The 119,227-nt window shown below is 37.9% G+C and overlaps 2 protein-coding genes across 4 annotated transcripts; both read right to left on the bottom strand.

Moving 5' to 3' along the window:
- Positions 1–4,578: 4,578 nt before the first annotated feature.
- DSC3 (desmocollin 3) lies at positions 4,579–53,240 on the bottom strand. 2 transcript variants are annotated; one of them, XM_037032411.1, is made up of 17 exons: positions 52,849–53,240; positions 40,653–40,737; positions 38,415–38,611; positions 36,868–36,987; positions 31,908–32,063; positions 30,546–30,690; positions 27,592–27,758; positions 25,422–25,556; positions 24,860–25,045; positions 21,088–21,344; positions 20,833–20,975; positions 19,251–19,475; positions 16,758–16,982; positions 14,512–14,630; positions 9,650–9,901; positions 7,863–7,905; positions 7,695–7,785 (listed from the first exon to the last, which is right to left on the bottom strand). In XM_037032411.1, exons 1-16 carry the CDS (start codon positions 52,912–52,914, stop codon positions 7,879–7,881), a joined length of 2,505 nt encoding a protein of 834 aa, XP_036888306.1. In that variant the 5' UTR covers positions 52,915–53,240; the 3' UTR covers positions 7,695–7,785; positions 7,863–7,878. The 2 variants fall into 2 exon arrangements, with proteins under 2 accessions (XP_036888303.1, XP_036888306.1); XM_037032408.1 differs by lacking the exon at positions 7,863–7,905 and having other exon boundaries at positions 4,579–7,785.
- A 19,288-nt stretch (positions 53,241–72,528) lies between these two features.
- DSC2 (desmocollin 2) lies at positions 72,529–108,023 on the bottom strand. Of its 2 annotated transcripts, XM_037032415.1 has the most exons (17): positions 107,634–108,023; positions 100,653–100,737; positions 99,341–99,540; positions 98,078–98,197; positions 95,834–95,989; positions 94,450–94,594; positions 92,617–92,783; positions 88,274–88,408; positions 87,845–88,030; positions 85,417–85,673; positions 85,150–85,292; positions 81,364–81,591; positions 79,388–79,624; positions 78,889–79,016; positions 73,776–74,063; positions 73,212–73,257; positions 73,006–73,124 (listed from the first exon to the last, which is right to left on the bottom strand). In XM_037032415.1, the coding sequence occupies exons 1-17, from the start codon at positions 107,700–107,702 to the stop codon at positions 73,108–73,110; spliced, it is 2,607 nt and encodes an 868-aa protein (XP_036888310.1). In that variant the 5' UTR covers positions 107,703–108,023; the 3' UTR covers positions 73,006–73,107. The 2 variants fall into 2 exon arrangements, with proteins under 2 accessions (XP_036888308.1, XP_036888310.1); XM_037032413.1 differs by lacking the exon at positions 73,212–73,257 and having other exon boundaries at positions 72,529–73,124; positions 107,634–108,022.
- Positions 108,024–119,227: the final 11,204 nt, after the last annotated feature.

Here is a 119,227-nt window from a genome sequence, read left to right on the forward strand (position 1 = left end):
TCACTGTGGATCAGATATATCCAGCTTCACCAAGTTAGAATCACAGAACAAAAGTGTGAATAAATCAATTTGATTCTAATCAAATTCTCATCACCTTTCCTCCTCTACTTTGTTTTCGCTCCTTCTAGGGCTAAGATACTTAAGCCATTTTCTTGCATTTTCCCAAATAGCCTTATATCATTATATTTTATCTGCTTTACTTTGCATATGATGAGTCATATCTAGAATAAAACCCATGAATTTCAATGCATTAGGAATCTCTGTGTGAAATTGCACTTTACCTTGGAACCTGTCACAGCATGTCACAGAAACTCGCATTGCCTATGAGCCAGAATGTCGATGTCTCAGCACAACTCTGTGACAGTAATCCAATTTACCTGTGCGGGCTGATTCACTTCTACACGGGAAGTGAATCTATTAAGGTCAAAATGGAAATCTATCTTTCATCAAGATAGACACTGCTATCACGCAGCATATATTTACCTTAATATATTTTGAAAAAGAAACAATAAAATCAGTTAAAATTAAGTGGAATTTAGTAACAAATTTGCAGGTTTTCTTCTGGAATTGTATGACATCTACTAGCTTTCCCTGATGTGAGCTAACAACACTGACTGGTAACACCCAAAGTGCTTATTTTCCTCCCACGATGGCTGTGGTGTGGACAGGAAACAAAGAACAATTATAGAGAAGGGGTTGAAGGTACTTTTGCCAGCATTTCGCTTTTTTCAAATTGGCTTCTGAAGATCCTCCTGCTTTTGAAGTCACATGTAATAACAGCGTGTGTCTCTGGCATTTCCCACATGTTTGTGCAGGCCTAGGTTGCACCGCAAGCACAGGAGAGGCCCAGGAGACTGCAGGGTGTGCCCCAGACTCTTTTGTAGATACCTGAAAAGGAGCCAGGGATGCTGGGAGCCTGAGGCTAAGGCAGAACATCAAGCCTCTCCCACCTTGAGGATTCATGAAACTTACCACGCCCAAAGGACGCCATAAACCAGTTTATCCTGAATGGAAGTACAGTGCTTGTTTTTTTTGTTTTCCCCAATGTGGTGAAAAGCACACAGCATGAGATCGACCTCCCAACGAATGTTTACGTGGATAGTATTGTTAACTATAAGCACAATGTCGTAGAGGGGATCCCCAGAACATTTTCATCTTGAGCGACTGAAACTCATACCCATGGAAGGGCAACTCCCCGTTTTCTCCTCCCTCCAGTCCCTGGCAACCACCATTCTATTTCCTGTTTCTGTGAGTTTGGCTACTTTTGATACCTCATAAGTAAAATCATGCAGTAGTTGTCTTTCTGAGACTGGCTTGTTTCACTTAGCGTGATGTCCTCAAGGTTCATCCATCTTGTAGCATGTGACATAGTTTCGTTCTTTTTTGTGGCTGAATGATGCAACCACTTCAGAAAATAATACAGCAATTTCTCATAAGATTAAACATGAAACTAACTATATGATCCAGCAATCTCATTTCTGAGTATTTATCATGAAGAATTGAAGTTCGAATCTTGAAGAGATATGCACCCCCATGGTAAGTGCAGCACTATTCACAACAGCCAAGAGGTGGACGCACCTAAATGCCCACTCGTGGATGAACAGATGAAGGAAATGCGGTGTATGCACGCACAAGGAAAGTACGTTTCTTAGTTGTTTCTCAGTAACCTCCCACTGTTTCTTTGTGTGAACAGTAGGTAAGAATCTCGGTTTACTTCTCTTATATTCCAGAAACAGAGCTCCTTTCACTTTTCTTTTACCCCGTTTCGATTTCAAGTCCTAATTGCGCCAAGATGGCCGAAAATTAATCTGTCATTTGAGATTTTTATCTTCACGCCCATTTTCTGTAGCTGAGTGTAAGGTTCACCTTCTCCTATAGAGTACCCAAGGAAACTGGGTAGAAAGAGCGTAGGATGCTTACTCATTGACTCACACAGGTGGCCACTAAGGCAGCTGCTAATCTAATCCCAGCCACCTGGGTGCCTGAGACCTGGCGTCTGTATGTGTCAATTCTATGGCACGTGACAGAGCATTTAAAAAACACAGAAGGATTTAGTTACTTAAATGGGATGGGGGTTTCAGAGTAAGTGCAAAATATCAGAAAGAAGAACATATTATAAGGTTTCCTTGGGTATTATATCTGAAGGAAAAATACAAGGTTTTTCCAACCATCCCCATTGCCCTCCCCTCCTAACCCACCCCCACCCGCCTCCCCACCCCACCCCCACCAACTGCCTGTAGCTGAATCATGTGGTTTCTCTGCTTTCCCAGGAGCATAACTGGGCAGCTGGCCAACCAGGTCAGGAGGGAAATGCATCTATGTACTGGCAAAGATTACAGTTACTAAGTGGATATGAGGCTGCCACCTTTTTGGTTAATTTATTTTTGAGCAGCAGACAGTACTTTAGCATGGGTCCCTCTTGGTCGTGAGTGTAAAAAGTCTGGCCAGGGGCACCCTGGAGATGTCCGGGGCTGAGACTCAGAAAGCATTCCAGCACGGCGACGTAGTGTGCATTTGCAGCACAACTACACTGCAGAATGGACTCCAGCCAGCATGCTGGCTGCTGTATAGGGCAGAGAGACACAACGATAGTCAATAGCATAGATTCATCTCTGTAGTTCAGAATGAAACAGAGAGCATAAAGCAACTTTTCAACTTGAGTTTTAATTCTTGAGGACATTTTACTCTGTATTTTTGAGTATAGGTTTTAGAATCATGCCCAGATTGATAAATTTCTGTCCAGAAAATATTTTCCAGTTCATATGAAATTACGACATTTTGATTTTCCAAATTCTTGTAGAGCAATGTTAAACTCTTTACAACTTTCTATTATATTTTATTAGAATTATTTTAATCAGACTAAATTTTCATTTATATTTTGCTAAACAATATTGATTCATTTGCTCCATTGGCTATTTGTATGAAATTTTACTGATTATAGCACCTGCATCATTTTCTTTGGGACCATCTAGCCAGGCCAATTTTTATAGCTCTGATTTTTGCCAAGATATGACATTTTTTAAAAATCAGTATTTTTAAATTAGTATATTAGTACTAATATTTTTATATTAGTATATTAGTACATTAGGTTATATTTATTATCAGATCTATTTTTATTTTATTACATTTAATTTTTTGCACAAACAAATATTTGGTGTCTACGGCCATACCACACTGAACGCGCCCAATCTCATCTGATTTTTGCACAAAAAAAACACTCATTTTGAATTTGGAAATGCTGATGGTTGTATTGGTATCTGAACATGAACGTTCAGATATTGTAGGATTTCTTTCCAAAGTAAAAGGATGAAAAAAAAGTTTTTAACTTCAGTGAAAGAAGCCAGACACACGAGCACATATATTGTGTGATCCCACTTCCATGAAGTGTCCAGAACCAGCAAACCCACAAGACTGAAAACAGACTGAGGGAATGGAGACAGGCGGAGTGATGGCTTAAAAGGCTCTTTTCTGAGGAGATGAAAACCTTCTGCAACCAGACAGTGGTGGTGGTTGCCCAGCATTCTGAGTGTACTGATTACCTCTTAGTGATACACTTTAAAATGAACAAAACAGTGAGTTTTAAAAATTAAGTAAATGAAAAATGAAAGATACGAAGCTTAAACTGATGAAATCAGAATAAACTGCCAGAACAAGAGAGGCCTGCAAACTTCATCTGGATCTTGGTTTAAGTCGCAGCCACTTTATAGTTTCTGTCCATGCAGCCAACATGACTTTTAACGAAAACAAGTCATAAAGAAGCCGTCTAGGGCTCAGATTACTCCCTCAAAAAATTCAAATGTTGTCAATGTTCCTTGTAGAAAATGAACACAAAACACAAATCAACTGTCATTCCATTGTCTGGAAATAATCTATTCAGGTCTTTTGTTCCCCATAGAGGCATAAATGTCTAATCCCACTTCCCCAAATGAGATTAGACATTGTTTTGTAACATATTCCGATCAATAATTTTACTGCCTATATACCTATGACTTCTGAATCTTTTACTATGTACAGGAAATATTCTACATGTTTTAAATATGTTAACTCCCCGAGGTCAATATTGTTATTTTGATTTTAAAAATAAGAAAACTAAAGAAGAAGAAAAGTAGCTTTTCTAAAGTCCACAGAAAGAAGAAGTGGCATAACCAGGAGGCAAATTCAACCAGTCTGACTCTGGAGTCCAAGCTGTTCACCCACCACGACCTAATATTTAACCAAATCAATTCTCATGGACACTTGGAATTTATCCAGTTTTTTATTTCAAAAAAGAAAAAATTCAACAACATTCTTGAAACCAAATATTTACACACAAAACTAATGACCACAACAAAAGTTCTGAAACTGAAGCTGTAATTCAAATTATATTAGCATTTGAAGCTATTGATACAATTCATAAATTCTTGAAACAGTCAGCCTTACATTTGCCAGGAAACACGTGGGTGGGGAGAAGATTCACTGTGAGGAGCAGAGCACCGTAATCCACTTGTAACTAACACTTGGAAGTTACACATCTCGTAAATTGCAGAACCAAGGCTGGAATATCACTTGCTTTTTTCTCTTTCATTATTGCTTTCTTTCTTAACTCCTAATGTTTCTCCTTGACTACACTGCTCCTCCAAGTAAAATCCTGCATTGGTGTTTTATTTCTGGTGCAGTCTGTAATCACAACCACTTTCTAATCCTTCTTTACTCACACAAAACCAAATGATAGGTAGGTAGGTAGACAGACAGGCGGAGCGATAGGTAGAGATAATCATTTGCCCCAAACAGCAATCCCCCCAAATAATACCATATATATTAATAATGTTAACAATTTATAATTACCCATTCTCTTTAAGATATTCTCCAGTAATACAATAAAGGCATTACTGAGAATCACTATTTCTATGCCAGTCTTAAGCACACTTTTATAACATATTTACCATGGAATAATTTTATTTCTGAAAACAATAAAGACAGGAATCAAATTAACATTGTGTTTTGATGTCCTGTATCCATAGATATTATTTTATGCATCCAAGTTTTGCTTTTAACTTGCGTTGTTTCTTTCAAAGTAAAGTAACTTCTTAATAGCAAAATTAAACTCTGTCAAAAATGTTTCAAAACAAACCTCACTGTATTTTATAGTTAACTGTTTCTTTATAAACATAAGAAAAAACAACCTGTACATCTACATTAAAAATGGAAGAACTAGAAAAACTAAAGCTTTAAAAAGATACTTTCTTTCATACTAAAATAGCATGATTTTCACCTTACACATATGAAGAAAGAAGAATACTACATGTTAACGATGTTTCCATCAAAAAGAAGAAAACCTTAAAAGGAAATGACTCTTTCAAATGTGTAAGTCTAAAAATCCAGGTTTCAGGAGCAAATAAGAAAACCAAAAATGTAGCATTCCATAAGAATTTCAGAGCACATTTCATTGAAGACCTTCTATCTCAGGGCCCAGAGGGCGACAGGGGAATGAAGCGTTTCCCATGGAGGCCCGACTTGTTCTACACAACCAGTTCAGGCCCATCCTCTAACTGCCTTCAGGCTCATCCTGCACTCAGCTCCTTCTCTGGCACTCCACACTCCAAACCAGGTGAGGCCCAGACAAGGGGTTAGTAATCCTGCCCCCAAATCCAATGGCAGCTGCCACTGGCCTGACTGAAAAGGAAGCGCCTGGCCTAGGAAAAACTATGAAGCAAACAATGTTACATTTTTGGGCCTCTCTTCTTGCCCCTGAAGGCCTGAGTTTTCGTGATGATCTCTGACTTGTCCAAACCCTCCTTGGGTTTGTCCTCTCCCAAAGTTCCCTTTGTCCCCACATATATATATACACACACGCGCGCATATATACAGTCAGTTCAAACTATAGCCTATAGAACCTGGCCACTTCATGGGCTAGCTCAACAAATTCTGTCCCCAAATACAAATAAAGAACTGGGGGGCAGGGGTGGAAAAGGTCCCAATTCATTGCTGCAAAATTTTAAAAATAGTTTTAATTATTTTTCTCCCAAAATTTTTTTCAGTTAGTAACACCTAATACAGGGGCGAGCAAAAGTAGGTCTACAGTTGTGAGTATGAAAAATAGTTTATTGTTTTTATATTATTATTATATTATTTATTTACATTACAACAGAAAATGTACTTTTGCCCCTGTATTTCTAGTCCAGTTTTTAAACTATCACTTGAAGTAAGTATACGACAATGTGCTTAGATTTACCATAAATTTAGGTATTCATTATTTTAAGTTTATAACTTCACTGCCTTGAAGTATTCCACTGGCCTTCCAGGGGCTCTATCATAAACAAATTTGGGAAGCACTAAATTTAAGAAACACCTTGCAAGATACTGAATTCCACCTAGGGGTTAAGTTTGCCTAGATTCTTTTGATTCTTTACAGCACTTTGTAATATCTACCTGCCTTAATAAGGAGTAATGTGTTTCATTTGAAAATGGCAGTGAATGAAAATGCATGCTTATCCCTCATTGCTCCTTATAACTACAATAGGAGTCTGTTTTTTCAGACTATAAAGCATAACTACAATCCATCTAAGGATAACATATTTTAATTTCAAATGGCTACTACAGAGAAAATAAGAGCCACATGTACTAAAACTGCAAATAAAAATATAAAAGTACAATACTCAAGAGAAGAAAAGCAACATTTTTTTTCAGCATAATTTTCATTCCTGGCAAGTTTTTGATGGGAGTTCTGAATCTCAGGGGGCAAAAATGTTTAGGTTTGGGATTATGATCTCAATAAAAGATGCTTAGTATTCTTCATTAAAATATGGCAATAACTCTCTGTATGGTGAATATAGTTTTGTTTCTTGAGAATAAAGGAAGTTATAGTCCTCATAATAATCTTTTATAAGCCATAAAACACTTTCAAAAGCCTAAAAATAGCCTAAAAATAACAATTTCTTGGTTTACACTTTCTTAGCATAGTTTAAAGTTGTGGCTATGTATTTTTGGGAACTTTATTAAGGCAATCGAGCAGGTAAGACTGCTCCTCATTATCTTATTGCTAACCAGAAAGAAAACAAAATTCTAGAAATCATAATGTGATTTCTAGAATTTCTACTGACTAAGCACTACTAATATTTTAGAACTAAAAATATCCAGAAAAATTTGACACAGTGTTTGAAATAACCCTATTCCACTTAAATCTAAACCTGGAACAGAATTTCAGCCCAGAGAGCTGTTTTGCAATATTCAATCAAATACAGCTTAGCTATTGTTGGACTGATATTTACCCAACATATTTATTGGAAAATATCTACAAAGGAGAACAGATCCTTTATAGACCTTAAATCCAATGGGATAGCATGAGATTTGCCAGTTGTTTGTTTACTCAGCTTTAAAGAAGATAAATATCTACTTTAACATTTCAACTTCATGAAAAAGATAAGCAATACATCGCTTGGAAAATATTGTACAAATTGATAATTGGCATAATTCAAAATTTAGAAAGATTCATATAGTCATATTCATATCTATATGTATTTAGAAACTGATATCAAATTTTACAGTATCCCTTTTGGAAATATTCCGAAATATTAGACAAAGTCAAGTCTAATTGTAGCACTGTAATATTTATCTCTTTGTGCATGTCTCTGCTAATGTAGTAAATTTCGCTTCCAAATTATTTAAAAAGTCCAGACCTTCTTCTTCCTGTTTGTCACTACAGCAACCTACGGAACCAACCGGAGACCCTCTGCCTTCATAGTTATACGTGAGGACATAGTCTTGAGATGAGAGGTGGTCTTCATTCTTATTATATTGGTGCAATTTCTGTAAAATAAAACCAAGGATTGCATTATTGTTTTAAACACACAAACGTATAAACATAAAATTTATTTTTTATTTACCTGTTATGTTTAATTTTTAACCAGTGTGTCCTCTAATGGAGTCCTACATACAAAAAACGCACATGATTGGTCTATATCACAACCATACCATAAAGTCAGTATACTTTACATTTCTAGTAATCCATGCAAATAAAAAATTACGTAGACAAATGTTACATTTAAGTACATTTAAATTATCATGGAATGGTTACTCCTAAATTTTATGTCTAGAGTTCAGGCTAGCCCACAGCACGATGCATTAGGAATTTGAGCTTCAAGGGTCAAACAGTCCTTACTTTGAGTCACAGCTCTGGTATCAACCAATTAGCTCTCTGACTGGGAACAAGTTACTAAATATTTTTGTCTCCCTTTTCTCAAGGGTAAAATGGGAATATAGAGAGTGACTATTTCCCAGGATCATTGCTAAAGGATGAAATAGTAGTGTATGAAAAATATTCTTATTATTCCCAGCACATAGTAAACAGATAACAGATGTTAACTAAAATCCCTACATATTTTGTGCAGTTAGAAAGTAGATAAGAACTACCTCACTGGCTTCAGAATCACGTTGATAAGACAGCCCAAACATGACAAAACAGGGATGCACAAAAACTTCCAGTGAAATTCAAAGTAACATAATCCACACAGCAGAATCTGGCGTTGCAGAACGGAAGGGCCGGGCACTCAGCCACAGCTCCCTTCACATCCGTTGCTGGCCAGTCTTCTCACCTGTCAAACTCTTCTGCCTCCTCCCTTCCTCACCTGGGTGCCTTGCCTCTCTAACCCGAGCTCATTTCCTTGCTTTGCATTAGCAAACGTCTTCCTTCATAACCATTCTAGCCTCACACCCCATTCCCTAATGTGCACACTGAAAACCACACCTGAGAGAGCTTCTTAAGCTTTGCTCCTTCCCAACCTATTACGTGAAACTGACGCTGTAGAAAGAGAAAACTAAACTTCGTGAAAAAAACGTGCAGTGAACGTAGGATAAGCTACAGCCGTGTCACAGAATATTGCCAATTTGCCATCCCTGGAAGGATTAAGGGCTTCTGGTCTTTGTGTTTTAAAGGCACTAGTGTCCTGAGATCAAAGAAGTGAAAATTTAGAGCCAGAAAGAAGTTTAATCCAGTGATTCTCTGCCTGGGCTGCACATTTGAATCACCTCAAGAGCCTTGGGGGTGGGAAAAAGCCAAACCAATGAAATCAGAATATTTCAAGGTGGAGCACAGGCATTAGTATTTTTTTCAAAGCTTCCCAGGCGATTTTGATGTGCTATCAGGCTTGAAAATCCCTCATTTAGCCTCTCCTTTCTTTCGTGTCTTTGCTTTCCTCTGAATAAAACATGTTATGTTTGCATCATGCTTTTACACTGAAAATAGTTCAGACAGGTCATATTATTTAATGTTAATCCTAGAATTATGTACAGATGCTTTGTTTTCATAGAAAGTGGATATTTGATTTGGGAAGTTTTATAATTGTGAGGAATTAGATTTTTTTTGTATTCCATATTGAAAAAGCTAGTGAGGTAAATACACACCTAAAATTGATGTAACTTAAGTCAGGGATATTTAAAACCTGCAGTTTTCATGACATTTTAGAAATTAAAATAATATAACAGATGAAATAAAATCCCTTTTATATTAAATAATGTAATGCAATCAAAAAGCAGGGGGAAAAATAACCGGAGAGAGGAGATCGTGAAGAATATCAAAAAGCAGTTTCTTAAACTATATATGTTAATATCAATTCCCTATTGTTCCCCACTTGGACATTTAAATAATAGAGTGAAATCACTTAAGAAAACTCACGTCACGAAGATGAGGCTGAGTGAAATTATGCCACTCTGAGTAGGTGTGTCTGGAGTTTTCCATTTCCATGTGTCCTCCCCTGCAGGAATCCAGGGTGTGATGGTGACTCCGGCCCGATTCCAAGGTGTGGTGTCCTCCTTTCACCATTTCGATGGTTTCCAGCCCTCCGTTTTTGACTCCTGACCCCATAGTTCCACAAAAGCCATGGTTAGAGTTGTTGACTGTCTGGGTCGTAAACCCATTGGCAGAGCACTGAAATAAAATAATCAAATAAAATAAGCCATTCCTATTGGGAGAAATTGATTCCAAGAAAAGTCACAAGAAAACAAGGGAAAAAAACATTTATGCCATCTTTTATTCATTCATGAATTCCACAGACATTTACCACGTTTCAATTATATGCTCAGTCTAAGAATGAAAATACAGGGATAGTCATTCAGTGGCTCCAGGAAGCTCTGACCCCAGTGAGGCAGCAGACAGACAATTACTTTAAGAATGTCATTATTCTGATAAGCAGGTGAACAGAGAAAATAGGAGCACAGAAAAAGAACATCAAAATTTGACTCCAGAGAGGGTAACTGTAGTAGACCTGGAAAACTGAGCTGAAGCACTCCTGCTAAGCAACAGGAAAAACACGCTCCCTGCAGGAGGGTCTACAGACGAAGGTTCTCTAGGGATCCTCAACTTCAGCCTGCTGAGCCTGGCTACTGCATATGACTAAGAGGGAGAGAGAGAAAGCTGGAAAGGTTATAAAAGGCCAGAGGACACAGAGACCTACATGCCATGCTAAAAAAATGCAGACTATGCTGAGATGATGAGGGCTCAAAGAAGTGTTTTCATAACAGGGGAGAACATGTTGTTGAAGCCATTCTGGGCAACAATGTGACGGACAAATATGAAAGAGATGAGTTTAGTGTCACAAACATCAGAGGGGTCACTAAATGATTCTAGGTGAAAAATGATGAGGACCCAAGCCAAAGTAGAAGCAGTGGTGATGGAAAGTAGATGCTCCGTAGAGAGGTGGCTGGATGGGGTCAGGAATACTTCCTATGCGTTCTGCTGTGCAACCATATTGATGGTACAATTCACACTGAAATGGGGAAGAAGGAGGTGCCTGTGGGTAAGAGGAGAGTAAGCAACTCTATTTTGAACATGGTAAGCTTGAGAAGCGTGTGGGACGCCCAAAATGCGTACATAAATATGGGGATCTGAAGCTCAGGTGAGAGATCTGAGCTGGAGGTTGAATTTGGGGAGTTCTTTCTAGGAATAAGTGACATTACCTAGAGGAAACTGTAAACTAAAAGAAAAGAGGGCTAAGAATAAAACCACAAGAAAAATCCCACTTTAAGGGGTGGACAACTGATCTGGATTGGGAAGCAGAAAGGCATGACTCTGAAACTATACAAAGAAGTAAGGTAAGACGGCCAATGGCCAAAGTAGGAAAAATCAAAGTAGGACAACAACTGGTTCACATAAAGGCAGCACCCACTGAATTCAAGTAAAAAAAGTAGACACTGATGCTCTTTGTCAAAAGGAATTCCAGAGTTCTAGGTAAACAGGAAGTAAGGTCACAGAGAAATCTAGCATAAATCTTTCTTTCCATAAGTTCAGTTTCAAAAACAAAGATAGAGAAGGAACTAGAGAATGTCAACCTAAGTTTGTAGGTGAGAAACTTAGTTGCAATGGTCACCTCAGTGCATCATTTCTAAGTATAAACTGTTATTGTTGTGACCAGCTCTCCATAACCATTAGGCTCTTCTGTGTCATCCTCTTAGCAACTTATTTTTTTAGTTTAATAGGCAGAGTCTCTAACGTAACTGGAAATTTTCAAGTTTAGATGATTTACTGATCCTGGAAATACAGCCATAAAAAGTCACACATATTATCCTACTGTCTTAAATATACAGATACCGGAAATGAGAACTGAAAAATAGCCATTTGGTGGCACTGCTACCCCAGATTTTTTGCTTCGGTTGCTGCTACAGTAAATTTCTATTCCAAAGGGAAAAATGCTGATTTTCAGATTTCCTTCATAGTATAATTTGTCATTATGAATACATGGTCAGAGAGCATATTTCTAAGCTAATGGGAGGAGAATCGAAAATCAACTAAGATGGAGGCTGAGTGCACACTGCTGTCTGACTCTCCTCCCTGTCTCCTCCCTGTTCCTTTCACTCACCTCCAAGCGCACTCCCCAGAGTCTGATATCCTCACCGGGCATCAGCAACCTCATATTCACTGTATCAGTGGTTTCCTGAAATTCTTTTCCAGCCCCAATTCCCAACACCATCTCATATCCCTATGACTGAAACTCAGATGCCAAAGTAAAGTCATCACTTTTACTCATTGTACTAGAGTTTCTATATTCACTAGGAAATTTTGTTACATTTTGTAAAATTAGGTCTAAAATTATGTTCTGGCACAAATCAATAATTCCAAGTCCTTTTAGGAAGGGTTCCCAGCAGAGAACAGGCACACAGGTGTGAGAATAATACAGGGAAGTACCTGATCAATACTACCATCTCCAGCATCAAATGGCAAAGAACAAATATTAATTAAAGCTCATTCATTCCACGCTCAGATATTAAATAAGAACTCACTAGTTATACAAGGACTATCGAAGTGATAAACCTATTTTCTGAATAGAGAGGTAACTACACGGTTCCACATGTAGATACATCAAATATGGATGGGCTATGATTGTGTGTGAGGGTAGGGAGGGAATGAAAGCAAGAAATAGTTGATGAGAAAGTAATCTTCTCCCTGAGATATAAAAAAGAGCTTAATATATCATTTTTGTCCCTGACTATACCATGTCCCTTTGACTCCACTTTTTATTGTTACTCAAAGGTAAACAATCTTATCATTTATAAATTGAAAATAGTTTTTATCCATCCCTAGTTTAATATCCCAATTACCATTATCCTAGCAATATCACTATTAAACTATCAAAAGCTCTCAATCCCTTATCGCCCCATCCCTAAAGCTTTCCTATGCCTGATGATCTCCCCGCTGATTCAGCATCACGCCGCTCCCATTGTTCTGCTTGCACGCAGAAAAGCCTTGACTGACTCTCCCTTTCCAAGAAATACACCTGAAATCCTTCATGAGGCCCATGCAAGTCCCATCTCCTACTCCTCTCATATACACTCTCACACAAAGCCTAACTTAGGTCTCACACTTCTGTTCCTAAACATCAATTTTCCTATTTCAAATACAATTTTCACCATCTGTGGAACAATCTATAAATTTTGTTTTCTTTTTTACTCAGTAGGCTCTTTCCTTCCTCTTTAGCTATTCCCAACGTTTCTTCACTTCCAAACACTTCTTATTCTTTAAGTCACAGAGTAACATGTACTTCTTTCACCAGGCCTCCCTGGTAGGTCCAGATGTCAAGAGAACACTTACATAGCATAAGCCTCTTTGAACTCGGACACTGCTCTATCGTATTGATGGTAACTAATGGGTTACTGTCCTGTGCCTACTTATTTTCCCTGTACCAGTAGATTATGTTTCTCATAAACACACCAAAATCATTTTGAGGGAAGAACATGCCTTGTAAAACGTTTTAATGCACTTCCCCCCAAAACAAGAAGCCTAGTGCCAAGAACCTCAGAAGGCCCCAAATATATAAGGAAATGACTGGCAGTCATCTTCCAATCTCTTCCCACCTGCACATACTTTTTAAAAAACATACATCTCTTTGATATTTTCTTCATTTATCTTCAGAGCTTTTAGCAAGTTACTTTTTCTCATTATAAAAGGTCAAAGAGAAACATAACATCTGGAAATATACCCTGTAGAGAGCAGCCAAATTGACTGTTATTATACTAAATTTATAACATCAAAGAACACACTTTAAATGGTAACACTAGAGAATAGAAAAAGATTACTGAAATAATACATATGGTTGTATAACTGAGGAAAATTCATAACTGTGGAAAACTCTAACAATGGGGAATTGTAACCCACCCCACCATTCTTTTGACACCGTTCCTGTAAATCAGGGCTGTCAAACTCATTTTCACCGGGGGCCACATCAGCCGCGAAGTTGTCTTCAAAGGACCGAATATAATTTTAGGACTCTATAAATGTAACTACTCCTTAACAGTTAAGCGAGATCTCAGCACTGCTACTGGGTAGAAACAAGGTGCCAGACCTGATAAAACAAGGTGGAGGGTGGGGTTCGTCCCGTGGGCTTTGCGTTTGCCACCTATGCTGTAAATGCTGATTCTGACTAACATGTAGCTTGTAGATGAACAGCATGTTTGTATAACAATCCTAAGAATTAACTTCAAAAGATCAACTCCGACCTTCAGGCATCCCAGCTCCGGGAGATTTGCTGACCTTCAACCACGGAGTCAAGGTGGCGGGAAGCAGGGATGGGTAAGCCAGGATGATGTACACTGGACCATCTCTTGCCTTATCGGAAAGGACTGCGCTAGTCGGCACAGAGACAACTTTGCAACCCCCTCCCTTGATCTCTTCGTTCTGTTCCTCTCTCCCTCCTTATAAAAACCTCTGCTTCCACTGAGAGGGGAGATGGGCTTTGAGACGTGAGTCCGCCGTCCTCTGGAGGGCTGGCACCTGAATAAACCACTTCCCTTAACGTCAGCACCAACCTCTCGAATGCTGGCTTTCAGAGCAGCAGGCTGCCGGATCTGCGTTCAGTTACAGTTTAGGAAGGTAATTAAATGCCACTACATATATATTTAAATATTGACAGATGAAATACTTATGCCTACAAAATCTTACCCAAGTAAAAATATATATAAACTCCTAAATTTCAAAATAACTTTATGAAGATGAGTTAAGGAATTATGGGAGATATTCAGATAAATTCATTCAAGAAAATTACTTACCACCTTATCATCTCCAGGTGCTTCTGTGTTTGATATAATTAAATTTTGCTGTGCCAAATCTTCCGGAAAACCTTTTTTTCTGGCTCCAACAATTCCACATACTAAAGTTAGCAATACAGCTGAGTTTGAAAAAAAAATGGATATATAAAGTTTGACATACATAGAATAAAATACTGATCTTTTGTGTCTTATCACCTGAGGTGCACAAAAGGCAAATAAAGCCAAGCATGGTGTCCCATGAATCATTTTGACCTTTCTAAATTAATGGACTATAATTTGGCTTAGAGTTTAAAATTTGTCATGATTGTAAGTATGTTTTGATGATAGTCCCTTTTAAGAGTTTAAATTCTACCCATCATACTAAAGAATTTAGAATCATGAGTTAAGTAGGACATTTTTTTAAATCACTGGTATTTATTTAAGACAAAGACTTTAAATAGATTCATTGATTCATAAACAAATGGTTTGCCTACAAGAAAGTATGACAAAACATTTTTCCCAGAATAGATTTTTCTCCAAGTATCTTAATTAACCCTATTTTGTATTTTTTCTATTCAGAATTTTCATTCTACATAACAATTGTGGGAGGTTAAAATCTGTGATAATAAAACTAACGGTAATAACAATTTTTTATAATATTCTACAGGCTGTTATGCCAGAAACTCCCAAACCACAGCCCCAAATCCAGCCCTCCATGTATTTTTGTAAGGCCCATGGGTAGGGTTTCTATATCTTTAAGTGGTTGAAAAAAAATTAGAAATAAGAGTTTATGTGAAAATTACATAAAATTTAAATTTTAGTGTCTACAAATAAAGCTCTGTTGGAACACAGCCACACCCAGCATTTAAATATTGTCTTTGGCGGCTTTCTTGCTAAGAGGGCAGATATGATTGGCTTTACCTGAAACCACGTCGTGGTCTGCAAAGTTTAAAATAAATACTCTCTAGCCCTAGAAAAGGTGTACCAACCCCCGCCCCTCCCCCGCCCTGTGTGGCCCCTCGTGACCTTCCCGCCTTTGTTTTTTACCCTCTTCCCCTCATTCATTGCTGAAGACCCAAATGGGTCTTCCTGCCGTTCCTTCATTTCCCCGAGCAAACTCTCACCTTAGCCCCTTGGAACTGACTTTCCCTTCTGTCTGAAAGCTCTGTCCTCAGGCACTCTACTGGATTGACTCACCTTTTCCAAAAATCATCATGATAGCTCCCATTTAGGCCTGATCTAACCATTTACTGAAAATTTCTCATACTCATCCCACACACATTCTACAAGACAACAAATCCGAATTACTTTGTTCTATTTTTTTCCTCCACAGCATTTAATCTATCAGTTTACTATCTCAAGACAGACGGTTTGTTTTGTTTATTTTTGTCCATTTTGTTTTTAATGAATCCTATGCATCTAAGACACAATTTTGGCATATCATAGATGTTCAATACACATTTATTTTGGTTGAGTTGATGAAAAATAATGATCACCTACTAGAAATACACCACATAATATTGTAAGCTTTCACATGCATTGCCTAATCATCAGTGCTACTCCATAAATTAGGCTACTCTAATTATCCCCTTTTACCGATGAGGAAACTGGAGCATGGTTAAATTAACTTTCCCCAGGTCACGTGGCTTGCAAGTGATAAACTGGGAACAAACCCAGACAGTCCAATTCCTGAGTCTTGCTCTTACTACCCCTATCACAGAACAAAGGAACAACAGCTAATCTAAGCTGGAGGAATGGGTGAGAATAAAAAGAGAGGAAAAGATATGGTACCATTGGGAACTAGACAATTGATGAAGAAGAGATTAACAGAATTCAAAATTAGCAAGATAATATGGAAGAAGATACACTGCTGAACTCCTCCCACAAATCTGTGGCTGAACGGAGATAAGGCATGAAATGAAAATGGCTTTTAGTGAACTTTCATATAGCTGAAGTTTTAGATTGTTTTCTAGAACTAAAAGGGGTAGTACTATGACCCAAAAGTAAAAGTTTTGCAATGATAAATTTAGGACAGTCTAAGAAACTGTCAACAGTTCTGTCCAAATGTAAAATCTTTTATCTCAAAAAGGATCTGGCTCCTCTTACAGAAAACGGTCAATCAGAGCTCAGATACAAATAATACAAAAGGAATTTGTAAAGGGGACTCACGCCTGATAGATGGTTGGACAAGGTTACATTTTAAAGACCTTTTCCTGCACTCAGATATCTATTATATATTTTAACCTTAAGTAAGTAAAAGGACTTACAGAACAGTAACGCTATACCCAGCAGTATGGCCAGGATCGCCCATTTTCCAAGTGATACCCCTGCAGTTCTCAGAGTCCTCTCGCACTGACTTGGATGAGTACAAGCACACAGGTCAACTGTCAAGGTTTTTGTGGCAGATTGACCTTCTCTGTCTCTTACAGTGATAGGAATATAATACACATCAACTGCAGCATTTTTGTTATATGAAAGGCGGGCAGCTGTATCTGAAAGAAAATAGAAGAATTATATTTTTAATGAACATGTATTCCCCCCTTAGCATTTGTTTCACCACACCTGTTTGTAAAAATCTTATTCCCAAAGAACAACCTGCCACATGAAAATGAACAAAAGTGCATGACTGTCTTGAACTTTTTCAAGCCCTAACATTACTGGATGTGTGTCAGTCACTGTAACTTTTCAGAGAGGAACTTAAAGAAACAACTTGACATTGGAGTGACCTAGTAACATTTCAACGACATTTAACATTCTCTCACTTATCCCCTTATTACATACTAAAAATGCTAGATTAACTTTAAACATACACTTCACCCATTTTTCCATAGTACCAGTTTATGATACTCCTAAAGAATTCACACTTACAAACCAAGGATGCTTTAAGTTCACATTCTCTTATCCATTTACCTTCCGGTACCTGTCCATTATCCTGTAGATAAGAAAATTTTCCAGAACACAATAGACCTTTCGTGGTTAATGCCTTGCCGCTGGAAGTAATCTCAATACCAGGGAGCTAATTAATGTCTCCCAGGCTAGGTATAAGACTTACGAAAAACAACTATGACTGTATCACAACAATACATATTTATGAACTGAGAGATTTCCCTCAACAGTCTTGGTACCTTATTTTAATGACCTTATTATCAACAGACTAAAAGCTCTACACCCTTTCAATGACAATTACAACCTTCTGGAGTTTTGCAATGCACTACGTGGAATGACAAAGTAGCATATGCACATCTGGGAGTCACGTGTAATTTCTAAGCTGTGCTTAAATGCACTGTTATAATTGTAACTTCGAAGACTTTTGGCTGCATCTCATATCTGAATCTTTCTGGAGGAATGTGAATTACTGCTGGGTTTGTTTGTGCCCTTCAGAATATACTGTGTCTAAGGTAATACCCTTCAAATCCCTCTGCTCCTTCAAGGCCACAGACTAAGCCACAGTCATGTCTCACTTATTCACAGGAGTGCCTCAACCTGATTTTCTTTGCCACTCAAGTTCATCCTCTTCAAATTGTCCTCCTAACTCCAACCAATGCCATTTTTAAGACATAAACCTGCATACAGTATTGCCTAACTTGTACACTCCCAATGCACACTTTGGTCACCTACTGCACAAAGGCCATTCTCCTTGGCCTGGTATATAAGGCCCATCTGCACCAGATTCCTTCCACCCACTCTCATAGCATTCCGACTAAAATGCTCTAAACTCTAAAATCACTGGTTTCCTTATAACCTAAGTATTTTCCTTCTTCTATGCATATATATTAATGAGTTATTGATTCAACAAACCTTTATTAAGTAGTTAGTATCTACTAAGCACTAGGGCTAGGTACTGGCAATACAAAAAAAGATTACAAATGTCTTGAGAAACTCACGTATATATTGGAGGGATAATGTAAACAGATGACAATGCAACACGAAAAGAAGGTAGCAAAAGATCACAGTGTCACTCCTATTCCAAGAAAGTCTTCTTAGACATGAGTATCTGTGCTGGAGTCATGTCTGTCTTGTTAATCTCTCTCTCTCTCTCTCTCTCTCTCTCTCTCTATATATATATATATATATATATATATAAATGTATATTATACACATATATAATCCCAGGTCTGCAACACTGCCTTGTAGATAATAAGTGCTCCATAAACATTACAAATATCAAGCTAAGAAATGAAAAGGGAGGTATTCCAGGTAGAAGAAACAGCATACGAAAAGTGCAACTGCAGGAAAGAGCATGCCTAGTAACAAACAAGTCGTGAACCAGGACTGAAATGTGGACTACTGCACTCCCCAGAAACCACTACCACAGACACTGCCCTGAAGGCTCCAGTGCCAGACGTCCGTCCATATTCCACATGTTTCCTTCCAAAATACCACAGAGTGCTTGTCCCATACACCCAGATTCCGCAGTTCTGCAGCTGGCTTCCAGTCAAGTTTAAGCTGCCTATCTTTCATTCTCTCTTTATTTCACTGGACTTACTTTAAACACAGCAAAAACAGTTTCATGATAAGTTGCCCAATATTTTAACAAAGCATTTTTGTCTTTGCAGTGAAAGTTAATTTTGCCAACATAAAAATTTTCATTTCTTTCACTTTATGTACAAAATATAACATAAGCCTCTATATTTGTAAAAGTTTGTTAGGCTTCTAAAGTATGTTAATAAGACTCAATTTTACATGCTTCATGTGAACAGACAAGTAAACCTATTATCAATTATTTTAGAGCATATACATCATTATTTTTTATTAAATACCATTAACTGTGGAGAGGGTCCACATTCTGCTGATTTCTGAAGGAGGGTTTGCCAAGCTGAACTTAAACGGAGGACCATGGACAGAGTCATCAGGATCAAAAGCTGAAATGTCAGTGTACTCCATCTTTGGTTTGCAAATCACTACATGACTTTGAAGCATATCTGGTGCGTTATCATTCACATCTTCAATGTTAACTACAAGTGTTCCAGTACACGATCTACCATCTAGGAAGAAAGAGAAAAAAGTTCGGGTAGTTTGTAAAGCTTTTTATAGCTTCCAAAGAAAAAAAATCACATAGATTTCAAACGTAATACATGTTTTTTTAAAAAAAATAAACACTTGATTATAGAAGAAATGGTAAATAAAAACACAGATGGATAGATGAAACCTGCGGATCATCTAAAATGAGTACTGTTGTTGACAATATCAGATACGGATAAAATAAACTTTTTACCAAAGTAATTGCCAAACAAAAAAAATAAATGTCTGAATTCCGAACTTTATTTCTTTGGGTTCCTTATGGTACAGATGTTCATGGGCATGAACATGACTACAGAAAAATTATTCTAATCCCGGTACACATCTAAACAACCTAGGGACATTTACTTTAAATATATAATGCCCAGCCTTGATTGGTGTGGGTCAGTTGGCTGATCATCATTCCACAAACCAAAAGGTTACAGGTTTGATTCCCAGTCAGGGAACATGTGTGGGTTATGAGCCACGACCTCTTTTTGGGGATGGGTGAGAGGCAGCTGATGGATGTTTTACTTGCACATTGTAGTTTCTCTCCTTCTCTTTCTCCCTCCCTTCCCTCCCTCCCTTTCCTAAATAAATAAAGTCTTCCTCCCTCTATATATGTACCTGTCATATATATAGAGAGAAATAAATAAAAGTGTATATATATATATATATATATATATATGCATGCCAGGGTTCAGAAGCGTTCATATATATATGAACCCCATGCCAGGGTTCATATATATATGCATGCATGCCAGGGTTCAGAAGTTCTGGGTTACTTTAAGGAACAGAATTCAAGGAAAGAATCATTTTGACCTAATAGTCAGCAGAGTCTGGTGAGACCACTTCCTTAGTCCTAGATTCCAGTTTCACCTTTGTCCTCTAACATAGAGTCTATAAGCATTTTTAAGGTCCACCAGTCTGGGAATATAAAGATGAATAAAACATGGCTTCTTGTTTCTGAGTAGTTTCACTTTGTTAGGTGATTAAGAGAAATAGAAACAGAGTTCTTAACATAATTTCTAAGAATCCCATATATTTATCACAGAAATAATTCTGTACAAGAATAGTTGCATTATTTTCCAATTCCTTTAGGAAATACTAGATTAAAACTTTTTTTGTGCCCTGGCTGGTGTAACTCAGGGGATTGAATATGGGCCTGTGAACCAGACAATTGCGGTTCGTTTCCCAGTCAGGGCACATGACTGGGTTGCAGGCCAGTTCCCCGCAGAGGATGCGCAAGAGGCAACCATCCATTGATATTTCTCTCCCTCTCTCCTTCCCTTCCCCTCTAAAGACAAATAAATAAAATCTTAAAAAAAACCTTTTTTTGTTTACCTGGGTCTATTGCCATGACTGTGACATTATATAAGTCCCTTCTGGGAGTTGCGGCCTCCCTGTCCAGAACTTTGGAAGTTCTGATTGACCCTGTGTTTTCATCAATGGTGATCCATTCTTCAGGATCATGCAATTTTTTGTACCTGTTCATAAAAAATAAAAATAACCTTCAGCAACATAAAATGTATTAAAGTAAGTTACTGCCACAATTATTTCAAATACATCATCAGTATCTGGTTACTGATTTCTTTGTACCTGAAGCCAGTGCTACTTTTAGTTTCAGGGTCATACGCCTTATAGCCATTGGTGCTGGTCCCCTTTGCTGAGTTCTCTTTGATCCGTACATATTGGGCTGCTGGGCTGCACTCAGGCCCTTCATCCTGGTCCTTCACTTGAACTGTGACCAAAGCTCTGTTCGTGGTTGCCCTGAGCGGAACATCTCTAGTAAAAGGAGCTTCATTGCTCACTCCAATTTCCAGGACCACTTGCGGGATTTCTTCATAATTCAGTGGCTTTAAAAAGAAATGCATGTATTTCAGTACGAGTGTGAAACACATCTGATATTTCAAATAGCATGCGAACTCTCGTCAATATGACCGGTGCTGCACACACTCCCTGTTCCCATTTAGTCGGCAGTGACCGTTAGCCTTGGCCAAAGAGCGAGGTGATTATTCCCTAAGCCTTTAGCCAGAGTAGTCCAAAAGTTTCTGCAGGTAGTTTAGAGAGTTATGAAAAAGCAATTCTTTAAATACCTTTAGGCTTCATTCTTACTGAGAAAAATTACTCTGAACCTGGAGACAATGCAGAAAGATGACAGCACTTCGTGGCACTGCCTTAGTGCACTGACGGACCAGCAGAAGGTCACCTGACTCTAGGAGAACGAGACTTTGTCCTGACTATTTACTACTGACTAAGGCTCAGACATTTTACATCTTGCAAAATTAGGTGCAACATAAACAAAACAGAAAATGTGCAACAATTTTATTTTCTCTCAGAGAGAAAATATACTCCTAATGCATTTTCTAATTGCCCTATCAGGCACAAAACTCAGCAATTTGTTTTGAGGGGACTCCATACTGCTCTCCACAGTAGCTTCACCAGTCTACATTCTCACCAACAATGCACAAGGGTTCCTTTTTCTGCACATCCTCATCACTTGTTGTTTGTTGATTTATGATGACAGCCATTATGACATGTATGAAGTGCTATCTCCTTGTGGTTTCAATTTGTATTTCTCTGGTGATTAGTGACTTGAATACCTTTTCATATGTCTATGGGCCATCTGTATGTCCTCTTTGGAGAAGTGTCTATTCAGGTCCTTTGCCCATTTTTAATTGGTTACTTTGTTTTTGAAACACTAATTTGAAACAATATAGCACACCTATGTTCACTGCAGCACTATTTACAACAACCAAGATCTGGAAGCAGCCCAAGTGTTAGCTATGGTACATTTACACAATGGAACACTACTTGGCCATAAAAAAGAAGAAAATTTTACCCTTTACAACAGCATGGACAGATGGAGAACATTACGCTAAGTCAAAGAAGCCAGTCAGAGAAAGACCAATACCATATGATTTCCTTGTATGTGAAATCTAAGAAACAAATTGAACAAGCCAAACAGAGGCAGACTCATAGATAGAGAATGGAATGACAGGTTGGTGGGTGGAGAAATCAAGAGAAAAAAGAGAAAGAACTCATGGACACAGACAACAGTGGGATGACTGCGGCGGGGTGGTGGTGGGAGGAGGTGAAAGAGAGTAAAAAGGGGAGAAATGGTAATGGAAAAAATGCAATAGAAAAGCAAACTATTAAAACAAACTGAGGAGTTTTATCCTAGCTTTTTCATTTATCAAAATCCATTCATGTTCTCAGTTCTTCTTAGGAATCTGCTTTATCTTTTTGCTGGATCCTTCATTAATGAGTTAAGTAGAATTTTACCCATGCTCACTATCTATTTTTATGAAAATTATGTTTTGAAAACTTTAGAATTATACTTTGGTAGTATCTGCAGTTTACCAGAAGAAACTCTCCCAGTGAAAACAGAGTTAGTAAGAGAAATATGATATGTCTAATGGTGCTAACATTATCATCATCCCTATTTTTCAGAGAAAGAAAGTGGAGAAGAGGAGACACATTGATTTCCCACTGCTAAAAGATGTCCCTCTGTGCTTGGGTTTGCAGCCGGGTAGTCTGGTTTGAATTTATTTCCTTAACCACCACACTACAATCCTTCTGCTATTCTACTCTGTTTAAGTGGTCTACTGGCCTCTAAAACTTTTCAAATCAATCACTTGATTATAAGTGATTTCAGACAGTCAATCAAGCAGAACCTGTAAAACACTGTTTTGCACTGGCCTGAAAGACTGAAGCACTTTGATTCTTTCTGCCTATCAAAACGATCACTGGCTGTGTATGGAACAGAATCAAAACTGATCAGTAAAATCTTTGTTTTCATCCTTTCCCCACACCTTGGTACTATCATTCTGAGGTACTGACGAGAAGAGTTCTGTATCTCAGAAGCCACAAAAGGCACATGAAATGCTTTGTGATTTTTTATGACTATCCCAGAAATGGAAAGTCAAAAGGAAAGACAAATTGCTAAGTATCTACTGCTAATGAACACAAATTCCATGTGTTGGTGCAGTCACGCAGCGAGTCAGAGTGTCTGCTGACAAGGAGAGACAGAGGGAAATTCAGGAAGCGGCTGTCACACTGAAGGAGGTGCGGCTAATGGGTCCAGAGCCAATTGCCAAATAAAGCCTTAGAATTTTTTCTGTAATTTTTCAAGGCTTAAGCTGGATAGTGGCTTTAAACTCTGCAAGATTAGAAATCTGCTAGCATGAAATCAATGATAAATTTTTTAAAGATTTTATTTGTTTACTTTAAGAGAGTGGGGAAAGGGGAGAGAGGGAGAGAAGCATCAATGTGTGGTTGCTTCTTGCACACTCCATACTGGGGGCCTGGCCCGCAACCCAGGCACGTGCCCTGACTGGGAATCGAACTGGCAATCCTTTGGTTCATAGCCCGTGCTCAGTCCACTGAGCTACACCAGCCAGGGCTCAGTGATTAATTTTAGGAAAACATGAATTCTCTTCCAATTTGGAGTGACTTTTTGTTTCATCAATCAAAACACATTGTTCAAAAATATCTGATAGCTTCGCTGAGATGGTAACAATCCCCTAGAAAATTACGTGTCAGATTGTTGTGGAGCTGAGGACCTTCTATGCTGAGAATGAGCAAGAACAACAGCTTTCTCACTCAGCCCATATGCACTGCTGCTGCTGAAATAGAAACAAACCAAGCCAACCAACCCTGCGGAAGAAAGCTTATGCAGGACTCAGCTAAAGACTATGTCAACTCAGACTGTATGGTCCCAGAAAAGTTATCTTTTTTTTTTTAAGAAGAAAGGTATCTTCATGGAAAATTATAAATAGTAGTACCAAGAACATGTTAATACTTTAAAATATATAATAATATCCTAAAGTTTATCAAATGCTTTCCTTTTCATTATTATGTTGAATAGCTACTAGGGAGGCAGAGAGAAGTATTATTTTTTACAGATAATACAAAGGCTAACTTATACCATGCAAGGAATAGTTGAAGAGCACTGGGAATATTTATTCTAGAGAAGGTTAAGTCTCAAGTGGACATAACGGTCTTTTCAAAAGAACCATACCTGTTCTGTACAGCATTTGCAATAACACATGGAGGAAAGACATAGGATATAAGGAGACTAATTTACGCACAGCAGAAGTCTGAAAATCATAGCCCTCTAAATATAGAATAAGTTGCCAATCAAAATAGGGAGGTTCCTATCATTGAGAATGTTCGAGCATAAGTTAGGTGGTGAATAACTGGGAAATAAACTACAGGAGAAAGGCAGGCATTAGGTGGAATGGTAGGACTAAGGACACTATGTTCTTCTCTGACTCACAGAGACTATGGAATGAAACTAGTTGATTAACCAGTAGCTAATTAAAATGTGTCCATTTTCCAAGTTGTCAATGATTCATTATAACTGTACCTTTACAATGCACAGAACGCCTTCATTCGTTTTTTCATCCGTACTGATTTTGAAATGTCCATTTTCATTGCCCTTTAGAATGGTAAAGTTGGCTCTCCAATTGGCACTCTTAACTAAATCCTTATCTTGTATAGGTATTCGTAAGATTTCCACATCGTATGTATTTTCCTCTACCGATACTGTATACTGGAACAGAAAGAACTCATTAAAAACTTACTTTATAAAGAAAGCTTTTACAAAGAAAGCAAAATGTTTCTTCTACTCCAAAGTTACTTGTTCTTAGAGTTTCCAGCTAAATTGTTTTAATCCATGAATCTCAAATAGTATTGTTTCATGAAGACATCGTTTAAATGAAAGACGAATTTCGTTACAAATGAAGACTGTTACTGGCCTTCAACAAGCGGTCAGAAATTAAATACTACTATGAACAAATAAAACAGATATGTATGTTTACTACTTAATTTTATTCAAAATATATACACTTCAAAGTATAATATTTATTAATTCAGATTAATTAACAAATGACAATAAACAGAGGTAGACTTGGGGATTATATACTCACAACATTTTGCAAGAAAGTAGGTGCATTGTCATTTGAATCTGTTACTGTTATGAGACAAGTCGATGTAGTCATCAATCCGAAAAACTGACCATCCATGTCTTGTACTTTAAGTATCAATTTGTACTTGTCTACAACCTTAAAACAAAGCAAATATTTAATTAGCTTTGAACAACTTTGTTTATATTTTTAAATGAAACTTTAATTGTACACTTTTCTATCGGTGTGCATCCAAGCTTTCATATTTGCATATACTCTAAAGATGTGGTAGACAGGGATAAAGCTGAAAAGGTAGGCAGAGATTCCAGTATAAATAAGGACCATACTAAGAATCTGCACTTATGCTTTAAATGGCAGGTAATAGGAAAAAATTTTCCTGAAGTCATAGGGGGAATACAAAATAAAAAAATTTGAGTTTCAGAAAGAACATCCTAAAGAATGTTGAGCAGAATTCAGAGTAAGCTCAGCTACGAGTCAAAGAAACCAGTTAAAGAGCTCCTAAAATAGTCTAACACAGGTAGTCCCAATCTGAGTCAGTATCAGTGAGGACAGATAACAATGGTGACAAGCAAGTTTCAGTGGGAGTCTGAATTCCATATACAAGCAAAGAGAGAAAGAGGGGTTGAGAATGATGCTCAGGTGTCCTACTTAGATAGACAGGCAAACAGGGGTATCACCAAGCAATACAGGATCTTCAAAAGAGAGCTCTCTGAGGAAGTGAGCTCTCTGAGAGAGCTCTTCAAAAGAGAGCTCTCTGAGGAAGTGAGCAAGTTGACAAGGAGGAACAAAAACAATTAGTTATGTTTGGTGTATATTGAATTGTACCTGCCTATGGAAAATCTAAGGGAAAAGGTCCAGAAGCCACCTTGGCACATGGTCCATAATTACGGAAGAGATCACAGCCAGAAATACCAATCTGGGAATCACCAGTACATATTGATAGATGGTGGCCAAATTGTGGCAGGAATCTGATATCCAGGAGAAGTTAAAGGAGGAGAGGAGCTGAGGATATAAGATAACAGCATTTCAACAGCTGAGGACATGAAGGAGAAATAAGAACAACAAAAGGACACCAACAACAAAAGATCAAAACAGCAGGAGGAAAACAAGAAATCCAAGAAACAAGAGAGTTTCTGTAATTGACTGACAATAGACAGGGATTGAAGGTAACTGGATTTGGCAATTAGGAAATCACTGTTAACTTCTGGGAATGGAGTTTTCCAGGCAGTGTGCTGCTGCTGATGAGGAAAAGGAATCATTAGTTGGTGACAGTCAGTTTTGTTGCCTTCCTCTCCTCTCTTACTATTCCTTAGCCACTCCTTATGATTTTGTTGTATGATTGTTCTCCATTTTCTATTTCCCACTATCCCATTCACAGGCTTCATTTTACCTATCTCCCTTCTGTATTGGAAAACATTCCAACCCCCAAATTCTCCACCCAGAGGTTTTTTGTGCATGTGAAATTGATCAATCCACCTCAGTCAATAACACATGGCTCACAGTTAAATTAAGCTAAAAAAATCAAGTCAATCAATCTTTCTGACTACCACGTTTCTCCTTACACATTGGCTATAACACCTATCTAGTCAAACAAAGCAATTTTAAAAATCAAATAAAATTATGCATAAAGAATTTGAATATAAAACACTATATATAACATATGTAGCATATGATATAACAGCGTATATGCTGTCCTGTCATATATGCTATTACTATCAACCAAATAGTGTTACGGATTTACAATAACTCATAAACCTTACCTCAAGAATCCTTTCCATATAAAAAGCACATATCTATAATAACTGGATAGAGATCAAGGTATGATTTATACTCATGGAAAAACAAAACAAATTGTCCTTTATGAGAATTAAATCCTTTACTAAGCTAGAACCAACTAGACACACATAAGAAAGTAAATTATATTTAATAATAACTTTCACAAGAAATATCTTTTGTTCCCAAACCTAAATACCAACTAATCTGTATTTCTATTTATTATGGCTTCTTGTACACACACACACAAAATAGAGGTAATATAAAAACCAGGTAATGTGCCCAGGAATTCTTATTACTTTATGCCTAAATAAAATAAAACGAAGGGCAAAGTACAACAAGAGGGAAGAGGGGGTCTCAACCTCCAGTAAAAAGACATTCCACAGCGTGTGAAAGCTACCTCTCTGTCCAGATACTGAGACACCATGGTGATTGCGCCTGAGGTGGGGTGCATGGAAAATTGCCCGGGCGCTTTTGGTGTCTGCTCCAAAATGCTGTACTTCAGGCGTGTATGCATGGTGTCTGGTTCATCTCTGTCCGTGGCACAAACCACCCCCACTGTGGTACCTACATGTTTTGAAAAAAAAAGTGTTAAATTTTCTGGAATTGACAAACACGTTTAGGAGTATCTACACCTTTTATGTATTTAAAATGTATTTCTTACCAGAGGTATTTCATCTTTACAGAATACTAATGAAGATGACTTCACATTTAAAATACAAAACACTTTGATGCTGAGAATTAAAGTATACTTTTACTTCACTCACAGCTCAAAATGTTTAATAGTAAGCTGCTAAAAACTTACTTAACAGACATTCAAAGATATTTTCAATACATGGTTCCATATATTGCAGTCACAAACCTAGTTGGAGAGATAGACCATGGCTCCCGAGTAAATCAGATTTCTTAAATTAAACTTTTGATTAATAATTAAATCAAGAGTGATTGAGGATGTATTAGTATGGATGGTCAAGTTGGAATTTCACAGCCCAATCCCTTTTCTAGCATGTTTTTGGTTTTCGGTAGTCTGATTTGCCTGGCTCTCCCCCACCCGTTTAGTATTCCCACACCACTGCCCTCAGGCCCACTTAATCCTCAGGAAGGGATTTTATTATATTTACCATTTGGGGAGAATTTGTCACCTGTATGGAATATAAGAATATTGTCCACATAAAGGATTTCAGGTATCAAAAAATACATATAGGTGGCATATTTATAGTGTAAGCATAGTGTTCTGATGAAAATGAAAATGTAACAAGTAGATCCATTTCTCCTATAATGCTGTATGGAAGGCCCACCCGAGGAACAACACATACATACATACAACCATACACATATATTGTATTTGAAGGAAGAAATCCAAGCAAATCTTTTAACACAAGGATACATCCATTTAAAATAATTCTGTTACTATAAAACATCCTTCAAGTTTATATATGTGTGTTCATTGTGTATATATGTGTCAATAGACATAGATAGCACAATATCTCTAAATTATATGTACATTTTATATATTTTTTTACATTTTATATAGTAGGGAATGTCCAATTGCATACTTATAACAAATGACAAGATTTCTGCAGTGGATCAATATGATGACATGAAGTAATAATCTTTTTACCCTAAGCAAATAGATGTTATTTATCTATCTTCTCATAGAAAAAGTTTATGATCTTTGTAAGGCATCACATTTTCTCCCTGCAATGTTACTGACAGTCAGGAAGACATAAACACTATTTTAATTCTCTGCATAGAGAATAGCTTTATTTACCATTCAAAGTCTTCCTAAAATCTTGAAAATTCCTTTTCATGGGTGTCATATGTCAATACCAATTGAGCAGCCTTTGTCCAAACCATCTGTACTTGGCTTAAAGCAAACTTAAGAGCACCTATTAGTTCAGAGTAACACAGCTTTAATTGGTCTGAACCTACTGGTGTTGAGACGCTTAAAATACCCAGGGCTAATCTGGGCATCAAGGTGTTTGCCTTTGATCCTTCTGTTACTTCCCACGAGAACAAAATCTTCAATAAAGAGTTTGAAAAGTCTCAGACTTGTGAAGCTAAAAATGTGATAGGTCAGCTAGTGAATGAAGTATAATTAACTCAATTTACAGGCCAAAGAATTCAAAGGGACTTCCATGAATTCCCACAGTGAGTTAATAACAGATTCCAAATCAAAAACTAGATTTCTTAAACTCCAAACCAATGATTTTTATTTGTGTAATTGTACAGTGTGATTAATAAAGAGGTCAACATCTGTGACATCAATTATCAAAGTAAAAAATAAAGGGAAATGCAAGCATAATAATGCAGTAAAGATCCAGGTAACTAGCAGAGACCTTAAAGGGCAAGTTAGCAAAGTCATAAGGGTATGACCAAGTCCACATTCTTTCAACTTTACTGTGAGCGGCTATTCTCCATATCACAAGCCTCAGAAGATATCATGAATGCCACATTTAAAAGCCAACTAAACTGAAACACTTTGGCTTTCCACATGTGAGAACAAGTTTTTAGCATGGAGAATATGTAAGTTCCTCTAACGTTATAAGGTAGTAAGGAAGTAGCAAGGTAGTAAAGTACTCAGTTTTAAAAAAACAATAGAAATTCGAGCTTTAAAAAATTGAATCATTAGCAGATATCATTCAATACCTCCCTACATAAACCTAATAAAAAAATCTATATTGATTTTAGTTCTTTTGCACATCCTGTCCTCCATGTCCTTTGCTTGAAGGTGAGAATATTAATAAACCCACATAATGATAACATAAAATAAAGTATATAAACCAAATAGGGTACAAAGCTTAAATAACAGCCATCTGCCTTTATAATTGTTGTAATATTGACTACACCACAAACTAATACAATATCCTCTAAGTTACACATTGTTTGTATTTGATAGGATTAAATATATTCTGTAGATAAAAACTGCTCCAATATCATTTCAGGATAATCAGCTTTGCATATAAAAAACTCAGTATCTCAAAAACGTACACAAGTATATTTAACATAAAATATTTTACTCTTAAAAATTGTCTTCCCATAAAGTCTAACAGGAAAGACCATTCTAAGTTTAACAAGGATAGATTTACTCCAAAGAAAGACCTGAACTGCTCTACCACGAAAATGAGCTTTGATAAAACTCAAAAGCAACAATACACTGAGAAAATACCTGCAATGTGACAAGTTAATAACCTTAATATGTAAAGAACACTTTCAAGTAGAATTTAAAACTAGTTTTAAAAAAAGATAAACACCAGGGAAAATAAGAGCAGAGGAAATGCACATTTTATTTTTAAAATATACAAATAACCCAAAGAAAATATGCACAAAAAATTTAAAAATATCTTGCCTTACCAAGTTTGCTGCTTTCTGGAACTTCAAAATTATAAACCTGTTCTGTGAAAATAGGGTGGTTGTCATTCTCATCCTCCACTCTGATGGGCAGTGGAAGCGGTAAGTCTGCTGAATACCCATCTGCAGTTGTTGCATAGGCAATCAGCTGAAACACAGGAAAAAGCAAGGTCAGTAGCCCATTGATATGAGAGTCTAGCAAGAAAGAATATTGTGCTTTATCCACTACCTTCTCTACGAGTCTTTTCAATAATAAACTGCTTAGTTTCTTCTCAGTGGTTTTTTTTTTCATCATCAAAGCATCAAATGGAGAAACACTTTTAGTAAAGAGCACCTAGTATTTGATAGAAATGTCTATATTTCAAATAAAGCTTCAGAGTACAGGGAAGTCGTGGATAACTCTGTAGACTAGACTGAGAAATTAAATGCAAACATGCAGACTAGGATTCGAGTCCTTATTCTCTCCATAATCAGAAAGTTTTATTGGAGAAAACAAACCCATTTCAATGGGGTAAATCACTACTGTATCATATAAATAAAGCCCTAAATTCCAATCTTGAAACTATCAAGCCTTTTTATTGTTTTACTTCATAGATCACATATTTTAAGAGTTTTTCGAACAAAATCCATGCGCCAATTGTTGCATTGCTAAGTAATTAAAGGCACTGTAATGCTGAAAAAAATATATTTCCATTCAATATATAATTACAGCACTGAGCTGGTCATTTTTTAAGCCAAAACAAAGAAATGTCATGCAGCGGACATCAGTTACATTTGTTTACTCAGATCTCTCTCTTCTTCTAGAACTCCTTTTTCTTATGGGGAATCACTGTCCCTGCACCACAGGGATGACCACATAACCTCACAGCATTTACCATGTTACACTAAAAGTTGTCTAAGTTACTCCCTGTTCACTGAAAGTTCGTCCATATCAGAACGCTGGCTTATTAACCCTTGTTTGGGTTAGGTTTCTCACTTTTGATTCCTAATCAAGTTTTCAGACAGGATGAGAGATCGTACAACTGGAAGGAAGACAAAAAGCAAAGAGAAAGAGGGAAGCCTGTGCCACGTCCTGGAGAGAGGAGATTATACTCGGACAGGAGAGAATGAGGATATCTCATAAGCAAAAACAACTCCTGGAAACTTACTGGAATTTATATTCAAATACAACTAAAGCTCATTTCAAGCAACCACAGAAGTTAAGATAACAAGCAGAAAGTATTCAAAAATATTGCATAATCAATTCCCTTTAACTTTAAGATACCCACTACGAAGAGGGCACAAGCAGACAGGAAAGAGTAGATGGAATATCAGAAGAAACACAGTTTAATCACTTAAAGTCATGTTTATCAACAAAACTCCTACATCAAAAACATCATATTCTTCACGATCCACAGGCTTAGTGCAATACAGATTCCCAGTGTCTTTGTCTATGAAAAACAAATTTAAGGGTTCTTGGTCAACTCCACGTCCACTTATTGAATAGAAGACGGTATAGTTCTGTGCTGCATCAGACTGAACCTAAAAGGAAAAAAATATATACATGTAAAAATTCAAATTAAATTCTGTTAAAATGCTGATCTTTAAAAATGCAGTTTGAGTGTTTATATTTTTATTTTAAAGAGATGATTTAACTAAAATAATCACATGTCATTTCATCAACACAAACATTTGGCAAAAGATTTTTTTAAGCTGCTCAAATTTATTCAAAGCAGTAACCCCCCCAAAATCTAATTACAAACAACAAACATAATTTTACATTTAGTGATTTAGCAGAAAAGAGCGAGACAAACAGGGACTCTCACATATGGTAAAGGGAACCCTAATTGGAATGTTCCTTTGGAGGGGAACTGACAAAAACTAAAAGAATGAGTGATGAAAACAAACAGGAAAGTCTCTTCCTGGTGGAGAAAACAGAAAGTCCAAAGGGACCAGAGCAGGGCTATGCTAGGAGTGTCCAAGGAGCAGCCAGAAGGCCACTGTGGCTGAGACAGCCGGGAGAAAGGAGCAGGAGGTGAAGAGGAATGCGGTGGTAAGGGCCACATCAGGTAAGCGATTCCAAGGATGTTGGCTTTTCCTTGGAGTGAGCTGAAGAGGTAATTCAGACAACACTAACATTATCTGAGTTATATTTTAAAAGGATAATGCCTTGATGTTTTGTTAAAACTAGACTTGGATGTATAGGAAAGGGAAGAAACCGGAAGACCATTTAGAAAGTTACTATAATAATTCAGGGGAGGGTGGTAGTTTGTTAGACTAGCATCGTAGCAGCAGAGGGGGTGACAGGTGGTTAGATTCTGGTTAGCAATTTGAAGGTATAGCCAATGGGATTTGCCAGTGGGTCGGATGTGTGGTGCAAAGACAGAAGCCGAAGCTGACACTATCTCAGAGGATGCTAGTACCCCTCCATGTCTCCTCAGTAGATGAGCCCGTAGAAAAGCTGTGGTACATTTACACAATAGAATATTACTTGGCTGTAAAAAGAGAAGAAAATCTTTTTTAAGCATATTTTATTGACTATGCTATTACAGTTGTCCTATTTTTTTATCCGCCTTACCCCTTCCACCCTGCACCCCCCGCCACCAGCACTCTCCTGTAGTTCATGTTCATGAGTCGTACATAGAAGTTCTTTGGCTTCTCCATTTCCTATACTATTCTTAACTTCCTCCTGTCTATTTTGTACTTACCATTTATGCTTCTTATACCCTGTACCTTTTCCCCCATTATCCCCCTCCATCCTCCCCACAGATAACCCTCCATGTGATCTCCATTTCTGTTTCTGTTTTAATTGTTTGCTTAGTTTGTTTTTGGTTTTGTTTTTTTAAGTTCAGTTGTTGATGGTTGTGAGTTTGTTTTCATTGTATTGTTTATAGTTTTAATCTTTTTCTCTTTCTTAGATAAGTTCTTTTAACATTTCATATGATGATGAACTCCCTTTTTACCTTCTCTGGGAAGCACTTTATTTGCCCTTCCATTCTAAATGATAGCTTTGCCTGGACGGAGTAATCTTGGATATAGGTCCTTGCCTTTCATGACTTGGAATACTTCTTTCTAGCCCCTTCTTGCCTGTAAGGTCTCTTTTGAGAAATCAGCTGACAGTCCGATGGGAACTCCTTTGTAGGTAACACTCTTCTATTCCCTTGCTGCTTTTAAGATTCTCTCCTTATATTTAATCTTTGGCAATTTAATTATGACATGTCTTGGTGTGTTACTAAAAGAAAATCTTAACCTCTGCGACAGCATAGATGGACCAGGAGAGTATTATGCTAAGTGAAATACACCAGTCAGAGAAAGACAAATGCCCTTCATCAGATCTCACCTATATGTGGAATCTAATGAACAAAATAAAGTAACAAACAAAATAGAAACAGACTCATAGATATAGAAAACAGACTGACCACTGTCAGAGGGGAGGGGTATTAGGAGGCTGGGTAGGATAAGTGAAGGGATCAAGCAAAAAAACCCCACAATCTCATAGACACAGAGAACAGTATGGTGATTATCAGAGGGAAAGGGGTGTTAGGGGAGGTAGAAAAGGGTAAAGAGGGGATAAATGCTAATGGCAAGAGGCTTGACTTGGTTGGTGAACACACACTACACTGTACTGATGATGTAGTTTAGAATTGTACACCTGGAACCCTTATAATTTTATTAAACACTGTCACCCCAATGATCTAATTAAAAGATAATTGTTCTAAAAAAATCTTTGTTGGTATTAAAATTTATGGCTCAACATGGGGTTTCCCTAAAGAAAGGCACTTCTCTGACTCCCTTGCAACTAAGCGTGGCCACAGAGAAAGGACGGGCCAACGGACTGTGAACAAAAATAACACATGCAAGATCCAAACTGTGCTCTAGAAGGTGGCCGAGTGTGTGCTTTCATTTGGACACGGCGATGAACCATCTCGAATGTGCAGGGATGGCCAAGCTGAAAAATAGAGAAGCCTGGGTCCTTGGTGTTCACTCAAATTAGACTCTCTTTGCCAGATCACATATTTACATGAGAGGAATAAATCTCTGTTATGCCCAAGCCATTATCATTTGAGATCCTGGTAAAATGCAGTTATACTGGTATCCTATAATAATGCAGGAATTAAATTAACTGAAAACAATAAATGGATATGGGGCTCAATATGTATTTCACTTGGGACTCAATATGTATTTCATCCTCCTTCCACCATGTTCTCTTGCAGTGTAGTCATTTAAAGATTCAACCAAAAACTTTCCATTTCCCAGAGTCCCTTGAAACCACAGCTGGATTTAAATGCAGACAACCAGGTGTGCCTGCATGAGATGTGGAATGCATAAGTGAGTTAGATGTCCCATTTGTTCTGTTTTTGCTGACATTGTGTTTCTCCTCTCCTCCCCTCCCCTCCCTTCCCTTCTCCTCTGTCTCCTCTCTTCTTTTTTTTTCTTTCTTGCAGCAGCAGAAGTTCCAGTAGTTTTTCAAATGCTTTGTGGATACTGAGAGAGAGGGTATGAATTAACCTGCGTCCTGACTGGAGCAGTAAGCTTTTCTAGACCTGCACTAAGAGAAACAACTTCCTGACTGTGGTGATTTCTTGACCATGACAATGGCACTTTGGTTCTAGCATTAGTGGCTTCACCATCGTGGAGAAAGCAGCATGTCCCTTGGTGGTGGCTTCTATGGTTCATTCTTGAAAATTCAGCCTAAAATCTGTTTCTTTGGTCTCCCCAATTATTCTATAAACTGTTTAACACAGTGTAGTAAATCCCAATCTGCTAATTACTTAGTGAGACATATGTTCTCTACAATGAAAACCTATCCGACAAACTCCAATGCCCCTACAACAGAAAGGATGAAGCTACTGTTAACTAAGATGGGAAAATGGTTTTAGGAAAAAATTCAAATACTTGATTCGCATATGTTAAGTTTGGAATGTCTGAGTATTTCCAAGTGGGAATATCAATTAGGCAGTTTGGGCTTGACATATGAAGGCTTAGGTCTCCAATGTATAAATGGTACTTAAACTATGAGACTGGACGAAATCACCAAGAGAATGCATATAAATAAACATAAAAAAAATTTAGAGACTGTGCTGGTGGAGGATGAAGGTGAGTGGGAAGAAGAGCAAGGAAGAACAAGCGAAACATTAAGTGGAAGACAGGCAAATGGTGTCCTAGAAACCAAATGAAGACAGTATTTTCAGGAGAAGACAGAGGTCAGCAGAAGACAGGTTATGTCAAATGTGCGCACATATGTCAAAGTAATGAGGCCTGAGAACTGGTGGCTGGCTTAGCAATGCTCCAATCAGTATAACTTTGGTAATCAGACATTATTTCTTAATATGCCTCATTAGGCTTAAATTAATAATCAAAAAGAAGAGGCAAAGGTCTAGCACTAGGTACAATAAAAAGTAAGTGTGAGAGACCCTGAAAGGATAGTTAAAAATGTAAATAAATAGCATACATTGATACAAAAAACAGCAACCACAGTAACAGAAATGTAAATAGAAAAGCCATAGTCCTACTTCAGTAATTGTTTTCATTCCATTAAGATCTCCATGAAAAGTAAACCTTGCCCTGCTTAAAAACTTCTCCTTGTGTTTAGGAAAAAGTTAAACTTCTCAACAGAATACACATGTTCCATTATGGTTTGACCCCCAGCCTGCCCCTACCACCCCATCTCCCTACTCCACTGCTGCCATACCTGGGATCCCAGACTAGGCTACCCTGAGCCCGAAGAGCTATGCTCACCTCCACCACCGTACCTCCATCTTCTTCCACAACCAGGTACCTGCAAACACTTTCCCATCCGTCGCCTAGCTCAAATGTCTCCTCGTCTACACTTTTCTTGTTTTCTCCATTTCATCTCAGAACTTGATGCTTACCCCATGGATTCTCTCATCACCCAAGCCCATCTCTGACATTGCACTGGTCACTCAGTATTGTAATCAATGACCTATTCCTGTCTTCCTCACTGGGCTGAAAAACTACATGAGAGCAAGGGCCATGAGCAAACCTATTTCTAGCTTTAGTACTTAGAGTAGGGTCTTTCACAGGATGTGCAGGTGTTCAATAAATGAATGAAAAAAAAAAGAAAGCTGCTGAATGAATGAACTAGCAAAGATCACTTAATGGCTACTGAGTCCTCACATTAGTATTAGTTTTTTAGTGGTTTTGTAATTCTTCTCATTAACAGTTTCTAGTAATTTTCTCATTTTACTCACTTTTATTATGCTTATGGTTTTACCAATATCTTCAAACAAATGTGTTTCTTTAAATACTTAAAGGGTTATAAAAGTTGAATAAAACATGCTTTTAGAATGAAAACACTCCCAATGGGAAGGAATGCAAAACCTACTTGTTGAAGAAACAAAGGAAAGGGGCCCAAGGAATTCTCTTGCATTGAGCAGGGAATAGGTGCCCATCTCCTCTTGGAACGCCGGAGAACCGTTTCTCTAGCGTGTCTTTTCCTCGGTACCTGCGTTTGGAGAAAGAAAATTAACGAACAAAAGCATCACAGCCTACTTTGTTGTAAGATAATGGACAGCCCATGGACCTAACGCCTCCCTGGAGGGTCTGTCTCCACAATTCCATGCTGAAGCTACAGACCAGACAAGAAAGTCTTTTTCATTAGAAGGGTCAGGAAGACTACATCGCGACTGCAAAGGTTTCACAAACTACAGAATTTCCATTCACTTAGCTTTTTAACACTTCCTATACTTTCTGGTTAGGAAAATCATCACAGTACTTACTCTTAGTTTTTCTTCTTCTTTATCCTCTTTGCAACAATCTATAAACAGGTCTTACTTGTTTTTATTCTGCTAAAACCTCATACTCTCAGGAGAAGCAGAGCAAGAAAATGCATGTTCTTCACTGCCTTAACACTCTATCTGCCCTGTGCAGTGTGGTAGCCCTGGCCATCTGTGGCTACTGAAATTTAAACTAATTAAAATTAAATAAAATATAAAGTCCCATCCTTCAGTTACACTAGCCACATGCCAACTACTCAGTAGCCATCAATATTGGGCTGTGATACCAGAGAGTGGAGATTTTCACACATTTTCATCATTGCAAAATATTCTATGGGACTTTATAGTCATTTCCATTTCATTTCATGGTATAGCAGAGAAGACATTTTGTTACTGAAGAATGAATTAATTATTTTTATTAAACACCTATTAAAGTGCTCAGCAGTTATTGAAATTGATGCAGTTAACATCGGTTAGTCGTGATCCAATCCAAACCTTTCATTCCTGTCACTACTTTCGTAACACATTCTTCATGATGTAGAATCGACAGCTGCAGCGAATAATCAACCCCCTGAGTGACGGTCAGTACCATGCCACACACACTCTTATTCCTACGTACTCTGGGATTTCCGTCTGAACCACTGCGGGTTCCTACTTTAGCGTCAGAACCACTGTGAGTTCCTGAAGTCAGCCTCATATCCACTAGAAACCACTGCTCTTAACATGAACTTAACATACACCTACTGACTGTGGGTAAATGAGGTATTACTAAGGCTATAATATAAGCAAAAAGGAGGTTAATTTATGCCTTCAAATAGATAACTACAAATAAATTGTTTACACTAATAAAAAGATCTGAGTCTTGTAATAGAGGGGTAACCAAACTGCCACTGCCTCACAAAAGCCATTACTTATACGTTAGGGGTAGAAGAAGCCTTCACAGAGGAAGTGGCATTTAGATTTCAAAAGGCAAAACCCCAGTTTTACCCAGTGTTGGGGGGGAGGGTAAGGAAATGACAGTAAACACATGGTAAGAAAAACGAAGAGCAAAGGAAGAAAAAATCCTACTTACTCTTTGGTCCTCTTGGCAATTTTTTTCAAAAATATTTAAATGAAAAGAAAAGCCAGCCTGAAAATGTCAGCATGCTTAAAATACCTTCTGATGTTCCAGGAGCACAGGAATCTCCTTCTGGGTCTGTCTCCTCGTGTCAGAAAGTCGTATGGTGAATGACCTTTTCTCATCAGATAACACAACAGCTCGGGCTGTGTATACTGACCCATCACCTAGAACTCTGAAATCAGGGTCACTTGACTGGATGAGGTCTGCAGACTTGAGGCACTCTTGCAAATTAACTGCAAATAAAAATGTCCATGTTGTAAAGCAGAAATACATGCAAAAAAGTATTAAAATAACTTACACAATTATCTTCAAAATCATGAAGTAGAATGAAATAAACCAATTGCATTGCATTTGCCAAATATCTTAACCAGTCTCTCTACATGTATTTTTTAAAAAGACAATTTTCTTTCAAATACCACACAGCAGAAAGAAGGAGCTCCTACCCTTCGTGACAACACAGATGGAACTGGAAAGCATTATGCTAAGTGAAGTAAGCTAGGCAGTGAAAGACAAATACCATATGATCTCACCTATAAGTGGAACCTAATTAACAAAACAAACTGGCAAGAAAAATATAGCCAGAAACATTGAAATCGATGACAAACTGACAGTAACTGGAGGGGACAAGGAAATAATGTGGGAAAGAAGGGAAAAGGATGAAATGAACATGCATTAGGGACCCATGGACAGAGACAGCGGGGGTGGGATGGAGGGTGGGAGGTGGGCATGGGTAGGGCAGGGGAAAGTGCTGGTGGGAAAATGGAGACAACTGTAAAAATAAATTTAAAAAAGTTAAAAAAATGTGCATTGTTAAAACAAAGACAATTTTCTTTCAGTTAAAAAATAATTCTTGATTATATATTTGTATTAAATAGGATGCTTTAAAACTTTATGTGCTTCTAAAAGACTTAAGAAAATGATCTTCCTATAAAAGCCATGTGTGTATAAAAGAGGTGTGTATATCGTAGTGGTGACATAGCTGCGCTACATGCCCCCACACACACCTGAGTAAATAAACAGAACAGTTTCCTGAACAATAGAGTCTGGATCTTTTAATACACACCTGTCTTCAGTCCCAACAGCGATGCAGTGTGAGAGGTACGGAAACAGTCAAGTAGGACAAATGGACCTAGGAATCCATTCCCCAGGCACTTTTTTGTTACACTCCCACCTAACCCCCCCACCCCCACCCAACTTTCACCCTCAGGGCTCACAGTTCTCTTTGTGTTCCCCGTGTATCAAAACTCCCCATGAAAAGTCCACATGGGGTCTTCTCTCCCTGGGAATTTTGCCTTCTAATAAAAGGTAAGCAAATATAGACATCAATTTAAGTGTTTTATGCTTACATGAAAATATCGAATCTATCCCATCCTTCAACAGTCTGCCTTACTAGAAACCAAACTGATAAATATTCACTTAAGTAATGATCTCTCAAAGAATTCATGGTATCCATGCATCGCATTTTCTCTTCAACCCTAATCTGTCTCAGGTGGAAACGTTTAGTCGAATAGAAGTGAACATCTGTAGGGGTGATGACCTATTTCTCTCACCTTCGTGTTTTTAGCAGTTGATAATCGCTGGCCTATTTCCCAGGAGGAGCACCCATAACCTCTCCTTACAACTTTTCCTTTCTCTCTCCCAATAGGAATAAAAGTGACATTTGTTTAATAAAATTGAGTGAGGCACTATACCCAGAAGTGGTATATATACTTTGCTGAGAAACTCTTTGACCTCTCTGGGACAAGCTATGTACCCTTTTTAAAAAATCAGAATGCTTTCCTCCAATATTCCCTGCACTACAGGAAAAGTGTGCCTGGGCATAACTTCCTGCTGTTGAAAGTTTAAGGTTTCCTAACCTCTCCGTGTGCAGATGACTAAATTCCCTTTTGAATGGAGTGGCTCACCTTTGTTTCTCAATGCAGCCAGTGCATTGTTAAGACCCTGCTCTGATTCTCGCAGCTCCTTATCTATAGTTCTCTAGTGCTACCATCCTAGAGCAATGAAAGGTTATGTCCTACTACATGTAATTTTTTATGCAATTTTAAACCCTTAAGCATGAACGACTACAAAAACATAGCTTAGAACATTAGCACTAACATAAACCACAGAATTTAATGCAGCTATAAAGATCAGAAACATATATTTAAATTACCTTGAATTGTATCTAAGTATAAATAAGCAGGCTAATTCCACAATGCAAAGGTTGGATAACCTTCTCTTCCCTATGTAGGTAAACTAAATTCGTTTTAAAAACACTGTTTTGAAATTTCTCACCTCTGCCAACCAATTTGTCCGCCTCTAGTTTAGAAGGTGTATTAAGTATCACCTTTCTGCAGGCTTCACAAGCAAAATCGAAGACCTAGAATTAAAAAAAAGTTCACATGAATACAATAAAGAACAAAGTTTTAGTTACACAAGATGGATTCTAGTGATTTGTACAGCATGGCAATTATAGTTAACAATGCTGTATTGTATGCTTAAAATTAAAATGGTAACAAATAATGAGGATGAGAGGAAATGTTTATGGCGCAGACCTTGGTGATGACTTCACACATATCTCGTAAACACGTTGCCAAACTCATCATTTCATAGCATGTGGATGGATACTTTCTGAGCAGACCTTGTATACTTATCTCCAAACTCATCATTAAATATGCACAGCTTTGTGTATGTAAATCTTACCTTAATAAAGTATTTTTTTAAATATGGTAAATAACAAAATTGCACGATCATCTTAACAGATGTAAAGCAAGCAATTGACGAAATTCAACATCCATTTATATTTAAAAATGCTCAACAGACTAAGAATAGAAAGGAAGTTGCTCAACACGAGCAAGGGCACCTACAAAAACCAGCTACCATCACACTCACTGGGGGACTGCTCTCCTCTGACCTGAGGAACAGGACAGTGATGCCGGCCCTCACCACTTCTGTTCAACATTGTGTAAAGCTTCTAGCCAGGGTAATTACAGAGACAAGGAAAATTAAAGGCACAACGAGGAAGGAAGTAAAAGTGTCTCTATTGGCATATGATAAGACCATACACATAGAAAATCTCAAGGAATCCACCAAAGGAAAATCCAAAACAATGAGTTCAGCAAGGCTCCAGGATATAATACCAAAGTACAAAAGTCAGTTGCATTCCTGAACACTAGCAATGAAAAACGTGGAAACCCAAGCACACATGCCACTTAAAACAGATATCCCATCTTCATGCATTATCAGAAGACACATTCCAAAATACATCTACAGATTCAATGCAATCTCCATCAAAACCCCAAATCACTTTTTTGCAGCAATTTACCATTCACCATTATGGAAATGCAAGGGACCCAAGGACCCAAATAAACCTGAGAAAGAACAAAGTTGAGGGCATTTTTCCAATTTCAAAACTCACTGTAAAGAAATAACAACCAAGACAGCTTGGTACTGGCACGAGGATAAAAATACAGGTAGATAGAATAGAACTAAAATCCCAGGAGTAAGCACTTACATTTACAGATAGCTGATTTGGGGCAACAACTCCAAGAAAGTTCAGGGGGAAAAAAGTCTTCAACCAATGGTGCTGAGAAATTTTGATAATCTCATGCAAAAAAAAAAAATTGGACCCATACTTCACACCATGCATAGAAATTAACTCAGAATGTATCACAGACCTAAGTGTAAGAAGCAAAACTACACACTGAAGAGCAAATCTTCATGATTTGGGGTTAGGCAATGATTTCTTATGACACTAAAAACATAGACAACTAAAAAACGGGTAAATAGGACATGATTGAAAATAAAAAGTTTTGCTCTTCAAGAACTACCATAACATGAACATTAAATCTACCGAAAATGAGAAAATATTTTCAAATTCCATAAAAATAAAAAGATTCAGTCAAAATATATAAAGAAAGCATATCATTCAATAATGAAAAGGCAACAACACAAATGGGCAAAGAAATTAAATAGTCATTATCCTAAGAAGATAGACACAGGGCCGATAAGCAGATGAAAAGATGCCCAATATCATTAGGCATTAGGAAAATGCAGACCTAAACCACAATGATACAATGACGAGAATGGCTGACATAAGCAAGACAGAAGATAACAAACTTTGACAAAGATGTGGAATAGCGGGAAACTTTATGCACTGCTGGTGGAAATGTAAAGCAGTGTAGCCACTTTAAAACAGTTTGGCGGTTTCTTAAAAAATCAAACATAAACTTAACATATGACCGAGCAACTTGACACGTACCCCAGATAAATGAAAACCTATGTCCACATAAAAACTGTACATGAATATTACAGCAGCAATTTTTATAATAGTCAAAGGGGAAGGGTTGTCGAGGCACATGTTTCAAAGACACATGGACAAAGCCAAAGGAGGGTAGGACTGAGCGTGGAAGGCGGGGATGGGTGAGGCAGGGAGTAGTAATGGGGGGAAATGGAGACAAGTGTACTTGAACAATAAAAAAAAATGGAAACTCAAGTCATATGTTCATCAGCTAATGACCAGATCAACAAAATGTGATATAGCCATAAAATAGAACACTATTCCGCTGTAAAAAAAAAAAATGCACTGCCTGGCTGGTGTGGCTACATTGGTTGGAGAGTAAACCAGTAACCAAAAGGTTTTGGGCTTGATTCCAAAGCACATGTCTAGGTTGAAGGTTCAATCTCTGGTCCGGGTGCGTATGGGAGGTAACCAGTCAATGCTTTTCTTTTGCATGGAAGTTTTTCGATCTCCTATCTTCCTTTCTCTCTCTCTCTCTCTAAAAGCAACAAAAAAAGGTCCTCGGGCAAGGATTTTTTAAAAATGTACTAATAGCTGCTACAATATGGGTAACCTGAAAAACATTCTTCTCAGTGAAAGAAACTAGGTACGATGTAGTACATGTTGTATGATATTATATAAAATGTCCAAAAAAGACAAATATATAGAAAAGGAGGATATTAGTTGCCTGGGGGTAGGAATGGGAAATGGCTGTAAAAGGGTGTGAAGGGTTTTTTTTTAAGGTGATGAAAGTGTTTTAAAATCAGGTTTTGGTGATGATTGTACATTCTATGAATTTGCTAAAACCTACTCAATTATATAGTTAGCATGGGTGAATTTTATGGGATATAAATTGTACCTTAACAAAGCCATTTAAAACAAAAGAGGATATACTGTCATTGATATAAAAATGATTCTTTCTACACCCACCTCTGCAAATTGGCAGGGACAGGCTCTCTCAAATTTACAAATTCACATATGTAATGCCATCAAAATAAAACTGAATAGTAACTACAAGCAAGTATCTTGTTTCTTATATAATCCAACATAAAACAGATTTCTCCACAAAATTAAAAGCTTTTAAATCATGGTAAAAGTTGTAAACACATATACATGTATAATCAAAATTTTTACACCAATATGTGCTCTTAATGTTACTATACTTCTGTAAGATCTATCTTAGTTAAGGTAAAAGAAAAAAACCTCAAAAATATGGACAAATAGGGTCAACATTAATTTAACTATAAACCCAAAAATCATGTTCAGAAAGTCATGATCAGATTGCTACAATTAAATAATAAGTGGTTTGCCCTTAAGAAAATCCAACCATGTTTATATGCTCAGTTGATTATTGTTTCCTAAGAATATAGTTGTTCTCTTAGGGTGAAAAACAGTCTTGCTCAATAGCGCAGCAACTGGGCCAAATATAATTTCACTCCATAATTGGTGTTCTTCACTATCAAAAAAAAATGTTCAAATATTTTCATCACAACTCTTTAAAATGTTTTAAGTTAATTATGAAATATTTAAGTCAAATATAATAAAAGCTCATGTACTCATCCAGACTTTCAAAAAAATAAATTTTGTAATTTGTTTCATTTTTTAATTCAAATTTACAGATAAGGTTAGAGACCTACATTCCATTTCTTCTCTAGGGAATAGATTCTTGTGTGTTGATGTATATATTTCATTTGTAGGTTTTTATACTTTTAACATATATGCATTATATATATGCATATGCCCATAAAAAGGCATGTCCAGAAAAAGTCCAGCATTGTTAATACAGCAAGAACGTATTACATGACACTGATGTAACCTGGCAGCCTAGGAGAATGGACTGGAATATACGTACATGAACAATGACAACTTCACTGTACCAGAGTCACGGCGGGGGCAGTAGATGCCGTTGAGTGAGCACGTGCACCTGTGGCAGTCACATTCAAAATGACTGAGCGAGTGGAGCAATGAATCTGCATCAAGTTTTGAGTTAAGCTTGAACATTACTCCAAGGAAACTACTCAGATGATTCAGAAGGCTTTCAGGGAGGATGCAATGAGTGCAGCGCAAATAAAAGTGTGGCACAAATGCTTCAAAGATGGCTGGGAATCTGCCCTGGCTGGTGTAGCTCAGTGGAATGAGCGTAGGCCTATGAACCAAAGGATCACAGTTCAATTCCCAGCCAGGGCACATGACAGGGTCGCAGGCCAGTTCCCAGCAGGGAACCCATGAGAAGCAATCATACATTGATATTTCTCTCCCTCTCTCTTTCCCTTCCCCTCTAAAGATAAATGAATTTAATTTTTTTTGAAAAGATGGTTGAGAATCTATTGAAAGTGATCCACATTCTGGAAGGCTTGAAACAAACAGAACATCTGAGAATGTTGAACATGTCCAGGCTGCAGTCAACAAAGATCAGCGACTGACAGTGAGAGAACTAGAGGCTGATCTGGGGATTCCAAAACTACTGTGTCTGAGATTTTGATGCAGGATGTTGGCATGAAAGGTGTTGTGGCAAAATCCATTCTGCACCTTCTGTTACCAGAGCAGAAGGAACATAGTTGCTAATGACTTGATTCAAACCCCTGCCAACCAACCAGATTTCCTCGAAAAAGTCATAACCAGAGATGGATTGTGGGTCTAGGGTTATGATCCAGAAATGCAGGCCCAGTCAACCCAGTGGAAGTTGCCTGGTTCTCCACACTTAAAGAAGTCATGGCAAAGTGGCAGCAAAATCAAGACCATGTTTTCTGTGTTTCTGATTGGGAAGGTGTTGTCTATCAGAGTACGCCCCTCCAGGCCAAACAAGTTCATGAGTACTACTTCAATCTTCTTCGTCAGTTGAGAGAGGCAATACAACCAAAAGGGCCACAGATATGGGCAACTGGTGATCGGCAGCTTCATCATAACACGCCCGCTCATGCAGCACATCTCATGCAGAGGTTTTTGATGAAACATCAAATTACCAGGTGACTCAACTCCCCTACCGCCCAGATCTGGCACCCTGCTACTTCTCCATTTTCCCCTAACTAAAATCACCTTTGAAATGGAAGAGACTTCAGACCATCGATGAGATCCAGGATAATACCACAGGGCAGCTGATGGCAAGTGGGAGAACTGTGTGAGGTCCCAAGGTGCCTACTTTGAAGGGGACTGAGGTGTCAGTGTCCTGTGTACAATGTTGCCTGTATCATGTATCTTCCTCAATAGGTGTCTCTACTTTTCACATTGTGTGGCTAGATACTTTGTGAAAGATGTCCATGTGCATCCTTTTGCACCTTGCTTTATTTCACTCGGCAATATATTTCAGATTTTCCAAGAATATACTACAGTTTATTCTGATCATTCTCGTACAATGACAATTTAGATTATCATTTTGTTTTCCAGTTTTTCTATTACAAACGACTCTGCAGTGAACAGCCTTGCAGGCACAAGATACAGCATACCCGCAGTAGAGACATAGGAGCATGTCTGAACTCAGTCACTTTTGCCAAGTTGTTCTCCAAAACGCTAATCATAATTATACTTATGCCCCCAGATGATTAGACCTCTCTATTTCACAAATCCTCTACTATAATTAATTCTACACTAGGACACTAAAAATTTTAGGACACTAAAATTTTTGCCAATCTTACCGTTGCCATTTTATTTTGGATTTTCTTAATCTCTGCTGATGCTGAGCATTGTTTCTTGTGTTTATTTGCCATTTATCTTCGGTAAATTGTCTATGCCTCTCATTTAATGATTTCCATATTACGTTTATTTTTTAATTACTGTATTTTTTATTTGTAGGTTTATATGGGTTGCTTTTTAACTCCTTTTGTGGTATCTTTTGATAAATAGTGTTTCCATATGAACGTAATCAATTTTATTAATCCTTTTTCCTGTTTATACTTTTGTATATTAATAACTCCTTCTCTGCTCTCATAAATATGTTATTCAATATTTATAACTGTTACTCCCAAATTTTAAATCTCTTACCCAACTGGAATGTATTTTATATGTGATTCACTGTAACTATCTGATCTTATCTAAAAATTATACAGTTACTTCCAAGTTTTAAATTTTTTACCCATCTGGAATGTATTTTATGTGTGACTCACTATAACTATCTGATCATATCTTTCTACCAGCACTGAGTATGTCTTCCTTAACTAATGATAATGCCGCATAAATTATACGAAAGTCTCCACAAATACAGAATTTATTTTATTTTGAAATAAACATGTTTTCTCTCTGAATATGTTACTATGTTGAATATATTACTATGTTAAAATACAATAATAAACTACCTAAAGTGAATATATCTTTCCACTCTCATGATAAACCCTATAGGACATGATATTTTTAATACATTATTAGTTTCATTTGCTGCTGTTTATTTTAGTATTTTAAATATATGTTCATAAGTGAGATCAAGCCACTATTTTTCAACTCCAATCTTCAAAAACTGAGGCAACTTTTTTCTGCTCTTTGAAACAATTTTTATAAGCTACAAATTATCTGTTCCATATAATCATGGAAGAATTCACCTATCACAGGTCTGGGCCTGACAGATGTGTGCAAAGGTGTTTGTTTGGCTTCTAATTTAATGTCGTTAATAGTTTTAAGTCTATATAGATTCTACATTCCTCCTTGAGTCAATGTTGGTAATTCATGTTTTGCTGGAAGTTGCCCATCTGTGTTTTCAATAATTGGAATAATTTATTAATATTAATATCTATTTTTAAAGCATTTGTTTTCTTGATAACTATGCCTCCTTTTTGTTCTTAATATTTTTGATCTGGGCCTTCTCTATGTTTTACTAGCTCAATCATAGTAAGGTTTGTCCATACTTTCAAAGAAGAGCTTTTGGTGTGGTTCACCCTCTCTATTGTATTTAGTTTTTTTAAATGCTCTTTCTAAAACATAAATATGAAAGACTATATATTGCATAAATAGGTATTTTAAAAAATAATAAAATGGCCCTGGCTGGTGTGGCTCAGTGGGTTGAGTGCCCCTGGCCCCGCCCCCCGACTGCAAACCAAAAGGTCGCTGGTTGGATTCCAGTGAGGACACAAGCCTGGTTTGCAGGCCAGGTCCCTAGCTGGGGGCATATCAGAGGCAACCAATCCATGTCTCCCTGTCTCTCTCTCTCTTTCTCTCTCTCTCCTGAGGAAAAGATAGAAACATCTCCCCCTCTCTCTGAAAACAAATAAATAAAATCTTTTAAAAAAATAATAAAATAAGCCCTGGCTGGTGTAGCTCAGTGGATTGAGCATGAGTCTGTGAAGCAAAGGGTCACAGTTCGATTCCCAGTCAGGGCATATGCCTGGGTTGCAGGTCAGGTCCCCAGTAGGGGACACATGAGAGGAAATCACACACTGATGCTTCTCTCCCACTCTTTCTCCTTCCCTTCCCCTCTCTAAAAATAAATAAATAAAATATTTTTGAAAAAAAGAAGAAATAATAAAATGAAAACTAGGGCTTTACTTTCAAGGTTGTATGAAATAAAGCATTACCATTATTTGCAAGGCTTAGCCGCAATTATTTTGCCAATTTTTGGCTTTTAAATATGTGCAGTCTTATGCTTATTGTGTATAATTAAATTTATTTACTCAAATAATGTTTTTGAAATTTATCCATGCTGAGTATATAGCAGTAGTTCATTTTCATTGCTGTTTAGTACATCATTAGAAAGAATATAAAATTAGCCCTGACCAACGTGGCCCAGTTGGTTGAGAGACCGATGGCTGAATTCCCAGTCGGGGCACATGCCTAGGTTGCAAACAGTCCCTGGTTTGAGTGCAGGCCAAAGGCAGGCAATTGACATTTCTCTTACACATCAGTGTTTCTCTACCTCTCTTTCCTTCCCCTCCCCTCTCTCCAAAAATAAAAAAATAAAATCATTTTAAAAAGAAATAATCTAAAGATTCATTAATATAATTTTAAAAGGATGATATTCATATATAGATTTAACTTATGCTTCTTGAAACTAAAAGTGATTTGATACCATATTTGTGGGGATTGAATATATTATCGAAAGATAAGTAAAAAGTGTAAAGGAATTATTACATCAACAATAATGAACTAGTGCCCTTTAAATATATTTTAAAATAAATTTTATATAAAAGAGTGCCCAATAAAAACTTCAACATACAAAAAGGCATTTTTAAAGATTGGTGAATTGTGGACTGATTATTTGAGATACAAAATATCTTTTTTAATGGAGAACCTTTGGGACAACTTTAAGTATCTGATTTATAAAACCTAGAGCTATAAGCAACTCTAAATCAAAATATAACAAGTTAAATTTTTTTAAATGATAATATAAGGAACTATCTACTGTAGTCTGGAAAAACTGTTTTGGTTCATTTTATAGTACACCCAAATTTTAGTGATTATATCATAAAAAGCTTATCACACAAATCATTAAATCCTGATAGAAAAGTCTAGAGCCAGAAGGAAGGTGAAAACCAAAAAGATTATTTAAGAGATTATTGTTTTACTTTTCCTAATGTTGTTCAATTTTATAGGGGATATACAAGCCTACCTTGTATATCCCCTAAAATGACACCCTTTTAATAAAGAAAAAGAAACGAAGTAACTGAAATCTATGGAATGTCTTAAAAATAAAGACATTGTCTTGACAGCATAACAGGAGATTTCAATTCATACATTTTCCTGTAGCCACTGCCTTCTGCAAAATGAAAATATCACTTTCCAAATTCTTATCACCTCAAAGGTAAATGGCAAGTCCTACCTCTCTGCATTCTAGTGCTGAGATAATTCTACTAATTTCCTCCTAACAAACTCTTAGTAAGACCGGATTCTACCTAAATGAAAAGTATGAGTAACCACAAGTCACTTCAGGTGCCGGATGTGGAATACCGACTGTCAGGGAAATTACATCAAGGCCGACAAATGTCCTTTGTATCAAGTCATCCAGACGGTGCTCCAGGACCCAGCTGCATCTCAAGGTGAACAACAACAATCTCCTTTTCAGAAGGTTACTGACAATGCACTGATCTATATATACCAAAACTTTGAATTCCTGAAGATTATGGGTTTAATGTAAACTGGTTCTCATTCACTTCCTTTATTTGCCTTATGCTTTTTTTCACTAATGCAAAATATAACAGAAATTATTGTACTTGTTTTTATTTTAAAAGACGGATATGCCAATCTTATCAAAAGCAAAAAAAGCCTGGGAGAGGACTCACATGACACATCAGTCTCTTTAATTAATGCTATAAAATCTGAAAAGGTAGAACACCAATTTATCAACATAGGTTTCAGATGGAATTCATATGATCCAAGGAAAAAGCATGTTATGCCGTAAACGAAAATTCTATTTTAGTTCCTTGTGAAGAAGATCCCTTTTAGCAAAATGAGAGATTAACTGTGTCCAAGTGTGACCTAAAGCAGGTCCAGCTGCCTGTCGCCATGAAAGCCAAATACTCAGAGGCAGGTGCTGATGTAAAGGGAAGTGGTTTATTCAGGTGCCGGCCACCTGGAAGATGGGGAACTCAGGTCTCAAAACCCATCTCCACACAGAAGCTTTTACAAAGAGGGAGAAGTAAAACAGAACAAAGAGATCAAGGAAGGGGGTTGAAATTTCTCTATGGGAAAAGGAGCACTGTACATTCTGATAAGGCAAGTGATGGTCCAGCGTGCATCCTTCTGGTTTGCTCATCTTGGCATCATGTCATCCCAGCCTCACTCAGGCCATCCTAGCTTCCTGTCATCCTGACTCCAAGGTCGAAGGTCAGCAAATCTCCCAGAGCTGGTATGCCTGAAGGTTGGAGTCTGTATCTTTTGAAACCAGTTCCTAGGATTCTTATACAAATATGCTGTTCATCTAGAAGCTACATATCAGTCAGACTCAGCACTTACAGAAACAATGTTAAAGAACGGTGGGGTGGGTTACAATTTCCCATCGTTACTATTTTCCATTGTTACACAAGTACATACTATTTATAATATAGGATAACAATATAATTCCCAAAGTAGATTTGATAAGATAGACATAATTAAACACATATTAAAAAGAATCTCAGCACTGATAACTGACAGGAGCTAACGCAAATCATTTTTCACCACCCCTAACAATTTTATAATGTTAGGAATTTCACCCTCCCTTTCCTTTTTATTTCTTTTCTTTGTTTGGGGGAGAGCAAAGGGGATCATCAGAAATTGTAACAGTTTAAAGTGGTAAAAGGGAGCAGATTCAGGAGAAAAGTACAAATGGAAAGACCCCTGGACCCCTGACACAGTTCAGTGGGAAGGCTAACGTGTTAAAAGTCTCAGTATTGTGTTAAAGACTTACTGCGAAGAGATTTCACTTCAAACATGGAATTGGTTTCGAGAGCTCCAGGAAGGTGTCAATAAGGTGAAAACTGGTTCTAAAATGTTATGCTTTTAGTATTAGGCTGAGAAGTTGGTAATTAAGTGAGCCAAAAGGAAATGCAGATGTAGCGTGGTCAGTAGAGGTCTTAATTTACCACCTGGACAGAAATTGAAGGTGTTTGTAAATGAAGGATTTTCAATGAAAGAAAGTATGGAATTACTTGAATTACTATAAATTATTCTATATACCCTCTCCAGTACTACCGTCTAAAAATCTCCAGATATACTATTTAATCTAAACTTTCGGGAATGAAAAGTATTCCTAAACTAATGTCATATGCTACAGCTGACGCTCTCTCTACATTTGCAGGCACTTTCTCGCCTTGCTGCTCCCCAACACCCCCGCGGGCGCCGGGGCAGCGCCTTTAACGCCACGCCCTGCCCTCCAGCAAAAGGAAATCTTGGGAACTCAGAACCCCATTCCTTTCTCAGAGAAAACACAAATACTAAATTCATGCTTTTAAACAAAAAAAAAGGCTGGAAACACTATGAATTATATCACAAAAAAAGAACACACTTTGAGAGCAGTTTCCACTTGTAAAGAGTTATTTTACCGGCTCAGATATTTTGATGGAATTGTGGCCTGGCAAGTCAACGCGAGCGTTTTATAATCTTTGTCCATAAATATATCTTTGATAATAACTATCAATCCAATATTCATAACTCGTTGAATCAAAGAGAGAACAAAGCTTGGACCCGATGTCCCAGCTTGGACATGGAGGAAGAGCAACAATCCAAAGTCAACCTAACTCCTAAGCCAAGCGCGGCCTCTTGCTACCGGACCTCACGCCCACCCTTGGATTCGGAGAAGTCTCGGGTCTCCAGCCCCTTTCCACGGTACGTCCCCGATCGCATCCCTGGTCTCCACTGAAGCTCCGAACGTAACCGCGCTGTCAGAGTTCCTAGTTTTTCCCTTCATGTCTCCCAAATTCTAGAATTGTCCCTAACTTCTTCTCCAGGTGGATCTGGTCCTGGGTTGCAGGTTCCCCGGGCACAGGAGACCCCAGGCAGGGCTCTGGACTTGGGCAGTTAAGACCCAGCCCCACGCCAGTCCCATCACCCTACCCACCCTGACTCCATCCTTTCTGCTCTATCCCAACTCACCCTTCAAACCAACGACCCCAACTTCAACCCAAATCCAGCCTTCCCACCACCTCGCGCCCCAGGCACACTGCGAGACCCACATCGGGTGGCTCTAGGAGGTGGATAAGTGAGCTGCTGAATAACCTTTGGGGACACAAAACCTGCGGGCCGTTTTGCAGAGGTAACTCCTTGCCAGGACACAGAAGCTTGGTTTCAACGCCTCTAAGCACAAATGTTCCCGTTCGAGATGACCCTAGAATAGGGGACGGCCCTGGAACTCCATCTCACGTCTGTATTTTGCTCACTCCGGAATCTTGACACACCTAATCAAATACCCTTCCACTCTCTTCATCCAAACGCGTCCCAGCCACCATCACCAGCCCGGGAGCCAGGGGAGTAGTGCGAACCTCAGCCCCCTGGCGAGGAGCGAAGCCGTGCGCCCCGAGCGCAGCAAACAGGGAGCGCGAGCCGAGTGATTCAACCAGTCGAACGCGGTGTCCCAAACAAAAAGTTCAGTCCCCAGTCTTCCTTTCAAAGGGCGTTTTCTATCCTCACCCCTCCGGGCCCGAATCTGGGCTCACCCTTACCTCCAAGACTGAGCTAAAGAGCGGGTTACATCTTCCGGTGTGACCCTCTACTTCGCTCCCTACCACTCCCGCGGCGGGGCCCAGGGCAGACCCTCCCTCTTCCCCACCTCGGTTCCCGCCGGCTGCCTGCTCCGTGCCTGCTCGGGCCCCCACTCACCACGAGGGTCAGCAGCAGCCTGCAGAGGGCTCCGCGCAGGGAGCTCCGGGACCCCGCGCCTGCCATCCCAGCGCGGGTCGGGAAGCCGAGAGCCGAGAGCCCGGGAAGGAGAAGCGGTGGAGGAGGTATGTCGGTCACCTCAGCCTCCTTCAGCCTTAATTTCCTGGGAACCTGATCGTTTCTGAGACGGGATTGGACCCAGGAGACACCGAGTCGCCCCTCCTTGTTATTTCTCAAGTTTTATCACTGCTGGAGTCGCTGGGGAGGTGCCTGAGCCTGCTCATCCGCTTCCCGGCGCCCGAGCCAAGCGCCGGCCTCACGGGAAAGCGGTCTCACCATCGGGTCCCTGCTGGCTCTCCCACGCCCCTCCTCTAACCCCCGGGCGCTGCGGCCCCGCCTCCTCTGGCGCGGTCCTCGCCGCCCGGATCTTCACAGGCGTCCTCCCTGCAGACGCTGCACTTCTCATTCCCCCTGCAGGACCCAAATCCGCCTGCAGGGATCCCTGTCCGGACAGAGGCGCTCCTGAATGCCATGAACACTGATCCTCCTCCTCCAACTCCTAATGAAGTTCTGGAAAATGTCTCCTGGTTAACGAAAAATATATGTATTCTTTCCAAATTTGCCTAGCATGATAACAGAAGGAAAATTATCCTAAGTGTCATGAAGAAGCTGGCTTTTGGTATACCAAAAACTAAAACCAAGTAAAAGAAACTCTGCGGGCCATTTTTATCACCCAAACCATGAGTGATTACACTCAGAGCTGCGTCCATTTTTGTGGCCTTATATGAACCTTCGGGGGGAAAAAAAACACATGATTTTCTTATATGTAAATTATTGACTTAGTAATTACTTGATGATTGCACTGAGATGTGATTCTTCAGCTTATGGTAAAAGGCAAATCTACTACACAAAACCTTCTGATCTGAAGGAGGCTTACATATTCAGTATTTGTCAACCAAGAAAAAAAAAAGGCTTTAACTTGTAATAAAGAATAAAAAGCATGTATTTAAGCAAAAAAAAAAAATGTTGCAACCTGAGAGAAGCAGATTCAGGTAACAAAACAGTGGTCTGGAAAGAGCTAAGTAAGGCCAGGTTTATGAAGGCAGAAACCACACAATGGCATTCTTTCATGCAAGTGAAGGATTGCTGGCTAGGTTAGCAAGGACTGGTTAGTTCCAATACCCAAAACCGGGGAGGTGGAAACTATAAGGGGGAGGTCAAGTCCCTGTGTGTCCATCATTGGTCCAGGGTGTTGATGGCTCCTCCTTAAGCTCAGTTCAACAACAGGTTTAGCAACTTAACCGCTGTTGAGAACTGAGGCACAAGAGGTGCATGGACCCTGACTCTCTTAACAACGCTTACGCCGTTTTATTTTCTTCCATTATCTCATTCAACAAACACGTGCCAGGGCCCAGAGTCACCCAGGCAATGTAAGGGGCCAGAGGAAAGGAAATATACAAACCACACGTCCTGCCCAAAACAAGTCCAGTTCTGAGATGGAATAAAGACAATCATCATGACCAGTATGCTAAACTTTTTAATAGACAGGTAGCTTGCAACACTAGGGGCATAGTCCTTTTTGCCTCTCTAGACTACAATTTGTGGCTTTTAGGTCCTCATCCGTTGCACGCAGAAGGAGCTCCTTCTTAGATGTGTGGCTGCTCCTCAAAGTCCACGTGCAGTCCAAGGTCAGACCCCTCGACTGAACTAGATTCATCCCGGAAGGTGCCATGGCCTTCAGCCATCCCATCCTTGTCACTTCAGTAGGCTCATTGTCTAAATACTTGAGCTTCCCTGAAACTCACAGGCCTCAGCTCGGGATTCAGACATTAAGTTCAGCTTTTCTGTCCCATCTCTGAAGTATTCAAGGCACCCATCAGAGATTCTGTCTCACCTCTGGAGGCCTCTGCGTGGAAAAGCTCTTCCATTCTCAGACAGAGCTTTCTGGATTTCTCTCCACTCTGACCATTTTCACCTCCCATGCTGCACACCTTCACTTTCACCCACAACCTGATGGAAAGCCTCTCAAAGTCCCCTCCGGCCCCAACCAGCCTTCAGGAACACAAGAGGATTGCGGCTTTCTCGTAACAGAAGTGATACTGGGAACTAAACTGTGCTCCCTCAAACGCAAAAGTTGAAGCCTGAACCCCCAATATGACTGCATTTGGAAACGGCCTATCAGAATGTAATCAAAGTTAAATGAGGTCATACTGGTGTGTCCTGATCTGATGGGATTAGTGTCCTAATGAGAAGAGACACCAGAGAACAGAGACCTGGTCCATCACCCCCATCACCCCCATCCCCTGCTTCTTCCCACCCTCTGTCTCCTGTGTGGACACCTAGAGAGGTCAGCTGTCTGTCTGCAGTGGAGGAACAAGGCTCTCATTAAAAACCAAAGCATCCAGTACTTTGACTTTGGGCTGTCAGCCTCTGAACTAGGAGACATAATCCTTGAGTAAGACCCAACAGAGAAAAAAGGAAGGGAAAGGCAACAACAGCACTAGCAAAGCTACAGAGAGTCTCACGAGGACTTTTTACGCAGAGGAAACAAAAAGAAATGATTCCAGGACCAGCGGACAAAACTCCTGTGGCTAGGAATCCGGGTAGAAAAACAGGCCCACGACAAACCAGCAGAGTAGTGAGATTTTATCCTGAAAAACATGAAAGATCATCCACTCCATCTATAAAAAGGGTTAGTAACTCCGGTTACGGAATTATTACTTTTGGTGAGCTAATGAACTTGATTTCATTAATGAACCTGTTTAAGCTTTGCTACTTTGATACTTTTTGTTTTACCTTAATACTTAAGGAATAAAACTCTTTGGAATGTTTGTCTTCATTCTAGCTCTCGGTAACTTTAAATTTATCTACTAGAGTGACTCTGACCTGATTATTACTGTTCTCCAGGTGACTAGAACTCTAAGATAACTATCATCTGCCTGTTTTATCTGTTGTGTAACTGAGATTAAGCCTACTGACTCTATGCTGAGCTTTCATTTTTTAGCCGTTAAAAAGCAAAAGTTATCAAAACCTATTCTAGAAATACTGTAATAATATTGGGGTATTTTTCATTTATATTGCAAAATTCTAAGTACAGTATAAATACTGAATAGTAGCTGGATATAGTACTAGTAATTATCTTAAAATTTTCTGTGTTATAGAATTTACTTGTCTATCATGAGAATATTAGTCGAAGTGTTAATAAAAAGCAATGATTTTTAGAATACCTAAATTAGAGAAGCATCCTTATAGGTAGTCATAATTATCACATATATGACTTGGAGATAAATTTAAATACTTTTATTTTTCCTGTGTTTTATCATTGTTTTAAATAATAATTTAAAATGAGTTTGCTGCAAATTTATTTAAAATATGAGCTTTACTTTGAATATAGTTAAACCTGGGATTAATTTTAAATTATTATGGGGCATCATAAAGCATATAAAAGTTTTTCTGAAATGTCTTAATTTTAATACCCTATCCCCCAAAATACAAAGTCCTTTGATGCCACTAATTATGTTTAAAAATTGGGCCCTGGCCAGTGTAGCTCAGTTGATTGAGCACAGGCCCGTGAAGCAAAGGGTCGCTGGTTCGATTCCCAGTCCAGGGCATATGCCTGGGTTGCAGGCCAGGTCCCCAGTGGGGAACACATGAGAGGCAACCACACATTGATGTTTCTCTCCCACTCTTTCTCCTTCCCTTCCCCTCTCTCTAAAAATAAATAAATAAATAAATTTTTTTTTTTAAAGAAAATGTTTTTTTAAAAATTGGAAGAAATTATTCTCCCCTGTGATTTTCTTAGTTTAAAGGGTAAGAGCAACCATAATAAAAGATCAAAAATGGGAAGTGATTTTATGTGGAGGTACAAAACTTCAGGAATCTAGGTGAACTGTAAAATTTCCAGTAGAAAGCAAACTTGAGATCATGAAGAGGAGTTCTCTGTTCCTAGGAGGAAGCTCTGGCCTCGGAAAGGAGAATGACCCTAGGTGGCGGTTGCTGACTCCTGGCCCACTGAGCCAAGGTGCCTTACGCGAATGAGTGCCAATGTCAACAGGTGCTGGCCTTACCCATTTACTCACCTCTGCGACGTACATGCGCAGTGATAGGGCAAGTGTGAGTCTCCTCCAACACACCTAAGAAATACAACCAGAGCCACTATATGATGTTTGGACCAATTTTCTAGAAATGAAAATAAGCTTAGAACCAAGCAAAAGACTGGTTTGAATAGTCCTTGTGGCACAAAATAAGTTCTTATATAAGAAGTTGACTCAAAATCACTTTCAGAATATTTAGGATAAGTAGAGTGAGTAATAAACAGTAATCAAACACATTACTTGGAATAACAGTGAGGAGCACTGCGTGGGTGTGAAATCAGATGCCAGAAGCCCTTGCAGATTTTAGAAACTAGTCGCCTTCGATGTCAATGCATTTGCGCTTTCGGAGAGGGCTCTTCCCTTATGCTTGGCCTCAGTTCGCCCTTCCCAGCCACTGCGTTCCTCCTCTTGGGGCCTCCTCTGCTAGCGCCACTCTGGCCTCCAGGAGGGACCCTCCTCTCCCTGGATTGCCTTCCCAAAATGTGACAAGGGGCTCTCCGCTAATTTCCCAAAGCACCACTGAGAATAGCCATGACTTTCCGGTCATTTTAAAGGACCACTGAAAACTTGGAGATAACAGAATGTTGAAGTCAAGACTAACCTATAACACTGCATCACTGCCCAGAGCAAAAGCCGCCCTAGAATCTTTGCCTTTGTCCTCTCTTGTCTCCCCATGGGAAGTGCCCTACCTAGGTCTACTTCCACCCTTATGGAAGTGATCCAGACAACACAGAGAACCTCCAGCTGAAACCAAAATGACACCTGGCTTCTCAAGAAAAAGAAGTTTCTCCTTCCTCCTTTTCTGGGCTAGGTCCTCAGTTCTCACGCTATGATTAATTTCTGCCCAGAGTGATTGGCAGAGGGACCATCTGTTCCCTTCAGGAGAAAATTCACTCTCAGTGACAGAGGTATGGCCTTGCACTGCAGCCTTGGTAATGCTCATACCAAATTCAGACACGTTTCTCAAATTTAGAATTATTCAATTGAAGTAACACTAGGCCACAGTCTAATCCACATAGGGTGTGTCAGGCTCAGAAAAGTTCCCTTGCAGTCTCTCCCTGTTAATTAATGCTTTCAGAACTGTTACAGCGGTTTTCCTCTTCCTCCTCTAAAATCTTCTGGTGCCCTTACAAGTATTGTCTCTTCTACCAGTAGGCCTTTTAAGAGGGGAGGAATGGTCTCCAAGTGACTTCTCCAGGGCTGGAAGAAATAGTGATTTCCACACCCACAATAAAAGGTTGTTGTGTGAGTGATAACTCCTTAAAAGCAGGATGACAAAGCCCTGACACAGGGTACATTCTCAGTCCTTCTCATTTTGGAATCATCTCATAATCCTTCACTTGGGCTTCCTTCAGATGAAGGTCCCCTCCCACTGGGCGAGGCTGCCGTTTGTCCTGAATGTCCTCATGTCCCCAGGCGCTCATGTGTGCAGCTGTCTGTACAGAGGGCACTGCTCAAGCATGAAGGCTGCAGGTATGAGTGGGATGACTTCCAGATCCCAGGTGTCATTTATCCCCACGTCATTCTCTGAGTCACTGCCTCATCAGCCACCTTTTTCCCAGAACTTCAGGAGGGCCTTCCCTCCCCATCAGCTTGGGAAGTGGCAACTCCTGCAGCTGAAATGCCTATGGACTAGCTCAGAACTAAAGAAGCAGCTTTTCCCACCAGTTCCTCATGGGCATTAAAGTACTTAACTCCACATGTATTCATTTATTTGTATTAATGATCCTACCGACCATTAATTACATATTCACAAATATTATTTGTTTATTTATATTTATGACTTATTCATATTTATTATTTATTCAATATTTATTCATCTTGACTTTTCAGCCTGCTTGTTACCAAGCCCTTCTATTATTAGACGGGAAGTGGCTTTCCTCCAACCAGCTGTTGAGCAGGCCAATGCCTCGACAATTGGTTCTATTCTTACATTGCTTTCAAGTACCTTACGTTTGCCTTTCAGTGTTATAGTAAGCTATACACTTCCCTGATTGACAAGGTCTGGCATTAGCTTGCATGCGTCTGATGCCTGTTCTACTAAGCAACCCTACTACATGGATTCTGCTCGAACATTTTTTTCAAATGAGGTGCTAATTGTATTCTTAGTAAGAATGTAGGCATGTACCAGAAAAGTTATTTCCCACTCAAGACAACATTAAGTAGTGATCATATATTATCTGGAGAAGCCACTAGACCATCTAGTGATGAATTATCTGGCCTCAACCACTGTACTGTTCCAAAAGTCTAGCAGAGACTGGAGACCACTGCCTCCCCGCTACCACCCTAGAATGGAGGGACCAAAAGAAACTAAAATTAAGAATGACAAGCACATGGATGTGGCTATGGGCATTTCTTCTCCCTTATGGTGATCTGCCTTTCTCTGTAAGAATCCCGAAACAATTGACACTGGTGTGACCCAATCTCAATGTTTCCTTTCTCATCCAGAACACTAAAAATGAGGTCTTCTTGCTCCAGAGAGATACTGAAAAGGGATGAGAATACAGAAGAATTAAGGTGGTCTGAGCCTTTCCCCACCAGCTCTCCCAGTGATTGTTTCCAAACTCATAATGTTCACAGAGAGATGTACTGCTCTATGGCAGTTAACCAGGAATATGCCAGGTTTTTCTCCAAGTTTGATCGATGACCTCTAACTTATTCTTCTCAATTCCTTCTAGAAGTCCCCTTATTCACCCAGAAATATGATTATAAAACCCATGAAACTGTGATAAGTTTTGAAGGAATTCAGGCCTTGGGGTTTCCTAAGATGCAGGTTCTTATTTTTCATGTTTTATTTTGAGTTAGAAGTAACATCTCCACCCCCCATTTCTTTAAAACTCATTGCAGCATCTTTGTAAGAAAAGATGGTCTTAAGGCTACGTACATGGTGAGCATAATGAAATATACCGTAGTTTCTGGCCCCTCATTGACTGTTTTTATCTGGACTCTTTTATTCTTGATTTCAAAGTTTCTCCCTTGATTTAAGTAAATTCCAGTGAGAGCGTGTATCAAGGAAGTATTTCTCTCACACATCCATTCAAACCTAGATGTTTCTTGTCCTTGGTGAAATATTTGTGGCTAGTAAGCTTCCAATGGTTCTGCTTTCCCATCTCAAAGATAAGAATATTTATTTTAACTCTTGGGCTTGGTGTTTCAAATGATTTCCAGATAAACTATGTTAATTAGATTCTCCTCTGCTTACAAGAGATACAGTTCTTACAATTTACTTTGATATCCACAGCCATTAAAAAAAAGAGAAAGAGTCCTGGCTGGTGTGGCTCAGTGAATTGAGGGCCAGCCTTCAAACCAAAGGGTTGCTGGTTTGATTCCCAGTCAGGGCACATGCCCAGGTTGTGGGCCAGGTCCCCAGTTGGGAGTGTGTGAGAGGCAACCACACACTGATGTTAATCTTCCTCTCTTCCCCTCTGTCTAAAAAGAGAGAGAGAGTAAGAAGCCCCCTATTATTTTGGTACTCTTTTCCCATTTAGACAGTAAAGCTATCTTGTAAGGCTTTTAGCATCATTCCCAGTAAACTTAAGAAAAAGGTAAGCGCTTCCATTTCTTCATACAAAGTACTGCGTGCAACATGATATTAATCAGGAATTTATGCCAGTGTTGAAACAAAACCCTAAATTTCTTTGAGATAGCTCTACTCATCTCTATCTGGAGGTTATGGGTTTTGCTTTTGTTTTAGAGTTTGAATCTTTTCCTTTAGCTCATGCTTTACTGACTTTTTGCCTTTCCATCCCACCTTCTCAACTGAGACCATGTGAATGGTCTTACACCACAGACGACTGACGTGGTGAGGGCAGGATTCCTGAGGCCACAGGCTTTCGTTCATCCAAAAAACCCTTTCAGAAGGCCAAACAGTTCTGACATCCAAGCTAGTTTAAACGGCCTGAGAAGTGAGTATTTATTTCATTGAGGCTATGTGGGAAAATTTCCTTAGATGTGAACTTTGGCTGGAGACCTGCATGGTGGAGGGGACCGATGATCGGGAGGAAAAATGTTCCAGCCTGAGGGAACAGCAAGTGCAGAAGCCTGGAAGTCAGAACAAGCTCAGTGTGTTCAGAGAACAGAGACAAGTCAAGCAGTTCTGGAGTTGAGTGAGGGGCGCTGGCACATGAAATGGTAAAAAGAAGCAACAATTTTTTTTTAAATCTCATAGTCCTTGTCAAAAGTTTAGTTTTTATTTTAATCCCACTTGTTCATAAGAAGCCACGGAACAAACTTCGAGGAGGAGACAAGATCTGATTTATGGATTTTATAAATCACTACAGGAAAACAGATCGTAGAGAGCAGTGCTGGCAGATACAGTAGTTCAGGCCAAAGTTAATGGCAGTTTAACCTGTAAATGTAGTGATAGAACAAATGGTAAAGTTGGGTTTGTGATATAACTTTAAAATTTGGATGCCTGCAAAGGAGTTTGAACCGAGCATCAGTGCAAACAGAGTAAATAAATCAATGATTGAATGAATGAGGACTATTGGGAAAGGAATTTTGGGGTTAAGATACTAAGGTTTTTTATTGTGCATGTAAAATTTGAGATAATCTCAAACACACACACACATACACATACACACACACACACATATATATATTTTTTAAACTTTGAGACTAACAGCTAAAATCTAGAAAATGAGTGAAGATAGATCCCTGATGTATTCACAAAATGTCAAGAGGGAAAGAAGAACCAGATTCTCCCAGATGAAGGAGGAGTGATGAGTGAGGAGGACACTCTGTCCCATAAACCAAGGGAAGACAGTTTGTTGACAAGAAGGAAGCAATTAACTGTGGCATAGGCTTTTGAAAAATCAAGTAAAATTAGGCTGAAAACTGGTCATTGAATTGGATATGAAGAAGTTATTGGCAATGAGGAGAAAGTGAGTGTTCTTGGCTTAGTGGTGAAAGAGTCATGATTGCTGAGAGCCAAAGACAGACTAGGCAAGGTGAGAAGGAAATAAAGACAGACATGACTTCTCAGGTCATTTTCTCTTTGTACCTGTCACATTTTGGTTTCCTTAACAGCAGAGTCTGAAACTTGAGTGTGAGAGAAGCTAATCTATCAGGGGATAATCCTGGAGGCAGGATCAGAGAACAGGAAAAGTGAGAGCGGGAAAACATGAAAGTCAATAAAGGGTGTGCTCTGGAATATTGAGTTGATTCATGTGGCGGGTTCGATCCTGCTGTTGACTCTCTAAGAAATGAGGTAGACTGCACTTCAGAGTTGTGTTCTGGAAAGACAACGTATAACCAAGTAATTCTAAGCTACCACAAACGGAGAAGTTTAAAGCAACAGGCATTCACTATCTACAGTGTTTGTGTGTCAGATGTTTGGGCATGGCTTTAGATAGGTGTTCTCTGTCAGTATGACCAGGCTGCAATTGAGGTGTTGGTTGAGCTGCATTTTCCTCTAGGGGTGAAACAGGGGAAGGATCCACTTCCAAGCTCATTCAGATTCTCGGCAGATTTCTTTATGGCTGTGTAACTGAGGGCCTACTTTTTGCTGGCTTTTGGGTGGTGGCCACCTTTAAGTCCACAGCCTCCTGCAGTTTCTAGAGGCCATTCCTGTTCTTTGTCACACAGACCTCCATAATTTGGCTGCAGGCTGCAGGTCAGCAAGGAGAACCTGTTCCTCCAGTCTGCTAAAATGGAATGTCCTATAACATCATCCCGGAAGTGACATCCCATCGCCTTTGTTATGTTCTGTTAACTTGAAGCAACTCACATGTCCAGCCCTCGCTCTGGAGGAGGAGATTACACAATAATGTGGATACCAAAAAGTGAGGAATCACTGGAGCGTCACTTTAACAAACAGAAACCTGGTGGTCCTGTGGATCATCTGTAACAGTATCATCTGGGTCCCTGTTGTATAGGTTTTTCTATAAAGAGAGCCAGAGAAATGAGGCAATAGTTGAAAGACACCTTGAGATCAATGAGTTTTCACATGAAAGAAACAAATGTGTAGCGGTCAAGAACATAAAGTCTGGCATCAGTTTACCTAGTTCAAATACACATTCTATCACATCCTGGTCCAGCTACCCTCAGCTGGTTATTTAACATTTCTGGGCCTCAGTTTTCTCATCCATAAAATGAGGCTGATAGTTTCTACTTTGAGTAAGAATAAAAATAATTAACATGTACAGTTTTTATAACGGGATATGGCACTATATACACTAGTTAACATGTATATAGTATATAGTGTGTAATATATAGTACAGTACTATAGTATATAGTATATACATGTTAACTATTACTTCTATTAAGTATTTCTGCTTATTAATGGGAATGATCCAGATAAGAGTGGATAATTAAAGATGTACAAGACACAAGTTTAATTTCATAGACAAAGATCTTGAGGAAGTAAAAGGTCATGGGAACCAGTGTATTAATGGAGAGGTTGCCTTAAGTGGGAGCAGAGGAAGTTCACCTATTATAAAAGATGAAGGTCCAAGTAGAAAGTGCAGTTGTCGGTAGTCTGTTGTAGTAAGTGCTAGGAAGATAAAGAAGTTCTCTTCAGCTTCTATTTAGCACTGAAATCAGATACAAAGTTATGTGCTAAGTGAGGAAGGTGAATTAGAGATTTGAGTAGAGAGCAGGTATAAAATTTTTAAATGACTGTATCTGTGGTTTGAATTGTTGATTTAAATCTACAATAAGAAGTATTTTTAATGTTGTGAGCTGGTACACAATTCATGCATATAATCTGGGACAAGAGTTTCACAAGTAATACTATTTCTGTGTGGAATATGCAACTACTGTTTCTGTTTATTAATAATGCAAGTAGCTATCCCTCAAATTAATTGCTTGTGTCTCAACCAATTGGCTGTTTTAAAAGGCCTTAAATGAGATAACAGGATGGAATTGTATGTAGGGACTGTCAGTGTGGTTAAATGTTTTTTCTTTTGAGCCATATTTCAGAGCTCAAGTAAAAGTAATAAAATAGGTGGTAAATGGGATATATTAAGTGACAGAGTTTTACCAAGTGATTTCAAAGGAGAAGGGAAAGAAAGCTGAGGGCTATGGTGAAATAGAGTCAAGCAATGAATCAATAAATTTAAGCTGAGAAAGGAAAGAAATGATGAGGTCAATAAGACTATGAAAAAAGTGATAGGGTAAGAAACTTAAAAATTGCCAAAAAATACTATGGGAGACTTTCTCAAAGGATCTCAGGGGGAAAAGAAAAAGCAAAAGGCAACTTATTAAGTAATTGTGTTTTGGGTGTATATCCAGACATATGATACAAATTGAAGCATGAGAAGAGTCCCTGGTGGGAGACAGGAGCCTGGGCATTAGTTCCTTAAAGACAGGATATTAGCTTCAGGTGGGCGTGATCCTAGCACCAGGCCAGTCCAATTACCCTTGCTCTTACCTTGCCTGACACACAAACTTAAACACCACACATCTTGACTTGGAGAAAGTTTATTTTACTAATACTGAATGGCCATTTCACTGATATTCAATTAACATAGAATCAAAAAAAAATTATAACAAAGGGACTATACATTTAATGTGGTCTAACTTCTCATTTTATTGAAGAAACATATACCAAAGAAGGAATTACTTGATTTACCTAAAGACAAAGCTGAGTTCTAAGTTAAAATAAAAACCTAAAATTTTAAATGCTTATTTTTTCTTTTAAAAAGTTATGGAGATAAATTAATCTATTAGCCAAATCAATAGTGTTTTTCTTTTTTTCTACTTAAAACTAAAACATATAGGAAAAGTTTAGATTATTACTATTATTGGAAGAAATAGTGCACCAAATTATAATTATAGCAAACAAAACTGTATCTGTAAGTTAAATCCTATTTTAGTTTCTAGGACATTATCCAAATCTTTTGTTGTCCAAGAACTTATTTTCTGAAGGCTTGTGAAGAATCAATGAACTATTTGGAGAATTTTAGAAATACTTGTATTATGTAGAATTTTTTAAAATGACATGTATTCTCATAAGATTTCTATATGTGTTATGCACAAAAGAGGAATTTAAATGAACTAATGTGTACACAAAAACTTTTGTGAGATTAGGATACATCAAAATTAGAAAATGACTGTTATTTTTCATTAAAAATAAGAAAGTTCAGCCTCGGGACCAGACTATAATGCCACAGTGTTTAAAAACTAACGGAGACTTTGCATGGTATTCATTGTACAAAGATTAACCTTGATCGTGTCTATGACAGAAGTAGGGAGCAGCTTGTTTTGTTAAAAAATAAACAATTTACTTGGTTCACACTTGCACTCATGCAAATATTCTTTGAAATATTTCATCTGGCATTTCCAGCAAATTGATTATTCTAGTAAATTGATTACAGATTTCACTGATGACAAACCCTAAGTGTGTTAAATAAAACTATAAGACCACAGTACACAAGTGCACTCAATTATAATAATATGAGATACAATATTTTCTCTCGTTTTAGTTTTATATTTTTATTTACTCAAAATATATTGTGTTCATTTTATACTTAACACAGTAAAGCTAAAATAAAAAGATTTTTCTTCAAACGCCTTAAAATATCTGTAAGATTGTTTTTATTTTGCCCTTTATTTTATTATGTTAATTTCTTCCTGATTTTATAAACAATAAATGTTCATCATAAAATGGAAACATATAATGAAAAAAATATGTCAGTCACCCAGAGATCACCATTTAGTATTTCATTATACACAGTCTTACATTTACGTAAATTTGGGATTATACTATATTTTATGCTTTTTCTTATAAAGTGATTAGGTGATATTTTATTATCATTATCACAATAATAACGGCTACCATTTATATAATGATGAGCCAACCATAAAGCTAAGACCCTTTATTCATCTCATTTACCCTAGTTTGCCCTCATTTTATATGTAAGAAATCTGAGGCTTCTGTGACTTACCAAGCAAGGTCCTTCTGGGAGTGAGAATAAAGCTGCAATTAGGATCCCTATTTTTCTGGATGCCCTTGATCATTACATCCATTCCCCTCAGTTAAGGTGCATTGGATCACAATAATGTATTGTAAACCATTTACTTTCCTATGATGGGACATTTAGTTTATTTCCCATTATCCACATATTTAATGCCCCAGAAATAAGCATCTTTGCATATGTGTGAAATATTTGCACCATTATTTTATTTGCTGAGGATAAATTCCTTTTATGTATTTCACTGTAAAGAGTATTCTCTACGATTTTAGAAATTGCCTAGTTGGTCATCTTTCACGCGGGAATACTCTTTACAGTGAAAAGTCTTCACTTTTCCCCCACCCCACACTTGCCCCATCCCTTCCCTGTTTCATAGGCCCCTCTGAAATCCTGGCCCCCATGGTCCCACCGGGAGCCTGTCACCTGCCTCACGGAGCTTCCACNATTTAATGCCCCAGAAATAAGCATCTTTGCATATGTGTGAAATATTTGCACCATTATTTTATTTGCTGAGGATAAATTCCTTTTATGTATTTCACTGTAAAGAGTATTCTCTACGATTTTAGAAATTGCCTAGTTGGTCATCTTTCACGCGGGAATACTCTTTACAGTGAAAAGTCTTCACTTTTCCCCCACCCCACACTTCCCCCATCCCTTCCCTGTTTCATAGGCCCCTCTGAAATCCTGGCCCCCATAGTCCCACCGGGAGCCTGTCACCTGCCTCACGAAGCTTCCATGTGACAGCACAGTACTGCCAAGCAGCTGCGCCTTATGAACAGTCGCCTGTTGCCCTCCGTGTTGACCTCCCTAATCCCATTTCTCTCTGGAGCTTTGACAATCTTGATTTGTTTTTGGAATACATGGGGCATAATCTGTATGTGTCTTACTGGCCAGCTGCATTTATGTGGCAAACTTTTTTATTGAGTGTTTACTAAGTATGCTGATCCCAAGGTCCCACCTTAATTAAGGCTGTGCTTCCAGTTCACCTGTGTGGTAGGAACCCTGGAGTACCATATATGTTCTGAACTGGCTAATCTATTGAAAGTGGAATTTTACTAATCAGTGTTTTAATTCTTTAGTACATTTCTGTTATTTTACTTAATATATCTTATATGAAGAAGTAAACTAAAAAAAATTCAGTTTCATAAACTTCCAAACAATGACATAAACCCTGTTACAAATCCCAACTAATGGTTCTCAGACATTACAACAGGGTGTCCAACCTTTCAGCATCTCTGGGCCACAGTGGAAGAAGAGTTGTCTTGGGCCACACATTAAATACACAAACACTAATGAAAACTGATGAGTGAAAAAAAGGTCCATGAATAACGCACCGAAGTGTCAGGTTGCAGAATGGTCTCCCAGTCTAACCAGGAGGAAGCTTTTGGATCTGCACCACCTTTCTTGTCGTCTCATTTCTAAGGACACTTCCAGAGTCAAGACTTAACTTTCAACCCTTTATCATTAACGTGGGCTTAACAAACCCTTAAGAATGGTTTCTTGAATGCCTAAAACATAAATGACTCCATTGTTTTACCTCAGGTAATTATTACTAAGTGGCCATGTAGTAGAAATGATTTTTACTGCACTGTTGGAAATTGTTGACATGGCCAACCACCACAAACATGATTTTCGCATTGGTCAGTGAGTTCCACATTGAGGAATAAGTGCCTCTTCATAAAGCTACAGTCTAATTTTGATCAGGTAGCTAATAAGTTTGTGAATTCATTCATCTGTTCATGTAACAAACTGATGGTCTACTGTTCTGTGTGCTGGGCACACAAGGGGACAAAGGTGGACAAAACCTTTGGGACTTACATTTCAGTGCGGTACAGTGGGTTGCAAGAAGGTCGTGCCATTGTTTGGGGTAAGGAGTGAAGCACAAGATCCCAGCAGGATCTGCCATCTCCATCACCCCAAGGGAGAAGTTTCTGCTGGTTGCCTCTTTTCTTTTAATGGTTATGTTAGGATGCAGAAGAGAGGAATTTTCGGGATTACATAACTTCACCACCTCCCTTTCTTGCACTAAGCTGTGAGTGCAAATGTTTGATGTTCTCTGCATTCAATGTCTCTGTTGAAAAAAATATTTCAGTGCTGAATCTAATGCACCTTATGTCTGTCTACAATGAAAATTTTATGTCAAGGGAAAGAAAGAAATGTAGTGTGCAAAGAATCAAATAAGAATTTGTTATTTTTTCTTTTTCTTCTTTGCAACTTGGGCAATACAATGAAACTCATCAAAATGCACAGATTTCCACTGACACGCAAATATGAACACCTTTCTTTGTCCTCAGTAAACTTCCCTTATGAAAAGAAACACACACAAACATATACAAATGTACCCATATACAGACACACACACGCAAACATACATAAACCTATAAGCCAAAATTGTATACCAATGTGCTCTAGACCAATGATTTTTCAACCAGTGTGCCACAAGAATTTTTAAAACATGCAATTTTAGTCAGGGGCACTGACCTCTTTCCCTTTAGACTATCAAATAAAAAAATGATAACAGCCAATACAATAGCTGTCGGGGGGTAAATGAATCAAAATTATACCTATTTTTTGTCAGATCAGCAAAAATGTATATTTGGTGTGATACAGAATTTTAATTAGGATGTGTGCCATGAAATGAAAAAGGTTGAAAATTGCTGTGCTAGATACATAAATGACTATGACTAGAGGAGATAGTGTTTGAACTACATCTTCAAAAAGTCATATTTTTATAAAGAAAGAAGTGAATAACAAGTGAGTAAGGACATTGCAAACGGAGGCCTCATCAGCAGCAACACAGAAAGTGTGGAGGGGCATAGGAAGATCAGTATTCAAGTGTGGTTTTGCCTTTCAAATATATTCTGAAACCATGAAGGGCCCTTAGGCAGGAAAATACCATGACCGTATCTGTTGTTTGATGGCAGTTGGAAGGTGGGAAGAGATTGGAGGCATAAACGCTGTGGCAGTTGAACGATGCTGGGGGTTTTGACTGGGATACTGGCTGCAGAAACTTACTTATGAAGAGAGGGGTGGAGGACAGATAAAGTTGGGTACTCCTCATGGTCATGAACACTTGGCTTGGGAGTAGCAGAAACACACCTTCACTTACTTGAATTTTCCAGTTCTTTTGCATTATCTGGAATTTTTTTACGAGCACTTGTTATGTGCCAGGTATCACCTGCCAGGTATCATGTGATGTTTTACAGGTGCTGGCCTATTGCACACACATCCACTCAAAGCTATACTATGTCTTGTCCTCCACATACTGGAGTATGTGGGTGGATGAGCAGCTGATTCATCCCGAACCCTTCTCATACCAGCCTTACATGGCTATACTGGGAAGGCATTAAATAAATGACCATGTGCAAAAAAAAAAATAATGGATGAAATTGTATTTAAAACTCTCAAAAAGTTGGGCAGCTTGGAGCAACAAATAGAATGTGCTATGCAAAAAGAGAAAAGAATTGAGAATTCTGTTTCAAGCCTATGTTATTAGGAGACTATTTATATAGAAAACAAAAGAGAACCTGATGTGCTATGGTAACATGTTTGTGTTTTTGCATAACAAGTTCAAAGTACTAGGGGAATAATGGATCTCATAGCACCGAGTAAAAGCTGTAGGTAGATCTACATAGGTATTGTGTAACCTCCAGGAACTTCATTTATTCAAGGAGGTTGAAAATATGATGGCTCTAAGCACATACAGGGAAAAGGATTCTGTTCTCAGGATGTTGCTACCTAAGGGGCTGACTCAGGGAATTTAAAAAGAAAAAAACAGAAGCAGAAGATGATTACAGGGAGATTCCAAACACAGGCTGCACTGAACTAACAGCAGATCCCCCTTGCTTTCTTCCTGTTGAGACAGCACCATCCATTTCTTAGGGCAAAAGTCTAAGAGTCTGATTCCTGTTTGCCTCCCAAGGCAATATATGGCTCATTAGGAATTTTACCAGCTGCTCCTTTAACTCTCCAGGTTTATCATAGTGATCTGTGGGCCATGAATAAGATGTAGCTTCCTGAATGCCAGGAATGAGAGACCTGAAAGCTATTATAAGCCATGAAGTTCCCAAAGGCAATCACAGTAAAATACTGGTCAAGCTTTTGGGAAAGATGAATGCAATGTCATTGTATGACATCAGCTGTAAAGCAAAGTGGAGACTAGACCTATCATTCCCAACTACAGTGTCCTCTTATACAGTAGTAGCAACTCACTTACATACAAGGAGGGACTCAAAAAAATGGAATAATCTTCTGGAGGGCAGGCCCCTTACAGCACAGGCTTTCCTCGTTAGGTGAGTGTTCTAGGAACTCATCTGTACAGTGTAGCAGCTGGCATTGTTGTGAAAGTCTGCTTCAGTTTCAGTTAATTTTTTGAAGACCCTTTCAGTGCATTTGCCCATTTCATCATAATGGGTAATTTATGAGCACACCAACCCACCCACACTGAGTGTTCAGTGGTAAGGCATTGAAATTGATGAGTTCAAAAACTGTTTTGAGCAATGGAAAAAAAATGTCTCAATAGGTGTACTACATCAATCGGAGAGTACTTTGAAGGTGACTGAAGTTTAAACATGTAAGAATACACAATTTTTTATACATAAATCTCTGCTGTTTGGGGTCCTCCTTGTATATTGAGTGCTAACTCTGTGCCAACTCGCTTTCATGAATGGAACTCTGAACTTTGACAACTCTATGGAGCAGACTCCTCCAAACCTCTCAAGCAGGTCATACAAGTGAAGGCACTAGACTCAAATGTGACTTCTGAAATCCCACATCTAGTAGGGTAGAGTGAGGAGTTAGCATCAAGGGACTCTTTCCAGAGTCTGTGCTTAGTGTTACAATGGTAACTGTCAAAGAGACTTCAACTCCCAAGCAAGTAATTGCTTGCCTCTGAGCAATTTCCCAGCAGGACGGCTGGGAGAACAGCTCAGGAAGAGCTTGACAGAAGGGATCTTATATATGTCTATTTTTATAGGGCCTTAGAACTAGTGCCCATTTTAAGAAGTGGAGATGCTTCTATCTAATTAGTTTCACAGTATTTCAAACTAGGCAATCCTTTATAGAAGCTTCAGCAACCTTTGTAATGTATGTTCTGAACCATCAAATATATGATTCCCAGCCAAGTGAACATTATGATGAGATACATTCTCAATTGACAAATATTCTAAAATTTAAAAAAAACCCTTCTCATTATCTTATTTTCTTAATATGAAGTAGGTTGTACATGTTACTTACTTGAAATCATTTAGTATTATTAGAAGTGTCTTTTGAGTGCATCTCACTCTGAGTAACTTACATGCTTAAAACCCATTTTTATTCAAATGTCTTACAGTCATCCTAGGAAAGGATTTCTATTATTATTCCCCATTTTATAATAGAAAACAAACCAGAAACAACACACAACAAACCAGACACAACAGAAATTATGCAACTTAACCAATATCCCATAACATCACAATTTTTAGAACAGAGAAATTATAACAATGGATCAAATCAAACTTTAAGATTCTAAAAAATATACAACAGGATTCCAAATAGACTCTCAGTAAGAAAATAAAATCTCATAAGCTCATATCACAACCATGATTAACAATCTCAAACTAATTTTTAAAAACTACTTGATTTACTTTTTCATAACCAGTACTATACAAGAAGTCTGTACATAATTTATTAATAATAACTGAGAAATAGTGTATTTGACTGAGCAGTAATGAAACTATTGAAAAGATAAATTGATTATTGAATAATTATCCAATATTAATCCTTAAAAATAATTGTTATAAGTCAACCTTATAATAAGGCATATTACTAGTAATCATAGATATCAGAAATATATTTCAAATGTCCATAATTAGCATATATAGAAAATTCATGAACTAAAACCAGCCATGAAAACTGGCCTGGAATTTGGCTGACTATTAAGTTTAATTTTATCTTATGGTCTCAAAATTTAAAATAATTTGCTCTACCTTGTTAAAAACTGTAACTTTAAAATATTAAAAAATAACTTTACAAACACAAAGGTATGACTAGCCATGTCACCTAAAATGTTACAAAATAGCTGTTTTAGACAACTTTCACAATCCCTATATTTCAAAGCTTATTTTAAAAACCATCACTATGTCACATGTATAAACTATATCCTTGTATTAAAGATATGAACTATAAATATTCTACTATATACAAAATAGCCACATCCCAATTTTAATTATACTATTCCTTTTGTTAACATAGAATGTTGCAACTGATTTAAAATAATCCCACATTTCTAAAATTTCAAAGGCAATATTAAAGGTTCTTTGTTGAATAGACAATGAAGCAAACATCAACATATTTGATACAATAAAGTCAACAGTACATCGATGTTTAAGGGAAACCAAGAATACACGCCCTCACATAAAACGGAAACAGAATAACTCACTTTTTAAGAGAAGAAAAAAGAGATGGTTTTAAAAAATATTTCCATTTTCCAACCGAAGTAAGAATTTTAAAAAACAAAGAAGAGAGAAAGGCACGGGGAGAGAGAAATGAAAAGGAGAGGGGGAGAGGGAGAGAAAGAAAGGGAGGAGGAGGGAGGGAGGAGGTGGAAGAGAGCGGGAGAGGAGAGGGGAGGGAGGGAGGAGAGACTAAAACTTTACAGTATTAAAAATAGACTCCTAAAGCCTTTTTTGAACTTAAATTTTGCTGACAAAGTGAGGAACAGAAGAAACAGAGGTTCAGTGCCAGGTTTTATATAGCACACAACAACAACAACAGTCTATACTCGATTGCCTTATAGACTGGCTGCTGGTATCAAACCCAAATGTAAACAATAATGCAGACTTCCTTAATATTCCTATTTCTGAGGGTCTCCTTGAGTGGAAGATAAGTCATTGAAAACTACATTAAGAACTGGGAATATGTGCACTTACAGCGTTTCTCAGTAAATGTGCATTTCTCTAAAGATATCCCACCAAAACAAGGGGGCAGTCCCATGCACAGTGTCTTCTTTTTTTTAATGACGTTTAATTAAAAAAAAGAAAGAAATGGTGATAAAGTCACTGGCTTCTGTAAACGTATTGGGGCACACTCATCGCTTTATGCATGCTTCTGCTAGCGTCCTAAATTTGGGTTCCAAATGATCCAAAAATTCAAGCCCATCTTCCTCTTGCCGTTCACTGCAACAGCCTAAGGAACCGGCCATGGATCCTTTGCCTTCGTAGTTGTACGGCAGGATGTAGTCCTGGGCGTGCTCGTGATTATCGCCCTGATTACACAACTGCACCTTCTGCCAAGGGGGGAAACACCACATGTTTTATTATCGTGATTTTAAACACCAGAACTTACTAACATAAAAATGATGGCTTTGATTTACCTTTGATTGTTAAATTTTTAATCAGAGTGTGTCCTCTAATGGATTCCTATATATAAAAAATGCATATGATTGGTCTGTATCATAAATCACACTGTAAATTCACCATATAGCATGTTTCTAAAAGCCATACATGTGACTCAAGCACACAGGTATCATTTTTAGCCATTACTTTCCCTTTCAAAACTATGTCTAAAGTGAAATGCATCCCTTAAACTGATCCCACATTGATGCGGGTTCAGATCTTTTTGGGTTTGCACAGTGACTGTACAGACTGGAATCGTCTGGTGTGGCATTTTTGATTTCCAAGATTCGACTTGTCAGGTGGGACATATTAACAAAAAATATCATGAGAGAAATATCTCACATTATTTCAGTAAGAACTAAAAGGCTAACAGCGTGTGAGGGAAAGGTCCACTTCACATCTGAATATGACTAAATCAAAATCAAGGAAAAGAATTTTCCAACTAGTAAACTAATAATTCAAAATAAAGGCATTAAATTATAATCATTTAGAAAGCTGAAAAGAAATCACAATAGACCTGTAGGACCCTCAGGGAAACTCACTTCACCAAGGTGGGCCTGAGTGAAATTACGCCACTCGGAGTACGAGGATCTGCAGTTGTCTCTCTCTACGTGGCCACCCCTGCAGGGGTCCAGGGTGTGCTGTCCACCGCCTTTGCACAACTCCAGCGTGGGATGATGCCTGGCCCCCTGGCATGACTCCAAGGTCTGGTGTCCTTTCATCATTTCGATGGTCTCTTGCCCTCCATTTTTCATGCCTGATCCCATGGTGCCGCAAATTCCCTGGCCCGAACTGCCCGCGGTATTGGATGTGAAGCCATTTGCATAAAACTGAAATAAAACACTTTGCATTAGAGAAATACAGACGAGAATGAAAAATGAAAAAGAAGAAGAAGCAAAAGGATAAACCTTGCAGATAATACCCTGAATTTTTGTGCTAGAAGGTAAGCTCTCTGAGGGCAGGAACTAAATCTGCCTTGGCAATCCTGGGTGCCTAACTACTGGTAACCCCAGTAGTCACGCAGTGGTCAATACAAGAAGCAAATTGCAGATGTCGAGTGGCTTGCACCTTGAGACAAATAAAAAATCTTAATATATTTGTCTTTAAAAACTCCCTAGAATACTATACAACTTCAGTTCTTAAAACCTTCCAGTGCGTCTCACACCTGAAAGTCAGGATGCCAGTACTATTGTCTCACATGCATTTACCTTGCTTAGTTTAAATGCACCCTCTTCACCTGACTAGGAAAAAAAACAGAAAAAAATGATCAGTCTTTTTGTTCAGTATCTAATCTAGTTCCTCTTCAACTAAAACAAAAATAATAAAATAAAGTTGCAATAAAAATCTTAGTTGCAATAATAAGTCTTTATGATATAAATAAAAATAATAACCCATCCAAGGATGTAAAAGATTTGTACTCAGAAAACTACACAATGCTGAGGAAGGAAATTAAAAAAAACACACAAATAAATGGAAGCATATACTGTGTTCATGGACTGGAAGAATTAACACCATTAAAATGTCCATATTACCTAAAGCAATTTATAGATTCAACACAACCCCTATTAAAGTACCAATGGTATATTTCACAGATATAGAACAAACATTTCAAAAATTTATATAGAACAATAAGCAGTCGCAATAGCCACAGCAATTTTGAGAGACAACAAAGTAGGAGGGATCACAATACCTGATATCAAACTATATCACAAGGCCACAGTAATCAAAACAGTCTGGTACTGGCAAAGAACAGACATATAGATCAACGGAACAGAATAGAGAGCCCAGAAATAAACCCAAGTCTCTATGGTCAGTTAATATTTGACAAAGGGGGCAGAAGCATAAATTAAGGTAAAAATAGCCTCTTCAATAAATGGTATTGAGACACCTGGTCAGATATGTGAAATGAAATTTGACCACTAACTTATACCATACATAAAAATAAAATCCAGATAGATAAAAGACTTAAAATATAAGTTGTGATGCTATAAAAGTCCTAGAGGAGAACATAGCCAGGAAAATCTCAGTTCACACAGCAATATTTTCGCTGATATATCCTGTAAGAGCAAGGGACATAAAGGAAAGAATAAATAAATGGGACTTCATCAAAATAAAAAGCCTCCGCATGTATAAAGAAAACATCAGCAAAATGAAAAGGGCCCCAACTGTATGGGAGAACATATTTGCCAATGATACAATGGACAAGGGTTTGATCTCCAAAATATATAAAGAACTCACATGACTCCACTCAAGGAACACAAACAACCCAATTAAAAAAGGGGCAAATGGACTTCTGCCAAGATGGAGGCATAGGTGGAAACACTGTGCCTTCTCCCACAACCAAGTTTGAATATAACAAAGGTTTGGAGAACAAAGACACAGCCAAAAAACAGAAAATTGAATTATACGGAAGTCCGACTACAACTAACCGTTCAATGGGGACGGTAAGAGGGGCAGAGCCAGCAGCAGAGCCAGCAGCAGAGCAGGGTCAGTCAGGACAGATCCCCCAACCTGGGCACGCAAGTGGCCTGGACCCAGTCAGGGTGTGGGGCAGACTGACTGCAGTCGCACATTCTCGCACAGTGAGACGGACCACGCAGGCCCCAGGGGGCGAGGGCTGACGGTGGTGGCACACTCGGGTGCAGTGGGACAAAACACGTGGGCCTGGTGATGGTGGCAGCTGCCGCACCTGTGGGGGCCGCGGCAGGAGACGGCAGACGGGACACCATAGCTCCTCTTTGACCCCGCCCCCACAGACAGCGTCACAAACCCCGAGACTTAGTTGCCCTGCTCCGGTGAAGACTTAGGGCTCCGATCCTGATACGTAACAGGCACGAACAGCCCCAAAAGAAGAAGAACTCAAAGTCCCAGAGCCGATAACTCTCAGCGACCGAGAAATTGCCAGCCTTGAAGCACAATTCAAGACACTGTTTATCAGGATGCTCACAGAACTGGTGGATTATAGTCACAAATCAGAGGAACATATGAAGGCTAAACTAATTGAAACGAAGGGAGATGTCCAGGAAACCAATAGCGATGGAAAGGAAACTGGGACTCAAATCAATGGAATGGACCAGAAGGAAGAACAAAACATCCCACCAGAAAGGAATGAAGAAATGAGAATTCAAAAAAATGAGGAGACGCTTAGGAACCTCCAGGACATCTTTAAACATTCCAACATCCGGATTATATGGGGTACCAAAAGGGGGAAAGAAACAGCCATGAGTGGAAAACGTATTTGAACAAATAATAAAGGAGAACTTCCCCAGTCTGTCAGAAGAAATAGACTTCCAGGAAATCCAGGAAGCTCAGAGAGTCCCAAAGAAGTTGGACCCAAGAAGGAACACACCAAGGCACATCATAATTACATTAGCCAAGACAAAAATGAAGGAGAGAATCCTAGAAGCATCAAAGGATAAGGGGACAGTCACCTAAAAAGGAGTACCCATCAGACTGTCAGCGGATTTCTCAAAAGAGACCTTACAGGCAAGAAGGAGCTGGAAAGAAGTATTCCAAGTCATGAAATCCAAAGACCTACAGCCAAGATTGCTTTATCCAGCAAAACTTTCATTTAGAATGGAAGGACAAATAAAGTGCTTCTCAGATAAGGTCAAGTTCAAGGAGTTCATCATCACCAAGCCCTTATTATATGGAATGCTAAAGGGACTTATATAAGAAAAAGAAGATGAAAAATATTAACAGTGAAAGGACAGCAAACTCACAGTTATTAACAACCACACCTAAAACAAAAGCAAACCTAGAGGACAGCTAGATCAGGAGTGGAACCATAGAAATGAAGAACACATGGAGGGTTAGAAACAGGGGGGTGGGAGGAGGAGAAGGGGGGAGAAGGTACAGAAAATAGCATAGACAGTAGATAGAAAATAGATGGGGGGCAAGAATAGTGGGGGAAATATAGAATCTAAAGAACTTGAGACACGTGGTTATAAACTAAGGGAGAGAGAATGGTGGGAGAGGGAGTGTGCAGGTGGAGGGGAATTGGGCGGGGGGAATAGAACAACTATAATGGTATAATCAATAAAATATATTTTTAAATAAATAAATAATTAATTAAAAATGGGCAAATGACCTGAACAAACATTCTACAAGTAGGACATACAGAGGGCCCAGAGACTTACTAAAAGATGCTCAGCATCACTAGCCATCAGAGAGATGCAAATTAAAAGCACAGTGAGATACCACTTCACACCTGTGAGAATGGCCATCATAAACAAATCAATAAACAACAAGTGCTGGCAAGGTTGTGGAGAAAATGGAACCCCAGGATTGCAGACTGGTGCAGCCACTGTAGAAAACAGTAATGGAATATCCTCAAAAAACTAAAAATGGAACTGCCTTTTGACCCAGCAATTCCACTGCTGGAATTGTACCCTAAGAATACTGAAACACAAATTCATAATAACCTATGCATCCCAATGTTCATAGCAGCACAATTTACAATACCCAAGTCAGAGAAGCAACCTAAGTGCCCATCAGTAAATGAGTGGATCCAAAAACTAGTACATTTACACAGTGGAATACTACACAGCAGAAAGAAAGAAGGAGCTCCTACCCTTTGTGACAGCATGGATGTATCTGGAGAGCACTATGCTAAGTGAAATAAGCCCAGCAGTGAAGGACAAATTCCATATGATCTCATCTAAAAGTCAAACTTAATCAACAAAACAGATAAGCAAGCAAAATATAACCAGAGATATTGAAATAAAGAACAAACTGACAGTAACCAGACAGGAGGGGGAGGGGGATAATGGAGGAAAATAAGGGAAGGGTCATCAAGGAACATGTATAAAGGACCCATGGACAAAGCCAAAGGGGGTAAGAATGGAGGGTGAGAGCTGGGGGTGGGTGGGGCAGGGGAAAGTAATAGTGGGGAAATGGAGACAACTGTACTTCCACAACAATAAATAATAATAATAACAACAATAAAAACACATCAGCAGGGAAAAGAAAAATACCAGAGTTTTGGCCACCAATTTTCTATGTTATGTTGTTATAGAGACCCCCAAGTTGTATTTTTTCTATTACCTCCCTGGATGCAAACACCCTTTTGTTTTCTAAATCTTTTCTGCTCTAATCATCAATTGTGCTTTTTTTTAGGGAGTTACTTGTTCCCCATTGACATGTTAGGCTAGAAATCAAAGCTGGGTCAACACAGTAACTTGCTAGCTTTGCTGTTTCATACATTTGACCTAAGTCTCCTTTCTAACCCACATCAGAGTGAAAAAGACTCCATTAAAATTCTTCTCATGCTGATCAAAGCTTATAGTCATTTTATTGCTGTTGCCAGGAAAAAAATTAAAACAATTATGTTAACGATCTGTGAATAATTAAATGAAACACTTTTAGAACACAAACAGTAGTTTCGAAATGTAAAAAACACTGGGTCTAAAGTTGAAATCATGAAACATTTCACCATGCTAAACGATTTTATTATTACGTAACACTATACGGTTAAAACTGAATTGCCATCTATTGCCATGGGAATCTATGTCATTCCACATGTTCCATAGGACTGATGACATTTCATGTATAGCAAGTTACCTGCTTTCAAAAGAACTTTGTTCGGAAAAGATAAGGATAGTTGGTTAGGCCAATTCATCCTTCATATTTATTTTAAAGGGACAAACTACTTACCACTTTGTCGTCTCCAGGGGCTTCAGTGTTTGACACAATGAGGTTCTGCTGGGCCAAATCCTCAGGAAGTGCTTCTTGTCCCTTTTTGCCTGCCTTTGAAGCCCCGCAGACTAAGGTAAATAGGACACCTAGAGGATGAGAGAAACAATTCAAGTTTACTATAAAACAATGTGAAGTAATGAATGTGTAACAACTAATTCAAAGCCAGCTTCCAGAAAATGCATCTCTGAAGGCTTGTGTCAAAGTAGCATACAATTGAAAAGTTTGCCTTAACCAGATAGGTCACAAAAGCATGCTAAGTGTTGTACTTCTGTGTTAAATTTAGCTTATGCTGATATAACAGAACTATAAATAAATGCACTTTCAATATATAAATTAAATTTGTATATTATATAAGAATACAGCTATATGCACACAGTTATAGTTAACAGTGTTGATCTGAGACTGTGTCTTGAAAGTTATTTTAAAGGCTATTATTTGAGTTCATAAAGGGACTCACAAAATAGCAAGGCTATGCCCAATAATATTGCAAGGATGGCCCACTTTCCAAGTTTCACTTCTGCGCCACCAGTTCTGGGAAGCTCACGAGATGTGCAGTCATTTTCGGTAACACAGTCACATATGATGACATTTAACGATGAGACCTGTGACAGCCCATGTTTGTCCGCAACTCTGACAGGTACAGTGTATGATCCAAAAGGAAGGTCATTTTGATACAAAAGACGTGCTGCTGTATCTGGAAGAAAATAAAACCAAGCATTAGAGAATGTCATTAATTTCTCCTGAGCACAACGAACTAGTGAGAAGAAATCACCAAGTTTCCCCACAAATGGGTGTTCCAGATGGGATGGTACAATTGCCACAGGATTATAAATGGAAATGGACTGAGTTTTCTAATCCATAGCTGCTGCAAGCATATTGCAAATAAAAGTTTGTCTCTGATGCCTCTTAAAAAAGGGTCTTCTGGTTTTGGTAGTAGTATATTCATCTGTTCATAAATTCTTCCTATCCTAACTAATAAATGTAAGAGATTGGTTTTTATCACAGCTTTAAAAATGTTAATGTAACTATTCAGTATATATTTTCTTTTATACAAGATTCACCAGCTTATTATTTTATAATAGTCTGAAATGTTAGACATAGCACCTTAACTTGCCACTGTACCTTTACCTTCCTCCATCCTGTTTTCTTTACCTTTATTCAAGACCTTTTTTTTTTCTAATTACCCATAATGGGAAATTGAGGAATATCTGTTGAAAGCCTAGGGTTGAAAATTATTCCAGAGTATTTTAAACACAAACTCCATTCAGCTTAATGGATCATAAGTTTTGAAGCTGGAGCACAGGGGGACCAGGCCATGGTGGCCCATGGGCAGACCAGGAGATGGAGAAGGGAGTTAAGAGCTGATGCAGGGAGTGATACAGTGGTGTCACTGAGAGAGGTCCCCTTTACTTTTGCCACTCTCCTCACCATAGCTACTGTTGTTCTTAAAGGCAGAAACATAGACTAGGAGCCAAATCAGGGGAGAGTCTCAAGTAGAAAACAACAGATAAGAAATGGTCAGAACTCACTGCAGCAGAGAGAGGAGAGAAAGTGCAATGGGCACTGTGACACATACCCAGATCCCCTTGCAGTGAGGGGCTTACTCTCCCAGCTGCTTGGGAGATGATCAGCACCTTTAGAGACTGTAACTTCCTGTGAAAGGTCACACCTCTCAGGGTAGCCCAACCCACTGAATGAGCAAGAAGAACTTAAAGAGACTCAAGTTGGGCACACTTTGCAGAGTCAGTTAGCTCAGACTCCCCATTGGGTCAACTGAGACTGTTCTTTGGCCCGAGCTGCAGCTCGACATCTTTTTGCCCGATCCTGATTTCCTTCCTGTCACAGCCATTGATTCCAAGCAAACACTTTATTAAACATTCTGCCTGAGAAACACTGTCTCGAAGTTGCTCCCTGGGAAACAGAATGATATATGGGGACTCCATTATAGAACCATTAGCATGCCAAGAATCGATGGGGATGGGAATTACCCAAATCAGAAAGTGATTACATACACTGTAAGTGTGTGTATGTATGTGGAGCAAGAACAAAAATAAGGATTCATGTAACTTAGCACCAGAGACCCATAACCCACCACACCAAAACTGAGAACTCTGCCTTTTTTCATTGGTGGTTCTCACATAGTGAGTTATTCTTTTATTTCAAGTATGAAAAAGAAGAATATTATGTATAAAAGAACACACTAAAGAAGAATATTTAGTATAGAAGAACACACTGAAGAAGTATATTAGGGTTGGGGGAGGATAAACAGGGTAAATGGGGTCAAATATATTACGATGGGAGGAAATGACACTTTGTACACCTGAAATTTATATAATGTTACACCAAGAAATCTAACTTAAAAATTAAAAAAGGAAAAAGGATTTGAGACGCCCTGACGTTGAAAAGAACAACGAAATGGTTAGAAATACATACCATTAATTTTTGTCAGTCTCCACATTGTACGCACATTTGAATCAGAATCACCCTCCAAACTGAAGCTAAAGGGTGGGCCATTTACAGGGTCATCGAAATCAAAAGCAACGAGCTCTGCAGAAGACATGACGGTTTTGCAGATAATCACTCTATTTTTCAGTATTACTGGACCATTGTCATTCACATCTTCAAGTATAATTCCAAGTGTCCCAGTGCATGTTTTTCCACCTAGAAAATTAAACATAAAAATATAACTTTTAATGTTTTGAGTTATCACTGGAAAATTGCACATTAAATTTTTTTTAAAATATGCATTAGGTACCTGTAAATGACAGTGACAAATACTCAGGGGTTATGTCTTTAGGGAGAGTTAAAAGCAAAATGTCATCACTTTCCAATGGTTTTACAGACAATAACTGCTCTTGAGATTTGTCATTCATTCACTAAATAGCCACAATTGACATAGAAACTGTTACAGACATGAATTTTGACTAAGTTTTAACAGGAAAAAGGAAAAGAGTGCACACAAAGATATCTCTGGTATATTGAAAAGCACAAGGGAATTTTAAAAGGGAGGAAAGCACAGGATAGGCACCTATAGTCTAGACATAATGAAGGGAAGGCAGGCGGATGGGTATTTTATCTACCTGGCATAATTTCTATCAGGGCACAATAATCTCACCTAACCTCTCTTATTCTCATGGTATGTGATGCTTTCTTATTCTTGCTGAGAACCGGGACTGCTGAATGTCTTGTACATTTCTTTCCATGTCAGTCCACACACAAATTTGAAACACAAGTCTTATGGATCAAAAAATGGCTAATTGTACTGTTCCTACAGTGTCTGCCCTTCTACTTCAGTGCTAAAGGCTTCTATTTCCCTCCCATGAAATATTTAGAGTTCTGCATTGAACTACAGTCTTTTTGCACACTGTAATCAGTATTGGTATAGAACATTTAAACCAAAGATTTTAGGTATCTAATTCAGTGTTTCACAGCTATTTTTCAACTGTCAGTGAAATAAATAATACACTCTTATTCATTGGAGCATAGGCATGCGATGCTCACCTTCTAGTATTAAGACAATTCTATAAGGGTAAGAACTAATTCCAAATGTAGTCACGTGTAGCAGATTCCCCATGGTTCCGCGATTTATGTGCACGGAACTCTCCTTGTACATAATGTTTTAAAAAGTTGAAAGTACCTTCCTCCCCAAATTTGGAATACACGACAAATATAGAAATCTAAAAGTCAGCTATACAGAAAAGATACCTAGGTGGAACTGCCAAAAGTTTAGACTGAGAAGCAACTGAGAAAAAAAAGCAAAACTGAACTCAGATTGAATTCTCCTTAGTTAGTAGCTATCTTTAGGAGAGGAGAAGCTAGCAAAAGCAGATAGCATATAGAAAAGAGGAATGTGTTGCAAAGACATAGAACCCTTGAGAGACAGGTTTAAAAAGAAGAAGAAACAAGTGCTTTAGAGAAGTAGGAGGGTGGGAAGTCAGCATGGCTCAGAGGTCAGTGCTCCGGAGGAGAGAACACCTTTCACTAGGAAGCAGCAGGAAGGGTCTGAGGCAGGAGGCAAAGAGTTGGAAATGAGGACGTTCCAAAGGCATCTGTAGCAAATGCAAACTATGCTAAAGAAAGCCTGGCCTGAGTTCCTGAAACAGTTACTTCACTCCCCATAAGTAACTGGACTTGAGGAAGGAGACTTGGAAACAGTAGAAAAATAAAAATGAGGAAGTCCTGGGAGGCTGACATCAAAGTAAGTAGGTGGTACTGACACTTTGCAACACCCTGAATCTGAAAACAGTCTTGTAATAACATAGTAATACTTAAAACCACAGCCAGGCCTGTACACTTTGATCCTGATCAACCTACAGTAAACCTTAGCATCATTACATTCTGATTGTAATAAATTAGCATTGCGGTTTCTTAACGCCCCTCCTCCACCCAGTGGGCAATTAGGGAGAACTATAGGTAATCCCATGAGCCATTGCAGAAAAATTATATAACTCCTAGTGCAAGCACAATAGAAAGTAAGTTAAGAATAAGAAAGTAAAAAGCCTTACAAAATTATAACCCTTCGACCAACAGGGGGCCTTTCTCCATTCAGGGGATCAGCCTGCTCCCATATTCTGAGAACTGTACTGTCCCTAATAAAGCTTGCTTTGCTTTACTCAGTTTGTGTGATTTGTCCAAGTCTCTGTTCGTGATCACCTGGTTACCTGTGCACACCTGTGACGGGCCCAAATGAAATTAGCCAGTACAGATTTTAGAAAAAAGTAAAAAACAGGAAAAACCAAAAAAGTGTATTTTGTGTGATCTCAGTTCGTAGAATAAAAACATGTAATTACCTATCCCCCTACCTTCCTTTAAAAAAATGGGAGAGGCCTTATTACACATGTATTTTGTACCACAGTGATGATTAACAGGTCCTCTCTACTAAGTTCCATAAAAATACTTGATCTCTCAATTATTTTAACTCCTCCACAACAGTAAAAAATGTAGAAAAAAACTGTATTCAAAATCTCTAATTTCAGCACTGGCCAGTGTGGTTCAGTGGGTTGGGAGTCTTCCCACAAACCGAACAGGGCACATGCCAGGGTTGCAGGGTCAGTGCCCTCCCAGTCAGAGAACACACAGAGGGAAGCAGGGCAGTGTTTCCCTCTCACATCAATGTGTCGCTCCCTCTCCTTCTCCTATCCATGCCCTCTCTCTAAAATCAAAAATCAAAATAAAATAAAATAAATGAAAAAAAGTCTCTTACACCAGACAGTAATTTTTATCTCAACTATCAATAAACCATTTGCCAAATGCTATCAAAATGTGAAAATAATGGATTTAAGCTTCATATTATTTTTCTTCTTTACACTTGCACTTGACCAAAATCTATGCCTTACCAAAGGCACATGAGAAGCCAAGTCTTTAACAGTCTTTAATTGGTTGAAGTTAATTGATAATGATTACAACTTTATCAATTTAATCAACAAATTATGAGGCATTTCTCATTAGTTTAGTGGCAACTGGGCTATCTAAAACATTTTTCCTATATGACTTCTAAATACTAATTTTGCAAGCTGTAATAATTTATATTATTATATTTAGCACATTTATTTTAAAAAGGCACAAAAAATTCAAATGTATGTTATGGTAAAGTTATATTCTGTGCACTAAATGAATTTCACACATAATCATTGCGCTCATATTTCTCTCAATTTTGTAGAACTCACAGAATACGATTTTACAATTTATATGAATATATGGATTTGTACCATTTTTCTTTCCAGTTCTATAATATATTATTAATCATGATTATGACTTATTTTTATATAATGTCCTTACTCAGAATTCTAACTCCCAAGTATGCTGTTAATTTCCTATAGAATTATTTTCTAGGAGTGTGCACTGTGGGACAATAAGTATGTTCTCTCTATAATAAAATTTTCTCCCAAAGTAAATATTTTAAGAGATATGATTAGATGAATTAAAGCTAATTTTACTGATTCTCTCATTTTTCAGTGATTAAGTTTTATACATTATTCGTTTTGAGTATTTCTATGACCCAGTTATTTTATAATTACATCTAAAGCTAAAGGTCCTATTAGAAAGCAGGCATGAGTTAATAAATTATAGCAAACCTCTCAATTACTTTGTATGTCATCCGGGGAGAAACACATTTTCGGAACGTATACAGCTGAGTTAAAAATGTATGTAGTTGGTTTAACAGCTGAGGATGCATGTAGCTAAGGACGTATGTAGCTGGTTTATGAACAGAGTTCTTACCTTTGTCTGATGCAAGGATGGTAACATTGTATATACCATTTTTGATGGACTCTGCCTCTCTGTCCAAGCTTCTTAAAGTTGTGATCGATCCGGTGTCCTCATCGACAGCGACCCACCCTTTTGGATCACTTAATTTCTTATACCTGTTAATAACGAATTAAAATAAGAAAATGTATCAGAAGCCAAATTACAATCCTGGTGTCAACATAAAGTATAAATTTTAAAAACATGCTAAATTTGGAGCTAATTAAATTGAATTATAAATACCTTATCCCACTGCTACTTTTTGTTTCTGGGTCGTATGCTTTATATCCACCGCTCTTTGTTCCCAAGGGTGCACTTTCTCGAATTCGAACAGTTTGCACTGGAGGGGTACACTCTGGGCCCTCATCCTGGTCTTTGACATTAACGGTAACTGTAGCCGTGCTCATGGCTGATCTTGAAGTAGCTTCTCTAAAATACGGAGCTTCATTAACAACACCAATTTGCAGGGTCAGCTGCTGTCTTTCTTCATAGTTCAGCGGCTACAAAAGCAAGTGTGTTGTAAATCAGTTCAAGGCATTTAATAGTTGGCAATCCTAACTAGTGTCTGTAAGTAGTTAAATTTGGGACTATGTGAGTGCTATGTTGTGCATAGTCATGAGAATACTAAGCATATACCCAGAAAGGAGGTGGTGGCAGTGAGTCAGGCAATCCTTCAACTGACTCAGTAGGTGGTAAAGCCAACAAAACAAAACAAAACAAAACAAAACAAAAACTACCAAACGAAGAACTTTTTCCCCAACTGCGAATTTAACATAAGTAACACAGGTCTTGACAACAAATTTCAGAAAATATTTAATGCAAATGCTTCAAAGTTAACACTTGAGTTATGTTCCTTTAGGAGCTCCATACCCTAACCAACAGTTATTTACTACTTCATTAATTTAGGGACAGCTTATCCTACCCTCCTGAGGTGAATAAAGTTATTTGTACTGGGTTTAAGGTGGGAAATGTGGGTGAAATTTTATAAAACACTTTTAAGAGAAAAGAAGCAAGAAAAGAGAGAGCTAATGGACATTACACTTTCCTTTTTTCCTCTTTCCCATCCTAATTATCTTCTAAAAACTGGTAGAACCAAGCTTCATGGAAGGTTTTTATTTTGCCTGATACGTAGTTGGAATGGGAAGGTGTGAAACCGTTTCCTAGTAGACAGAACTGTGTCAGGTCTTCAACTTCACAGAAATAAATTTCCTTCTTAGAATACCAAGGAACAGGGCAGGGGGTGGGTGAAGAAAGAGACAGTATTTAAAAGACATTTCTTTGCCGTTTTCAACAAAGAAAACCCAGAATGCAGCCAACCTTCATCATTGGAAGAAAACACATTTATCATTTTTGATGCATGCTCCCTGTGAATACGCACAAGAGGGAAACGCAACAGACCCAGGACTGACTCATGTTCTAATTAAAGATGAAGTAGACACAAGCCTAAGACTCTGTCTGAAGCCAAAGAAGCTAGGATTACTTTATGGGCTAACCGCAGCTCCTGCGTTAGCAGTGAGTGCTGAGATACTGCAGAGTAGTATGAAAAAGACGTTTTAGAAGTATTCAGAGGAATACTTGGAAGTTTGAACAGCAAGGCTCCTCATTCTGAACCGGGAAATTAAGGATGTAACGTACACTGACTACAGAGGAGCAGATCTACAAACAGTCTCTCTATGTATGGGTTTGACCAGGGTTGACTCATCATTTGGGAAATCAGGAAGTGGAGGCTCCGTGACCCAGCTGCAGAAAGAATGGGCTAAGGAAGTCTGACACTGACTGGCTGGCACCACAGCCACACTACTTTTTGAATTGTTAAGAGATTGGTTACAAAGTACATACTATTATCATATTATACACACACACACACACACACACATATATATATGTATATATAATATTGTTTTTAAATCATGTCTTTATAAAAGGTTCCTCACGCTACTAATTTTTAATTAATTTATAAAGATACAGTTGTTTCTGAAATTTAAAGTGCTACTTAGGGACTATTGAATCAATTGTCCAAAAGGTACAAATTTTCATGCGCGGTTCGATTCCCAGTCAGGGCACATGCCTGGGTTGCAGGCCAGTTCCCAGCAGGGGACTCATGAGAGGCAACCATACTTTGCCATTTCTCTCCCTCTATCCTTCCCTTCCACTCTAAAGATAAAAAAATAAAATCTTAAAAAAAATTTTTTTCAAAAGGTACAGATTTTCAGTTATAAAATAAACATATCATGGAAATATAATACAGCATGGTGATTATAGTCAGTAACACTATATCGCATGTTTGAAAGTAGCCGGAAGAGTAGATCTCGAAAGTTCTTATCACAAGAAAAAATTTTTGTGTGTATGGGGACAAATATTAACTGGACTTTATCATGGTGATCATTTTGCAATATATACAAGTAAGTATCAGCTTATGTCACACACCTGAAATTAACATAAATTAATATAACGTTGTGTCAATTATACCTCAATTTAAATAAAAAATTTTCTAAAATGAATATACATCCTATTATACATGAAGAACATAGCATTTACATTTATCTATCTTTCTCTCTCTATATATATTTTATTCCTACACTTACCAAAATTCCTTTCTTTTCATTTACTGTAGTATGCTATTCTATGATATTATAAAACACAAACAAATTATTTACTAATTTATTCTTACCTTAACCACAGAGAGAACTCCTTCATTAGTTTTGGGATCTGTTACAATTTTAAAATTTCCATTTTCATTGCCTTTTAAAATGGTATAATTAGCTCTCCAATTAGAAGTATTAAATAAGTCCTTATCCTCCACACTAACACGTAAGATTTCCACATCAACCTTATTTTCTTCCACTGATGTCTCATACTAAAATAATAAAAACAAAACAAAAAAGCTTAATTAGAAACTCACAAAAATAGAATACCATGTGAAGTAAGCCTGCTTCTTCTAATTTCCAAAGTATTACATTTACATGATTTTAAACCCTCACTCCAAACTTCTGTCCAGGGGATACGTTATTTGAAATCTCATGACATGGACAGAGATGTGCATATTTAGCAATTAATGCTGGGTTGCACATTTTTCTTTTTACTAATATCATGTACTTACAGAAGTACGAGTAAAAGTTGGCAAGTTGTCATTCACATCTTCAATCTGAATGATGCAAGTTGAAGTTGTGAACAACCCAAAAGGTTGGCCATTCATGTCTTGTACCTTTATTTGCAACTGGTATTTATCAACTAACTGCAAAGAAAGTAAGAATTTAATTATTGAGTGGAAGCAACATTATAAGTGAAATTTTATACTCTACAATTTTTCTTGCATTAAAAATGTCAGAGGTACACTATTAAATTTCATAGCTTTCATGTTCTGGCAGAAGAATAATTTCTTCACACTAATAATTTTCAATTAACTTATTAAAATAGAGTAGTTTCTCAAGTTTAAAGTACTACTCATAGGTTATGGAATGAATCCATCGGTTTTGACTTTATTCAACAGGAGGAGAAGATATAGCCCTGGTACATTTCAAGTTGCCTAGTAATTGATCAAAATCTTCATCTCCTATCCAAAACACATTTCTACATTCAAAAATACATAGCAGTGACTTTTATACCAGCCTTGTAAGAAAGCAATATGGTAAATATCATCCTGTAAAGGAGATGGATTTTAAATATTTACTTTACATTAGTAAAAAGGCCTTTACATTAGCATGAAAACAAGGGTCTAGGTTATGTCATTTTTGTTCCCAGTGGAAACAGAATCTGGTTCTTAAGACTTTTCATTCATAAGAGATTGCAGAAGTTTTATCACCAGTTTAAAAAAAATGTGTTTCTCCCCATGATGGTTTTATTTATCATAGGTAATGTAGATACAGAATGATTATGCACACATCATAATGCCTCTAGATGAACATAAGAAAACTTGGGTCCTATTCCCAACTCCCAAAATAATAAATGTAATCTCGGGCAGTTGGAAAATTATCCTTACATAGGTTTCCTCTTCTGTAAATCGACGATAATAATATATTTCCTACATAGTTTCTCTCTTCTCATAAGATAAAATAATATGTAAAAACTATCTTATTTCACTCTCTTATATAGCCACCTTCTTCCTTTAATTTCATCACCTCTTAAACATTGATGTCTTGCCCTGGCTGGTGTAGCTCAGTGGTTGAGCGCGGGCCTGCAAACTACACAGTCATGGTTCGATTCCCAGTCAGGGCACATGCCTGGGTTGCAGGCCAGTTCCTAGCAGGGGACTCACAAGAGGCAACCATACATTGATATTTCTATCCCTCTCTTCTTCCCTTCCCCTCTAAAGAGAAATAAATAAAATCTTTAAAAAAAAAACAAAAAACATTCCTGTCTTCATATATTTCCTAAAAACTAAAATTTTTCTCAATCCCTATGCTTTTTTTACACAAAACTTTCTGATTTACTTTTCTTTAATAACCAATCACATTCATTGACTCAAAAACTAATAGCCTTATTGCATTTAAAAGTTCTAAAAATTGCATGCTAGTATACCTTCAAGAGGAAATATATGTTTTATTTGTAGAGAATTAAGACATTGGAAATAACCAAAAGATTAATAAAGAAATGAAGTTTTGTGGGCCTAAATATTAACTTGTGATATCCTCCAATGGAAGAAAAATTCTGATGTTTACAGAGCTAAAAGTATTGAAGATAGCAGATAAAAACCGAAATCCTAGAGTCTAAAAGGGACTCCAGGGCACTCTCGGAGAAACATACTCCAAGGCTCCTTCATTAGCTTTTAGCTGATTCTATCAGAAAGATCCATACACAACAAGGATGAAAAGAAGAACTGGTTTATAACCGGCTTTAGCTGCACACGTAAGTCCATGAAGAACCTGCATGGTGTGTTGGGCTCTAACACTAACTCATTCATTTATCCAACAAACGATACTGTATTCTTCACTGGAAAATACAATAAAAATAAATGAATTTATAAATACTAAGATAAATAAGTGTCAATTTCACTTAGAAATTTCTTTGGGGATGCAATAAAAATGATTAATTTTAGTACATTTTAGCCCATAGCCAGGGGTGTCAAACTTATTTTCACCAGGGACCACAGTCAGGCTCCAGGTTGCCTTCAAAGGGCCAGATGTAATGTTAGGACTGTGTAACTGTAACTACTCCTTAACATTTAAGTGGGAGCTTGGAACTGCTGCCCGGTAGAAACAAGGTGCCAGGCCAGATAAAACAAGGTGGAGGCCGGATTGGGCCAGCAGGCCTTGGGTTTGCTCCCTGTGTCACTGTCCATGTGAAGAAATGGGAGATAGGCACAGTGCACTTCTGCTGAATAGCATAGTCCGCTGTTCTCTTAAGGAAAAAGTATCTGCGTGATTGTTTGACTGATGAGCTGAACTAACTGTTATTTTATTTTTTTATTTTTATTTTTTTAAAGATTTTATTTATTTATCTTTAGAGGGGAAGGGAAGGAGAGAGGGAGAGAAATATCAATGTATGGTTGCCTCTTGTGTGTCCCCTGCTGGGAACTGGCCTGCAACCCAGGCATGTGCCCTGACTGGGAATCAAACCATGATCCTTGGGTTCACAGGCCCGCGCCCAATCCACTGAGCTACACCAGCCAGGGCTGTTGTTTTATTTTTAAATAAAATACATCTCTATATGAAAGGCATCTGGTTTTTCAGATTGGTACATTTGAAAAACCACATTCTGTCAAACAATGTGAACGATGCTTTAAGGGGAAAAACTACTTACTAATAATAATAAATTGGAGTGTTTAAACACAAATGAGAATCCTAGAAAATTTTTATTTACCATTGTGATATTAATGGAAGTGAAGAGTTGATTTTCAACACTGTTCAATGAAATACATTCTGCATAACTTAGTGAACCTATATGACTAATGTATAATGTTACAAAATCACACATGGGTGAAGTAGCCACACAATAGACGTAGACCAACGGGTTTTAATGTAACAATGTGTGAAAGTTCATTGATAAGACTTCAGAATGCACTTAGCAAAAAACATTTATGAAACTACCAGTTGTCAAGTTTTGGTATAGTTTCAAAGATGAATATCCACAAAGACCTGAAATGACTATTAAAATATTTAATACTCTTTTCTAACTTTGTATCTGTGGGGTTTTTTTATGTACATAAGCTAATACTGCCTTTTATAACAGAGCCACTGCAGGAGATATGGGAATCCATCTGTCTTATATAAAACCAGGTATTAAAGAGTTTGAAAAAATATATAATAATACCAGTATTCTCACTAAATTATTTATCATTTTGGAAAATACATTTTTTATGAAAAAATTACTTATGTTAACATGTAGTATATCCATTATTATTTTAAGTAGGTAATTAAATACATATTTTAAATTGTCATCAGTTTTAAATACTAATGGGAAAATAGTGATAAATATAACCCATATAAAGAAAATGTCTTTGGAATCTCCAAAAATACTTAAGATTGTAAAGGGATTTTGAGATCAGAAAATTTTAAGGCCATTTCTCTATTCCATGAGGGGTAAAGAGAATAAGAGGAAATGAATCTGATATGAAGTTTTAGGAATCAAAGAAAGCTATTATACTATATTTTAAGATTAAGAATTATAAATGTAGTAAGTAGGCCAGCTAAACTGCTCTAAGAATTCAGCTTAATATATGTTTGCTGAAGGAGGCAACTGTTGAATAATCAAGTTAATACATTACTATAAGTATAACAGTCACAGCAGAAATGGACAGAATATAAAAGTGGAATAATCTTGAAGGTAATATCGACATGCTGTAGAAAGTGAGTTGATCTAGGTATATGGGGAGATATCAAATACAACTTGGAGAACTTGAATTCAAGGACATAATATAAAATTATGAATAGGAAAAGAATGTATTAATGTCATTTTTACTAGAAAAGATGGGAAGCAGAGTGTGCTTAGAAAGAAAGAAAAGTTCAACTTTCATGGCACTGCATTTTAGGTACCTCTGAAACATCCAAATAAACATTTCTAGCAGTCAACTGAAAATGGTGTGCCAGATTAGATATAATCTTTCTTTGAATCTGTGCAAGGGGAAGAATGCAAAAGAACGCACTGCGGAAGACATGGTGCAGACAGAAAAAGAAGCACTTTTTTCACTCTTATCTGTAGATAAAAAATTTCTACACATTTCCAAAAGTTTACCTTTTTATATTTGATATTTGTTTTTCATACTATCAATGTTTACATTGGAAAATTCAATCTTCTAAAACACAATTCAGGAGACAGTGAATTAATTTCAAAATTAGTGTGCTGCAAAGGTAATGACCCTCATGAACATACATAAAATGATCCTTTTTCTAAAAGTAGATTCACAACACACTTTTCAAGAACACACTCACAGGTGATACACAGCCATATCCGGGTTCTATTAAACAACAGCAAGGCAAACACATTTTTCATTAATATTGATGTTACCTCTCTGTCCAGCTGAGACGATGTGGTGGTAATCACCCCTGTAGATGGATGCATGAAAAACAGGCTGGGTGGTGCTGGCAGCTGCTGGAGGATGGAGTACTTCAGGAGCGTGTGCAGTGTGCCAGGCTCATCTTTGTCAACCGCACACACCTGTCCCACGGTGGAGCCTACGTATTGAAAAATCCCCTTTAACATCTAAGACTTTTACATTTTTGACTTTCTCTTCATATTCCTCCTTTCCATCTACTTTGAAAATGTTTTGGAACACTTATATATCAGTAAGGATAGTTTTTTATAATAATAACATAATGGTACCATAATAGTTTCTGTGTTTCTATATAAAGTATATCTTCTGGCACATAAAGTGTTTCTCAGATAAGGTCAAGTGAAAAGAGTTCATCATCACTGAGCCCTCATTATATGAAATGTTAAAGGAACTTATCTAAGAAAAAGAAGACAAAAAATATGAACAATAAAATGAACAAACTCACAGCTATTGGCAACCAAACCTAAAAAAACAAACAAATTAAGCAAACGACTAGAACAGGAACAGAATCACAGAAATGGAGACCACATGGAGGATTATCAGTGGGACAGGGAGCAGGGAGAATGGGGAAAAGCTACAGGGAATAAGAAGCATAAATGGTAGATAGAAAATAGACATGGGGAGGGTAAAAATAGTATAGAAAATGCAGAAGCCAAAGAACTTATATGTACAACCCATGGACATGAACTAAAGGGGGGAAATGTGGGTGGGAGGGGGTGTGCAAGGTGGAGGGGAGTGAGGGGGGAAAATGGGACAACTGTAATAGAATAATCAATAAAATGTATTTAAAAAATAAAATAGAACTATGAACAGAGAAAAAATAAAGTATCCCTTCCTTTTAAATATCTCAGTAGCCTAATGTTTTTGATGTATTTTTTCTTTATATTAAATTTTTGGGGGTGATACTGGTTAACAAAATTTACAAGTTTCAGGGGCACGATTCTACAACACATCATCTGTGCACTGTATTGTGTATTCAACAGGCCAAGTCAAGTCTCCTTCCATCACCACTTACCGCCAGCCTGACATTCTGGAATCTGATGACCATATCCACATTTACTGTGTTTAATGTACAATTTTATAAATGTGGATAATATCTCTTCATGGTCTTTTTATTTCTACTAAAGAGTTCATTGTTCTCTAACCTTTTTCTATTTGCGAGCTTGTGCTTAAATTAAACATAGGGGTATGCTTCCTCTGAAAATGTTTGGTTTAGTTAAGTATTTCTAGAGGGAAACTAAAAAACTGCATTCTGTCTTTCAGCTAAAATGATCCATTCTCACAAGATGAGAAAACATTTGTAGAATTCTCAACAACATTTGTGATTGATTATGCCCAGAGCATTGTCAATCATGTAATCACTACAGAACATCATTAGCTCTCTTAAAGGCTAAGACCTGAGTTGCTCAAAGGCTTACTCTTTTTTTAGAGTATGTTCTCCTCAGAGTACTTATTTTATCTTGAACAGGAAGGGAAAGTAACATTTACTGAATAACTCCTATTTTGCAGGCCCTGTGGTTGGCATTCCAGGTGTATTATACACCCTTTAATTTTCATGACAAACTTGCATATTGGTTTCCCATGTTATAGATTGTCAAAATTTTAAAAATTGCCCTAGGCCACATCACACCACTCGCTCAGGAAAGGGAGAGCAGAATTCCCTGCAGCTCAGCCTGATGGTAAATCCCTTCTTACCAGCAGGATATGCTGCCTCTCAGTTTCATAGAAAAACTCAGCTACTGAAGTGAAACGCCCAGTTGCCACACACTGGTAAAGTGGGTACTCACCAACTTTGCTATGTTCAGCAATTCTAAAAGTATAAGTTGTTTCTGTGAAAATTGGCGGATTATCATTTTCATCCTCAACTTTGATTATTAGGGGAAGTGGACGATCTGCAGAATATCCATCTGGAGTTGTTGCCAAGGCAACGATCTGTGAAGAGGGTAAAATAAGAAGAGTAAAAATAATCTATCAAAATATGATGCAAACTAGTGTTGGCTTTAAGTTACAGACTGTTCAGTATTGCAATGTGAGGGTTACCCCTTGTGTTTGAATCTGGAGGTGAGCATACATTAATGCCGTAAAAGGTGGTTAGTTTCGTGGTGTAGTAAAACATTTTATGTTTAACTTTATCTAATAGCAGATGATTTTGTTTTCCTCACTATTGCTGTATTGTTGTTCAAGAATGTAATGTTTTTCATTCCTTTTTCCAAAACCAGTCTTAAGGATTATTATATTTTGTTTTATTTGAAAGTTTTAGACACATAAATTTTAAATACATTTTTTTAAACTTTGGATTCTTTGGATTCCAAATTTCCCATGTAATAGTTATCTGAGATATTGTCTTACTTTCTAATACTAATTATGACTTCCAGTACACCGATAGTTATATTCAGGTAACTGTCTTCATACAAACTTTCTATTTAAAACAGGGAAATCAGAAATAAAACTAATAAATGGCTGCAAATTAAATGTGAAATATAATCTATTTCTTTTGATTTTATAATATAAATTTCAATTCCAGTTTTTCCCAAAACAACTACCACAGAAATAACAGAACACGGGTCCTAAATATTCTAACCCTAAATATTTAATTCAAAGTCTGCATGCCTATTCAGTTAATTTAGTCTACTAATGAGTAATTAACTAATCCAAAACAGATAGAAAATAATTAAAACTGAACAAAACTAAAGGACCAATCTTTCGTTGGAAAAATCAGTACATTAGGTTAAATTCTTACATTACTAACTTTCATGTCACCAGGGGTAGCTCAACCCCATGAAGAAAAGGTTGAATAATCTTTCTTAGTTAAGCACTGTCCACAGTCCTTACTTGCTCACCAGAAGCTAATTCTCTCCCATTACTAAGGGAGGGTTAATTCTAAACTTCACTTACCTCCCATCTCTCTCTCTACCATTCACAGATCTTTTTTGTCAACTAAATAACTGTTTTTGAAGTGGTGCTCTTTTTTCTTTGGAAAGATAGAGTAAAATTATAATACCAGGAAATTTCTAACAGAATCTATGAAATTCTTTTTGCCTCAAGCCATGGCTGCATTATCAGAAGGGTAGATGACAAACTCAGAAAACAGAAAAGGGTAAGTGAATTGAGAATGAGAAAAAAGGTCAAGTCGAGTAATTACTAACATAATATATAAACTTTAGACTTTACCTGAAAAGAGTCATACTGCTCACGATCGACACGCTGATTACAATACAGTTTTCCCGTGTCCCTCTCTATCTGAAATAAATTCAGGGGTTCTTCATCAACTCCAGGCCCTCTTATAGAATAGTATATAGTGTAGTTTTGTGCTGAATCAGATTCAATCTAGAAGGTAGATATTGACATGAGACAAATGTTTATTTCAGCAACACTTTCATCTGTATATTTATACAATTACAATGCTAATAACTAATGCTGTCTTTATTTATGATTACATAGGAATAAAAAGCAACAAGAAAATAAGGACACCTTATAATTGAGACATTTCAAGAGCAAGGCACGAAGAGAATAATGTAATAGCATCTTAGTTTGCCAGAATAACTAAGGAATACTTTAAAGGCTAAATGATACCTATATGGACCAAACATTTAAGACTTTTTCTGCCTTAGAAAACAAAATATTCTGAGCATGAAAAATTATTCTGTTGCCATTAAAAAACAAAACCAAAATAAAACTTGAATTTTTATATGAGGTGGGAAAAAGTAGATTTACAGTTGTAACATAAATAAATAATACAATAATTAATAAATAATTATACAAGAATAAATTCCGTTTCACATACTCACAGCTGTAAACCTATGTTTGCCACTCCTCTATGATAAAAGATTTGAGATACTACATTTAAAGTGTTCTGCCTGCACGGCAAAAACTTGAACAATTTTTTCTTAATTAGCTTTTGTTATCTGTAAGCACCTTCTTCATTACAGGAGATGAGTTTGCATGGGTTGGGATGGGGAGGGATAGGGAATAATGAGAATATAAATGGCATAATATCTTTGCAAGTGTAATATTCTGGTGCTTGATTCAAACACAATTTCTTCCAAGTTGCTTTCAACCTCTTGGTTATACATCAGAATGATTAACACAATTATTTTCTAACAATTTGTTTCTCAACTTTGCTATTCTCTCAGCTGCATTCCATTTTTGGATGGAATGTAAAGGAGGATTCTCTCTCACCATTTCAAGAACTCAGGGAAAAGAAACCCAAGTCATAGATTGAATGGTAGTGGCCACTGATAGTGGAAGAAGGCAAAAAGGTTTGTTAAAGTTTCCACAAAATATTAAAAAAGAGAGAGAGAGAAAATGTGGATCCAGTATAATTTAAGCAGTAGACTTGGGGATAAGCAATAGAAAGTTGTACAAGGTCTGTCCAGAAAAAAGTCCAGCCATTGTTAATGTAACAATAAAGGCTTGTGTGATGTCGATGTAACCTGGCAGCCACGGAGAGTGGATGGACTGCAAATGTGTGAACAATGATGATGTCACTGTACTAGTCAATGGGGGTGGTAGATGCCATGGAGTGAGCATGTGTACTATGTGACCTGTCGCATTCAAAATGACTAAGCCAGTAGAGCAACGAATCTGAATCAAATTTTGCATTCAGCTTGAACGTTCCCACACAGAAACTATTCAGATGATTCAGAAAGCCACAGCTATGGGCAACTGGTGATTGGCAGCTTCATCATGACTACATGCCCGCTCATGCACCATGTCTTGTGCAGAGTTTTTTGTTGAAACATCAAATCGCCCAGATGGATCTGACCTCCTATAGCTCAGATTTGGCATCCTGTGACTTCTGGCTTTTTCTATAACTAAAATCACCTTTGAAAGAGAACAGATTTCAGACTGTCAATGAGATTCAGGGAAATATGATGGGGCGGCTGTTGGTGATTGAGAGAACTGTGTGAGGTCCCACTTTGAAGGAGACAGAAGTATCATTGTCCTGTGTACAATATTTCTCACATCTTATATCTTCTTGAACAAATGTCTCTATTTTTCATATTACATGGCTGGATACCTCCTGGACAGACCTCGTATGTATCTTCCACTTCTCAGCATTTGGCCTTTTATTAGCGATTTTCCTTTTTTTTTTCTTTTACAGAAGGTGTTTAGGAGTTTTCTATACACAGGCTCTGTGACACTCTTGTTGCTATGAAAATTCATTAAGGAACCACATGTTTGAGGTTGTTAGATGGATTTTACAGTTTTAGTAATGACCTTTGCATGACTAGAACTGCAAAAAATATATGCATATATAAAGATATATATTTATACCCATGTATTGTAGCATATGGTATGCATACACATTTATTCATATATTCACACACCACTATCTTTTAAATATGCATTGTCTAAATATTTTTAAAAACATGAAAACCGTAGACCTTCACAATGGAAAAAAATCAATTGTACCTGTTCAAGGAAAAGTGGGAAAGGACCCAGGTAATTTTCCATCATTGAGACAGGGATTGGAGCCCATCTCCTCTTGGCACGTCTCAGAACCGTTTCTTTTGAATCACTTTGCTTTAGCACCTCAATTTAGGGGGAAAAAATAAAGTCAACAACCATTTTATTGTCAAACATTAGAATGTTGATTATCTTCCTCCTCTCATGAGGACTAGCTGAGGAGGTGTACGACCCTGGTAGTGCTTGAAAATAAAACTAAACATCAACACTGCAAAAAGAGAATGAAGAGATAACTGCCCTGGAATCACAGTCATCCTCTTGAGAGAATAATTTCACGGGCATATAAAAGAAACATGAAACTGGAAGCCTAGGAACAAAACTGAAAAACAAAATTACTCTTGCCACAATGTCATGCCAAAGACAGAAGGAGAGATATGGAAAGAAAATCAGAAGACTGCCTACCCCTCCTAAGTTTAGCATCAGCACCTTCCACTCACCAACAATAGGAAGAGTCAGGGAACCATCAGAGAGGTCAGTGTCAGAACCAGAGGAGAAACCTGGTGACAACTCTCCAACTGCTACAGTCAGTAATGGCTCATGGTGACCAGAAGTCACTTTGACCTTGGATGTCACAAAGTAACAAGCACAGATGAGGTCTAAACCTCAACCTAAAGTAGTCATCTACTTTCTAAGACTACAAATTATGCTGTCTAAGGTAGTGTGAGGTGCCCTGGCTGGTGTAGCTCAGCAGATTGAGCGCGGACCAATAGAACCTGTGGTTCTATTCCCAGTCAGGCCACATGCCTGGGTTGCAGGCCAGTTCCCAGCAGGGGACTCACGAGAGGCAACCATACACTGATATTTCTCTCCTTTTCTCCTTCCCTTCCTCTCTAAAGAAAAATAAATAAAATCTTTATAAAAAAAAGGTAGTGTGAGGCCTCCAGAGGTGGTTTCAAAACTTGTTTTTAAAAACCTACTCTGCAGTAAAGATCAACAAATGCTCCTTTGTGTCCAGTCTCAAGCTCTCATGCTGTGGCATCTCTCCATTTCTCTCTTTTTGTACAAAATAAAAAGGAATTACAAACTCTAGTTACTCTATGTTGCAGAATCCTCTTCCCTTTGAACAGTGTTAAATGTGTCATGGTTTTCATTCATCTTCAAGCTAAATTATCCTCTGTCCTTTCTGACTCCACATCTTCCCTGGTAATGTTAGTTACATGTGAAGAAAACACTTCATTATACCATATTCCATTCCGTAGTTCAGTATACCTTCGTTTGATGCTCTAAAAGGACCAATAGTTTCTTTTCTTCTTGGTTCTCAGTGTTGGAAAGCGATATGGTAAAATTTCTCTTCTCTGAGGACAGAAGAATAGCATTTGTGGTATAGACTGAACCATCTTCTAAAATTTGGAAATCAGGATCACTTGAATGAATTAGGTTTGCAGACTTAAAGCATTCCTTCAGGTTAACTGTAAAAAAAATACATAGCAATCATTTGCAAGGTGAAACATACCAACATAGAGTTTTAAAAGCAGTATACATATGGGGGGCAAAAACTTAAAATTAGCTACACTGACACTTGTAAATTTTTCATTTTTAAAAGGACATATGAAACTCTATGGTTAATTAACTTGTGCCAAACACAAATAATACACACATCACTTTTAATAAGGTGCACTATATCCTTTTAAAAAAGGGACATTTATTGCCCTGGCTGGTGTAGCTCAGTGGATTGAGTGCGGGTCTGCAACTCAGAGTATCGCGGTTCCATTCCCAGTCAGGGCACATGCCTGGGTTGCAGGCCAATTCCCAGCAGGGGACGCACGAAAGGCAACCATACATTGTTGTTTCTCTCCCTCTCTCCTTCCCTTCCCCTCTAAAGATAAATAAATAAAATCTTTTAAAAAAAATAAAATAAAGAAGGGATATTTATTTTCAAATATAAGCTCCATTGTTCAAATATTTTTGCCAATACAAAAAAGGTTTTCTTTATTAATTAAAGTTAGTTACATAGTAACATAAGTACATTTGAAGAAAGTTATACCACATCTAGGGAGTTAAAATGGGCAGTTATTGAATTTAAATATTACATTATTAAAATAGGTATATCTATTATTAAATAGTCATTTTCTGTGTTCTCATTGGTCTAATCTTTTCTAATATAGTTGAGTTATGTAAAAAATTTAATTACCGAAAAAAATAAGATGTAAAAGTCAATGTCAATAAGATGTCAGAATGTTTTAGGACAAAAATCTGAAGACAAAACCCTCAAACTTCAGAAATAATTTCAATACTATTTCTCAATTTCACAGAAGCATGTTAAAACATACACAATATCCTTTCATTAATGTAAATATTGTTTTTTCTTACTTCATCTAATCCTTTTTATCCACTTCATATAGTCATGTTTTTCAATTTAAAAAAATATTCCTTTCATCAGAACAGTGCCACATGCGTCATACACGATAATGTACTGAACAAGTTCTAACTCTTAGTTCCAATATAGTTATCCTTCTCAAAGTCACACTATCTTTACAAGACCTTACAAATTAGGATTTCACATATTTTAGGAGTTTCTTACCTCTACCCACAAATTTCTTAGCGTCCAGTTTAGAGGGAACATGTAGTGTCACTTTTTTACAGGCACCACAGGCAGATATTAAGACCTAAAAAAATCAGTGTAATATCATGCATTAAAAAGATACTTTTAATATATATATAGTTTATATAAACTATAAATCTGTATAATTGTAGATCAGTTTATATAATTACCAAGATAACCTAAAAACATACACTGGAGTAAGAAAATCAGAAAAAAATTCTCTCTAGGGGAAGAATACAATAATAAACTGAGAGTCATGACTCACTCCTTTGCTCAGCATGTAAGCACAGAGAATGTCCTACGCTATTGGGTTTTGTCTTCTATTCTGTAAAATAAGGTTAATAGTAATTTCACAGCCTTACTAGGTACACTGAGGAACCAACGACAACCTAAGCAAGAGAGAACCGACACTATTAAGAAGGTAGCCCAGATGTATAAATAGAAAAAAGAAGGAAAAAAATTTAATGAGCCAGCAAAATGTTTCAATTAATTGTGGATCACCTAAATGAATTGCAGCACCATATCAGTAATAACCTAAATAAAACCTCAAAAAGAGTAGGTAACATTAACTCATTGCCATGGATTGATTTGGAAAGTATTTATTTAATACCCCACAAATACAAGCACATAACTTTAAAATACAAGCTTATTTTGAAGGTGCATCTTCTCATAAATGAGAGTTAAGGTCATTTTACAAAACATTTCCCTTGTTAGTGTTTTATTGGAACCAATTCCAATATTCAAACACACTGGAATTTAACTCCATTCTCTCTGAAATTTTACAATAGATGTTTCTGAAAGATTTACAATAGTTTTCGTACAGTTTGACTACACACAAGATAGGTAAAACTAACATTTACATCATTATTTGCAAAGTCCATAATCATAAATTAAAATCAGCAAAATTTGGATAAAAACTTCTATTTCTAATAATCACTAAAGAACCTTTAACTATCTAATTTTAATTGCGCATGAAGAATCAGGTAAAGCAGGAATTATATTTCACTGGAGATTGGGGATGGACACAATGAGGAGTGTATCTGAACTGGAAATTAAAAAATTAGAGGAACTGTCACTAGCTGCATGGTCGAGAGAGCACCGGAGTCCGAGCAGGGAGTCAGAGGACTGGGGATTCAAGGTGACTGAAAGCAAACATCTACTTACGCATTCAGCCAGCACTTATAGGTTGCTTACTAGGTACTAGGCAGTGCTCAAAGGCTACAGCGGGGAACAAATCAAAGTCCTTGACTTTACTGAGGTAACATTTTAATGAGAGACAAAAAATTAATACACAAAAGCACAAAGGTTACATAATGAAAGAGATACATATTGTGAGAAAAATAAGGCAAGGAGAGAGAGTGACAAAAAGACCAGAAGCCTGAACGAAATGAGGAGGAAAACCAGTTCACCCACAGAAGAGCCTTCCAGGTGGCGCAAACCCAAACCCAAAGCCCTGGAAGGGGACTTCACCTGCGTCTTGGAGGAACAATGGAGGTCATCACAGTAGAGCACAGTGAGTGAACCCTGATAGATGACTAAGAGGCAATCAGAGGCACATCCTGTAAGATCTAAAAGGCCAAACGAAGGAGGGCAGACTTTATTCTGAGTGCAAAGAGAAGCAGCATCAGCTATACAGGGAGAGAGAGGATGGCTACTTAGACCAAGGTCAAAACAGGAGGGTAAAAACAGGAGAAGGCACGAAGGGCTGGATTAAGACAACACTTTGGATAAGTGTCCTATATATCCATTCATTCATGTATTCAACAAATATTTATTGATTCTCTACTACATGTCAGACACAGAGAGAACTAACAACATGATCTTCACAAAACACTCAATTCAAGGGTAAGGTGTATTTGTAATTTCAGTAAAGCAGGGTAAATGACAGGAAAGTACAAGGTGTTTTATGGGAGAGAAGGGAAAATTAGCCTCCTGTAAGAGCCAGATAATGTCACCTGAGGAGTGGCTACAAGTCACCCCTGTCAAGAAGAGGCAGAGTTTGCATGTTCCAAAGAGAGGAATAACTTATACAAAAGCCCAGAGATGACACAGACCTGAACACGAAAATCTGGAATAACTGATGGGAGGAACAGAAGTTTAAAAAGTATTCAGAGAAGTAGGTGTGGACACATTCTGAAAAGCTTTAACAATGTATATAGATCTTATTTCCTAAAGGAAAGTAAGACCATGATTTGTTTTAAGCAGATAAATTACACAAGAAGCTTTCCATTTGAACCAGTAAATCTGACCAGTATGGAGAATGAATTAGGGAACAATTTTCCTTTCCAAAAAGGGCAGCTATGTCATTCAGACAAAACCCCATGCCCAAACTGAAAACAATGGATACATTCTTTCGTAAGGATTTGCTAGACAAAAACTGAGGATAAAGCAGGAACACAGAGTAGTAACTAGAAATGACATCTTAATCTGAAAAAAATTTTACTCTGGTCTTTTGGATTCCACAGAAAAGAGTGAAATCAAAGCACGGGCCTGCCTAAGATCTAAGACAAGAATTGCCCACATTAATCCAGGACCCAAATGCAAAGCCTTCATTGCAGGGGTGGGCTGGAAGTAAATCCCCCTCGTGGATTTGTGATCAACATTCACATCATTTGCGTGGTCCAGGAACCTTATACCATTAATTAACATAAAGTCTTGGCATGTGATCAAAACTATAGATCCTGAAAGACATTTGACCAAATTCAATAATCACTCTTAGATTTTTTTAAAAACGGACCCAAAATAAGAATTGATAAGTATTTCTTTGATATGATTTTTATATTGCATTATAAACACAACATCCATGGCAAAGCACAAGCAGTGGCCACACTAAACTCAAAAACAGGACAGATTTTCCAAGGTCAATATTTACAGTTAGCATTACATTAATGTCTATCACGCAAGAGGAAGATATTAGATAGCATATGAATTGGAAAAAAGAGGTAAAAAATCTGTATTTGCACTTGATATGATTATTTACTTGGAAACCCCAGCAAATCAACCAATTAATTACTATAAAACAATAAGAAAATTTCAGTGAAGGAGCAGCAATAGCAATTAAAATATAAAAATCATTAGTATTTTTACACGTAAATAAAAGCACTTAAATAATATAACGAAAGAGAAGAAATCATTTTCAAAATTAATAAAATAGAATATCAAGAAGCAAACATAACAAGAAATATATAAAACTTATTTGAGAAAAATCTGAAAATATTTCTGAAGAACACAAAAGTAGACTTTATAAAGATACATCTCTATTTTGAAAAGGAAAGCAAAAACCACAAATATATTAATTTCGCTAAGTTATAAATTTTATGATCCTAATAAAAATCCCACAGTATTTTTCCTGGAACTAGGCAAGTTGTTATAAAAGGTGATAACAAAATATCAATAATTAAGAATAGATAAGAAAATCATGGAAAAGAAAAGCAATGAAAGGATATTAGCTCTAGCACATATTAAAAGACCCCACAAAGTTTCAATAATAAAAATAATAAAATATTGGTACATGGAAAACTGAAAGATACTAGATGCATACAAACTGGAAAGGAAGAAGTAAAAAAGTTCTACTTTCATTTGATACAACTGTAGACCATCCACAAAGGTAGTAGTAACTTTTTGTTACATTCACCAACATTCTGAGTTTCCATTTCTTCACATTTCTTGGCTACCCAGCATGTTGTCAAACTTTTGGATGTTTGTCAAGTAAGAAATGACATTACAGTGTAGTTTTAAATTCATCATTTTTATTATGAATAAGGCTGGAATATTTTCATGGGCCTTTTTCAATAATTTATGGGAATTTTTAATATCATGTTCATGTTAGATTTCTTGATTTAGAAGAGCACTTTGCATATTAGATTAACCTTTAAAAGTACGATCTAAAATATTTTTTCCACTTTGGTAGTTACCTTTGACTTTGCTTCTGATATTTTTGTTTCATTTGGTATAGTTTTTGGCGAGGGACAAGTATTGGGTGTGTTTTATTACAATTGATTTTCTCAATTTTAATGAATGGCTTTTGAAATCTCAGCCATAAATAGGCCTTCTTGACTCCAAATTTAAATAGAAATTGGTAATTTTTTTCTTGTTTTTCTGTATGGTAGCATATGTTATATTTAAATCTTTCATCTGTTAGGAATTTTCTGTGCTGTTCTGCATGAGGTATAGATTCACCTTTATCTTTTGCCAAATGATTGCCTAGATCAAGTACTACACATAGTACAGTATTGTCTATGTCCCTCCTCAATGAAGTGTTATGACATCTATCATAAAATAGCTTTCTACCTAGCCAAATACAACCTTTATGGAGGGAAGAGAGAGTGCATGCTAGCTACCAAATTTACAGTCATTTAAACTTTTATTTGGCAATCCCATTTCTGGTAATCTCTTCTATTGCGACACCTGCCCATACATGAAATAACATATATACGGGCTGATTCATTGTGGCATTATTTGTAATAGCAAAGAGGGATAGCAGAGATGATGGATAGCAGTAAAGATATCCATGAGCAATTTCTCAACATAGATTTAATGGGACTGAATGATGAATTAAGGGAAGGGGACAGTGAGGAAGGAAAACCAAACAGCTTCCAGACTTTTTACTTGAGGAACAAGGCGTGTCATTGTGTCATTTATTGAAATACAGGACACTAGAAGAAAAGTAACACTGTTTGGAAAGAAAAATGTTGTATCACATCATAGTAAGAACAAAGATATAAAGGCCAATTGTTCAAAATAAATTTATCATACGCAGGCACCTGTATGGCATTTTAGGAACAAGACCTAAAATAGGAAGTCTGATTCTGAGTGGTCAGGAATATCAAAAGAAAAGAGAAGTGGATTTCAAAAATAAAGGTGCAATCTACTAGGTGGAAGCATATAAGGCTTAATTAGGATTTAGCAATAAAGTTGTCTGATTGTCTGAGAGAGAAAAGCTTCTTTGGCATTTAGACAAAGCTAAAGTTCAAGTGGTTAAGACACATATCAGACGAGGCAATATTAGGAAGTGGAGATAAGCCGAGTTGTGCAATGGTGAAGGATTCCTTGGGTGTATCTGGAGCACGACATGTAAAGGGTGCCCCCCAAAGTCACGCTCATTTAATAACATCTTCTACTCAAATACTCTTCATGCATCTATCCCACTTGAGACTCACAACCACAACAACCAGCTGAGACCAGCGGGGCTGTGTAGAGATCCATCCAAGGTCCCCAGAACACTAGGCCTTCCTTCCAGTTTGAATGTAGCAGAATGAGGCCTGCAGCCAGAGCCTGTGCCCTTTTTGTCTTCACCCCACTTCTGATCTGTCCTGCTTTGAAGCTAAGGAAGGCCACACAATGGCAATTATTCAATTTATTTATTCACCTACAATCACTTACTTCTAACGAGGATCTGAGACAAATGCAAAGTTCTATGTAAGTATATACAAAGCAATTCTATTTACTACCTGTGACTAATCACCCTTTTTCCATCAAAGAACAATGGCCAGTGGTGTGAACAGAGGTGGTACCTTTATCAGGAATCTAACCAAAATTTATTCTTTTGTTACCGACTACATATTCTGTGACTGGTATTTCATTCTTGGTTTCCTCAACTGCAAAATGTCAACAGCTGCACACGTGGCCTTTCCTGTAATTAATGTGCCCCAGGCATTTTGCTAAGGGTTTGGTGTCCACAGAGTTCTAAAGACCTTCTAATAATCAGAACAACTACAATTTCATTGTTTAAAAATTTAAGGAGTTGGCCCTGGCTGGTGTAGCTCGGTGGATTGAGCAGGGGGGCCTTTGAACCAAAGGATTGCTGTTGGATTCCCAGTCAGGGCACATGCCTGGGTTGCAGGCCAGTTCCCAGCATGGGCGCACCAGAGGCAACCATACACCGATGTTTCTCTCCGTCTCTCCTTCCCTTCCCCTCTAACAATAAATAAATACATAATTTAAAAAATTTAAGGAGTTGGTTTTCAAATGAGAGCAATAAAGAAAGGCAAATAATTCGAATACTTCGCCGTCCCCCTCCCCCAGTCCCACCACTGCCAGAAGGAATCTTCCCACACCCTGTCGGCCAGGCTGTCCCCTTTGTTTTTGGGGTTTGACTGGAGTCGCAACGTCAAAAGACACCAGGGACCTGAGCTCTTTCTCGCCTCCGGTCTACTTAACGTTTCTCCTTTCAGGAGACCCAGGAAGTCCAGTCCGGCCACCTCTGATCCCAGCCTCTCCCGGGGGCTGCTCCCTCGCACTGGATTCCAGCGCCTTCCAGTCCCCGCAAGATTCCTCCTAGGGAGGATGGGGGAGGGCTGTCCCGCCCCAAATTAGGTCACCACCCTCCGCTCCCTCCCGGCTCTAGGTAGGGTCTTCGCTATTGGTTTTAAATGGGAAGAAAGCTAGAGGGCAGAGGGGCAGAAGAATCCAGATGCCTCCGGGTACAACAGATCGGGATGATCATTTTCTCAAAAATTAAGGGGGAAGTAAAACCACACGGTGACAAAAATTAAAAAAGTAACAAACGCCCACCTGGAGCCCCTACACACACCCACCGCGCGGGACGTCGGTCTTCTGTGGTCTTGAACCCCGGTGAAGGCAGAAGCTACCGAACCTTTCCAGGAACGCGCCTGGGGCGCAGAGGTGCAGCGCTGGCGGGCGGCGCTTGCTGCTCATGCCCGAAGGCTACGCTTTCCGATGGGCGTTTGCAGCTCCTGCCTCCGTCGCTGCCTGCCTGTGCTGATTACATCTACCGCACACGCCTTTCCTCTCCCCTTCGGGTTCGCGGCACCCAGGGCACCGTCCTCTTTCTGTCTGCCTTCCCCCACCGCAACCAACTCCACTTCTTAGGGAGTTTAGTTAGTGAGCCCAAGGCCCACTAACTCTGCTTTGCCCACCACCCCTGCTCTAAGGGTCCCCCTTGGCTCCCGATCGATTGGAGCCCCCTCCAGGGACCCGGCGGCCCGGGCAGCCACTCACCGTGAGGGTCAGCAGGAGCTGCCAGCAGAGGGCTGCGCTCAGGGAGCGCCTGGCTGGAGTGGCCGCCATGGGAAGACTCGGGGCAGTTCGCGGGCCGACACACCCGGGGGCCGGGGTGGGAGGGATCCGCGGGGCCAAAGGCCGCGGCTGGGCAGCAGGAGTGAGAGGCGGTGCGCGGGGAGAGACGCCTTTCTTCTCCGTTTCTGAAGCCTCTGCTTCTTCCGCAAGGGGCTTTTCCTCTCGCCGAGGGTGGGGCTCCAGGTACGTCCGAAATACACCGATCGGCCCCTCCTTAGTATTTTCCTAAGTCTTTATTTCCTGGAGAGCGCAACAGGTGGAACTCCCTGTCGCCGCCACCCTTTTACCTGCGATAGGTGTTTCTCACCAGCGGACGTCACCTGTGTGCCCCATCTGTCCCCCGCCCCGGTGTCCGCCTGCAGGATCAGCCCCTGCCCAGCCAAAGCCCTGACAATACAAAGACTCACTCCGGGAGAGTGCTGGCCGCGGAAAAGGGCGCGGGTCCGAGCAGGTCCCCAGCCTGAGCTCCGCCTCTCCGACCCCAGCGGGTCGGGTCCTAGGGTCAGGGGCAGGCCCTCAAAGGCCGCCGGCCAGGTGCAGACGTCTGGTTTTACGTCACAGCTGCTCCCCGGTTAGCCGGCTGACTCCAGGTAGACTACTGTAAAAAATGTTTGCTGAAATAAATTTATTCCAGGCATCCAAGTGTAGTTCTGACAGGGTTTTCATCTCTAGCACACACCTTTCTTTGAGGATCTTGGAGGTGTTTTATTAGAAATCTCGTGGCCTTGCCCTGGCTGGTGTGGCTCAGCAGACTGAGCGTGGGCCTATGAACCGAAAGGTAGCTGGTTCCATTCCCAGTCAGAGCAAATGCCTGAGTTGCAGGCCAGTTCCCCAGTTGGGGGCCTGCAAGAGGCCACCAGTGAATGTTTCACACATGGCTGTTTCTCTCCCTCTCTTCCTCCCTCCACTCAGGCTCTTAAAAAATAAAAATAAAATAAAATAAAGAAATAAAAAGAAGTTTCATGGCCAATATGAAAATGACACCAGAAAATGACCATAGGTTAAAGAAAAAAAATTGGTTAGTATGGACAATTCATTGCTTGAGGTCCTAGATGTTGGCTAAATGTGGGCCACTACTGATTTTCTCTAAAATCATCCCTTGTCACAGTGAAACCCATCCACTGGCCTTCTTATAACATTTCTTAAATAAAAGTCCTAGAGATCGACCGGAAATTTCTCCCTTTGCTACCACCAAAGCCAGAGTTCACGGTGAAAAAACAAAGTAATGGGATAAAATTTGCCTTTTGACTTGAAGTGTGCTTAAACCAGATGAATTATTGCAGCTCTTAACTTGGAAGATTAAACATAAAAGTAGTATGCTTTCAGCTTTTCCAAAAGCAATGACGGGGCTTTCTGACTCATCCTTCTGCGCTTGTTCTCAGTTACTGACTTAAACCAGGAAATTCTGACTACAAAGGAGAAACTTGTCCGTTCCATTTCATTTACTTTGTCTCCTCAAGGATGTTTGGAGAAACCTGTTTGAAAAGCCTCACACCGTTTCAATTCTTGCGAATGCACCATTCCAATATCACTACACACAGAGCCCAAATTATTATCATGTTGAGCACATACTTAAATTCATAAGTAATGTCAAACAATGCAAGCTTTACCTTCTATATATTAGACACATCCTCTATTTTATCAGCGAATAATCACATAATGGGCTGCTTTCTTGTCTTCATACCCATAAAACTTATCATTGAATCTTTGCTAATCAAATAAACCTGGGTCACCAAAATGAGACTATAGTTGCCATCCTTCTGTTTCTATAATGTTTAATCCTCATGTTTTTCCAGCAATGATTTCATAAACACACATCATCCTATTAATGATGACAATGTGAGCTCTAGTGTGAAGCTTCTCAAAGAATAAAGAAGCAAGCTAGTTTTTTTCAGGTTCCAGAAATTTACTCAGTCTATCATCATAGTCTTTGACAATGGGACGGTTCCGAGCTCTTGCCTCACCTTTAACGTCTAACGCCTTTAAAGATGGTTCATGTTTTCCTCATTCCAAAAAGGAGTGGAAGAGCAATTAGAAAAGAATTCATCTTAGATGTTTATTTTCATCTTTCACATTAGATAAGCGATTGAGGCTATGAAAAATGTGATTATGTTTTTGTTGTTTCATCATGAAACTTTTTAAAACAAAGGTGTGAAATATATACTACTTACTCTAAACAAGTGGCCCAATTTATTTAATGTATTTCTATTAGACTGTATGGTCACAGAAATAAATTTCTCTGCAATACAATTTTGAAACAATAAGAACAAATTTGAAGAGACAATGAAGTGTGGGTAGAGGATTTATTTTTTTTTAAGAACGTCTTTTGGCTGTGAAGGTGATTCTGCTGACTTGAAATGGTTTTCCACTGTGCTCTAATACAGGGTGCGATAGACCAAAAGTCAGGAGCAATGCCCTCTATGTCTTGGGCTACTCACGTAACCTATCAGGCCTCAGCATACCCATTTGCTAAGTAAGATATTCAGTGTAATAGGAGGTGCTATCGATGGGCACTTTCACCCATAAAATTAAACTAGTTAGATTTCTTGAGACTGTTTGAGAAGGTTGGCTGGAAGTGGGTACTCATTTCTGATAAAAAAAAAAAAAGTCAGAACAAGTCATCCCTAAAAAAATGAACAAACATCGACTGAAGGCCTGTGGGGTCACTTCTCTGCAGGCTAGAATCACAATTTTCTAATTTTGGAAACTAGAAAGGAAACGTATGGATGGCAACAAAAAATCCCACCTAGTCACTGATAGAGACAGCTCTCCCTGAGCTCCCGCTGTTGGAACCTGGGGAGGCAGGTCCACATGGACCCTTGATCTTTAGGGTGAGTCCACCTGGGCATGATGCATGACAAAGAACGGAACTGAAAAGCTAGGGAAACACAGGCCCACAGGGGAGAAACAAGATGAAAGGACACTGCTTACTTTTAGGTGAGAGTAGACAGGAAAATACCTGATAATCACAATAAAATTAGCACAATTAGATTACTTACTTAACAGAGTTGTTGCAAGATTAAATGATATGATGCGTGAAAGACATACAGAATAAAGCCTGGCATGTTCTAAGAGCTCCCTAAGTGTTAGAATGGATAACAAACCTTCTTCCCCACCCCCCCATATCTCTACAACCCACTCATGTTCCCCACCCCACCTCATCTCCATGACAGCTCCCTAGTCTTGTTCTAGTACCTCTCTTCATGCCCTGGTCTAGAGCTGAAGTCCACTGTTAATTCACTGACTACATTCAAATCCTTCAATTTCTTCCCCTGAACACAGCCCCTAAACCTTGTCTGGCAAATAAATTAACTATGTAACACTAAGATGAGACGCCACAGTTTGTGCTAGCTGTCTACTTCCTGAAAACTTGGACCATTTTTTAAAGAATCTTTTTATAATGGGAGAAACATTTAATTGCTGACTTGATTAACAAATGAAATGTTTATTTTTAATGCTGTCTATATGTCTTTGAAGTCCTTTTCAAAGTTGGCCTCAATAAAACAGTATACCAAATCAATTTCCATTACTTTTCAAATTGCATATTTGAAATTCATAAGGAATAGTATGGGAAATAAACAAGAAATCAGTTTTTATTATAGTACTTTTCCTTAGCCCCTCAATAAAAACTAGTCAGTGAGTGACTTCTTAGGCAATTGTGTAGAACATGACCAGACATGGTTCATAAGGTCAGGCCTACCTTTAATAGACGCTGTTGACACAAGTTCCTCAGGAGTGTTATGAATGAATATATCCTTAAAATTACAATTTTTTTCATTGTTTTCTTTACTAATGAACTAATTGGACGAGTATTTATGAGCAGCTATTATGTCTCAGGCATTGTTCTTGGCATTGGGAATGATGTGGTGAACAAGACAGAAAGGGCACTGGTTCAACAAAAGGACCTAAGGAAGTTTTAAAAAAATTGGGTAGGACAAGTGCTCTCCACTTGAGATTTACATCAAGCTGACTCCTTTCTAAAAGAAAAGAGAAGATTAATCTCAAATTATGTGTAAAAGGAAATACGAGCAGCGTTCTGTAAAGGATGAAAAACTACTACCACTATAAAGATCGTTTGTTAACATCTTGTCATAGATTGTGAAATGTTACCTTCTTTAAGTGGACCTAGAGGCAAGAAAACCCGTTTTTGTGTGTGTGAGATAACCTGGTCTAAAATGTATTTGTTCTTGGCTTCTTTGAGAGCAGTGTCTCCGGTTTTCTTCTTCCCTCGCTGGCTGTGTCTAGGCATTCTTGCTCGCTGGCTTCTAACATTGCTACACACGAACATATCAGTATTTTCTCAGACCTTTGCACCATCCAGACTTCTATCTCCGGTGCTTTAGGTAACGCTCTTTTCTCTTCCTGGAATTTTCTTATCCCTCCGTTCTAGTTAACTCCCACCCACCCTATAAATATCAACTTTCATTTTCTCTCTAACAGGTCAGATCCTCTCTAAAATCAGGTCAAATCTTCATTAAATAGCTTCCTCTTTATTATAGCACTTGTCACAATTACAATGCTAAATTTGTTTCACTAATTATTTCATTAATATTTGTTTCTCACCAAGGACTATACCTTTTCATGACCTCAGTGACCCATCATTTTTGGCCCGCCCATGCATCCCAAACACTATTCATTGTGAGTCCCTGCACATTGCAGACATCTGATAAGTATTTGTTGAATGAGCAAGTAAAGGAATAAATGAATGAATGACTCCTGAGCATTGTGGGGGCAAGTAATTCTTTGCTTTCTTTTTCTATTTTTAACATTATCTTTAATGACTAATAAAATGGTATCTTTAATGACTAATAAAATGGTCAAATTTGATGGGGTGGAAGTTCCAACTTGATCTCAGACATGATGTTCATATAGTAGTATATCTGTTAAACTGTGACATGCATCGTCAAGAATTTCTTCTGTGGGTTTTGCATAAGAAAGCAAAAATAATCTAATGGATTTTAACTTAAAGCCCAGACAGAAACCATTGACTATATGGAAACTTAACATCTCATAAAATTGGTGGTAGCATACACCGTTGAGAAAAGAAATTACTTAGTGGTGGCATTGGGAAAACTGACTCATTATTAAGAAAAAATCAAACTGGTCCCCTACTTAACACCATATTCAAAGTGCAGATAGGTTAAACTTTCCTGTCAGGACAAAGACAAAAAAATTTAATTAAATATAGAGTTAACTCTATATTAATTATATAGTTAATATAGAGTAACATCCATGTGGCCCAGGGATAGACAGAGATTTTTATAAATAAAACTAAAAAAAGCATAAACCATAAAGGAAATAAAAAGATACATTTGGTTACATTAGAATTCAGGCTTTCTAATCAACAAAGGACACTGTGAATAAAGCTAGTAGGCAGATGAAAGACTAGAAGAATCGTTTAGATATTACCGAACTGACAAGGGAATAATATCTATAACCACAAGAATCTCCTACACATCACTAAGAACATGGCAGGAAACTCAGCAGAAAAAAATGGGTAGAGAGTATGACCAGGCATTGTTCAATAGGAATCTCAAAGCCTAAACAGTATATTTTAAGAAATCAGAGAAGTGCATACTAAAATTATAAAATATTCATTTACACCTGTCGGACTGACAAAAATAGGAAACCATTTCTCTCCTGTTAAAGTTATTCCCTGATGAAATCTAACTCACCACCCTCCCAGCTGCTATACACTTATAGTTGAATGTGGCTAGAGATGAACTCATGTTCAAGATCAGAAATTTCACTTTAAGGTCATGATCAGTGTCTTAAATAGACCTTAACACTGCCCTGCAGTCATACTCCATTTGCCAAGTCCATCCACTCCTCCATTCTCCTTGGCAATATTTTCATACCTCCTTATATCTGCTCAAACCTCCTGTCCATCCTCCTCTATCCTCACTTTCAGTTACTGACAGCTTTCTATTTCACAGAGAAAACCGGAATTACAAGCTTCCCCACATGTACATACCTGCCTGCATCTCTAATATATACATATATGCACATGTATATATTAGATATATATAATATATCTAATATATATATGCACATGAGAGTGTCTTCCCCTTAATATATATATATATGCGTGTGTATACATATATATGCTATAAAGAATATATATATAGTCTTTTCTTTGCTAAATAAGAAAGACCTGCCTCTGTTTATGGCTAATGCCAACTGCTCCACTTTGGGCATCCATTCCCATCTCCTGCTCAAGGACATTGTTCTAGCAATTTCGCTTCTCCTTTCCTATATCATCAATTTCACCCCTATCTATCTTTCCCAATAGTGTATAAACTAAATTAAACTAAAAAAACCCCAGAAATTTCTACCTCCCTATATCCTATTTCTCACTCCAAATATGACACCCTGTTTTTCCACTCTCCTTTACAAAAAAAAAAAAATCTGGGAAAAGCTGCTGTATATGTACTGTCTTCAGTTTCTGTCCTCTTTAGCGCCCGAACACCTTCTAGTAAGGTTTCCTTTCCTACCACTTCGCCAAAAGTGTTCTTAGAAAGGTTGCAGAGGTGTTCATATTGCTACAACTAATGGTCATGTCCACCCATCTTACTGTCTTAATTGCAGGTTGGTTAAAAAGAGCAGACTTTTTAAATTATTATTCTTTTTTTAGAAAGCTGAATACAAAAACTTTCTCCTTTCTTCCCCTAAATCTGTCCCCAGAAAACAACAATACATGTGCCACAATAAATGGTAGTTGACAGCCTTTCTATCTGAGACACGACCAGCACATTTCAGAGGGCACTGGGAAAGTTACTTGTCACCTCTAGCCAATTGGTGGCCTTTGGGAATATTAACTCAGTGTGACCAGACCTGCCAATTTTCCAAGAAAAGTCACAAATTTACAATTTGGGTGAAATGTTTTGATTTTTAGTACATAAATTTATTTATTTATTTTTGACTATGAAAACCTTCTCTTTATTCCCAGCCCCTCCCCTCTGATCTGAGAATGCAGTCAGGTTTTAATCTCTGAAAAAGGTCAAGATTATATTTATGAAGGTTATATACTAAGTTTTTGCTCTGCAATATTGTATAAAACTTGGCAAATAAAAGAGCATGTCTCCCCACTGCAACTATACAGTTCCTTAACTATTACATATTATGTAATAGTACACGTATGATCCTTTTGCTAATGATTATTTTGACCTGGGTCAGGGTAACATTTGTTAAGAATAAAAAAGAGTATTCCTGCTGCCCCTTTGCCCTTGGTAGTGGATCAAGGTAGTGGAAATAGTATAGAAAATTTTTAAACTGTATCTCTAGGGAAGCTGTTTTTATTTAAATTTTAATATAATGCACAGATTAAATATTAAACACTATGTATATATACTGAACCAAACAAGCAGATAAACAAACCAACCTTGTCATGCACAGGTGTGAGAAAGAATGCAATGATAAATAGCACACTATCCTTACATTGAAAAACATCGTAGTTTGGCTGATAAAACCAGCAAGTAAAATTCTTTGAATGGTTGAAGGGATTGAAGCATTAATAAATGAGGTTCGCTGACTTGCTAAAGATTATGCAATGAGTTAACAGGTCTCCTTACTCCTAGACCCATGGCCTCCTACAGAGTCAGGCTTTTGACTTTGGAGAGGATAGAAGAGAGTATTTTCAAGTGACTAAGAAAAGGTGTACCATTTTTTATTTCCATGAAATAATTAATATTTCATTCTGCCTTGAGGTTATTTAGAGAACACTGAAATATCTTCAAGACTAATCATTTTTTAAACCCTAGCCAAAAGAAAAGGCATTCCTAAAACAGATTAAGTTTATTGAATCATGATTTACATAAGTCAATTAATTCTATCTAATACCTGTTCTCTCAATATATCAGTAAATTCAATATATTTAACAGAACAACTAAAATGCCATTGCTTTAACACACAAAGGTTTAGTCACTCAGGTGAACAAGCGTAGAGGCAGAAGTCCAGAGCAGATGTGGAGACGCCACAAAGTCCCCAGGGATCCAGCCTCCCTCTACCTTTATGCTCCACCATTCTCCACAAATGGCTCATGACTTCTATTCTGAAGCTTCTCAAGACAGCTGCTTGAGCCCCGGACATCACATCTATGTTCTAGATATCAAGACATACAATTAGTGGAAGCAAACAACAACAAAAAAAGACAAAAAACCTCTCAGCTGAATTAGCTCCTTTAAGACACCTTCTCAGAGATCTTATCCACAGCATTTCGCTTGCTTCTCACTGGTGGGAATTTAGGCCACGCTGCACTTAGTTCAAGGAGGTTGGGAAATAATAGTCTCTTAGGCACATAGCCACTCTGATAAAATCAGATTTCCACCTCTAAGAACAAACTAGGTTAGGGACAGTTGGTAGATGGTTGTGGTCTCTGCCACAACCCCCACAAAATAGCAAGGGGCATGTATCTTGTGGAATACCTAGGATGGACAAAATACCTTTGTGCATTTGGACTTTAAGTTTTATATGAATGAACTTCCCCCTTTAATTCCTAAATTTTCTATGTACATGTAGTTTAGTAGAGGCAAAGTTAAACCAAGGAAATTCTTTCATTTCCATTTTGGAATAGAGGGGTCCTTTTAGTTTTTCTTGAGCTATACCTGGCAGATAATAATTGTGCACAATTTTTTTGCTGTGAAATCCAAATAAAACCTTGTGTATCTCAACGGAAACCTTGTAGTTTCTTTTTAAATATGAAGGGTTCCTACACATGGGCAAATAAAAACACTCTGCAATTACAGATATTAATTGTTGAACACTGACAACTAAATTCTAAAAAGTTTGAAATCCTGTATATTTTCAGGTCAAATACAGAAGGCCATGCTTCCTTTCAATTGTTTTTTTTTTCTTTAAAGCTATGAAATAAGTATTATCTAACTCTACAGTTTGGTTTTATCAAAGGGCATTGTTCTCCTATCACTCAAAAAATTTACTTTAAGAAGTAGAGATTTTTAAATAATTTCATGTGAAACATGTATTATGAACCTACTTTACACATTTGTTTTCATAATGCTTCTTATATACATAAATTAGTCTCTCTCTATACAAATGGTTTTTGTTTATTGGTTTTTTTTCTTCAAATTTTTTATTTAATTATTTTTCAAGTACAGTTTTCTGTCTATTACTCCCATCCCACCCCCCACCCTCCCCCCTCCCTCCCATTTCCACCCTTCTCAGTTGTTGTCCATGTATCCTTTATATAGGTTCCTCTAAATCCCTCCCTAGTTTTTGTTTATTGTTAATAAGAATTTGAGGGCATGTGGTTTTTATTTTTTATGCAATACTATCCTTTCAAAAAATTTTAATTATTCTTGCTTAATTTATTGTGTCCTACATAATATGCAAGAGTGTATCCATTCTCAGTAATGCTTTCTCCTCAGTAATGCTTTCTCCAGTTTTCTTTTCCTTGTGTAAGTAGGAAGACAAACGCACAGTCTGGGCCAAATGCAATGTTTCTTCAGATATATTAGAAACTCAGATGAATGAGACTGAGAGACATGGAGTATTTGGTTGGCCAAAAAGTCCATTTAGTTTTTTCCATAAAATAAAAGATGTATTTCATTTTCACAAATAACTTTATTGATTTGGATATTTTGAGTATGTTGGCTATCTCCCATGTGGTGATATGTTGATTTTTCTCAATTAATGCTTTGATTTGATCCCTATCAATTTCCACTGGTCTACCTGACCATGGAGCATCACCCTGTGAGAAATCTTCGCAAACCACTTTTGACACACTCCATAAGTTGCAGCACCTTCTCCAGATACTGCACAAATTCTTTATTGCATTTCAGTTATGTTTTTCACCTTTCTTGAGATAATAAAGCATAAAATGTCAAAAATGTTGCTTATTTTCTTCCATTGAATTTTGATAATGCTTTTTTTAAATGCACGCTGATATGACAGCTGCCACAGTACAATCTAACAGAATTGCTTTGATGAAGTTAAAGACAACTAAGTGCTACTATAGCCATCTTACAGAAAAGCAAATTTTCGGGCAAGTTTAATAATATACATTGTTTCTTTGATTACCTAGCCTAATTGATGATTTTCAACTAGTACAGGACTTTTCTAACTAACACACAATAAAAGGGGAGTTAGCTTTTCCTTTCTATGATAATAAAAATCCTCAACTCTAAAACACCTACTGCGGACACTTCCCAAATTATATAGTATAATCAGTTCTTAAAAGTAGACATATACATAGATATTAAGTTTTACAAAATATTTTAATAAACTCAGGAGACGTTAAAAACTCAGTAAAATTAAGGAAGTATTTAATAAAGCTCATTTATAATAATTATATTAATCTTTATCTATTTTGATGTTCCAATAGCATTTTTTCACATTAAATAATTTTAGATGTAGTCAAGATAAAAAAATTAATTGTGCCTGGCTGGTGTAGCTCAGTGGATTGAGCGCGGGCCTGCGAACCAGAGGATCGTGGTTCGATTCCCAGTCAGGGCACATGCCTGGGTTGCAGGCCAGTTCCCCTCTCTCCTTCCCTTCCCCTCTAAAGATAAATAAATAAAATTTAAAGGAAAAAATTTTAACTGCATATTTTTACCTAACTATTGATTTAGGTAATAGAAAAACAATTTATGATTTCTTCATTGACAATTAATTTATATTAAATAACCTATAAATACATTTTATTAATAAACTAAGTTTGTAAAGAACACAGTGAGTGAAGTTTCAAATATTTCCTCAATCATACACTTAACATTTAATTTTGAATGTAAATAGAGAATGACTTTGAATTTCCTACATAAGGCAAAAGACGGTCACAGTTTCTCTGTGAAGTACATTTCATTGATAACATTTGAAACCATTTTAAACAGCCAAAACTTCTTAATATAAATCAATTTCCCACACTTTCTAATAATTCTGGTAATACTTTTAGAGTGTCTTCTCTTGCTGGCCAGGAAGTCTTCCTTTGGCCTTTAATTGTATTTTGTGGTCAGATATTAATTTCCTCTTCAGTATTTAAGCAAATGTAAAAAATAAGAAAATATAAGTGAAAGCACAGATATTAATATTTGGTTTGCAATTTTCAAATGCTCAGAAAAATTCTACACCTACATTTAAGAATATAACTTATTTTGATATTATGATATATTTCCAGATTTTTAGTATTACATTAAAAAATTATAAACCTGGTATCATTGTCAGAATAATGTGTATATCAGAAAACAGAAATTGCATTACACCCCAAAATTATTTTCCTCACAATGACTACAAAAATTATAGAATGGGGGTGGCCTATAAAATAAAATCTTACTTATTAAAACCACTTTTCTATTCTGTTCTAATATCCAATTTCATGTCAAGAAACACCTTTGATTAGATGCTGTAACAGAGAAAAAGGAGACTAATCGCAAAAAATTTAAAAAGTAACTGCTCATTTTTAAGTTAATTAGTTCATAGTTATATGAAATGTTTTCATGTGTTATTTTTTTAATTCTCACCTAAAGATATGTTTATGGACTGCTAGAGGGAGGGAGAGAGAAAAA

This window comes from Sturnira hondurensis, unplaced genomic scaffold (genome assembly GCF_014824575.4).
Source record: "Sturnira hondurensis isolate 20B ecotype Veracruz unplaced genomic scaffold, ASM1482457v3 Scaffold0001872, whole genome shotgun sequence".
NCBI classification, from domain to species: domain Eukaryota; kingdom Metazoa; phylum Chordata; class Mammalia; order Chiroptera; family Phyllostomidae; genus Sturnira; species Sturnira hondurensis.

Excerpts from the sequence above, each read along its gene's own strand:
- DSC3 (XM_037032408.1), bottom strand. The coding sequence starts at position 52,914 with ATGGCAGGCGCGGGGTCCCGGAGCTCCCTGCGCGGAGCCCTCTGCAGG. Across the intron at positions 38,612-40,652 it reads GGACAAATTGGTTGGCAGAG|TTAATTTGCAAGAGTGCCTC; the intron begins GTGAGAAATTTC and ends TTTTATTTGCAG. Across the intron at positions 25,046-25,421 it reads CTACTTTCTTGCAAAATGTT|TATACAGTATCGGTAGAGGA; the intron begins GTGAGTATATAA and ends TTTCTGTTCCAG.
- DSC2 (XM_037032413.1), bottom strand. The coding sequence starts at position 107,702 with ATGGCGGCCACTCCAGCCAGGCGCTCCCTGAGCGCAGCCCTCTGCTGG. Across the intron at positions 92,784-94,449 it reads TGCTGAACATAGCAAAGTTG|GCTCCACCGTGGGACAGGTG; the intron begins GTGAGTACCCAC and ends TTCAATACGTAG. Across the intron at positions 85,674-87,844 it reads GAGTTCTCTCTGTGGTTAAG|CCGCTGAACTATGAAGAAAG; the intron begins GTAAGAATAAAT and ends TTGCTTTTGTAG.